A 125,361-nucleotide genomic window follows, 5' to 3' on the forward strand; every position below is an offset into this window, starting at 1 on the left:
TTTTGCAAAGGGGGAAAAGCAAATCTTCTTTTGCAAAGGGGGAAAAGCAAAGAGGGAAAGTCCCATTTTAATGGTGTTCAACTCACATTTCTACAGCTTCTTAAGGAAAGGGAGCCGTTTCTACAGTTTCCAGACAGATAATCTAATCAGCCAATCACATGTTGCTGGGGAAACAAACAACCTCCCTCTGCAGCACATTCAACAATGGAGGCCTGGGCAAAGGGGCAAGGGAGCCAGGGACTCTTATCTCTCTCCCGATCTCTTGCTGATCAGCTGCTGAGCGGGGTCCTTTCAATGCCCCCTTTTCTCTTCGTAAAATAAAAAGCACAATCCTCTTTTGGCCCCTGGGCAATTCGGCTCCAGGGACCACCATTCGCTCCATAAGACGCATAGATATTTCCACTTACTTTTTAGGAGGAAAAAAGTGTGTCTTATGGAGTGAAAAATACGGTACTTGGGATTCAAGTTCTTTAGGTCCAGGTGGAAAAGGATGGGGGAATCTGTCAATTTCAGTTCTCCGCATTTCTCATTTTTCCAAACTTTAACACACCTCTCCACATTTCTGCAGATTTAGTCTTTCTTTTGTGGAGGGCAGGGGGTTCTCTTGAAAATTCACCAACATTTTAGTGTGAATTTCTCCCAACAAATACATTTTTTTTAAAAATGCAGCTTTGTCTAATACACACGTTTTTGCAAATAATTTCCCCCATTACAATGTATTTTTCTTCACCAATATATACACTGTATGCACATTTTCCCCCATATATGATGATGATTATTATTTTTTTGGTACATATTGTTTGGCTGAAGGACTGTAGTGCACATTCAGAGAAATGTGGATTTTTCAGGGCAGCTGCGTTTCAGTTTGTATATTGGTTCAAAAAGTATGAATTAGATAGTTTCTGATTAAAATGTGAAGCAAATCCTGTTTCTCCTCCACCCTGATTGATTCGACACATTGCATTTTCTAAGCTAATAAAGGAGAAAACTACGTCCCTCATTATTTGATTACCTAATAATCATAATGAGTTGTGATACACCCAAAAACTTTATAAACGACTTTGATGAAGGCATTGAGGGGATGCTCATCAAATTTGCAGGTGACACCAAACTCGGAGGGGTAGCCAATGCCGCTGAAGACAGAATCAGAATTCAAGATTACCTTAACAGATGGAACAGACTTCCTTGGGAAGTTGTAGAATCTCCTTCCTTGGAAGCTTTTAAGTTTTATAACATTTACAACATAGGATACACAACTGCTTTATAATATGATCATGGGACATCCAGAAAGTATTAAACAATGCAGCTATATAAGAACATGTATTCTTTCCAAAATATAGTATTGATTCTCCTTGAATCGCCACCAAACTTGCCAGCCCTGTTGAGGAAAGCAGCCTTGTTTAGGGAAGTTTTTTTTTAATGTTTGATGTTTTCTTGTGTTTTTACTATTCTGCTGGGAGCCACCCAGACTGGCTGGGGAAACCCAGCCAAAAGGGCAGGGTATAAATAATAACATTATCATTATCATTGTCCTTTTCTGCACGTGCAAGAATAATAGAGCTTGAGAAAGGAGACAAGAGGAAATAAGTTGAGTAGAGATGGGAGAGGGAAGAATCATGTTTAAATTTTTATTTTTGTTAAGGCTCCTGTGCCCACCATGGAACAAGGCCCTTTAAAATGAGTTTAGCGCTAGCAACGCATGCCAGGATGCCTGGGAAGTTAAGCTGTTAATTATGTTTGCAGCTGGGAGCAACAATGCAAAGCCACCCCTCCGTCATTCTGCTGACAGTGCCTCCAATTTCTTTTCCAGGTGGATTAGCTGTAAGGATAAAGTTCCATTATGCTGCCCAATCCAGTCTTAGGCTCCACCTGTTCAGATTCTCTGCCCAGTCGAAACCACAGGGCTGGAGCCATTCGTTCCAACTGCTCTATTGATGCAGACTGCTCTCGTTTCTGAATAATGAAAGCGAGTATGCACAAATAATTTATTTGCCATCTGACAAAGCGCTGTAACAGAATCTCCTTACATAACAGTCTGTGGCTGGTTTTTTTTTAAAGGGAGTTGTTTTTTAATTTAAAAAAACACAATTGGTGGCACATCACAGAAAAGTGAATAGATGAAACTCATTGTAAGCGACTGCAAATTGGCATAATGTATTCCTTTGATGGCTATTCAGAAACATCAGCTCATAACAGGAACATATTATTTCAACAGCCTATTATGCCATACGCTCTCCACTATATTGCAAACTTGGTTTTAGATGTTTTGGGAGGTTCTTCATTGACCCAGTTCAGGTGGGTGGGTAAAGTCAGGATGGGACATGCATCTTGGTGGCATTTAAATGCAACTAGAAATTTATACTTCTTACAATTCCCTCTGAGAATGACAGAACATCATCAATTCCTGTTCCTGCCAGGAGGACTTGCTCTATTGTTAAGCCCTAGTGCGCAGGAGTAAGGACCCTCGTGCAAAAGCTGTTCCAGGCTCTGGCCAGACAGATGGCACATTTTGGAGCTTTTTAAAGAGGGAACGGGTTAAAAAAAGAGGCAGTGCTGCAGCCCTTGAACCACCTCATAAAGGGATCTTCAGGACTGTGGGTTCTGAAGTGGACTCAAGATCTGATCCAGATCATGACCCATGACTCTCCAATCAGGTGAGTTCACACAGTTATCCTCAGCAAGGAACAAGCCATGCATTTGAGAGGGTTCCAAAGAAAATGAGGCACAGTGAGGGCGTCCCTGTAATCTAATAACAACTCCAGCTCAGCAATGTGTTTTCAGTGGCTCGATGTTGGGGGCTTTTTTTGTGGGGGGGGGGGACGGGACTGTTCAGCAGATACATTTGGATACATTCCAACAACTTGACCTCACCTCACCCACAAAGGCGTACTCCTCCATTGTCTTCCGAGAATGAATGAATGAATGAATCTTTATTTGTGCATGCACACGAAAGCTCATACCAATAACAAACTTAGTTGGTCTCTAAGGTGCTACTGGAAGGATTTTGTTTCGAATAAAACAACAATACAATATACAAAGAATAGAAACAAAAAGTCAATTATATAAAATACATTTTAGGGTTTTGAATCAATAGTCAAATAGTGGAGCTTATTCTGATTGCCCCAGCTAAAAATCTTGCAACCTTTGCTGTCATCTGCTCATCTTGATCTGCCAAGAGAAAGGACACTATGGCAGTGGTTGGGTGACCCGGAATGGATAATAAAAGAGGGGTGAGAATCTCATTCCTCAAGTCTTTATAAAGAGTGCAACCCAGAAGGGCATGTGCCACCGATTCGGTACTGCCATCTCCACAGGGACATAAGCGTTTTTCGTGTGAATCTGTTGGAATTGTCCCTCAAGTACAGATGAGGGCAATACATTCAATCTTGTGAGAGTAAAAGCGTGTCTATAGTTTAGAATTGCTAGGTTATGCAGATAGGGTGCCAAAGAGTCGAAATGGGAAGGTGGAAAATAGTCATATCATGGGCAAAATTTTCTTATTGTGGCTAAGTTGTTCTGACGCTCGATATCATTTAGGTGCTTACAAATTAGACTGTTTGCTTTACTAAAACCCGAAGTGAGTAGCTGTTGTGGTGATTCAGAGACAGGTGGCTGTTGGTCACATTTGGACAAACACAGGTGTGCCCGTGTTTCTCGAATTTTTAAAATCCTCGATAGCTCAGCCAGCTTAACTATTGGAAATTGCTTCCGAGCTTGGAAACTTTTGCTCCTACAGCCAAGCTGAACTGGAATTTGTTTCAAAAATAAGTAGAGAGACTGAGTGCATCTCATCACCAATGCCCAGGAGCAAGCTGATCTTTCTCTCTCTCTTTTTATTTCTCTTTCTCTAGAGTTCATGATCACTCTTGGGCAATAAAACAGGAGCACCGTAGTAAAATTTTATTGTTGGGCTCACACAGTTGTAAAGAACTGTTTGTTTTTCAGACTACTTGTGCACTTCTGTAGAGTGAGGACCAGGCAAAACCTTAAAACTGGATCCCAAAGTACCCCATATTTATACATATTTGTCCCGAAAGCTAAAACAGACTCAAGACTTGCTATTTTTGCACCTTGCCCCCCAATATCCCCCTGGCTTCCAGCTCCATTCCTGAGTTTCACATGTTGTGAGCTTAGGAAGCTGCCTGATACTCTCCAGGGTTTCAAAAAGTGGTCACTCTTAGCCCTTCTTGGGATATGCAAGGAATTGAACCTGGGACCTTCTGCAGGCAAAGCAGATGCTCAACCCTCTGAGATATGGTCCTTCACAGGAAGCTCTGAAATGTGAGTGTTCAGCTGTATGGATTTAGAATCTCCTTGTGATCAGGAATCCTAGACCCTTCAAACAGAGGGCAGTCCTCTGTAAAGCACACATGTCCCCCTTACATGTGCGACATCAGGTGTGTGGCAGGTGGACATGGCTTGCTGAAAACGGCTTCATGAGTCCAATGGGGAGACCTGCAAAGCCATGTTTCATCCACAGGCCAGAGGTTCTCCATCCTTGATGTAACAGAGCAATCCTACCAGGTCAGGGAAGGCAGAATTGAAGGTGGTCTCCATTGACATATTATTTTGGAATGTGCAAATAACAATATAAATGAGCATCATTTTCTCACCAAGGACAATGGGACTAATACCCCAAAGGATATTGGGCATATTGTCTCAGAAAGTGCACGTTAGGAAGTTCTGAGTTAAAATGTGAACTGAACCGAATCTCCCCCCCCCCCATCTATACATCACAGAATCAGAGGTGGATCCGTAAGCTTCCCTGGGACTCCTTCTATTTGTCCCCTCCCACGTCAATTCTGACATCACAGAAGTACTGACTGCTGACATTTCTGCACTCACAGATAAGGAGGCTTACAGTGTCAGATCTCCATCTCAAAGAGCAGACCTCTCTCTCTCTCCTCACCCTTGGAGAGGAAGATCTGAAAAATCCCATGTCCCATGGAACACTCTCCCCCAGGGACCAGAGGACTGTGTTCTGAGTTGCATTGATTATGGTTTTATCTCTTCTGTTGTTATTTTTGGCTGTTTTCAGTTGCCATTTTTCAATTTTACGGCTTTGTTTTCAGTTGGTGCTCCTGCTGTTTTATTTTAATTTTAACTTTCCAGTGTGTTATATATGTATTTGTTGTTGCTATGATTTTATACTACAGTGCCTCGAGAGATTTAACTGAAGACCGGCATAGACCACATTCATTAGAAACATAACCATCAAATACAAGCATACTCTCTGGCAATTCACAAGTGCTCAGAAAACATGCTTGCTGGAAAACAGCTGCTTCTTGCAATCACTTCTGGGGACCTTTCTGTCTCAAAGGTCTTCTGCAGCTCTTGTCCTTTTCAATGCAGCCATTGCACAAACCAATGGAGATGCTGCTTCTCCATCTCTCATCGTAGTAGAATTTGGGGCCATCCAATGAAGATCAGTGTTGGAACACAGCACATTGATGAACCATGGAATATGCTATTGCAATAAGGGAAAATGCTCGTCAACTTGGATGGCTTCAAAAGAGGACTGGGCAAATTCGTTCATGAAGGAGAAGACTATCAAGAGCAACCAACCATGATGGCTATGTTCTGCCTCCACTATCAGAGGCAATATGTCTCTGAATGCTAGCTGTTGGGAATCACAAGATGTTATTGAGCTCAGGCCCTACTTTTGTGCTTCCCAAACTCATCTGATTGGCCACTGTGAGAGCAGGATGCTGGACTGTATGTGCTGTTGCATTTGTATCCCTCGGCTTACATTTTGCAGAGTTCCATGGGAAGAGACAGGGCTTTTTTTCTTTTTTCTTTTAGGGGGTACTCTCATTTTGACTCAATAAAATCACCATTTTATAGTTAAAATCGGGGAAAATAAATAAAATAGAGTAATGGACAAAAGTGCAAAGAACATGCGTTACCTCATATTACACAGCTGACAGCTCACAGTAACTTCCACATTGGAAGTGCTAGATTCCAACTCCTACTTCACACATTAAATGCTCACTTCTGTCTAAGACTGAGGAAACACCGTGACAGAAAATGTGGCCGCCATCAGGGGCAGCAGTGGAACTGACGATTCACCATGCTATTCAACAGAACTGACGATTCACCGTGCTAGAGAGAAACTAATTAAAATAATAATAATAATAATAATAATAATAATAAGAAGAAGAAGAAGAAGAAGAAGAAGAAGAAGAAGAAGAAGAAGAAGAAGAAGAAGAAGAAATAGTTTCTTCTCCCATTAGATTCACAAAATGTTTAGGGGTAGCCCTGCATGCCCCCAGAAAAAAAGCACCGGGAAGAGACTGACTGTTAAACCACGGTGAGACTTGCAGCTCTGAGGAGAATAGGGGTCTCAGCACCCTTAACCAACTACGGTCCCTGTGATTCTTTGCGGGAAGCCATGACTGTTTAAAGTAGTAGGATACTATTTTAAATGTTTAGTGTCGATGGGTCCTTAGTCATTGGCTCTGGCTCCATCTACTATTGGTTTCTCTGCCTTCCACCCTACCAGTCCCAAAGAGCACCAGTCACCACTGCAAAAAGGTCTCTGCTTCATTCTCTGACAACTCACATTCCAAAGGCACTGGAGAGCCACTGGCAGACAGAGTAAACAACATTGTGATTATTTCCCCCCTTCTTCCAAGGAGCTCAGGGTGGTATAGATAAGGATTGTCCCATCCAAATGGAAGGGCTATAGCTCAGTGGCAGAGCATCTGCTTTGCATGCAGAAGGTCCCAGGTTCAATCCCGGGCAACTCTAGATGGGATTAGATGCCAGGAAAAAAAGAACATGGAGAGCTTCTGCTGGTCAGTGAAGGCAATACTGAGCTAAATGTTGTGTTTTTATAAGGTTGTCATCTCCTTTGGGAACTTATGGCGAAGACATTAATTGTTAAGAAACGCAATAAAGAGATGCTAGTCCTAGAATATTTATATCACTACTGTGAAGGAATGGGTGAAAACAATGTTTTTGAAAGTTTTCCCGTCATTCCTCAGGTAGGCCAGAGAAGCGATTGGCAGCACTGAGTGTCTGCAGAAAATACACATATCTCCTGAAGGCAACTTTCTCGGAGCAGAGCCGAAGCATTTATTTAAAGTATATGTTTATTTCCTTGATAGCCGAAGACAGTCTGGGGGCCTCTTGCGATGGTATCGCAGGCAGGACTGCAAACTCAAATTCCAAATTCCCTTTGATAAGGCCGCCAGACTTGCTTTGCCTGTCGTGGCATGTTTATGCAAGGGAATAATTGAAAATGCAGAGTTTATTTCATGGTGCAGGTTGAATGTTTCCAGCCTTCTCCCCATCAATCTCCCCCACCCCCTGTTCATTTATAAGCTCATCTTTACTTGGCAGCAAAGACCATCCATGATTTTATGGGCTGTGGTTCATGAGGCAAACCAGCAAAAAGGAGAAAGAATAGCCACACCACCCTCCGTCTTACGCTGTTGAAAAGTAATTCCCATGCTGTAGAAATTCAGGCCAAAGAACAGCACGAAGGGGTCCAAAGAACACTGAGTTCCTTTTCCTGAAGCCCTGCTGAGTTCATTTTCCAGGGAGGAGCCTAGATTCTCTGCTAGCTCTCTGCAGCAGCCTTACTTCGCACTAATGAAGTTGGCTGGGCTCTGCAAACTCAATTACCCTCCCCCTCCCCACAGTGGAAAATAGTTTGATCGGATTTTGAATTCAGACACTGCCAGACTCCTAATGAAGATGCTAGTGGGAACAATGCAGGGTGTGAACGCCTCTTTCCACACCATGCCATACTCTGGGTGGACCCCCTGTGAGCTCCTCAACCCAGCCTCACCATCTCATTACCCAAAAAATATTTCCTGGTAACAAGGTAGGAGCTTGGGGGTATAGAGACAACTTGCTAAGATGCCTCTGTGCAAGTCTTCCTTCCTTCCTAATGCCTAGAATGCTGTCCTGGTAGTAGCAGGAACCCTGAGAAATGTAGCACTGACTCCATACTAAGGATTGAGGTGTCATGGGAATATTCAATTTCCCAGGCTCCCCACCTCCCCAAGTATGGGATGATGCCACTGCAGCACTGAAGGCACAAGGAGGAGCAGAGTTGGGACCACTGTGACTCTGGGCAAATAGAAGTGATAGAGCATGTGCTTCTGCAGTGTCTATAGAGACATCCGTATTAGCCTCATCTCCCCATAAGTACCCAGGGCACACAGGTCAATTCTATACCTCCCTGCTGCTTTCAGATATCAACCCTGTTACAACATACAATCTTGCCAGATTCTGCACAGCGGTGTGTGCCACAAACCAGATTCAATGTTCCTCACATCAGAGGGCTCTCTAAATTGATAGTTATACTCTTTTATACACTAATTCAAGGGTCAGCAAACTTTTTCAGCAGGGGGCCGGTCCACTGTCCCTCAGACTGTGGGGGGGGTGTTGGACTATATTTTGGAAAAGAAAGAAAGAACGAATTCCTATTCCCCACAAATAACCCAGAGATGCATGTTAAATAAAAGGACACATTCTACTCATGAAAAAACACCAGGCAGGCCCCACAAATAACCCAGAGATGCATTTTAAATAAAAGGACACATTCTACTCATGTAAAAACATGCTGATTCCCAGACCGTCCGCGGGCCAGATTTAGGAGGCGATTGCGCCAGATCTGGCCCCCGGGCCTTAGTTTGCCTACCCATGCACTAATCTTTTAGGCTCTTCCACATCCGTTAATGCTCTTAACCCTTATTTTAGATTCTTTTAGTTTCCTTTAGATTTTTATGTTTCTTTAGATATACCTTCTGTTTTAATACTTTTTAGCTTTCAAAAATGTTTTATAGATTCTAAATGACTGTACTCCACCCTACTTATGCTGATCTATGACCGTAATAAAGATGTGATTGATTGATTGATTGATTGAAGAGGTACAGAAGTGTCTCCAGCAGCAAAGGCAAGAGTGGCTGTTGCTATCAGGAAGTGGGAAGGGACATTTATCCCTTTTAATGCTAATTTCACTCTCCCCCCCTCCCAAAAAGCCAAAATGTTACCCCAACTTTGCAGGCCGCAAATGGGCTTGGCAAACTGGGAGGACATTTTGCTAGCTTTAGTTTTATTTTAATGATGATGTTGGCTGCATTGCTGTTTTGTATAAGATTTTTTAAAGAATTGTCTGACTTAAGAACGATCTACAGTTTTCCTACTCACCACAACCAGCAATTTGTAAAGGCCAGAATTGTCAAAACAGTGTGCGCTGCAGCAGGAAGGTGACATTCACACATTGGAAATAAATTGTATTTCCTGAACAAATGTGTGCTAAGGCTTATTTTCTTTAGTGATATCCTTTTGCTGCTTCGCCAATATTAAGAAAGCAGGAGGCACAGGTGAATGCAAAGCACAATTTGGAGAGGAAAACCCCAGTGCTCTCTTAGCTTTATTTGCACACACATCTGGCCACCTGAAAAATGAAAATAACAACATTGGCTTACCTTATAGGACTGGTGTACTGTTGATGAGATAATGTATGGTTCCATAAACCTGTCTCCAGTGCTCCCTATGCTATAAAAAGCATTATTCGGAGCAGCGTCGTCTTAAGGGGATCGGCCGCCCTGGCGCGACGATCCCTTGGCGCCCCCGGTGGGCCGCGTCTCCACTCACCTCCCTCCCGCGCTGGCCGCCCCTCGGGAGGGGGGTGGGCGAGCGGGGGATGAGGGGCGTGGTGCTGCAAGCCGGCCGCCCTCCGGAGTCCCAGCTGGAGCACTGGGAAGGGCGCGCAAAGCCCGCACCACTCCAGCGCCACGCCCCTCATCCCCCCCGAGGGGCGGCCAGCGCGGGAGGGAGGTGGGCGAGCGGGGGATGAGGGGCGTGGCGCTGGAGCGGCGCGGGGCTTTGCGCGCCCTTCCCAGCGCTCCAGCTGGGGCTCCGGAGGCCAGCCGGCTTGCAGCTTGCCCGCCGGCGCACGAGCACCCGCCTGCCCGTCCGTGGGGGCGGGTGCGGGTTGGGGAGGGGGCGCCCGGTATGCCGGTGGGCTCGCGGGGGCGCCCCTGGGGGGCCTGGCGCCCTGGCGCACCGCGCCACCCAGCCCCTATGACGAGATGGCTCTGATTCGGAGTAGTGGTTTGCATGACCCAGTAAAGAGATAATAACCCGGTAAAATTCAAAATCAGTAACAATCACACATTTATTCAAAATACAGTTAAAATTCAACAAAATTAATGAACTTGATCCAGTGCTACCAGCTTTTCAAAGTCTGGTAATCATTTACACATCCAGTATTCCTTGCTTCTTAGTCACCCCCCCACCCCAGGCAATCCCACCCCTCAAGGTTGTGGTACCACCAACTGTGTTGTTGTTGTTCAGTCGTTCAGTCGTGTCCGACTCTTCGTGACCCCATGGACCAGAGCACGCCAGGCACGCCTATCCTTCACTGCCTCCCGCAGTTTGGCCAAACTCATGTTAGTTGCTTCGAGAACACTGTCCAACCATCTCATCCTCTGTCGTCCCCTTCTCCTTGTGCCCTCCATCTATCCCAAATTCAGGGTCTTTTCCAGGGAGTCTTCTCTTCTCATGAGGTGGCCAAAAGTATCGGAGCTTCAGCTTCAGCATCTGTCCTTCCAGTGAGCACTCAGGGCTGATTTCCTTCAGAATGGATAGGTTTGATTTTCTTGCAGTCCATGGGACTCTCGAGAGTCTCCGACAGCACCATAATTCAAAAGCATAAATTCTTTGGCGATCAGCCTTCTTTATGGTCCAGCTCTCACTTCCATACATCACTACTGGGAAAATCGTAGCTTTAACTTTAACCACCAACTTTAGGAAGCACCAATGTAACATACAGTATACATTTCAAAATTTGTATCATATAAAGAAGGAGGTGCAAATTTGATGCAAACCTAGGGCCTCTTTGGGGTGATGCATAACTGGCCACCTTTTTTGACCCTTGGTGCTGCAGGATTTTCTTCCAATAGTCTCCCCTTGCTTTCTCTGCCTTTCAGCAATCTCAATCTGTGCTTGCGGACTGTTTTCTGTCAAAGCCACTATTCCAGAGTCTTTTCTTCTCCTGTTGAGAGGCCAGAAGGCTTGCTTATATTAGAAGCAGAGCTGATAAGTAAGCAGAGAGCAGTGATGGCACCCAAACAGGCCACCAACTAAATTGCCCACAGACAAAGCATCCCTTATCAAAAGAAGCTTGTGTGTGTCCCCTGCCTCACTCTGCCCTTAAAGGCTGCCAGGCGTCAGGACTAGCAGCAAGACACAAATAGCACTGATAGCAAGTGGACAGAGGCAAACCGGCAAACCAGGGCTCTTCCTGGGACCCTGCAAGCATTCAGGCTGAGAAGCAGGTTAGCTCACCTGTGGGGCACAGAAGGAGTCAAAGCTAAGGCACCATGCCTTAAAATATAAAATAAGAAATTCCAGCCAGACAACACGAGCAGCTTTTTCAATGAATATACTCTGGTTGGTATTATAATTGTTTAAATTATAGGAGCAAATGTCTGTGACAGTCTTTGTAAAGATTAAAACACCTTTGACTGTGCAGAAGGTAAGGTTCACTCATTAGCTTCTGAATGGCGAAACATACAGAACTGAATCTGCCTCCATCTCTTTTGAAATTCTGGAGAAGGTAGCAAAGATTGTCTTCTACTAGAAGACACTGCAAAAGGCAGGGATTTTCAGGGCAGACAGGTTTGCTCTGCTTGCCATTTGCTCCCAGAAGGGAGGAGATAGTGAAGAAAAAGCAGTCCTGTTGACAGCACAGCTGATCCTTCACCATCACTTCCCCTCTGGGGGCAAATGGCAAGGAGAGCAAACCTGGCAACTTGGCTGCTATTCTCCTCCTCCTCCTCCTCTTCCTTCAAGTTTTGTCTTCCTCAGTATCTCTATACATTTACAGGAAAGTAAGTCCCAATGAATTCAAGTCCACACCTTAAAAAAATAAATATGCAAATGACAGTCACTGGTGGGTGCAACTGATCATTAGAAAGAAATCAGCAGGCAGGGAGGTAAAGTTCAACTGTTTCCAACCCTGCTGAGAACCTCACAGAAAACTGCTGTTCCAAATCTGCTGTTTGTCTTGAGAGGAAAGCTCCCATAGGTGCCAATGGGAGATTCTGTCCCAATGCAAATAGCATCTACAGAGGAGATTTTTTCCCCAGGATTTCAGCAGGGAGGAAAGGGTTAAACCTCCACTCTGCCCACCCATTACTAAGCACTGAGATGCCAATAATCACCAGCACACACACACACAGTGGTTGCTTACCTACCTACCTACTTGTGTATTTAAAATGTGCATACTAAATGCAAATGCAAAGACACATTTGATATCAAATCTAGTTTGGACCTATGGCAGAATTGCTTCTGAATGAATGCATACATAGGATCTAGTTGCACATCTGCCAGCAGCTGCCTTTGGGACAGGGCTCTTTCTTCTCGCCCTCTCCATCTCTGCAAACAGACCATTCTGTGTGTTCCTTTATTAGTAAAATTATGTATGTCTATTGATATATGGAAGATGTTTAAGACTCTGTAGTCTCTGCAGACCACCTCATGAGAAGAGAAGACTCCCTAGAAAAGACCCTGATGTTGGGAAAGATGGAGGGCACAAGGAGAAGGGGACGACAGAGGATGAGATGGTTGGACAGTGTTCTCGAAGCGACTAGCATGAGTCTGGCCAAACTGTGGGAGACAGTGAAAGATAGGCGTGCCTGGTGTGCTCTGGTCCATGGGGTCACAAAGAGTTGGACACGACTGAACGACTGAACAACAACAAAGTCTCTGCAGAGACAGTCAATAAATTTGCTCTCCTACAGTTCAGAAATATATATTATGACAAGTGAGTTAAGCAAAGGCTGTTGGAGTTTGAGAGCCAGTGAGTGGTATAATGCTTAGAGTGTTCAAATCCCCGTTCAGTCACAAAGTTCACTGGGTGACCCTTGGCCAGTTGCTCACTCTCAGCCCAACCTACCTCACAGGGCTGTTGTGAAGATAAAATGTGGAGAAAGACAACTGTGTGTTCTACCTTGAGTTTCTTGGAGGAAAGGTGGGATGTAAATCCAACAAGTAAATAAATGGGAGTGCTGAGGGTTGTGGCTCCTGATCACATGAAAGAACCTACACGAGTACAGATGGATGGTTCCCTCCTTGGAAGGCCATAAGAGTGGAACTGGGCAATGCATGATAATTGTGTTTGGAAACAAAGGGCAGAGTCCTCTTTCTCTCTCTCAGTGCATTAGCCATGCACACAGGGTGCTAATGCCCGAAAAAGGCTCTGTACAGACAATCACATGTATGCACCAGGGTGGGGAGCAGAAATGAGCAGACATTCCCCTTCCACACATTCATTGCAACTTGACTTCTCAGAGTCCAAATATGAGAACAGATCCACATGTTTGGAAAAAGTCCTAGGGCGGAGCCTTTCTGAAAACACTGCAAGGGATTCTGGGAAAGCAATATGGTTACATTCAGTGCTATTTTTCTAGAAAAAAGAGGTGCTGGAACTCGCCATAAACACCTCTCTTGTTCTCTTACAATGGCAATGCTGCCCACCTGACAGGTGCCAGAACTGAGTTCTGATGAGTTCTGGCTGGAATAAAAAAGTCCTGGTAACATTATATCAAGAAATGAATTATAAATTATAAATGTAATTGTATAATGTATCAATGTATGTGATAGTCAATAAATAAATTAAAAAAAAGAAAAAAGAAAAAAAAGAAATGAATTTACTAGCATAACTAGTTTGGCCCCAAAAGCTGTGACCTGGAAACACTGCAAGGGATTTTGGGTCACACCCCTTAGGGCCAGAGTAGCCATGCTAAGTAAATCAATATTTTGATTTAATATAACCATTTCATTTTGGTTTTAAATGCAAATAGTTCTTCCTGGAGAAGAGACAGTAATTGCTGGGATTACAGCAGAGAGGTGGTTAACGCTTTTCTGTCCTGCTGCAACCAGGGTATAAAATCACTCATCCAAAGCTGCTATTTGCTTTGGGAGGGAAGCTGCCACTGGCACTAATGGAAGTTTTCCTCCCAATACAAAGAGCAATGGTTTTCATTAGGACCGCAGGATGGGAGGTCTCTCCCCTCCCCCAACACCTGCTGCAATCTCAGTGATTGTTCCCACCCCAGGTAGATGCTATTTGCATTTTTTTTTTAAGTGTCACTAAGTATCACATTTCATTTGACCCTTAGATCACACATTACAGCTCTTTGGGCCATCAAAATGACTTGGGTCAGCCAGGAAACCAAACATCTTATACATATAAATAGAAACTGCTTTCCTCCACCACTGCCCTTTCCCTGAAAAAAAAAAATGGTGGCCACAGAGATTGCATTGCAATGCAATGCAATGAGATCTTCCATATTATGGGGGACTCACCAGAGACATGTGTTGTTCTCAAACCAATTACCTTGCAAAGCTTTCTCTAGATTGTGTTAAATCATCTTTCCCCAGAAGTTGTGTACAGTACTGTATGCTCTCCGGTGTGTGTGTGTGTGTGTGTGTTTGTGTGTGTTGGGTGGTTCTCAGTGCTTATAACAGGATTGTGTCAATGAAGCTAAAGTTAGAGGATTTGTTTCTTATAGACTGAACAATGTGAGGCACAAATAACCTTTGGGACAAAGGCTTATTGATGTGGTGAAAGTCTCAGCTTGCTTGCCCTGTGTAATGTCAAAACGTCCCTGGGAGTTGCTTTTGTAAACAGAAACACACCTTGACAGCCACTTAAAAGATTTATCTGCGGTCTAAGCATGAGCCCAAGCCCAGTAGCATTGGGGCACTCACAGAGCATCAACAAACACTAAAAGCTGTTGAAATTATGCACTGGCATCGATTTGTTTTGGGTCGTCGCAGGAGCAAACTGCAATATATTTGATGGCATGAGTATCTGGAACAAGTCTCCTCCACCCGATGCTCCCCCCACCCAATGGACTACAACTCCCATCAGCCCCAGCCAGAAGAGACATAGTTCAATGGTGATGGGAGTTGCAATCCAGCAACATCGGCCAAGGCAGCAGGTTGAGGAAATTTGCCTTAGAATGATACTTGTAAGTACGGAATGTGAAGCAGGCTGGAAAAATAATGAAAACACCCATTTATAAATGCACATTTGAAAACTCAGGGCCACCACCAGAGCCTAAGCAAGGTATTGTTGCAAGGGAAGAGGACGTGGCTGGACGCTTCAAAGGAGGCAGCACTGGCACCAAGAGGTGGCACTTTCCATTTTGCTTCAGGCGGCAAAATCTTCTGGGCCGGCCCTGCTTATGTTTATGGAAAGTGAAGAAAGCCTTTTGTAACCAGGCTGTGGGTGCAGGAGGAAAACTCATGCTTGTGGTGTTTGCAACATTTTGGGGTGGCTACTAGCACTCTGTGAGAAAACTAAGAATGACACAGATGCAATATCCACCAGAACAACTTTCCACAATAGCTCTATATTCAGAGACAATGTGCCATTACTTACCAGGTCCTGGGGACTGGCAACATGAACTGAGTATTGCTGTCATATGGTTGAAGATGGCAATTGCTTGACCATGGAGCAAGATGAGGGAGAGAAGGGAAGCTGGGCCACAGAATCAGCTCTGCTGAGAGAACAGCAACTTTTGTCTCTTCCTCTCCTTGAACAGTCTTCCATAGCAGCTGTCTGTTCCAATAACTAGCATAAGTAAGAACTGGTGCCTGAATTTTCTTCTTTTTTTCTTCATCCCTCTCAATCCCTTTTCCTTTTGTGCCATGTGCCTCTTAGTTTGTAAACCCAAGCTAAAGGGCTGTCTTATCACTGATCTTCCTTAGCTGCTATGAGAGCCCTTTGTGGCTGAAAGGTAAGGTTAAAAAGGCTTCAAAGAAATATATACTGAGCTAGAAGGATTGTGGACATTTGTGCATTCTTATCTTAAGAACCTTTGAGGGTATTTTTGGGGTAACTATCAAGGACAAAGGTGTCCCCTCTACCATCAGAACACTCAATATCTGACAGGAGAGACAACCTCCTTTGAAAGCGTCATCCAGAAACACGCTCAAAGACTCCGGTGGCAGAGCAGGGGAAAAAGATCCACTGAACTTTTTTTCATGCAAGGTAGGTCTGCTTATGTGGAACTCTGTTGTTTTGTTCTGAAATGCCAGCCATCATCAATATTTCAATAGAAGGAAACTGACAGGTTTACGTAAGTCAATATAGCACAGAGAAGTTGTGGCAAGATTTACTTTCAACAAGAGGGAAGCCATGCCGTGTCACACAAGGGATAATTGCCCCCATCATGCCCTGCTTGTGAGCTCCCAGGTAGTAGCTAGCTGACCACTAACAGAGACAGTGAAGTGGGCTCGATGGACTTTTGGCCAAAAGCAGCAAAGCAATGTGTCTATGCCTTTTAAGTCCTGGAGATTGCTTTGCATAGAGAAGCCTTCCCCAACCAGGTGTTTTCCAGATGCTGCTATCTATATCTTCCATCGTTCTTGACCATTCGCCATGCTGCCTAGAGATGATGGGACTTGTAGTCCAAAACATCTGGAGGGCTGCAAGTCAGGGAAGACTGGCATAGGGATTTGGGTGCAGATATTGCTTAAGGACAAAGATGGACAACATCAGCACTGACCCACTGTCAACCCAGCCAGATGGGTGGGGTATAAACAGACTATTTTCAGGTGAGGAAGACCTTCTTAGCTCTTTTAGCATTCAGCTCGTGGTGGCAGAAAGTGAAGCCTGCCGTGGAAGCATATTTTCATACTTACCCCCTGTTCATTCATTCATTCAATCAATCAATCATGGGAGGGGAAACATTTTCAGGAAACACATTATGAAATCATTATGGACTAGAGCCTTAAGTTGTTTTATTAAAAGGTGTAAATTACAACCAAGTTAGTTATTTCAGGGCAGGTACAATCTGGGGACAGAGACCCACTCTTGCTGTTATAAAACGTAAAAAGTCTGTTTTACACATCATAAGACGGCCAGTCTGCGCAGCATACGGACAGACCATTCTGACATCATGGAACCTCGATAGAACACGTCCTGTGGGATTTCCATGTGGGTCATAAGTCCTGCCCTTAGCATGCAGAGTCAGGCCTAAGAAGATTGGACTCCAAAGGAGGAAGGGGGGTGGGGTGGGATGAATCTATACTTTCCAATATACAATAGTAAATCAGGTACTAAATGACATCACTGCCTTTTTTATTGAAGACTTCTACAAATGCGGTTAAGGTTATACACTTAAAACACTAAAGTAAAAAATAAAAAAGAAGAAGAATAAAGAGGGTGAATTGATACGTTTATTTCTTCCTATTGTACAATTAAGCTATAAATAACTTCTGGATAAAACGCCTAGGTGTCAATGAAACTTGTTAACCGATTACATTCGAGGAAGTCCCTTTCCTGCATAGCCCAGCACATCTTCACTATTCCAGTGTCTTCTCCTGTTTCTTGCCTTCTTTTTTCTTTTTCTTGGGCTCTGTTGACACAAGAAAAAATTAGTGTTACAAGAGCATCAGAAACAACTCCACAAGGTGCCATAGCTGGGCATTTGCTAGGGCCCCAGGACTAAGCAGAGGAATCGCTGCCCTAACAGTGGTAACCCATTGCTCACTTTTGGACAAAAGCATCCCAGAAGATCAGAGGTAGCCTAAGAGGATGCTCATTTTGCATGCCTTGTTTCCTCCAGGTTCGGGGGCCATCTGCAAGTGCCTCTAAAATCCTGGTGACAGAAATGATCAGAAACACAGCCAAAGTCAAAGAAAGAAGAAATGTTTCTTCCCAAACATTTACAGTGGGCCCTGATCCAACCTGAATTGAACTGGAAGCCTTGCAGAATCTTCAATTTGGGTCAGGAGGAGGCAGGAGAAAGAAAAGCACAAAGGCGGACTCATCTTGGACCTGTTCTGACCCTGGGAAAATCTAGGGCTGCCTTAACCAGCTCCAGCAAAATCCCAGTTGACTCAAATTAGCCTGAGGAGTTGCAGGATCCAAGAGTCATCCGGAACCAGTGCACAGCCCTGCTGGTTACTAAAGCACACCTTCTTTTTCTGGTGGCTAACACTTACCAGAAGTGCTGGTCCTACCATTTTATATTTCCCAGAATGTCTCGTTCCAAGGGATTCTAGGATGCAGAGGCAATGGTCACAAATGAAAAGGGGGGGGAATGAAAAATGGCAGCTGCCAGCCTGATGGGTTTTATCCTACCCCCAAATGACCAGGGAAAATTTGTCCCTATTATTATTATTATTATTATTATTATTATTATTATTATTATTATTATTTGTACCCCACCCATCTGGCTAGGTCCCCCAAGCTACTCTGGGCGGCATCCAACAAATATTAAAATACATTAAAATGTCGCAGATTAAAAACTTCCCTAAACAGGGCTGCCTTCAGGTATTTTCTGAATGTCAAATAGTTGCTTATCTCTTTGACCTCTGATGGGAGGACGTTCCACAGGGCGGGTGCCACTACCGAGAAGGCCCTCTGCCTGGTTCCCTGTAGCTTTGCTTCTCGCAGTGAGGGAACCGCCAGAAGGCCCTCGGCGTTGGATCTCAGTGTCCGGGCTGAACGATGGGGGTGGAGACGCTCCTTCAGGTATACAGGACTGAGGCCGTTTAGGGCTTTAAAGGTCAGCACCAACACTTTGAATTGGGCTCAGAAACGTACTGGGAACCAATGTAGGTCTTTCAAGAAGGTGGGTGGACTGTAGGACCCTGTCAGAGCCCTCACACCTCCTTCCTGGAGGACTTGCTTTTCACTTTCATTGCCAGGCACATGCTGGAAGGCAGCGGAGGACTCTACCCATTGAGCTTCCTGCCTGCATGGCTCCTCTCAGCCAGGGAAGGAAGGGCGGTTGCCCAGTTATGCCTCTGTGTCTCGCTGCCTCCTTCGATCCCTTCACCAGGCAAGGCAGGCAGCCTTTGTTGACTTCACTCTGTTCCTTCATGCCAGTAAATTCCATTGAACAAGGCAGAGCTTACTTCCAAGTAGACATGTTTAAGATTGAAAGCAAGAGTAAGTTATTAATAGGATAGGGTTGTGAAGGGCTAGGTTTCTTAGGGGAGGTGAAGTAGTTGCTCTCGCAGCGCTCAATGAAATTATGTAAATATGAGAAGTAAATATGCCAAGAGTCCTACTGCACACAAACACTGACCTGGGATCAAGTGGGACTTACTTCTGAGTAACCTTATACAGAGGGCGAAGCTCCAGGATGCAATCTTCCGCATACACGTCATGAAAGTAAGCGTTCCTAAACATAATGAGACCTGATGTCATGGATTGACTGGACACAGAGGAATGGCGGGAGGCACCAGCTAGGGAACCACCAAGGGAAGAAGTTTCAGAGCCTGGGGAGTGGTGGTGAGACAACGATAAGTGGTCAGAGGCAGATGTCTGGGAGAAGGAGCTGTCAGAAGCTGAAGAGGTAACAGGGTTTGTTGAGAAGGGAGAGTCTGGCAAAGAGAAGTCCAGAATCAAAAGTTGCAGCAGGAAAGGGCAGAGGCCAAGAGATGGAGATGAGTCAGGCTGGTGAAGAAGCCGGGTTGTCTCCCTTTCCTGCTGTGACCAGCTCCCCTCCCACCTGGTCTCCCAGGACAAGAAGAGATTTGAAGAGGGAGGAGCAGAGACAAGTGTGTCAGTGCAGTCTCAGATTGCTTGGGAAAGACCCAGAGAAGGAGATTCTGTAGACAGCTGTTGTAAGGTGGGGATCTTCAGCTTCCACAACGGTCTCATAGGGAGAGAAGATTTGCTGTGCTCCAGATCGTATGCAGAGTACTTTCTCTCTGCTAGAGGTAAAGAAAGGCCAGGACTCCATTCCCAAAGCCTTTTTCCTCTCAACTTCATCAGAATCTAGATGGTTCTCCAAAGCAGCCTCTGTGATTTTATCTCCTCCTCCTCCTCCTCCTCCTTCTCCTCCTCCAAATACTTGTACGGAGGTTGTTTCCATTTCCACATCACAATCTGCTTCCTTCAATTTAGTGATTCCGTGATCCAGTCCTCCCAACTTTTCATCAATTTGGTCTGAAGCTTCTGTGTATTCCTCATTCCCACCTCATATTCCTCTTCTTCATCCTCTGGCTCTTTTTGTTCATCTTGACCAAACACTGATCTGAACATTTTCGATTGTTCAGTCATCATCAACCGTTTAACAATACCAATGGTCACTTATTGATCCCAAAGTACCTTTGTCATACTGGATGCTTTTTAATGTTCTGGATATCATTAAGCACCCAGTCCACCTTAATGCCCCTCCTTAGAATCACAGCTACGATTGCATCATCTCAAAGCAAGCACATTCCTTTCTCATGGCTAATGATGGGCAAAAGGGGTGCCCGTCCCTTTAAAGCAGCGATACTGATGTAGGATAGAATGTCCCTATTTTCAGCTGAGGAATGTTGGCGAGATCTCATGAGATCTTGCTGAAATCTTGTGAGATCTGACTGGAACCTGCCACTGCCACACAACCTGGGTAAGGGAGGCTTCTGCAGGAGGTGGCAGCAGAGTAGGGTGGCACTTTCCTGTTTCACCTCAGGCGGCGTAACGGGATGTGCTGCCCCTGCAAGAACGCAATGATGTACTCCAGAGGTAGCCACGGTGATGGACCACCCATGTTGTGGACTATTACTCCCATCATCCTTTACCATTGGGCATGCTGACTGAGGCTGATGGGAAATGTAGTCCACAGCATACCTAGAGGACCACAGTGGTCTACTCCCACTGCATATATGTAATGCCACTTCAATACATAGGAGAATGCTTCTTAAGATAATTTTTTAAAATAATATACAGGGGCTCAGAAGCAAGGGAGGAGTGATGAGGAATAGTCTCTGGTTCAGGCAGAGGCGTTCTGATCACAAGTGCCAGCTCTACTTGGCATGCGAAGTATTGTCTCAGGGTCTAGCTTAGAACAAACTGAAAATAGCAGGCAGCTCCTGGAGAAACCAGGTCACGGCTCAGTGGAAAGCAAGAGAAAGGTTTTTACACATACATCTATAAACACAGAGACACCAAGACACCTCCCAGCTTTCCTTCCTTATTTACTGCGGAAACTGGGTTAACTTCCCTGAAAAACTTATTTGACCCTGCTTCCCACCCCCAGTCCGTTTTCTCTGCCCCACATGCTGGCTGTATTTCCCCCCTGTCTGCTAAGGGTAGAGATTTTTCTTTCTTTCTTTCAGAAGAGAGGCAAAGACAGAGAGATGGCAGATGATGGAGGCCAAGCTACCGAGAGATTTACTGAGGCAAGCAGATCCAAACATGTTATAAGGATCATAGAATTGTAGCATTGTAGAGTTGGGATTTCATTACTTATTTTTAGAAACATTCATGGTGGTTGTTTTTAAATAATCCATTGATATTATCTCATTTTGATTTTATAGCGTCTGCTGTTTTTAAGTACTACAGTATTTTTATTGCTAATTTTAATGCATTTATACCTACTTTTTGTAAACAACTTTGCTTAGCCGTTTTAATTTTTGTATGGATAAATCCTTGTTTTCTGACTGATGGTCGAATAAAATGTTGATGATGATGGTAAACAACTTAGTTATTAAGCAGTATATAAACCTTGTTAAATAAATTAATTACATAATTTGGAAAATCATATCATGGGAAGTGGCAGGCCTACACTGAGTGATCTGAAATTAGGACTAGTTCTAACACTGGGCAAACTAAGATGTTTGCAGCAGGAGGCAGTGGGGGCAGCAGCCACGACCTGGCTGTTCCTTCTAACTCTCCACCCACCTACTGCTCCCCAGGAAGTTCTTCTCTCCCAGGACCAAATTAGAAAACTTGTGGCCAAATTAGACAACTGCACGGTTCTTTTGTTCAATTTTACACTAGCTAGGGGTTCTAGTTAAACTTAAAAAGCATACCTTATGCAAGATGGAAGCCATCTACTGGTATCTCTGGTTTAGGACACAATCCACCATCCCATGATTTTCTCTTGATCAGCCACAGACCAATCTAATTAGCATCCATTTCAGTTTTGGAAGAATGCTGTTCCAGTCTGGGCTACACAGTTGTCATGGACTGGCGGGATGCAGAGAGTGGTGGGAGGCACCAACTGGGAAACCCCCCAAAGGAACCCCCATGGGAAGAAAGCTCAGTGCCAGGGGATTGGTGGTGGGACAGGCATAAGTGGTCAGAGGGAGAAGAGGGGGCAGACTGGGAGGAGGAGGAAGGTGTCTGGAGCGGAAGAGGCAACAGGGTTTAGTGAGCAGGAAGAGACTGGGGCAGAGAGCAGTCCAGACTCAGAGGCAGAGGCAGAGGGAGACCAAGAGGCAGAGATGAATCAGGCTGGTGAAGAAGCCAGGGAGTCTCTCCCTCCTGCTGTAACCAGCTCCCCTTCCTCCTGGTCTCCCAGAACACACAGGGAAATGAAGAGGGAAGAGAAAACAAAGACAAGATGAAGGAATGTTAGGTTTCTGGGGCAGGAACCAGTGGGAAGGCAGGACCATCAGTCCTCCTCATACCTCCCTCATTGGGGCAAGACCTACTGGGAAGAGTTGCTGCGATCATTAGGCCTGCACTGTTTTGGTTTCTTTGAATAAAGAGTTAACTTCACTGGCACCAGGTGTTTTATCACTAACCTACTCCTGACTCCGGCTCCTGACAACAGTTGATGTCTAAATTCAGGATGATTGCATGCAGTTTGTATCACAGTATAAGCAGCTATTCTGAATGCGGAGCCATTCATATTGACTCCTTAATGGAAGATAACAAAATCAGAACAGTCCAATGAATCAAGTTTGCAGGGCTTATTGTGCGGGAATTTAAATTCCTCTACAAGTGCGTTGATTTCTCAAAACGTATGTTTGCTTCGGCAGGTTGGAGCCGTGATCCAGCATCATTTGTATGGCTTCCATGGCTTTTTAGGATGCTACAACAACTCACAGTTGTTAAAATTGAGCCAGCCCCTCCTCTTACTGAGAAAAATAAATTGCGAGAAATAAAGGTTGTGCTTCGACTCTTGTTTCCCATTTGTGGCTTTAAATTGTGGGTTGCTTCTAGTCCTTGGGCACTATCTCTTCAACATAATTGCCTTCCCCCTGCTGCTTTTGTAGTAAAGGTTTATATACATAAAGCAAAGGTGATGGCTTAGAAAGGGCCGCCTGCAGCTATTCAGCACTGCTGAGCATTGCTATCAAATTACTAATCCATCACACCTAGACCCAACAAAATCCACGGGGCTTATTCCTATGTAAAGGTTTCGTCAGGATTGGGGAATTCATTCCCAAGATTTCTTGCTTAACAGGTTTGTGAACTGAGCCTAGTGTTGGCATGTTGAATGTTTGCATGTTGGCATGTTGAATTGTTTGACCCCTGGATCTTGGCATATGACTATGACAGGTCTCTTTGTATCACCGACATTTATAAACTCTAAGTGCTTCAGTTGGCGCTATAAACATGAAGCAGTCACTTAACTCTTGTGGCTTTGCTCAAGGGATCTCAGGCTCTCTGGTTTCACAAGAATGATGAAAAATCTCGAAATATTCCTTCACAATGAGATCTGCTGGGCAAGGAACCCCCCCCCCCCAATTTCACGGTGATGGGCAGGTTGCCAACTTTTCTCTGATATGGCTGCTATGCCTTTAGCAGATGTATGGCAGGCAGAAACTTTGCATGTGCAGCATGCTGACAAATGAAATGGGGAAAAGCCTCCCCTGTTGGATGTCCACTTGACCCACATCTCTTCAATTCACAGCCTACAAGAATAATGCTGAAAATCTTAAATTCTGGGCCATGAGCATAATACAAGCAGGATACACCAAACAGGTATCCTTTACAGAAAGATCAAGATCTACACTAGATCCAAACTACACCTCTTCACAGTCCCCACAAAACCTCAAGTTGCTCTTTATACATCTCTTTTCTGTGTTGCACACTGCTCTGCATTTTCCTACACCTTTGTGTGTTTATCCGTTCCATAGGTTTTGCAAGTAGTGAGGCCTGTGAGGCAATGAAAAGTACCATCTTTTTGCTGTTGTTGAAGCACAGTTAAACCTCCTCTTTCTCCTCCTAAATTATTTTATTAAATTTACAACCCACTCTTCCTCTCAAAGGAGCTTAAGGCAGCAATAGCTTGGAGGCAGAGCTCGTTCCTTGTTACTTTGTGGTCTGATGTGCTTCACACTATGGGTGGTAGAAAATAAAATACTCATCAAAACGATACCAAGACATGGGGTAAGTTGTCAGCTGCCTCATAGACGGGAAGAAAGAAAACAGCACCTGGCTGCCATTTTCAGCAGCGACCCGGCATTTCTTGTCACATAAAGTTCTGTCCTAGAATTCAAGCTCCTTCTCATTTCATTTCTATATAAATATAACAACAAATCATAACTGCCACAACTGAATATAGACAGTTCTTCCAGATGAAGACAACCCGTTAGATATTCTCTGCAGATTGAACATGTCCCCTTTCCCAAAGTTTCCTAACAATTTCAAGCTTCTTTCACCTTCTCGTTCTTTCTGAATATCCTTCTGCAGCTTGAAAATCTGATTGCATTGCCAATGGGGTCACCATCAGAGCTTCAACATTAGTCTAAACTCCATACCCTCCAACATTTCTCCAGAGCCTAGGGCTTGCTGATCAGAAGGTTGGCGTTTCGAATCCCCGCGATGGGGTGAGCTCCCGTTGCTCGGTCCCAGCTCCTGCCCACCTAGCAGTTCGAAAGCATGTCAAAGTGCAAGTAGATAAATAGGTCCCGCTCCGGCGGGATGGTAAATGGTGATTCTGTGTGCTGCTCTGGTTCACCAGAAGCGGCTTAGTCATGCTGGCCACATGACCCAGAAGCTGTACGCCAGCTCCCTCGGCCAATAAAGCGAGATGAGCACCACAACCCCAGAGTCGGACATGACTGGACCTAATGGTCAGGGGTCCCTTTACCTTTAAGAAAAAGCAGGACATTCCAGGATCAAATCAGAAACAAGGACAGCTTCTCCAAATCAGGGATGTCCCTGGAAAATAGGGACACTTGGGGGGTCTGGTATATAGAACTTATAAGTAAATAAATACATGTTGACATAACAGAAAGATGGGTGAGCACCACAACAGTTTGGAAGCATAGTAACTGCTTTCCAAAGGTTAAAAAAAGGCTGGAAAGAAATTGAAAAGAAATTGATAGTGATTTGCTAAAGTCTCGAAGAAGGCTTGCTTGCTTCCTTTTATAAAAGGGCAGTATGACTGTGTTGCTGTTTTTTGTCATGCCAGCTGCATTAACCTACTGATAGGATCTGTGTTTTAAACTGGTGGTGCAGCTTTGCTTTTATTATTCCACAGGTGTGAGAATTGCCTCTTGAAAATTCCTGTGAGGTGCTTACAGAGGACAAAGGATGGAGTGAAGGAGACAAGAAGGAAGGGTGGAATTAACTACAAGGAAGGAAGGAAGGAAGGAAGGAAGGAAGGAAGGAAGGAGAAGGGGGTGTCAAAGCCAGACAGGAAGGAAGGCAATGATTTACCCATTTAGAATAGTAACGAGAATAAACATTTGCTTAAGCTGGATCTTTTTATCACAATAAGCATAATAGCTCCAGGCACTCTTGCTGGTGATGGGCACTGCTGAATGCCAAAATATGCCACTGAAGGAAGATGTAAAGAAATATATATATGCATTGCTAGTTCACGCAAGCAGCACAAAAAGCGTCCTAAACTCTTCCTGAACCAAACTAATAAAATTCCTTCCAGTAGTACCTTAGAGGCCAACTAAGTTTGTTCTTGGTATGAGCTTTCGTGTGCATGCCAAGAACAAACTTAGTTGGTCTCTAAGGTGCTACTGGAAGAAATGTTTTTATTTTGTTTCGACTATGGCAGACCAACACGGCTACCTACCTGTAACTCTTCCTGAACCGTATCACTTCAGGGTGTCACATGTATGTGTGTGCTTGATACTGTTGAAGCCCCCCCCCCCCCAAGAAAGGCTCCCTGCATATATTCAATTAGCTTAGACAATGCTCTTCAACTGTGGGTCCCCATATGTTGTTAGACCACAATTGCTGTCATCCCTTTCTGGGGATATTTGGAGGTGTGGTCCACCAGGACTTGGGGACCCAAGGTTGAAGAGCACTTGTCAAGCAGATGACGCTTCTCTCTGAAGGAATCCTTTACAACATGCAATGAAATTTTTAGATGGGGAGAGCATTCAGAATATGGCCCCAGTCCTCCTACTGTCAGAAGTGGTAAACTCCAGAATCCTACCTCCACCATCCACCTCATTTGACATATTGTTCCTTGATAATTGTTCCTTGATAATTTGTCACCCCCTCCATTATGGAACACGGGGCGGCCCGCCCCCCACCCCCTTGCTACATCCCTGACCTGAGGTGAACCGCAAAATGGTGCCTCTTCCCATCCAGGAAAGATGGGGGAAAGTGAAGATTGACATCAGGAACAAAGGGGGAATAAAGAGCTGCATCAGGATTCACTGCCCCTGTGAATTCTGCTGCCTGAGGCGTTTGCCTCACTTTGTCTCATGGGTGGGCCAACCCTGTCTCACAAGTGCTTCATTCGTCATGGCAATGGGCAATGGAGCTGAGCAGGAAGTCCTTGGCCGCTCCTTTGGTTTCCCCCATTCTCCAAAAAAACTTCCAATCAGAATTAAAGAAGTTGTCTACGTGAAATCATCACTGAAATAATTGGCTGAGAGAATGTGGTTGTTTTTAATGTTTTTTTTAGAATGTTTTAAACTGATTGTAATGACACTGAATTTGCCACCCTGGGCTCCTTTGGGAGAAGACACAAATTGAATAAATAATAATAATACTTTTTTTAAAAAAAAGAAAACCTTTTGCAGCTGAGAAAATCCCTCACTTTTCTGTCTAATTACTGTGAGCAGCGGCTTATTCTTTTGATTTCTGTAATGCTAATATATACCACACTCCTGTGAGCCAACCTAATGAGCAACATTAAAGACGGAGGGACATAATAATCAATCATGAAGATGCATCTAGAAACACAATAATATCACATGAAGGGAAATGCTGGGCCTCGTTTCTTATTATGGTTGTGTTTTTCTAATAGGACTGATGAATGAGTATTAAACTGATTGCCTGGGTGAGTTTCCCCCCTGCAATTAAGCGTGAGACCTGAATTCTTCTTTCAGTTACCTAAATCATAATTTGGGTGCTTTTACAGGGATATTGAAGGGATGGAACTCTTTAACCTCAAGGATCAGATAAACCAACTAAAAGAAAAGAAAAGAAAAGAAAAGAAAAGAAAAGAAAAGAAAAGAAAAGAGCAGCCAAACTCTTCATTGTTAAGCTGAGGCTGGCTTTTATATTTTCAGCTTGGGATGTCTGAAGTATAGAATATTGAACTGTATCCAGGGAAGCTCTAAGACATTTTGCTGTCCGAACAGAAACAGTAAATGGTGCTCCCTCCTCAAATCAAGCTATAAAGAACCCAAGGACAGTCAAGTTGTTTTGGTATGTGAGGCAGATAACCTTACAAGTACCTCTTCTTTGGAATAAAAAAAATATTGCAGTTGCAATGGCAACTAGTATTATTACTATACACCAACACTCACAGCTTAAATACCAGTTTGCTGCTCTTTCATCTTTAAAAGCAGCTGCCCTCCATTCCGGTTTCCTGAGGCCTTCTTCTGATGCCCCCCCCCCCCATTGCAAGAAGGTCTTAAGAAACGGGAGGAAAACCTCATTTCCCAAAGTCTTAGAACTTCTTTCAGTGACAGTTCCCTGAGGCAAAAAAAAAAAAAAAAAAAAAAAACAGTCCCTACTAGAGGTAATAAGAGATGTGGGGACCAAATGTGTCTTCGACACCTAAAAATGCCTGAAATAGCTAGCAAGGACTGTGTGGACGAGAAGCAAGCAGAAAACTGGATTTAAGAAGGACAAATCTGAGGGGGTTTGAGGAGCCACTTTAAAATGTTGGCAGGGGGATATGGCCTGTGGCACATGGGTTAGCCATCCCCAGGGCTTTTTTTTCAGCTGGAACTCACTGGAACTCAGTTCTGGCACCCATCAGGTGGGCGCCATTGCCATTCTAAGAGAACAAGGAAGACGTTCATGGTGAGTTCCGGCACCTCTTTTTCTAGAAAAAGATCACTGGCCATCTCTGATGTAATGTGCATAGCTCTCCTAAAATACAAACTGGAAACAGTGCTTCTTACAGTGCAGTCCTATACAGCAAAATGGCCCTGTGCCTTACTTTACAAAGGTCAATCCTCCATTTGATGGTCTGTCAGTCCTCTATTTTGAATGTGCCCCCCCCTTTAGAAAAAGTGCTGTCCAGTGTTCAGTGTAAATACAGGGTGAGTCTTTTAAAAGAGGCCCCGTGGAATATGTGTACTCTGTATCCACGGGGCCTCTTTTAAAGGACTCATCCTGTATTAGGAAGGAAAAACAGCAGGGAACTTGAAGCTGCCCATTAGCAGTTAGCTTCTGAACAGCAGATTTAGCAAGTTTCCCCGAGAACCTGGTCACAGTCCTTGCCTACTATGGTTCAATGCATTGAACCATAGCAATGATTAATGAATGTGCATCAATACATACGTTAGCACATTTTATGCATGTAAGTTGTACATGTTTTATGCAAATCTGGATAATCTTGGGCTGAGTTTGAGCTGAGCAAACTTAACGCAGAGCAACTTGGCTCCTCTCATTTTACAGGGCTGAACTGAATGGCTGTGGGTGGTTGAGAAGTCCCATTCTGCTAAGATTCCCTGGGAGAGTTCAAAGAAAGAAAGAAAGAAAGATATTCCTCCTTTTAAGACCACTAGATAAGCTCTCTCATAGATTTGGCAATTCAGCCAAGATACCCATAGGGTCACCCTTCACAAGAGGAAGTTTCAGGTGCTCTCAGCCTCCAAACTCCTATTAACAAGTCTCTGCAAATGATCAAGACGAGTGGTTCTCTCCCTGTGACTGTTTACCTGTCTTTGGGAGCTGACGCTTGTGGGTTCTATTTTTTAAAAAACCAAGCATCTTTGTTTAAATGTGGACTGCTTCATACTGTATTTGGGTTTTTGGAACCCTGGTGGAAAGACACTTGTCAGGAAACAGCAGCACCTGCTGGCAGAAGGCGGCACTGCAGGCCACAGCATTAGCAACACCCGGTTGACACAAGCTGCAACAAAAGAGGGACACCTAGGGGTGGAATTGGGACCAGAGACATGGCAACGTGTGATGAGTTGCCCATTCAGCTGCTCCACTTCCACGGAGAAGCCTTTCAAGTCACATCAGTCCAGATGGACTCTTATCAGGCGCCAAGGAGCAACCACAGAAGGGGATCTCTGGGAAGCAGCAGTCACCAGAAAAGAACTCCCACAAGGCCCACAATAAAGGAAACATGCCACAGCATTGTTGGTCAAGGTCTGGTCACTGCCGAGATGGGAGACCACCAGGGGACTCTGCCTTGAATTCCAAGGAAGAAAGACGAGCCATAAATGCAATTAATGAATTAAGAATTGATGCTTTAGCTGAGATTCCTGCATTGCAGGTTCCCCAGAAGGATGTCTTATAACCGTCAGGTGGTTGTTTATTTCCTTGACATCTGACGGGGGGGCGTTCACAGGACAGGCGCCACTACCGTAAAGGCCCTCTGCCCGGTTCCCTGTAACCTCACTTCTCGCAGGGAGGGAACCACCAGAAGACCCTTGGAGCTGGACCTCAGTGTCCAGGCTGAACGATGGGGGTGGAGACTCTGGATTCACCTTCCACTCTCTGTACACGACTGTATACGTGCTTGCATGGACACCCATGTGTAATACAGAAAGGCTGCAGCCCATCACTGTCCCCACCCTGTGTTTATGGCTTGTGTCAGTGGAATATCTGGAAGGTCTCTCCTATACCGGTGGTTATAAAACACCTCATGAGCAGAGTCCCATTAACACACTGTATCCAAGGTAAAAAAATTGTATTTTAGGTGGTACTTATTAATTTAACAATAGTGATACCTTTCTTGCTTTGCTGCATCACAACTGTTTTCCAATGTTTGTGAGACACTAATAGATCTGAAACTACCACTTGCTGACTTTCTGGAACACATTCTCTTACAGCAAACAGACCAGATGATTACATTCTCTTAATTGCTATATTTCAACTTTTTAAAAACAACAACAACAACAACAACACTTTACTGCCACCACATCTGTATAAAAACACCTTGTGTTGCATAATATACTGGTAATTGCCATTCTACTGTTTGCAGTATTGGCAATAATATCAAATTCTGCACCACTGTGCTGCCATAAATCTATTGTCATGCAGACTTCAAAATCGAGCTACCAATAATAATTGCAAGGAACTGATGTTTTATTTATTTAATTTTTAATTTTATTTATTAGATTGGTATAATACCCTTCTTCCGAAGATCACAGGGCAGTTCACAACACAAAAAAATAAAAAGAACGAGGACACAAAATATATAATAAAAGGAAGAACAAAAACGAACCAATGACCCCTCTCCCACAAACACTTTAAAAGGACACAGAATGTTAATCAGTCAAAGCCAAAGGTCTGGTTAAAGAGAAACAACTTTTGCCTGGCAGCTAAAAACAAATAATGAAGGCTCCAGGTTAGCCTCCCTGGGGAGAGCATTCCACAGATAGGGAGCCACTGAAGGAAAGGCTCATTATTGTGTTTACACCCTCTAGACCACTCATGGAGGAGGTACATGGAGAAGGGCCTTAGATGATGATTGCAGGGTCCAGGTGGGTTCTTATGGAAAGAGGTTGTCCTTAAGGCATTGTGTTCCTGAGCCATTTAAGTCTTTATAGGTCAAAACTAGCACTTTGAATTGGGCCTGGAAACTAACTGGCAGCCAGTGCAGTCGAGCGAAGATCCGTGTAAAATGCTCAAACCATCTTCCCCCGGTGAGCGAATTTCCCAAACCATCTTGAGACATCTTCTTATCCTCTCTATCTAGAGCAAATGTCTTGCATGCAGAAGATGCCAGATTCCCTCTCCAGCATCACCAGGTACGGCTGGGGTTGTCACTGGTCAGAAACCCCCAGAGAGTTAGTCGGTGTAATCAGTGCAAATGATACTGAGTTAGTTAGATGGATCAATAGTCCAACTCAGTAGAAGACAGCTACCTATGTTCCTTTTTTCCGTTTTTGTGGCTCACATGTCAACAGTGAACAGGAATCAATGATCTTCACATAGCACATAGTCCAACTATGGCTTTCGCTCCCGCGGGATGGAATGACGGACACCGACTTGGATGGCTTTAAAGGAGGGTTAGGCAAATTAATTGAGGATATAGCTATCAATGGCTACTAGCCACAATATCTATGCCATATCTTTTCTATCGGAGATAGCATGCCTCTTAAAGCCAGCTGCTGGAAATTGCAATATTGTACTCATGTCCCGCTTATGGGCTTCCTACAGGCATCTGGTTGACCACTTCAAGAACAGGATGCTGGACTAGTTGGACCATTGGCCCAATCCAGCAGGATATATATAGAATCATAGAATTGTAGAGTTGGAACGGACCACCAGGGTCGTCTAGTCCAAACCGCTGCTATGCAGGAATCTTTCGCCCAAGGTGGGTCTTGAACCCACAACTCGGAGATTAAGAATCTCATGCTCTACCAACTGAACTATGTTGTCTCAATGTACAGGTAAAGAACAGTGGTGGGTATTTTCTAGTTTCTACTCTCACTTCGCATGGAGTCATGATGATTCCTTCCCCCACTCTTACTCAAATCTTCTGCAGTACAAAGACAAAACGTCAGCATGAAGTCTTCCCTGAAGGTAAAAGGTTTGAGACACACAGCTTTAAAGGACTCCTGCCTCCTTTGTTTTCTATCCTGCATTCGTCTCATTATCCAGAGCAAGTAAACCAAAAGAAAACTGTGATATTTGATTAGGCTCTCCTGTTTTTCAGGTGGCAGCAGGAACTCTGAACCAGTAAACAAGCATCCATGCAGTGCACCTTTTGTGATGGGCACACAATTCCTTGTCTTAGACACAGTGGAACATTTCACAGCTTCAGTTCCTGCTATCATTTCCCCTGTGCACACAGCACTTGTTACAGCTGCAGAGTTCATTAAAAGACCCAATTAATTAGAACTTTTTAAAAAAACCACAACCTTATTTATCTGGGATTGACACAGGTATGCCTGTGGTTGAGAATGCAGATCTCTGTGTTCTGGGGCTTACATGGTAAATTATTCCAATATCCTGATCATCATCATCATCATCATCATCAGCAGCAGCAGTATCATAAACACCATTACAGTAATAAGTGTCTAACATTACCTGGCATTGTATATTACATTTAAAGTGCAAACAGAAACGTGTTCCTGGCTGCAGAGTCAAAGTCGAAAATCAACCACTAGGAAGGGTAAGGAAGTAGACATGGTTTAGGAAGAAGGAATCAAATGAAAGGAAGAGGTGGAGGGGAGGATTCCAAACCATAAACTAGAACTGCTTCAGTGTTTATAGAAGATCCAGGGCAGAATAAATAGGTTTTTTTAATTTAAAAGACAAGAAGGGGAAGGACAGATAATGCCCTTCTTATTATAAGAGCAGCATAAATATAGCTCAAGTGTAAACCAAGCACACAGATTTATCTTATCTGAACATTGGTCATTTTTGGGGGACCTACAAAACAAAAAGAATCTTTCTACAACTTTTTTTCACCGGCTTGCCTTTCTTCTTAGACCTTGACAAAATGGCTTAGTTTTTTCTTTAAGGCAACACTCCCTATCCTCCACAGCCAAAGGAGGTGTTCCCTTTCTTAATTTATTTATGTATTATATACCGCTTGATTGTAACAAAACCTCTAAGTGTTTTATGGTGGCAAACCTTACTTTCAGTCAATTGTCTATAAATCCTATAAATCTACTTTATCAGTAGTTTCTTTCAGACAATATGAGATGCATTGTCAAGATCTATTCTAAAGGAATGTCATAGCCGGTCATTTCATTGGTAGTATTTTGTTCAACCTGGCTAGAGGGCGATGCCACAATGGGAGCTGCAGCAAGGGATGATGAAGGATTCTATCGAAAACAGAAATGGCAGAGGAAGATGCCAATGTAAAGAGATGGCTTGATTCCATCTTTTGGTTCCATCTTTCCTCTTTCAGACCGATGCTTACCAATACATCTGATGGAGGTTTAATGCTTTGTGGGTGGTAGCTAATGAAACCATGCAAGGGTACCATGAAGTTATCAGCCAATTTTTGCAAGTGTGAGGTGTAGGAGGGGGGAGAGGGGAAACTAAGCAAGTAATAACATCTGACACAAATAGCTCCAGTTCTGCCAGTTGAATATGAGGCATTGACAATCGCCCCTGGAGAACACAGTGCAGGGCTGTCCGTCTGTTCCATTGGGGAAACGTTGGCCTGGACTGATCAGAAAAGTCTTCTCTTGAAGACTACTTTTTCCTGAAGGTGTGTTTTAGCTTACAGGGAGCCATCTTTGAATGGCAATTATATTCCCTCTTGTGGCTGAAGGCTGGTGGGTGTTTGTTTTGAATGGTTGCATGATGGATTTGTGGGCATGTTCATTGCTTTGCACTCAGTAAAACTGGGTGGTCCATTTCCCTTTTGTGGTCTGGGCTTTTGTTCCTGCTTACACAGTCTGTGAAATTCTAGTCAGCTCTCAAACAGGCCTGTGCCACTGCTTACCTGTCCTTTTAACTAGAGATGCTGAGGACTGGATCTAGGGCTATCTGTACTGCTAGCCACTGAGCTAGGGCCCTTCCCTGCCAAGGCAAGTGTTGAAAGAGACCGAGAGCAATGATGGAATGATGGGAAAGGCTCTACATCAATGATTTTCGAATGTGTGTTACCTTGAGGTTTGGGTTTGGTAAGCTTCCCACAGGGCTTTGAGATGGTGACCGTCTTCTGGCAGTCTGCATTGTGTAGGGCTCGCTTGAGGTTCCCAGTTCGAGTCTTCAAGGCAGTGTTTAGGTCACACTCTCCCCATGCCTGGAACTGGTATTTACACTCCGCTGCAAAAAAAAAAACAAGTGAGCACATAATATTTTATTATCAGCAGTTGAAAGGTAAGAACAAAATATGGCTACTTGAACATCCTTGTATGTAGGGTAGCTTCATTCCCAAACAGGGCAAAAATGGTATTGCTTTTTTGTTCCAATTACATTTGCTAATATTTATGTTAGGTCATCTAGGACCAACCTCTTTTATATCAGGGATGGAGAGCCTGTAGCCCTCCAGATGTTGCTGGACTCTAGGGCCACACTCTAGAGGCCATATTCACACCATGCATTTAAACTCCTATGATACCACAGTCATGGCTTCCCCCCTAAAGAATTCTGGGAGCTATAGTTCATTAAGGGTTCTGAGAGTTGTTAGGAAAACTATATTCCCCTCACGGGAGCTACAGTTCCCAAAGGAGCTTAGCAATCAATCCCTCTTCCCAGGGGACTTTGGTTTTTTGAAGCCCAAATCTGCATTACAGAATTTGGAGAAGTGCAAAACGCAAAGGGTAACTGTGTTTCACTCTGCACATTAGTCTGGGGAGCTGCAGAACTTCTTGAGTCACACACGCATACAAATGCAAAAAGTGAATTCCTCATGCACTCCGAGCAGGGATTTCGGACAACAATTTTTCAACATGATCATGAAACCAAATGAATTATCTCTCTGCCCACCTGTCTGCCTTTACTTATGTTTTACTACAGAAAATTGTCTTGTGGAATATTGCATTTTCACTAGGTTTTCCTTTTACCCTGCATCAGAAAAACAAACACTCCACAAATCTTAATCCTAATGGAAGAGAAATGCCTAATTTTGTAGGGTGATATGCTCAAATCTCCAGAAAATGAAGGGAACAGAATGTTGCTCCTAATTACTTTTCACCATTGCTTTATCATTTAACTGTCTCATCAAACTGACTTCCTGTTGCTCAAAATTTCCTGTTCTCCCAGAGACTTTGATCAGCTAATTAACCTACTCAGTCTGGCATGGCCATCTTAAAAAAATTAAATCACTCTGATTCTTTTTTGAACTTTTGGAGAGATGAAAGGAGCTTGAAAACTCACTTTTGTCCTATGATGCCTCCACAACTTCCTTTTTCTGATATGTCATCCCATGGTAGCCCACAGCACTTCCTCAAAATTCCAAAGGTGCCCTCTGGCTCAGAAACGTTGGCAACGCCTAATCTAACAAATGGTTCAAAGTATGTACTCATATTTAGCATAATGGTTAATCTCAATCCTGTAAACATTACCTCCAAATTGCTTCTTCCAGTTGCAGGGGATCTTACACCTTTGCGTCTTCATTGTTTGTTTACAATCAACTCCAGTCCGGGTGCCCTCACGGGTCCCTAGTCCACAGTCTCCACTAGTAGGGACACAAACGCTCCATTGCCATTCTCCACAGTCAGATTTTTTCACCTTCTTCTCTGGAAAGAACCACAAGGAACACAACTCAAAAGAAAATAAAGAGCAGGATGCATGTAAAGTAACTCGTGTGGACTGACTGCTTGGGACGGGAGGTGACTGCAGTGGTGTAGCGTGGGTTACCAGGAACCATGGCTGCACCAGGTGGAGGGGGGGAAATGGATGGAGTACACATAGGCATTCAACTGCCTAACGGCATTTGCGTCACCCAGCGATCATAGCAGCAGAGATAAGAAAAGAGGGATCACTTCCTGGTTTGCATGGAGAAGTTGTTTTCAACAGACCCTAGCGACGGAAGCATGCAGCTGTATTGAGGCAACACTGAGTGTCAAAATTTTGCACCCCTCACAATTTTGTGCCTGGGGCAGCCACCCCTGTGGCCCCCACGCTGTGCCACTGGGTAACTGCATCCTTGCTATACTCTACTTAATACAAACCTTGAGGCAAGTCTGAGATCCCCCTGCTTAACCACTTATATATGATCAAACTGTGTAAGATCAGAGCTAGTTCTTTGCTAAAATTAACTGATCTTGGGGTTCAGCAACCCATTCTTTCTCAAAAGTTTTCCCCTCCCTCACATAGTCATGCAGCCATTCCAAGACCTGCCTGAGTCAGACAGTTTTGAAGATATGATGCTATATTTCTTCCTTGCTGTAAGCCAACGACTCCAGGGATGTCAGATTCTGCTGCATTCAATTCCTCCATTGCCATTTACAATGAAACACAGCATCAGCAACTTGTCACTTCAGCAAGTCCCCAGTCACTTTGTCAAAAAAAAGTTAATGGTTTCTTTGTATTTCATAACAGAGCACAAAGTACTTGACATTCTCGCATCAGTTGAATCTGCCCCCGGGGGGAAGAAAGAGTAGATGAGCCTGCCCAGTAAAACCCTAATATTCGCAGTATGGTTTCAAATGAGGCACAAGGAAATTTTTGAATGAGGCACAGAACCTGAAAAGCCTGAGTTGCTTTCCTTCCAAAGAAATCTGCCCCAGAGTGTGAGCCGAGAAGACAATTGGTAGTACCCCAGACATACAGAAAGACTGTTTTACATCTGGCACACGAAGCTGCCTTTTCAGGACACTTGGGGTTTAGGAGTACATTAGAAAAGGTTGTAGAGAATTTTATTGTCCTGATGTGTTTAGAGATGTTAAGTTATATGTCAGGTCTTGTGATGTATGCCAACGAGTGGGATATGATGGAGATCATAAACATTTCCTGTTGCAGCCCAGTGAGATTATTGGGGAACCATTCACTAAAATTGGAATAGATATTATTGGCCCAATGCTACAAAGCACAAAATCTGGCAAGAAGTATATTTTAACTGTTATTGATTATTACACTCACTTTTGTGAAATGATTCCATTCTCACAAATCAATGCCCCTTTTGTGGCAAGAGCTTTATTATCAGTAAGTGTTTTTTTGTCACTGGGGTTTACCACAAACTATTGCCAGTGACTTAGGTGGAGCCTTCATATCCTGGTTAATGCAGCATATTTTTGAAATTACTAAAATCCTGAGAACCAAACAAGACATTTTCATCCCATAGCATAGGTCATGGGCAGGCAAACTAAGGCCCAGGGGCCGGATCATGCCCAATCACCTTCTAAATCCGGCCCACAGACAGTCTGGAAATCAGTGAGTTTTTACATGAGTAGAATGTGTGCTTTTATTTAAAATGCATCTCTGGGTTATTTGTGGGGAATAGGAATTCGTTCATATATTTTTTTTCAAAATATAGTCCGGCCCCCCACAAGGTCTGAGGGACAGTGGACCAGCCCCCTGCTGGAAAGGTTTGCTGACCCCTGGCATAGGTAATATGACCAAATGATAGGAGATTCACCAATGTAAAGAAGAGCAAAAATGTTAAAAACGCCAAGGCAATGAAATATAAAAAAATGAATTTCAAAAAGCTATTTAAACTTCTTGAGAGTCCCTCAAACAGAGGGAACTTGGCGATACCTCCAGTCAAGGAGCCACCCAAGCTATCTAAGCAAAAGAATACCCTAATCCCTTGCTCAGATCGTGCATTGGAATCTCTGGACTCCCAAGTGTACCTATACACACCAAATGTCAAGCAAGATCCCCTGATTCAAGATCCTTGGGCCTACGTCTTATCTGCAGATGAACCCAAACCCCATAAGAAGAAAATTCCGCCAAACAATAACTGGAAATTGGTATTGTCTCAAGACAAACTTGTTCTGTCAAGATACCCTAAGCCCCCAGGATTTCAACGACAAGAGGAGCGTAAAGCCCACTTATGGGACTTTTTAAAGGCCTATATGCCAGGTATTCTTATCAATCCTACTGACCTAGCTTATGTCGAATATCTACACTTTGACGGCATTCGTGCTAGGGCAGTGGTCTCATTTCGAGACTGGAGATTGGCAAAAACAGTGTACAAATGCAGAGATCGTCTGAAGATAAGCGGCGTAAGAATATCAAGACATTTTAAAAATGAGGTGCCTCCAACACCTCTTTTTCCTCATTTTGTAACTTTTTCAAAAATCCCTCAACATAAGACTGATCAACTTGCCCTAATTGATTTAATCTCCTCAGATGGAAACTTTAATCACCCGACCAACCTGACTACCAAAGACCACCAAAAGACGGACTCCCATGGGCTTACGCATGCGACAAATCAAGGAAATGACCTTGATAGTTTTGAAAACAACTTATTATACTCCTACCAAGTTCTCCCTCAAGAAGCCCAGAGTGAAATACTCCACAAACTTGACACCCTGCGCTCTTGTTTGATAACCCTGACAAAGGAAAAGATGGAGCCACTCAAGCAAAACCTGCTTGATTGTGCTTCAAACTCTGCCCCCCGTCTATACCATCATGAGCTAGAGTTGTGGGTTGGAAAACCATCTGCCCCTCTCTGCCGGCAGGTAGCTGCAGAGATGAACCCACTTGTCAACAAGCCGGAGGTGAAAAGTTTCCCTTCAGTCCCATCTCCCATACAACTTCCCTCCGAGGCAAATATAGCTACTTCGTCAGCCTGGGATAAAATGAGAGAACTTAACGAGTCCGAATTGGGTACCCCATATAAAGTGCTTAGCACGGACATGCGGGTATCCAATCGTATTAAGCCATTTTCTTCTAATGTGAGTAAGCTGAACATGTCCCAAGATATTATTGTTGAAGATCCGATAGGACCAAATGATAGCCACTACTATGATATGTGACTTGATTTGCAGTGGGCTCAGCCAAAGTGAGTTAATTTGAGCTCATTTCAATCCAGGCATGAATTAAGGTGGTCTCCATTCTGAGCTAAGGAGAAATGGCATTCCTGGTGATGTCATCAGAGGGCGACCACTCCTCAAGGTCTCACCACTCCTATTTCCTATGAGCCCCACACTTAAAAACGAAGCAAAACCCTGGTGCTAGCAAGGCCTCACAATGGGGATGCCTCACTATCAGAACTTTGATTATACATTCAGCAGAATTTCAAGCAAAAGGTTTCATGGCAGCTGCAGTTCCAGTGGACCTTGATATCCAAGTAAGATCTTCAGGATGCATGGGAAACTGCATGTCCTATGGATCCTAGATCCTGGTGCCTGGGTTGCTGCGATGGCGGTCCCGAAAATGCCATGCAAACCCTATGGAAAGGCTTCCCCCAGTGTAGCTGAAGTTTGATCACAGGCTTATTTGAGGAAATTTGGGCCAAAATGCCAACAAACATTCATAAAGATTTTGTTGTTGTTCAGTCGTTCAGTCGTGTCCGACTCTTCGTGACCCCATGGACCAGAGTACGCCAGGCACGCCTATCCTTCACTGCCTCTCGCAGTTTGGCCAAACTCATGTTAGTAGCTTCAAGAACACTGTTTTATATATATAGATTTTATCTATATATAAAAGAAAACCGCAAATGGTTGCAGAAATAGTTCTCAGTAGCGGTGCCCTCCCTGTGGAACACCCTTCCTTCTGATGTCAAGTAGATAAAGAACTATAGAACTTTTAGAAGACATCTGAAGGCAGCCCTGTATCAGGAGGTTTTTAATGCTTGATGTTTTGATGATGTTTTTAGGTATGTTGTAAGCTGCCCAGAGTGGCTGGGGAAACCCAGCCAGATCGGAGAGTATTATTATTATTATTATTATCTTAATTTAAGATTGGGAAAATGAGAAACTTGGAGAAATGAAATGGACAGATTTGTCCATATTTTCTTCATACATAGGAGCGGGGTGGCAGTCCAGCACTCGAGCCCTAGACCACAATTGCTGTCCATTTATCATCTCCATGCCTGTGATGTAGTGATTTACCTACAAAGTGTTTTAGTTGACTGATAAAAAAAGTGGTGGTGTTAATTACAATGGGCAGGATTCACCTGAGTGAAATCAGAGGAAGCTTGCACACAGACTTCTGCAGTAGGACATTCTTCTTCCCCTTGTGCCCCCTAAAACTGGCTGGGGGGGGGAAACAGGAGAACCCCAGAACAGGATGTGGGGGGAAAGCATAACATTCCATCTGGCAAGCTGAAATGCTTGTGATGATGGGACGACCAACATAGCAAGATGTTGAATTCTTCCTCCCAACATTTTCCCGACTAGTCAAGCTAGAGAAAAATGGAGGGTGGAGAAAACACTTTGTATACCAACACATGTATATAAAAAAAAGACAAGGAAAGTGAAAACTTCCCCACCTTTCAAAATTACTAGTAATAAGCAATAGCATCCTTACCTGGCTTTTCTTTTTTCCCTGCCTCGGTAGTGCTCACAGCTGCTAGCAGGAAAATAAACGCGAAGAGGACAGCTGTAAATACACGACTCTGTTCTTGCCGTTTCTGCATTCTGGGAATTAAGAGGCAGGGTAACATATCAGAAGGCAATATATGGTATATGTAGGCAATATATAGGTAAGATGCTCCAGAGCGACTATATAAACCCCTGTTTGTACTCATAGTGTACTGCTAATGGAATAAAGCACATTACGTGCAAGGAGATCAAGGATGTTATTAGGAAGCTAGAAGATGAGCTCCAAGAAATGTCCCCCAGATTTGATATAAAGTCGAAGGTTCTTCTAGTGACCTGGGAGGCCTTGCAGTGGCGGCAGCAGCCTGACACGCCTTGCGGTGGCAGCAGCAGCGGCCTAGCAGGCCTTGCACCAGTGGCACCAGTGGCAGGAGAAGCACAACATTGTGGGCAGGAGGTTGAGCATGGAGCCCAATGCTGTGCAGATTCAATGGCCACAGCTCCTCCTCTCTCATGCGCCGGAGAAGTTTGTCACTGACGCTGTGCCGCTCTCAGCTCCACCCTCAGCCCCCTCGATATTGGGGGTGCTGAGCCCCCCGATAAAATTTATTGAGAGGGCTGAAGACACACCTCAGCCCCTAGGAGCTGGCACCTGTGGCTTTCTTAATTCTGGGGCTGTCCCTGGAAAATAGGGACACTTGGAGGGTATGTGGTTTTTCTCCCCATTATGGATTGACATAAATGGCTACAATTTGATTTGGGTCCACTCAAGACTCTCCATAGTAACCTGTCACTGCCTCAGCCCAATCCAGATTCAGCACAAATTTTTTTTTAAAAAAAAAGCCCCAGTGCAGTTCAGTTTGGGATTCAGACAAATTGGTTGTACAGCCCCACTGAAGAATGTTGAAACACTGTGAGGTGGTTGTTGTGTGTGTATTAAGGAGAGGAAAAGAATGATAAGTTTCGCTGCATCAAATATGCTGGTTTTGCCAAGAATATAAGAATTGTCAAAGAATTGACCCTGCCTAACTTCTGGCATACTTCCCCCCCCCACTTTATAGCAGCTTCAAAACAATATGAAGAGGTTCGCAACAACCGCCCCCCCCCCCAAATCACTAGAAGTGGGTGCCATTTTTTCCAGCATTTATGGACACTGTTATGAACAAGCTAAGTAATTTAAACTGAGTCCTAAGCAAAACAGTTTTTAAAAAGCTTTTAAAATACAATGATAATATATCAGTAATAAACAGCAGTTTATAATACCAGCAAAAAACCCCAAAGCAATAATCTAAGAGTAAAGTATAAGGTGATTCTAGATCATGGTCCTGTGTATGTAGCAAGAAAAGTGCATTTGCAAATAGGGAAGAAAAAAGCCCTGAATTTCTTAAAAAGAAGGTGCATTTGATTTAAAAATGTGTCTCTTTTGCATTCTGTTCTGCCTAAACAGCATTAACCTATGAGAAGCTCGAAGGCATTTTTAGCTGTTTGTGTTGAAACAGCCGCGTGCTATTCCGTTATAAGCTTTTCTGCTAACCATGGCATCTGGATTCCACAGCATTTCTGTTGCTGCAGTTCCCCCTTCTCCGACTTTTGCTGTGGCAGACCACATTGTCAGGTTGCAATGCAAAACCCACATTTCTGGTAATAAGTCACACTGAACTCAATAGGACTTTCCTCTGAGTAGACGTGTGCTGCCTGGGCATGATGGGACTTGTAGTCTTAAACATCTAGAGGGCACCAGCTTGGTCAGCTAGTGTAGAGTTAAGGGGGCAGGTTGAGATATAAACTTCTCCATCCTTTTCTCTAATGCTGTTTTGCCACTGATAGTCCCCACTTCTCCAATATGCCTTTAATTCCACTGGTCAAAAGATAAGTTTAGCCTTTCCCAATTTGCTGCTGCCTTCGTGCTATTAACTGCCCAGTTCCTACATACCCAGCAACCAAAGGAAGCAATAGTCAGGGATAAGTCCAACAAGACCCAGAGGGCACCAGGTTGAGGAAGCCTTGAGAGTGCTTAGCACTCCCCAACAGATTTCTATAGAAAAGAAAATGGTGGCAGGAAAAGAGAAATGATCAGCCTAACAAGAGTTATTAGAGTTGCATCAAGGAGATGATGAAAATAAATAAATAAATGGAACAATTACCACGTTTCCCCGAAAATAAGACATACTCATAAAATAAGCCATAGCAGGATTTCTATGCATTTGCGCAATATAAGCCATACCCCGAAAATAAGACATAGTGATGCGGTGCCTCCCTTAAGACAGCCTATGCAGCGTACCAATGCAGAGCGGTTAAAATAAGACATCCCCCGAAAATAAGCCATAGTGTGTTTTCTTGAGGGGGGGGGAAATATATATATAAGACAGTGTCTTATTTGGGGGGAAACACGGTAATGGGAGGTCATGAGTTTCAGTGGTTTTCTTATTTACAACTAGTAGAGAGATTTAAGTTGGATTAAAAGATGGGGAATGGAACAAAGTAAGATGGATTTTGAGATTTCGAACATGTTATATCAAAAAATGTATAAACACTGGCTGAAATTTGAAATGGAAGAGGAACAAGTTAAAGAATGCATGATAAAACGGGCAGTCTTTTGCATACGTTTATGAACGCTGCAGCTGATTTCTGAGAATCAGAAATCTTTTTTTCTTTTCAAAGAAAAAATAAGAAAAAAATTGTAAGTGTTTGAGTAAACAATTAATATAGAGATACCATATGAAGATATTTGAAAGCAAGCAGGGGGAATCAATGGGGGGGGCAGAAGAGAAAGTTAAGGGTAGTCAGGAGGGAGGGGGGAAATTGTGGGAGTGTATGTTGTTGATTTTGATGATCTGATATGTTGCAATATGATAAAAATGTAAAAACTAATAAATTATTTAAAAAAAGAAATCTTTTTCTTTTCATTTCTTCTTTTTTCTTTATTTTCTCTTTTTTCAGTTTTTATGTTAACTTTTGTACATTGTTATTTTTCTTTTCTTTTAAAGCTTTAATAATAAGAATAAAACCTTTCATTTAAAAGAGAGAGCACTCCCTTAATTCTCTGCCGTGTAGGGTGGCCCCTGAAGCACCGACAGAAAAGAGGGAATCCATCATCGAAAGAAAGAACAGAAGACAGCAGAGATTTGAATGCAATTTACATATACTAATATAAAGGTAAAACTCGAAAAATTAGAATATTGTGGAAAAGTCCATTTATGTAAGCAATCATTTTCATTAGCTACTGGAGTGTAATATATGAGACTCATGACATGCAAAGCGAGATATGTCAAGCCTTTATTTGTTATAATTGTGATGATTATGGCGTACAGCCGATGAAAACCCCAAAGTTGAAATTGTTAATTTGGGGTTCTCATCAGCTGTACGCCATAATCATCACAATTATAACAAATAAAGGCTTGACATATCTCGCTTTGCATGTCATGAGTCCATCTCATATATTGGTTTCACCTATTAAGTTGAATTACTGAAAGAAATGAACCTTCCCGCGATATTCTAATTTTTCAAATTTCACCTGTATATATATAGATTCGAATTTAGAAATCGCACAAAGAAACAGTCCTCTGCCCCAGGAATGCATAGCCTGCAGTTCTCCAGATGTTGCTGTACTACAACTCCCATCATCCCTTTCCATTGGCCTTGCCTGCTGGGACTGATGGGCGGAGTACTCTGACAACATCTGGAGAGCCACAGCTGCCCCATCTCTTCTCTACCTACCCTCCAACTGCCCACCCTATGGAGATGGGAGCAACTGGAGGACAGTGCGCTCCCAAATAAATTTTATGCAGACTGATATGGGGGGAACTGACTTTCATCACTCTGATTTAAGCACAAGGCAAAAGCAGTACATAAACCAGCCTCCAGTCTTCAAAAGCAAAGGCTTTAAGTTCATATTGAAAAGAAAGGAAAAGGACTCTGTCTCTAATCCGACAAGGGAAGAAGCAATTCTCACCATGAAATGTGTTTGAAAATGTCATTTGGCACTTTTAAGTGTCTCCTGTTGGTTGCCTTCTCGCTGAAAAGTCACATAATTGCTATTGATGTGCACTACTGTGAAGGGAAGCCCAGTATCGGGGAGAATAAAATGCTAACTTCTTTGGCGATAGAGGACATATTTTAACACATACAAATGAAGATGTTGATTGCAATAAAGTTAATTGTTTGGCCATGACATGATGAGGTAACAGCACCCCTGGAAAGCTCCATTATGACAATATAGTAATCTGTGGAGAAGAATCCATTATGTACATTCCATTTCCCAAACATCATTTGACAAATCTTGCATGAGGGGTCACCAATGTGGCACCGGTGGGCACCAATGTACCCCATGGTACGTTGGGTCCACTGGGTCAGAAAGACTGTTTCCCCCTATATGCCATGCTTTCTAGATTTTGTGGTCCCACCTGGGAAATGGTGAATCACTCTACTTCCAGCCCATAGCATTTTCCCATTTCTGCACCTTTTAGTCCATTCCATACCTTTCGACTCATTTATTTGTGGCATTAAAAGAAAAAGTGTGTGTGTGTGTTTGCAGGAAATCACATTTAAATGCTCAATAAAAATATTTTAAAATGCATTCTTTCTCAGAACAGGCATTGATATTTTTCTCTTTCAAAATACTTGTTTTCAAGTGTACTTTTTCTACCTTTATTTTCAAAAAATATGACCTTTGCATTGGAATGTTTGGGAAGTTCAAAGCTAGAAGCCAACTAAGTTCTGATTCACACATTAGTCCAGGGGCTTATGGAGCAAGTCACTTCAGACTAGAATGGACAAAGATCAAAGTATTTTAGCCCACCCACACATCAACAATATCCAGATTTTGTCCACAACAGGGAGAGGCAATTACAGAGTCCAATGATTGCTTCTATTCACTCCGTATATATGCAAGACCTGGGGATGAATGGTGTCAATGGCTGGAGTCTTGAGGAAAGTTCAGCCACCTTCCAATATATCCACTTTAGACTGTGAAGCCTGGCGTGCCTCTTATGATAAATCTCATTTCAAGGTGAGACGATCCCATATTGGACCCTAAGGCTTATGTTCCGCTCTTCAATTGTTTGGCAGCGAAAAGGTAGCCTCGCATAGCCCTGCATTTGGGAGCAGTCCTCTGCTGAATTTCCCACAAAGGTGGATATTCCCTGCAAATAACACCATGGAGAGAGGCAACATATTCACACAAACCTCCACTGTATCCAGTCTCATGATCGTCTTGACACACCTGTTCATGGTCATTATTCTTGCAATCTGCTGCTGAAGAATAAATTTGGCCCTATTGGATAAGGCAAGTGGGTTGCATGTTCCCTGGCACTGAAATGCTCAGTCATGTGCATCCCACTGAAAATCATGAGATGCAGGGGAATGGCACCTGCAGCTAGATGCGCATTTAAATGCACCACATGACTTCCAGTGGGATAGGCTTTTGAGTAAATACCTTAATGCCAGGAAGAATTAGCTTGGTTACCACAGTGTTTCTTCTTACCCTTTGATGCCCTCCCGCTTGTGAGCTCCTTGAATCATTTACCTAAGTGTTGTAACATATTGCGCAAAGGAGAGAGATTATTTCACAGAACTCCTGCACTAGCCCAAGATGACTTCACAGCAACAAACCATCCTTTTTTTTTTTGCTGCGGAGAAGAGAAGGGGATGGTGTGCTGTGCCAAAAAGACATCCTGGGTTTTTTGTTTTTGTTTTTGGTCAACTAGTCTCCTTGGGAAAAGAAACTGCGTGTGTGTGTGTGTGTGTGTATGGATCAGGTTGCAAGTGCTTATAAATATCTCTGTCTGAGAACATGAAGAGATGCTGGTAGTCAGAGTCCAATAATGGATTAGGTCAGGGATGAGGAGCCTACAAACAACCCCCCCCCCCCTAAAAAAAAAAGGACTACAACTTTGATTATCCTTAGAGCCATGCTATCTGGTGCTGATGGGAGTTGGAATCCAAAACATTTGAAGAGCCAAATGTTTTCCCCTTCCTGGGCTATATAGACACATGTAGCTTGATCTCCCTAAGGAGGATTCACCTAACATGGATTATTATTATTATTATTATTATTATTATTATTATTATTATTATTAATACCCCGTCCAACAGATAATAATGATAATAATAATAAAAAGCTATAAAACGCCAAACATAAAAACTTCCCTAAACAGGGTTGCCTTCAGATGTCTTCTAAAAGTCAGAGAGTTGTTTATTTCCTTGACATCTGATGGGAGGGCATTTCCCAGGGCGGGTGCCACTACCGAGAAGGCCCTGTGCCTGGTTCCCTGTAACCTCACTACTTGCAGGGTCTGGGCTGAAGGATGGAGGTGGAGATGCTCCTTCAGGTATACTGTGCCGAGGCCATTTAGGTAGTTGCAGAAACCTCCAATCCTGATTTGTAACATTTTGTTGCCAATGCATTATGGGAGCACTGCAGGCAGTGGAGCTGCTCAGCCCTGATCTCACTCTTCTCTGAACCATTTCAGAGAGTCCTCCCAAGAATTGTTGCTTTCACTTTGGGAAGGGCAAAGCAGGCAACAGTTCATATGCCTCTTGATGGTTCTGTAGGAAGGGGAGACATCTGCTTGTACGGCTTCGCTCATGCCCGCATGACAAACTTCATCTGCTTAGATAATTCCCTCTTGTGCCTGATTGCTAGAAGTACAGTGGGTAATTAGCAGGTATGAAACAAAAACACAACTAAGCAACACATGAACTGCAAACTGCCAGTCGTGTTTATCATTTACACAGTGCTAATGATGTAAAAGGAAACTGTTACGGCAATTCTTTAAAAAGCGGGAGGACTCTTGGCCCACACTTGGCAAAACCTGTTTCTGGGGAATGAGGCTCTTAGGGTCATTTTCATGATTCGGGAACAGCAGCTTTAGCTATTCATTGACATTTGTTGGGATGTATTTAAATTTAATTTAAAAGAATAATGCATGGGTTGGTGGGAAAAGCTGCCAGAACCATGATTTGATAGCTCAGGGATAGATGATCAAGTACAAATGCTTTTAATGGAAGGTCTGTGGTGTTCACATGCTGCCAGAGGTTTTAATGTCCAGTCACTACTAATTCCACTTTTTCTCACAACAGGTCATTATGAAGTTATCATTCAGGACAATTAAGTCATTCTGTGCTAGAGTAGTTACAGGTGGGTAGCCGTGTTGGTCTGCCAGTCGAAACAAAATAGAAAATTCTTTCCAGTAGCACCTTAGAGACCAACTGAGTTTGTTCTTGGTATGAGCTTTCGTGTGCATGCACACTTCTTCAGATATCTGAAGAAGTGTGTATCTGAAGAAGTGTGCATGCATGCACATGAAAGCTCATACCAAGAACAAACTCAGTTGGTCTCTAAGGTGCTACTGGAAAGAATTTTCTATTTTGTTTTGTGCTCGAGTAGTACAGGAAAACAGGTTGTGCTTGTACTTTAGACCTATAGGGCTGTCTCTGGTGGATACAGCAGTTTCAGGGAATGCATCCCTAAACCAGTAGGAGGAGCTAGAGTTTTCTGGAAAGGGGGGTAATTTTGACCCTCAGAGCCCACTATCGCAGTGTGGCTGTGATTTGTCAAAAGGAGGGCCTGAGTCTATTCTGAGTGCTGCTTCCCATCTCTTCCTCAGCAAGTTGTAAGAACGAAACTTTTCTTGTTGTTAGTATGAGGCCCAGCATAGCTTATCTAGCAGTGGCTAACTTTGCTCTCACAAAACTTCCAACATTTTACAATGAAAACAGGGACAGTCCTATGCAAGAGAAAGGCTGAGGGCAAGATCTGGAAGCTCAATCACAAGGGTCCAAATGACAAAAGACAAGCAAGGCAGGCTTGGGGGATGGGGATGGTGACTATTTTTCTGCCCAAGTGCCACATTCCTTCATAGGCAACTTTCTGAGGACCACGTGCTACAAGTGGGTGGGGCCAGAGGCCAAAAAAAGCAGAGCCATTGATGGGAATTTCACCTTCCTACAGTAGGCAACTTTCTGCATGCACACAGTCCTCTCTATCCTCCACCCAGATGAGCAAGAGTTTTCAGTGTTCAAGGACACTTTCCAGCCAGGCCAGAACACTCGGATATTTTCTGGAGAGCATGGTTAAAATAAAAACACAGCATTGAATTCCTGCGCCTACATACTTTGAGAGCTCAAGTAAGAGTGGTAGGAGAAGAGAGGAGACATGGGGGTGCTGAAAGGCAGGGAATTCAATCCACATTGAAAGGAGAATCTACCCAATTCCCACTTTTTGGAAGAATGTAAGAACGAAAACATAGCCATCTTCAAAACTCACACTTCTCTGAATTTTGCGATGAAGTTATCCAGCCAAGTAATGTGTACATAAATGCATATAGTAGGGTCGGGTGTGTGCAAAAATGCATACTTTGGAGAAAATAACATATGAAAATGCATTTTAAAAATGAAAATTTATCAGCATTTTAGTGCAAATGTTTCCTAATAGTCATGTTTGTATGCAATTTTGCAAAAATGTGCATGTTGCATACAAACATGACTATTAGGAAACATTTGCACTAAAATGCTGATAAATTTTCATTTTAAAAACAAAAACAAAAAGTGATGTAGAAGTGTGAAGAACTGAATTTAAGATTAGAAAAATGAGAAACTGAGAGAAGCCAAATTGGTCACATTCACCCATCACCACATGTTGTGGTTGTGGGTTGTCTGTACCCAGATATGTACACTAGATTAATGTGGTGGGGACTTCAAGTAAGTAATAGTCTGTCAAATCAAGCCATGGGGTGGGGGACACACATCACAATCTCTTAGAACAGGTGGTCCCATTGGGTTTTGGGGTTTTAGTTGATTCATTGGTTAGATTAATTATTATATTGATTCATTTTTTTTAAGAACTACAGGTGGCAGGAAACACATTGAGAGAGGCACCCCCCCACTCCATTCCACACATGAAGGAATGTATTTCTAAGATGGGTCTGAAATTTTAGCATCCTCTGAAAGCTAAATGCACCCATGGGCCTGTGGCAGAAAATCATGAGAAATCTGAAGGTGCTAATTGGAACACTAGAAACGAGCCCCAACCAGAAATTAGCAGTGGGACCACATAACACCAATCCTGAAAGACCCACATTGGCTTCTAGTACGTTTCCAAGCACAATTCAAAATGTTGGTGCTGACCTTTAAAGCTCTAAAAAGCCTTGGCCCTGTATACCTGAAGGAGTGCCTCCACTCCCATCGTTCAGCCCACACACTGAGGTCCAGCTCGGAGGGCCTTCTGGTGGTTCCCTCCCTGCGAGAAGCGAGGTTACAGGGAACCAGGCAGAGGGCCTTCTCAGTAGTGGCACCCACCCTGTGGAATGCCCTCCAGTCAGATGTCAAGGAGATAAGTAGCCATACAGCCTTTAGAAAACATCTGAAGGCAGCCCTGTATAAGGAAGTTTTTAAAGTTTTATTATTATTAATGTATATGCTGGAAGCTGCCTGTAGTGGCTGGGGCAACCCAGTCAGATGGGAGGGCTACAAATAATAAAATTATTGTTGTTATTAGTGGGCCCTAGCAGGACCCTGAAAACTGTCTGTGGGTTCTGATGTTGTCCTGAATCCTAGGATTTTTGAAAGAGATCTATTGCTAACTAGCTGTTAAGAAAATATGCATTTTTGTCTATTTTCTGTCTGGTTCAACTGAATATATTTAGAGAAGCCTATGCTGGAAGGGACCCTGAGCCCTGGAGGTTTGGGCAACTGGCACTCTCCCTCTCTGCCCATCCTTTCCCCCACCCCATCAAGTAATACAGTTCCTATCTCCAGAAAAGGACGGCTAGTTCAGTTACAGAAAGGTTTGATCTGTGTGAAATAAAGAATCCCACAATGGCACATTATGTTCTTTCATCCCTGCTTGGCCTAATTGGTTCATGCAGCTAATCAAATATTTCATTATCCCGGATAAATATTCTTCTTTTGTTCTGCTCCTGTTTCTGAAATAGATGGATTCACAATGCCAATGCAGGGCTGAACGATTCCGTGTAAGGGCTGAAGCCAATGCTTTTAAAATGCGTTTTGGATGCATTTCCATTTAAATGTAAAATCAATGTGAAAGAACGACTCCTCGACTAAGCACCAAGTTAAGGTAGAGGGATAGAAAAGGGTTGATTGCCCCAAAGCAAGGAAATGTCTTGTCAGACACATAACACTGGCCCAAGTGTATGGGCTTCAGGAGAGAGCAACCAATTCAGAACCTAAAACAAGTCCTTGTTGTGAATATAGGAACTGTAAGACAGGACCTTTCTCATAATAGCTTTATGACAATTCAAACGTAGAACTGTTTATTAATTGATGAAAGTGTTGTAAATCATGCATAATACACACACACACCGAGAGAGAAGTCTCCCTCCATTCTCTCACCATTCTGGTGTTTGCATTCCCCCCCCCCCTCCCCATTGCTTCATCCTCACATTATGACACTATGGCAGGGCCAGAGGCATTACTTTTGCTTTAAGCAAACATTTGCCTATAGCACCTTCTTTACACTTGGACCACTGAGATGCCAGGAAGTACTTGGAAGCGATCCCTGCTCTGATTTGTACCTCCTTGCACAGAAATTGTTTGAATTCAATCAGAGACTGAGAGAGAGATGGTCACAGATATAGGGTTGTTGCTGGTGCTAGTCCTGCTCAGAAAAGACCTATTAAAATGAATGGACTTGAGTCATGCGTACTAATTTCAATGGATCTACTATGAGTGGGACTAATACTATGAGTTCAACTAATAATCCTGAACCTTCTCTCTCCTTGCTCCTAACCTGTTGTTCTACTTGCTGAAGGAGGAAAGTCCATGATTTGGGGGGGGGGGGTGACTCTGTTTCTTCAAAGAGTCCTTTTGTTGTTGTTGTTCAGTCGTTCAGTCGTGTCCGACTCTTCGTGACCCCATGGACCAGAGCACGCCAGGCACGCCTATCCTTCACTGCCTCTCACAGTTTGGCCAAACTCATGTTAGTAGCTTCGAGAACACTGTCCAACCATGTCATCCTCTGTCGTCCCCTTCTCCTTGTGCCCTCCATCTTTCCCAACATCAGGGTCTTTTCTAGGGAGTCTTCTCTTCTCATGAGATGGCCAAAGTACTGGAGCCTCAACTTCAGGATCTGTCCATTATTATCCCTCAAAGTCTCATTGAGGCCAATAGAGAAGGGTTTAGATGAGGAAGTGGAGCTCGGCTTCCTCACTGGGCCTTCTCTCCTGCTGCCTTCTTCCTCAAGCTGAGGCTTTTCAGCTAGATGCGCAGCTTGTAGTTCCTCCGCAAAATCCACAGACACTCTCCTCTTCCCACTTCACACCAAGTGTCCTCTTCTCTCTACAGGACCTCTTGATTCCATTCTACCTCCCAGTTTTTCTCATCTACCTCTGAGACCTGGCTTCTAGATGAAGTCACTCCTGTCCAGGGGTGTGCATGTGACATCAGATTTTGGTAGCTGTGACTGGACCACATGCAGTCCTTCTTGAAGCAGCAATGAAAGGGTGGGGGGGGGGGTTGGCTAAACCAAAGAGTGCAAGCTGAGGGTTAATTTGTTCTAAAAGTTTTAATGCAGTCAGTAGATACGGTGACAGGAGTCACACAGGGTACAGAACTAATAAACAGATCTGGATGCTTCCAGAGAGCACTGGATGAAAACATGGGTCTATAGGAGCCAACTGGTAGGGGGCAAGGTCCCTTCAGGCCCCCCTAAAATATTTAAGGAGGATGCCCCCCAAAACAAACTTGATGGGCATTGCCATTCAAATGGTGTGCATGTGTCACATCATGTGATCAATTATTTGGGGTGGGTATTACCTCCCCCCCAATTTTATTCAAGTTGTCATCCCTGCATGGGTCATAATGAGGACAGGACATGTTGCATGGTTAGCAGTTGCATGGAGCAAAATGAATTTCCTCCAGCCTTGGTTTGTTCTGCATAAAAGGGATAGCAGATTCATTCTGTTAGAAGCCTATCCTGGTATGTTCTGCTGCCATGTATAAGGACTTCGCCTGTAAACTATTAGGTACAGCATTTTTACTGATACAGTTTTGTTCAGCCTATTAGTTTAAAAGTTTGACAGGTCCTGTGTTTTCTGGATTCAGTCTGTTTTCTTCAGCTGCTTCTGGTAACATGCCTAACCTGTGGCCACAAGGGATGGCAGGAGAATCATCAGTGAGTTAGGGTTGCCATGGTGGAAAATCCCAGGCTCAACAAGGACCATATGGCCTGACTCTGTTCAAGGCAGTTTTACATATTTAGAGCAGTAACGGGGAACCTGTTGGCCCTCCAAATGTTTTTTGGCTCCAACGTCCACCTGCCAAACAACATCTGAAGGGCCACACACCCTCCCATCCTTGGTTTGGAGTTCATGGAGCAAGTGTCAGCTTCTGAAAATGGGCAAAAAATAAATAAGACCACCACTCTGTATTGATAATCCACAAGAGAACCAGATAAAAGGAAGAGGGCTTCAGAGCTGTTTAAAGGGGTGAGTGGAGCTCACAAGACAGTTAAAGAGGAAGTGAGAAATAAAATGAGAGAACCAGCAGTTAATAAGAGCTCAGTAGCCGGAGCCACGAAAGCGTGAGATGGATAATGAGAAGGAAGAGGCAGCCTCAGACAACTGTGCTGTCAAGTTGCTTCTCCAGAGGAGCATGAGGGACAAGCATTACTGAGAAGTAATGGTTCATTTCACCATCGATCCCTGGTGGAGGAAAAGGAAATAAAATGCAAGGGAAATAGGCATGAGGTAATCAGCAGAAGTCATTTGAGTTAGCGGAGTTTATGAGAAACCCTGAAATGAGAACCTAGGATTTTTTCTAACAGAACAGGGCTTCTCTCTCCCTCCCTCTCTCCCTCCCTCCCCCCTTTTAGAATATGCCTATTCTAAAAACAACAACAACATTTATTTGAAAACAAAAATACCCTGCTTTATTGTGCATAGAAAGCCCAAGGACCACATTCTCTTGTGCATAAGAACATAACGCAGGCCTGCTGGATCAGGCCAATGTCCCATCTTGTTCAGCATCCTGTGCTCAGAGTAAGTACCCAGGTGCCCACAAGAGCACTCACCACTTTCTAAAAACTGGCATTCAGAAGCATTACTGCCTCTGACCACGATGGGGGAGCATAGCCATCATGGCTTGTAGCCATCCTTGTCCCCATACTTTCTTTTCTCTCTCCTGAATTTTCATTGTGAGCAGCCTTCCAGCAGTCAAGACAAAGGTTGGGCAGAGCATGTAGCTCTTACCTTTTGTACCTACATTTCAGCTATGCAAGGACCAGAGAGGTTTGTGTACACATACATCAATCAATCTGAGGAAGAGGCATTATTGCAGTTGAAAGACATTGTCTAGCCAGGCAAAACTGTTGAAGAGGGTGCACAGCATCAGTGAGGGGTTGTTTGTGGAGAGGTATATGGCCTGGGCAGAGTCCTGGGGGCCAGATGGGGAGACCTGGGGAGCTGCATTCAGCTCCTGGGCCTTAGGTTCCCCACTCCTGGTTCAAATAACAACAACAACAAAAACAACAACAACAACAAAGAAAAAGAACATTTCTATCTGTAACTTCTTTTTCCGTCTCCAGTCTTAGCTAGATGCATTTGTTCCAAGTCAGAACTCCTAGTAGACCAGACAGTTAATAAAACAGAACATCACCCCCCCTTGTGCCACACACTTGTCCATTCAGAGATGCTGTCTCACCCTATCTCTTTACATTTATGTTAGCCTCTGATGTCTCCTGAAAGAGAGCTCTGCCCCGGCATTCACCTTTTCTCAAATGTAGAACATGCCATCCCATAAAACACCACCTTAATCGTAACAGCTGCATTTCCAAACATGGAACTAAGCATTTAATGTCTAATTGAAAGGTTCATGGGTGTTCCAATGAACCTACAAAATTATCAAGATGCAAAGGACTCACAGCTTGGTGAAAGAGTTCCTGCTTCGCAATTCAGGTTCAACCTCTGTCATCTGTAGATATCAAGTAGAAGGTGGTGGGGGGGGGGGGACTCCAAACTGTGACTCCAGAAAGCTACTGCCTGCCAGAGCAGTCAATACTGGACTAGATGGGCAAATAATCTGACCTGCTATAAGGCAGCTCTCTATACTACAAGGAAAACTTAATCATTTCAGCATCAATCACTGCATGGTTATCTGCAATGGGGAGGCATGAACGGAGCTGTCCCTGGTACTGAAGTGAAGTATGCATGGAGGAATCTGCAGGATGTGAACTGTGGAAAACCCTAGCTTTTGCACTCTGTGCTTCCTGAATTCCCTATCTCCCATGCCTCTGTTAAGCAAAGAATGCTGTAATGGTTTTCTTCATTGAACCATTCATTTTGGGGGGCTTGGGGTGGTGTCTATTTGTTGTTTTATTGTTTTATTTTGTGAACTACTTTGAAATCTCATGAATAGTGTTGTAATTAAAACATACAAACAAATAATAAAGCACATTAAATGGAGCCGAATAAATTCAACACCATTTATTTATTCAAAACATCTAGATGCTGCTTTTCATTAAAACAAAATGAAGAAGAAGAAGAAGAAGAAGAAGAAGAAGAAGAGTTTGGATTTGATATCCCGCTTTATCACTACCTGAAGGAGTCTCAAAGCAGCTAACATTCTCATTTCCCTTCCTCCGCCACAACAAACACTCTGTGAGGTGAGTGGGGCTGAGAGACTTCAAAGAAGTGTGACTAGCACAAGGTCACCCAGCAGCTGCATGTGGAGGAGCGGAGACACGCTCCCGGTTCACCAGATTACGAGTCTACCGCTCTTAACCACTACACCACACTGGCTCTGAAGTACCACCTTAGAGACAGCCATAAAGGGACTCCATCAAAATCTCCTTACTCATGCCGGAGTTACACATATAATGGTGCTAACAACGTTTGCCAGACATGTAGGAGAAGAACTCTGAATATGCTTTTCCTTCATTATATGACCATAGGCACTAGTGAAGCATGCTGGAATGGAACATAGATGCCAACTATAAGCTCTGATGATGCTCCAAAGTGCATGGCTTTTCTGCATGACTCCCATGCATGACTGCTGCTGCTTGTGGGCTTCCCATAGGTATTTGGTTAGCCAGAGAACAGGATGAGATTACATAGGCCACTGGTCTGATCCAGCAGGAATTTCTTATGTGCTAATGAAGCAAGCCCCTGTTGAGTTCAATGGGACTTACTTCTGAGTAAGTGCTTATAAGATGGGCAGCTCATGCTTTCTTCCACCAGTCTGTCACTTTCATCATTCATCACTTACTTTCCTCTTCCATATCCAAATGAATGGCAACACATGTGGCATAATAACTGTGTAAAGATGTGTAAAAGTGTGAAATAATTTGGAGATATTCTCATTGGTGTACATTTTAAAGAAAAAAATGCATGAAAGACTCAGTTAGTGTCTGTTGCTTTTAGAATCCATATGCTGGAGGTGCAAAGTCCTGTTATCTTAACTGATTTATTTTTGACAGCTTTCAGGCATTCACGTGTCCAGTCTTCTTACAAATGCTTTACTCTCCACTGCAGGGTTAGGGTCCCCTGCTGATGGCTCTCAGGCAGTGGCTGATATGATCCCTCAACTTGTCACCCCAAATTATCCTCTTTCTTTCTTTCTTTCTTTCTTTATTTCTTTCTACCTCCCCCATACAGAGCTCTGCCAAAGCACGGGTTGATCTTTCCCCTTTTAGTCCTAACTGTGCCTCAGGATTCTTTGTTTAATTTTTATCTGTGAGTCACTTATTCCTACACTATTTTTGCTAACTTTCCCATCCCCGAAGCCCTTCTGAGAATAGCTACTGTAAACAAGCAGATAATAAATATATATTCTTTTCTATTAAAATTTCCCATGCTACCACTTAAAAGAAATTAAATGCAAATAAAGCTGCAGGAAAGCACAAAATTGCCACTATTATTATTATCACCATTATTATTATTATTATTATTATTATTATTATTATTATTTTCAATAAAAAAGAAGACTCTTATGATAATTGCTAGTAATTTAAATATCACTTCTAACGGTAGCAAAGTGCTTAATAAGAAGCAGGGCTCAACAAAGCATATCACTAGTGGCAGGAAGCAACTACTAATGGGTTCTTGGTGAAAAGATAGCAATTTGTTTGTACCTCACGGACTCATTGGAGAATATAGTTCTTTCTCCCTCCCCCCTCCTTTCTTTTTGTTTAAAAATGGCAGGATAGGAGATTATAATTCAATCTTAAGAAGCTCTTTCAGACAGTAAGAGTGGTTTGAAAGTGGAACAGACACCCTCGGGAGGTTGTGGACTCTCCTTGGATTTTAAGCAGAAGTTGGATGGCCACATGTCATGGGTGCTTTAGTTGAGATTCCTGCATTGCAAGGGGTTGGACTAGATGTGGTCCCTTCCAATTATTCCTCATCACAATTTTCAACCAAACAAATCAAATTTGGAAGATAACTGGTACAGACCTACAGGGATCTGCACTCCAGTCTCTGCGGGCCAAATCCACCACCCTTTTTGTGTATTCAAAACTGAACCTGCACTGGGATTTTCAAAGGCACAACTCTTCAGTGCTCCATTGTTTTCTTTATTATTACTTAAATTCATGTCTGCATAATCTGTCATTTGAGCCATCACAATTATATATAGCCAATGAATATTCAGTTCACAGCTTCAAAGTGATGAAGCCACAATTCAGATGATAATGAAAAACAAAACCCCTCCCACTTCCTTGAATAGAGCTCATAACGTTCAGAGTCCATTCCAGTCACTGGGAGTTCTGCATTGACTTCCCTGATGAATTATACTCAGGTCAGTGGATACGAAACGAACAATACAAAGTCAATGAGAAACTCCCTTTGATTGGTATGAAGTCTTTAATATACAGCTGTGCATTGATTTTGTACGGTTTTGTATTTTGCTTTGTCTGCAGCTAATGGGATGGAGAAATGTAATTGCAATTTTTTGGTTGTTGTTTCTAGAAAATGGAAAATGACTCCTGGTTCGGTGCTGTGCTGCATGCAGAAGGTTTTGGTGCACCATCTAAAATGAAATTGACTCCAGGTAAGTGGGGGAAATTACTGCTCCCTCACTGCCCTTAAAAAAAAATCTAAAACACAAATAGCAAATGTGATGCCATCCAGATATTGTTGGACCACAATCAGTCTCATCCAGCATGGTTAATGGCCAGGGATGATGGGGTTGTAGTCCAACAACGTATCTGGTGGGCACCATGTTGGCTACCCCTGGACTACAACATGCCTAGGTTGAGATTTGCTTCCCTGCTCTGCATTGGAAAAAATGGAGTGAAGGAATCATAAGGGAGGTGCAGGATCATATAGGATGAGTGTCCGTGTGCCTCTTTTATATTGTAAACTATGTGCAGGGAACTCAAGCCTGTAGCCTCTGAGCTACTTGATGGGCTCATCCACACTTTGGCTTGTGCTGTGCCTAGAAAGCATGGGTCCAAGCAGTTTTCCCCTTGCCCCACTCTTTGCCAAGCAAAAGCCCACTCTTCAGCAATAGATCATAAGCCCTCATAGATACAAGGCAAAGAGGCAAAGATTGCAAAGTGTTCCAAATCAACACGTATGCATATTTTAAAAATAAGTGTAAACAAGACTTCAATTCTGTTGCTTTCTGTTGCATAAATTGTGGAATTTATCTGGTATACCCAGAGAAATGGAGCCCTACCCTTGATTTGATTTGTTCATTAAGTCTCCTACATTCATGGTCTATTCCCTTGACTGTCTTGAAAAACACAATATTATTAGAAATCTGTTTAAGATGGACACATATGACCTTTCACCTCTGCCCTCTATTAATCTTTCCACAGGTATGCAAGCTGCTCCAATCCATCCTGGAAATTATTTCCCCTTTTAGAAATATATATATATATATAGAAGAAACACTCAAGATACGAGCTGGGGGGGAAAGGGGAACAAATATAAAGAAATGAGAAAGAAAATTAATTCATCGAAAACAAATGTACTGTTGCAAATGACTTCTGTTTTTCAGCCCACCATGTGATTGTAATTACAGAGGCACAGAGCTGGCTTTTCAGTCACTTTCTGGGTAAGTAATTTGTTTTCAAAGAACTGGACATCTGCAGAAGAGGCTCACTTGCACATTGCAAAAGGAGGAAGCAATTGCAATAGTTCCCCCATATGTTGCTTAGTCATGTTATAATCGCTCCAAGGCTCTTTCTCAGCCCTGTACATGGGGTATCAAACTAAGCTGGGTTGCCCGTGGCATAGGGAGGTGACGTGTGTGACAAATCCTGGAGGATTGTTCTGGCCTAGGCTGACACTACCACCCACCTTGCCATTGCTGAGCTTCTGCCTATTCCCTAGCCCAGGCATAGGCAAACTCAGCCCTCCAGGTGTTTTGGGACTACAACTCCCATCATCCCTAGCTAACAGGACCAGTGGTCAAGGATGATGGGAGTTGTAGTCCCAAAACATCCAGAGGGCCGAGTTTGCCTATGCCTGCCCTAGCCCATTACACAGATCCCACACTAAGACACAGCGTCAGCTACATATGCACTGCAGTGCACATTTGAATGGTTCTATGAATTTTACCCACCCCCCAAGCCACCATTGTTCTAGCAGAGGCATAGCTAGCTGCTCCAGCACCCGGAGTCTGGCAGACACAAGCTCCACGCTGCCGTTTCAAGCAGCACGGGGCCCAAGCCACCGCGTCACTCCCAGGAAAGACGCCGTCCCCTGCGGTGTGCCATTTTGTCACCTCCATCAAGGATGACACCCGGGGTGGTCCGCACCCCCTCCACCCCCTTCCTACGCCCCTGTGTGCTAGATCATGTTACAGACAAAACTCACTTTGCGGAGGGAGGGAGATTGTGATCCTAAATAGATGAGATGAGGAGAAGCTGTAAGCAGATCTGCTGTTATTTAAATTTTTAGAACAGACCAAAGACTGGGGTTGTGGGAAAGGAAGCATTTTGGATTGGGACCCAAGCATTGATAGAAGAGCTGTGGATATAAATCAAGAAATAGTGTGCATGTGGGTGGGTGAATGGATGTGGAGACTGAGATTATGCAAGCAGAAGCCTAGGGTAGATTACAATATATTATTACGCAGGTAGAAACCTAGAACCTAGGGTGCCTAGGCATGGAGGAAGGACTGGCAATCTAAAACTACAGAAATCACACAGCTCTGACATGCTTTATTTTTTCAGCCCTTTGACGTGAACTTCCTCCCCTTGTAATTATCCTTCCGCATGACACCTGGTTTAGTCCCTGCTGATTTCTCTGCCCTCTTCCCCCACCTGGCTGTTAGTATAAATAGACATTATTTTTGATGGGATTTGTTAATGAGTCAATCAGCAGTTTATGCGTCCTTCAGGTGAGGGAATTCTATCCTGATATGAGTGTGTTTGAGAAATCGAGGGTGGGGGAGTTGGAAACAAACACAGTGGGAGCTTTGGGAAAAAAGCACATGTAAGAAAATATTATAGCCCAAGGAAACTAGGCCTTTTTGCACAAGATATAGGCTTATGTTATCTATTCTCTGGTGGGGGAACAAATAAGCTTGCTTCTTTTTTCTTGCTTGTTAAGATGTTGTTTCTTACTATTTGCAATAAACAGTCAGCAGTTTAGCTAGACAGGAAGGCAGATTCTGCTCTGGAATAAAAGAATCACAGAATTATAGCATTGGAAGGGAATCAAGGGGCCATGCATATTCCAGCCCGAGAACAATATTAATAGGAGTGAAAAAATTCATGGGGTGATCTGAAGCCAGAGTATGCATCCATATATCCCTCCGTACACCCTTAGATCTGCTCTGTATCCCCTCCTTTACTAGTGCAGTGTGCTGACAGGGTTTTCCTTCGGCACTTTCTCTTAAAGAATAGTCTACCAAAATCAATAGCCTTTGGTTACCTCCCTACATAGGCTTTGCCAATGGGTAAATATTTCTCTGTTTAGGAGAGCGTTCTGCTGATAGGCAATTCTGACTGACTCTTGGGTATGCAATTCTTCACAGGGTAGAGCCTATTTAACACACACACACACAGAGAGAGAGAGAGAGAGAGAGAGAGAGAGAGACAGACAGACAGACAGACAGACAGACAGACAGACAGACAGACAGACAGACAGACACCTGGGATATGTGTGTATGGATTGTTTTTGAATTGCTTCGAATTGTTTTTGGTGCTTTTAAATAAGTTTGAGGAGTATAAAATATAGATATTATATGGGCCACAGACAGCAGGAAACTCTTCAAACATATTCATAGCCAGTCTTCTTTCCACTGGTCGCTCCAGTATGAGATATATTATGTGGGAGTCTTTTAAAATTGAAAGGGATTTCTGAGTCAGTATGATTCAGTGGTTAAATAAAGAGGGGAAAGCTCTCCTTCTTCACTCAACCAGCAGTATAATGAAAGCTGCCACTTCTCTTGTGCCTAGGTTGCCGGACCATAATTAAGTGCCAAAATTCCATACAGTATTTTCAGGATGAAGAAACTGGCAAAGAGAGAAAGTGTTCTCTTGGCAGCGGCTCCCTGTGGGGTCATGTCAACAAACAACCATTTGCTCGCTTCCACAGGCCTCCCATTCTTCCAGCCAGACCATTCAGGCCAACTCCAGATCAAGATCTGTCACAAAGCTCACCTTCAAAAGACCCCCTTATTATCAAGAGCCCAGGCGCCAGCAGTTGGGAGTCCCCTGCCCAGCTGAGAACCTGCATGCACATATTCAACTCAAAATATTGTAAGGGAGCACATATTAATAATTTTAGTCCAGACATAACAACAGGGCACTGTTTGGGCTACAGCACTTGCAAGCATCATCTGCTGATCCTTAAACTGTGGGGCAATGCAGGGAGCAATGCATGACATCCAGATGTTGGGAGGAGCCAGGGTGGAGACAAACATGGTAACTATGCTGCTTTGAGCCTTCTTCCCCTCTGCGGCAGGAGGAGGAGGTGAAGGAGCTAGCCACTGGAGCAGTGACACAGCAGTGACATGGGGGTGGGGGGCGGCACCTACCCAAAAAATATAAGGGGGGGGCAAAAGGGCTCAGTTCCCTGGAGCTGGTGCCCCCTGATTAAGCTACTGGTCTTGAGGGCATCTTCAAATCTGCCATGTAGGAATATGTCGTAATCTGTAAAAGACCGGTGGACAAGAATAGTTTCCCACCATAACTGGAGAGGCTTTGCAATGAAAGTACCACACACACACACACACACACAGCAACAGGACATTTGTGGTATTAAAAATATAGCATGATTACAACAGGAAGCTTCAAGACATGCACTGACTAGAAATGAAGCAGCAGAGCCACTCGTGAACTTTCGAAAGCACAAACTGTATTGAAAAGGTGAATCATGTACAACCAACATGAGCACAGATCATCATTACAAATGCACAATAAAATGAAAGCCTACAGGGGTCCTCTGCCTTTGGTAACAGCCACAGTTCTCAAGCATATACTGGTGAAACTCGAAAAATTAGAATATCGTGGAAAAGTCCATTTATGTAAGCAATTGTTTTCATTAGCTAGTAAAGGTAAAGGTAAAGGGACCCCTGACCATCAGGTCCAGTTGTGTCCAACTCTGGGGTTGCGGCGCTCATCTCACTCTATAGGCCAAGGGAGCTGGCGTTTGTCCGCAGACAGCTTCCGGGTCATGTGGCCAGCATGACAAAGCCACTTCTGGCGAACCAGAGCAGCGCACGGAAACGCCATTCACCTTCCCACCAGAGCGATACCTATTTATCTACTTGCACTTTGATGTGCTTTCGAATTGCTAGGTGGGCAGGAGCTGGGACCGAGCAACGGGAGCTCACCCCATGGCAGGGATTCGAACTGCCGACCTTCTGATCAACAAGCCCTAGACTCCGTGGTTTAGACCACAGCGCCACCTGGGTCCTTCCTTTCATTAGCTACTGGAGTTTAATATATGAGATACATTAAAGTTGAAATTGTTAATTTGGGGTTCTCATCAGCTGTACGCCATAATCATCACAATTATAACAAATAAAGGCTTTGACATATCTTGCTTTGCATGTCATGAGTCTATCTCATATATTAGTTTCACCTTTTAAGTTGAATTACTGAAAGAAATGAACCTTTCCATGACATTCTAATTTTTCGAGTTTCACCTGTAGCTCTCTATATATAGCTCTGTACCGAGTGTTTATATACAAGCTGCAACAAGATTAATTACATGCTAGCTTTCTCATTCCACGTGGAGAGGACCCTTGCTATCACTCTCTGCTAGGCAAGCATTCCGACTTGCGGTTTCCCCAGTTGCACAGGTACTTTACTGCAGTGAATGCACAAACTCAATTGGGCAAGGAAAGGGATCCCACTTGAGGGTGAATGGGTGGGTATTGCAAGGATCAGAAGGCCTCCTTCTCTGTGTATGGTTTCAGCACAGAATAACAACACTGAGAAACAACAGAGGAGGAAAATCCAGCTAGGTGGACCCCCTGTTCCCTGCCTATCATTCCCTATGGTATCTGCAGAATTTACAGGTCCCCAAATGGCATGATGTCTTGCCACGGTATTAAGTTTGAGGTTTGTGACAACTGCCTGTGTCCTCCTATGCCCAGAGTTCATGAACAGCGTTTATTGCCAATTTGTGTGTTTCGGTTTATTGCAAAACCCTGCCGGGAAGGGGAACAGCTTGCCTCTTTGACAAAATTAGGTTAAAAAGTCACGGTGAGTTTGCTGTGTTTTGCGCAGTGAAGGATGTTGACTGCAAAACTCCAGCTCCCAGGGTCTTCTCTCTTGCTTTCTCTCTCCTATTAACTGCACGCATTTCATTGTATATGGAATATGCTGTTGTGTTCAAGCAGTCGCCGTTCCTTATCAGGAGTCCTTGTGATTAATTCAGTGAACTTCTTTCTCTCTGCCAGCACAATGCATCACAGCCCTCTACTGGAACATGCTAGAGCTACTCAATGCAAGAGAGTTTTCTGGTTCTGGTCGGGAGTACAAAACCACTTTCCGCCTGCCTTTTGCGGTATGAGACATCCTGTGACAGAAGATGGCTTTGTGTAAGATTCAAATGCCTATCTAGTATAGCAGGAATGACTGAGGTACCAGTGCAAGCTGTCTTATTTGGGGTGCACACGGCATATCTATCCCTTGATTCTAGCCGGTGTGGAAGAATACTTTGAGGAACTGAGTGATTCCAGATCAGTCCATTGCATGCTTTCTGCAGAAATGAAATGAACAAAGCCTCTCTGTGAAGAGATGCTAGGACTGATTGGGTCCTATGCACATGCGAAATCTAAGGCTGCAATTCTAACTGTGCTTGCCTGGGAGCAACACTCACTGGGTTCAGTAGGGCTTAAAGCTGCCCAACACTACAGATAGCAGGTTTAAGGTGAATCTTGTGACTGGTGCACACACCATCATTCACTCTCATATATTATCCCCCCCCCTCCCCATTAGACTTTTAATTTTCTAGCTGGCATTTGAGTTGCCAAGCTGACACCTGCTTTAGTGACTGTCAGGAAAATCTGCTCTCCCCTCGTCTTTTTTGTCTGTTTTTTTTAATAATGATAATGATGATGACTTGTTACATTTATGTTAAGCTGCTTTGAGCATTTGTCTGAAAGGGAAAGGTAGGGTATAACTAATTGAGCAAATAAAAAGAAACTTTTAAAACTATATCCGTTGTGCTGACACACAGCAAGGCTGCTTATCACTTTTAAAAACTTATTTAGTCATTAAATTTGTATCCCACCCTTCCTGCCAAAGGAGCCCAGGGTGGCAAAGGCTTTTGCATGGGGGGAAAAATTACAGTGAAAGGTTGTAGGAGTGGGGAGGCCAGTGTTCAAATTCCTACTTGGCCATGAAACACGCTGGGTCTGTCACAAGCTCTAAGCCTAACCTACCTCACAGGATGGTTTAGGGGGGGGGGATCAAATGGATAGGACAGAGAGCCATATTTGCCACCTTGAACTCTTTGGAGGGAAAGCAGAATATAAAGGGAATGATAAGTGAATAAATGCACTCTGCACTGTAACATTTTGTTGCAGGTCCTATTTGTGGCCAGTGGAGTTGTATCCCGGCTCTTGAGCCCTAGCTCTTTATTCCTTGGTCAAGACTCAGGGCACCTACAGATTTGACCCTTTGCCCACAGGGAGAAATCTCCAACTGGCAGCATCTTCCTTCCGTGTGTGTAAGTTGAAATTTAGCCATGTTAAGTGAAAGGAATCCTGAGAGCCACACAGATATATATTATTATTCTAGCAATCCTAGCAAAGGAGCTTTCCTGGAAAACAAACCGCAGTACAAATATGAGTCTAAATCTCAACCATCTGTAGAAGCAGCTTGGGATGAGACCTGAAAAGTCACACAGAGGTACCAAAGAAAGCCATTGGTATTGGGCTGTGTGTGTGTGTGTGTGTGTGTGTGTGTGTTGCAAAGCTTGAATGCTGAAAAGCAATTCTTTCCGCAGTCCTCCAACTTGGAGTTAGCGGCACATTAATCACAGTTGCAGTTTGCAGAGAAGTATAAATCGCACACAGCTGAGGCTTCGCTGATAACTGAACGTTGTTGTTTTAACTCAATCTGGGGGGAAAACCCCACAGAACCTCTGGTAGTGTCCATTCATCCTCTTGCTCAGCAAACACCTCCTGTTTGCAGCTTGGAGGATACTCAGTTCTGCTGCAGGACAAAATTGAGAGCAGTGGGAGAGCATGAGCAGATCTGCAGAAGAACATTGGTATGCCCCCAAGAGTTTAAAACGGCAGGTAGCATCAGGCAAATCTGTTGCTATACACACAGAGAGACACAAACAGAGAGACAGACAGACAGACAGACAGACAGACAGACAGACACACACACACACACACACACACACACACACACACAGCAGCAGCAGCAGCACTATATAGAATAAGAATCAATTTATTTGGATAAGGATAGCTGCAATCCTGCATATATAGTTCCCTGGAAGTAAGCTCTATTGAACTCAGTGGCTCTTACTTCTGACTCCATAAGTTCAACTTGCCAAACAGCTTGAGCCCCTCAGCCTGCTGAAATGGAGGCTTTGCCTTTAAGGAATGCAAACCATCTTGCAAGGACGGGCTGCTATTGAAAAGGCTAGTCAGAAGAAGGGAGCCCATCAAAGAAAAGGAAAGATGTGTCCAGTGCTACTTTTCTAGAAAAAGAGGTGCCAGAACTCACCACGAACGCCTTCCTTGTTCTCTCATAATGGCAATGGCGCCCACCTGAGAGGTGCCAGAACTGAGTTCCAGTAAGTTCTGGCTGAAAAAAAAGACCTGGATGTGTCTCATCTCTACATTAGTGGTTCCCAAACTTCCCCCCTCACTTACTATTTGAAAATGGCTGGTGGTCTTGGCAGACCATTTACTGATTTTTTTCTGCCTGTTGTAGCAATTGTCATATGCTGTGCCAGATGCTATAGGATTTTTTATTGTATTTTTGTTCATTCTTTTATTTTAATTGCATTACAATTTTCATTCTGTGGAAGAAAAATTAAAATACAATTCCAAATCAATGTGAATATTTAACATGGACAATCCCATGTACCACCTGAAAGAAGCTTACAGACAACTGGTGGAACCTCCACTCTGCATTCTTATTTTCCTTATTCCCTCTTACTTCCTCCATGCTAATCTCAGGTACTCTGGCAGATGAAGCCATTGCTCCTGTTTGGGGGGAGAATCCTGAAGATGTGCACCTTTGGATTCCCCCTCCACAACACCAAGGTAAGTAAATGGACCACTGGAGCAGAGGGAGAAGGAGGAAGCCTTGATAGCAGGCAATCACAGGATCCAAGCATATGGGGTCCAGTTCATCTCATTCCTGTTTGCAATACCTTTATTAGGTCAACCAAAAATATCACGTCATTGTGGATGTCCTTATTCGAACACACATAATACCTGTCTGGGTGCAAGCATACAATCACGTCAAGATTCCTTTTGATGCAGCAACTTAATGCATGTACAAGTGAGCATAGATCATGGATGTGTCTACTGTTGGAAGTGCAACACCAGTTTGAAACTCAAGGGTTAATTCTGTTAGTGTTAAAGGCAACTAAGCAAGAATGGGAGGTGTTATCAGGGTTTCTTTTCTCTCTGGGCTCTGTCTGCATTATTTAAGGGAGTTTGCCAACACATGTGTATCGATTAAATCAGAGCACAAAGGAGGACTCCTGATGCAATTGTCTGCACATCAGGATGCCTCTTTGGGATGTCGTTCTCAGCATGGGTATCCCTCTGTGCTGGTGTTTATTAGTAAACTGTAGGGAGAAGTATGGCAATTGGTGAATAAAGTGTCCACTCTGACATTAATTGCAGAAATTCCCCAAGTTAAAATGGATAACATACAGAGTTCTGTGGCAGAGGGAACCTATGGAGCAAGGGGAAATCTACCAATCCACAGGGTTTCTGTGTGAGTAGCACACAGGGTTCTGGCTACACACAATGCTTCTCTCTACATCTTTATCCTCCCTGCTACAGTGAAACCAAATGTTAAACTTTATGCCTTTCTGGTTACTTCCTGCAACCAAGCCACTATCAGGGGACACAGGCTGAGTTTTGTGCTAATTCCGCTATTGCTGATCTCGCAAAAAGAGAGAGAGACAATAGGGCATTTCAAACAGCGTGGCTTGATATTGTGCGGAATGGGATGGCAGCCAAGGAATCAGGACATCTGGTAATGCAGCCATCATGCAGAAGTCCTTGGGGACCGGGAGAGAGTCTTAATTAAAACAAGGAGCTCTTCTATTTTTGCATTAACCTATTGTTATCTTCACTGAAAGACCAGACTCGTTCAATCCCTCTCCTTCCTCTCTGACATTGTTTCATTACCCTCTCTCAGCAGCAAAGCGTAAATTGATATCAAGTCCATTTCATCTGGTGTGCAGATCGAGTGAATGGGTGAGAGCACTGGTTTATTAAGAGAGAGGGGGTTTCCAGCTGAGTAGATACCAAATGGACCATTTATGATGGGACTAGTATGATACTCCCTTCTCTTCTGTACTGTATGAGAGTGGTATGAAAGGATATGCTTACCATTGAGTTCTGGTGTACCAAAAAGTATTAGAATTATAATCACCCAATGGTGAGCACTGAGTATCTTCACAACAGCTTTCTCAGGTAAAAGGTTATTTCCCCAAGGATAGCCTTCATGAATGAATTTGGACCCAGCTTCAAATTTTAAATAATCTTCTTCTTCTTCTTCTTCTTCTTCTTCTTCTTCTTCTTCTTCTTCTTCTTCTTCTTCTTCTTCTTCTGCTTCTTCTTCTTCTTCTTCTTCTTCTTCTTCTTCTTCTTCTTCTTCTTCCTCCTCCTCCTCCTCCTCCTCCTCCTCCTCCTCTTCTTCTTCTTCTTCTTCTTCTTCTTCTTCTTCTTCTTCTTCTTCTGTAAGTTTCTGCTTTATTGCTGCATTCTTCATTTTCAGTGTTCAAACCTTCTCTCTCTCTCTCTCTCTCTCTCTCTCTCTCTCTCTCTCTCTCTCCCCAACAGTGTTCTTGAGTACCAGATGTTGTCAGACTACAACTCCCATCATCCCCAACCAGAAAGCTTGCTGGGGGATGATGGATGTTGCAGTCCAATAACATCTGATGGGACTCCAAGGTTGAAGAGCCCTGCTCCACAACTTCCAATTACAAAATGCAGCTTTAATTAGTATAGTTTAGGTTAGGATTCTAGTTCAGAATGTGCTTTGCTGAGTGCTCTGCTCCACTCACCCACCCACCCACATGTGTCACTGTGAAAATAGTTATGTTCCAGCCCATGCCTTATTATTTATTCCCTTGCTAAAGCTTATTTCACCTATATGGAAAGTTGTGTGCCGAACACTACATTATCTAGCCTGCCTCTCCTCTCACATCAAGGTGTTCTATGACTCTCAGTGGGTGATTGCCTCTGTCTAAAAATAAATGGTGTTATGATTAGTTTTCACTTGTATGTTGATTTAATTAAATTCTGCCATCATAACATGCACTGTGGTGCAACGGTGTCATCCTCATGTTATTAAAAAGGGGCCATCTTTGTTCTTTTTCTGAACTCCTTTTCTTTTCTCCTTTCTCAGTGGTTTCATTTTTGATTGAAACTGTTTTCAAGTCAGGTTCAGCTGCAATAAAATAAATGCACAGAACCCAAAAACAGGGGAGGGGGAAAGAGAGGAACAGCTGGAAGTAAAAAATGTGGCCAAAATTGTCAAATGGCTTATTTTTCAGCAGACAAATACCGGTAGATTTCAACAGAATTATTGCTGTTTCACATTTTCAGAGTGCAACTAGCTTGCACCACTACTTTATTTATTACATTGATATTCCACTATTTTCTCAAAGCAGCTTAAGGTGGAGTACAAGGTTCTCCCCTTCCTCATTTAATCCCTACTGCAACCCTGTGAGGTAGGTTAGGCCAAGGGGCTATGAAACGTCCAAGATCACCCAGTGGGATTCATGACTGCATGGAGATTTGAACCCTGGTCTCCCAGGTCCTAGTCTGACACTCTAATCCCTACACCACTCTTATCTATATCTATATCTATATCTATATCTATATCTATATCTATATCTATATCTAGATCTAGATCTAGATCTAGATCTAGATCTAGATCTATATCTACATCTATATCTACATCTACGTCTATCATCTATCTATCTATCTATCTATCTATCTATGTATCTATCATCTATCTCTATCATCTATCTATCTATCTATCTATCTATCTATCTATCTATCTATCTATCATCTATTCGTCTATCTGCACCTAAAGAAATATGGAGCAGTTTGCAGCTTTTTTTTTTTTACTAGCCACACATTTTTATCATTGTTTTGTATTGTGTTTTTTTTAAAAATGATGTTCTATATTTTAGCATTCTATACTACCTTGAAACTGTAGGAAAAACACAAAGGTATATAAGTGTGTATGTGTGTGTGTGTGTGTGTGTGTAACAAGAAATATACCCTTACCTGGAAGATGACCCGCTGAATTCAATGGAACTTACTTCTAAGCTGACAAGGATATGCAATCCTATGCATATTCTACTTGGGAGAAATTCCCAGTGGACACAATGAGGCTGACTTTTGTGTAAACGTGAATAGGGTTGTGCTAATTACTTAATGATCTTAGAGAACAACCCCAAAATGATCGTGCTTGGTGTGGTGAGGCAAGACCTCATGGGAAGTTCAGATGCACAGAAGAAGAAGAAGAAGAAGAAGAAGAAGAAGAAGAAGAAGAAGAAGAAGAGTTTGGATTTGATATCCCGCTTTTCACTACCCAAAGGAGTCTCAAAGCGGCTAACATTCTCCTTTCCCTTCCTCCCCCACAACAAACACTCTGTGAGGTGAGTGGGGCTGAGAGACTTCAAAGAAGTGTGACTAGCCCAAGGTCACCCAGCAGCTGCATGTGGAGGAGTGCAGACACGAACCCGGTTCCCCAGATTACGAGTCTACCGCTCTTAACCACTACACCACACTGGCACAGAAGTCGCATGACCCTGTTCTCTTGTGGTCACAGCATCCTCAAGGCAACAGTGACAAGAGGATAGGAAGTCCCAAATCAAAGATATGGACTATATGAAAGCAAACAAACAGGACATCCCCACCCTAAGCTGCATAAAGTCACCAGTTTTACTGTATCAAATGTACAATCTGTGTACAAAATATGCAGAGGGGCATAGGGAAGCATGATCATAAATTGATAAAAATATCATTTGTCAGATTTATACCCATATATGCGATCAACTTGTTGTCACATGAAAATACAATTCACAAAGGTACATATGATGATCGTGCTAAATCATGAAGGTCGGTCAGCCCACTCTTTTCATAAAGGAACTTATTAATGAGTATATATACTCAAATACTGTAAGGCATGGTTGCTCGTGTAGTCATTACCTGAGCGAATTTACCAAGGAAGTTATTTACTAGTTTCTATGAACAGGAATCTTCCAGACCAGCCTCCCTCAACCAAGTTCCCTTCAGGTGTGTTGGCCTACAACTCCCATCAATCTCAACCGGCATGACCAATATTCAAGGATGAAAGGAATGGTGGTCCAAAATATCTGCAGGGGAACCAGCTGAGGAAGGAGTGAATTAGAAAGTTCTTCAATCTACTAGATACAAACTTCTAGTCTGTATCTCCTATTTTGAGTTCTTACAATTGTATCTGTAAAAAGTGACTCAATACTTGTGAAAAAGAAAGGGGTGGAGAGGGAAAATGTAGTTAATTATTACCTCTGTTTTAACTTGGACACAACATCATGTCATGAGGGATCCCCGCAAAAGCAAGAAACAGGCACTTGTTTCTTATCTCACATGTAAAAAGGGGGAAAGGGGGCAACGAGTTTGGCATGATGTATGAAATATTAGATAAGATGAATCATAGAATCCTATAACCTTAGAGTTGGAAGGGACCCCAAGGGACCCCAAGGTTCATCTAGTCCAACCCCCTGCAATGCAGGAAGCTCAGCTAAAGCATCCGTGACAGATGGCCATCCAACCTCTGCTGAAAAACCTCCAAGGAAGGAGAGTCCACAACCTCCAGAGGGAGACCATTCCCCTGTCAAACAGCTCTTACTGTCAGAAGGTTCTACCTGATGTTTAGTCGGAATCTCCTTTCTTGTAACTTGAAGCCATTGGTTCGGGTCCTACCCTCCAGAGCAGGAGAAAACAAGCATGTTCCCTCTTGCATGTGACAGCCCTTAAGATATTTGAAGATGACTATTTAAAAAAAATCCAAAAGCACATTGAATGTACATTTAAAACTTTATGGAACTCGCAGAACTGACCGCGAAACTCCGAGACCAGAGGGAGGAAAAGGTGCAAGAAGAGTGGAAGAAATTTAAAGAATATTTGAAACAACGTGAAAAATTGGATATTTGAAAAATCAGTGTATAATAATAGGTGTTAGCTATATAATGTTAGGTTAAAATAGGGTATAAGAAGTTAAGATTGTGTTTCTTTTTATGTAAAATATTATGATTTGCAATAGGTTGATAGAGATAAGATCAGATGTTAATGGAGCTAGATTAAGTATAATAGTGAATGTATATTAAAATAGTTACAAAGTTACTAAAGTAAATTCGAACTGAACGCAGAAGAGAGAACGGAGGAAGTCCCCTAATTAAGATTCGAAACAAGGTTTAAATAGTAATTATTTGGTGTGTTCCTGTGTTTTCGTGGTGTTAGGTATGTATTAGTTTTAATTGATTGTTTTTGTATTTTGTAGTGTATTTGTATTTTATGTAGTATGTATGATTTTTATTTTGTTGTTATGTGTGGAAATACCAATAAATTCTTATTAAAAGGGGGGGGGAGAATGTACATTTTAAAAAAAAGTATGCCAAAAGGAAAACTGGGCAGAAATAATCGAGAGCAGCAGGTATCAAAGGAAGGCCTGCCAAATACATGTCTTACTCTTGTGTTGAGTAAATCTACCGCAGAGCTTTTCCCGCTGCATGTGCGTGGTGTGGAAGAGGCACGCTGCATTAGGAGGCAGCCACAGAAAATAGAGAGAAAAGCCAGAGTGGAAGATAAGAGGTGTTTTGGCGACATCTTGCCTTATCTGTCCTCTCCCTGAGAAAGCTGTTACAGAAGGGACATGAACAAACGAGGTTTGTTCTGGGGCTGCGTGCTCTTAAAAGTTGCCTCCTTATTTGTGGGGAGAGAAAGGAGGGGCGGAGAATGGGGGTTCGTCCCTTAGAGCAAATGGGGCACTGCTGCCCCACCAAACTCAGTCTTGATCCCCAAGCCCACCAGCCTTCTAACTCACATCCAGATCAGTGGGTGCCCCTGACTCTCTGCTTCCTCTTCCTTAGTCTTCCTGAGTGTTGTCCTTGTAGAACTTGGCAGGGAACAGGATGGGGACAAAACTAGAATTAGTCCACATTCCCACGATACATTTAAAGTGCAAGGATGCCACTTTAAATAGTCGGAGCTTTCCCAAAAGAATCCCAGAAACTGTTCTGGGTGTTGAGATTTGTTAGAGGACTCCTATTCACTTCTGAGAGTTACAATTCCCTGTGAAGAGGGATTAATACTGAAAACAGCTCTGGAAATTGCATCTCGGGGGGGGGGCAATGGGGGTTCATTATTGTCTACTCTAACTGGCAGGAGCTCTCCAGGATTTCCAAACCCTACCTGGGGGTTGAACCTGAGATCTTCTGCATGCAAAGCAGATGCTCCTCCACTGAGCAATGGCCCTTCCCACAGGTGGAAGTTGCTGCAGGAAATAAAATTCTCTATGCATTTTGGTGGGGGAGTTGGGGAAGAACCTCTTAACAAATCACTGTTTGGATCCAAATGACAAAATCATCTTTGAAGTATGGAATTCAGGCCTGGCAAATTGAAAGCACCCTTCAAATGTTCATTTCTGCAATCAAAGAAGCAATCAAAGAATCCAAAGCGGTGTGTAAGCAGGGGAACTCTTTATGTGAACTCAGCCATCATCCAGCCCTGTCATTTAAATATGTTTCTCCTTCACAAGAGGCACAAAGCTGCTTCTCTGGAGTGTGTGCGGGAGCGTTTCTGCAGGTAATTAGCCCTGGCTGCTAATCACATCAGCCAAAGATGATGAGCAAATTAAAACTTCAGCCAAGCAGTTAGTCTGAAGGTTTCCTCCTGAGTCACAGAGCAGCAGAGCTGGTTACCGTGAATCTCTGATCTGTAAATCCAAGCAATGGAGAGAGATCAGGGCTACATTCCCACGGGAATTGAAAGGCTGGCTGTGGATCCAGGCTGACAACATCTAATCCAGGGGTCCCCAAACTAAGGCCTGGGGGCTGGATGCAGCCAAATCGCCTTCTAAATCCGTCCCGCGGATGGTCCGGGAATCATCGCGTTTTTACATGAGTAGAATGTGTGCTTTTATTTAAAATGCATCTCTGGGTTATTTGTGGGGCAAAGGAATTCGTTCATTATTATTTTTTTCAAAATATAGTCCGGCCCACCACAATGTCTGAGGGACAGTGGACAGGCCCCCTGCTGAAAAAGTTTGCTGACCCCTGATCTAATTTCTGAAAGGAACCGGTGGACCTCTGCTTCATCTGCTTCCAAAGGCCCCAGGATGTGAACAGCCAAGGCAGAGATCTGAACTTCAGACCAGTTGTTGAAACCCAGCCCAATGAAATGAGAGCCGAAGGGCCAACTTAAGTGTGATGTCAAACTGGTGTGACTGCAGTGAATGTGTCTCCCTTTTTTTCTTCTGAGACCCCATCTTCACTACGCATTGAAGACAGTAGCATACCACTTTAAACAGTCATGGTTTCTCCCAAAGAACCCTGGGGAGTGTAGTTTGCTAAGGCTGCTGTGACTGCGTGTTATTAGGAAATCCCTATTCCTCTCACAGAGCTAAAATTCCCAGAGTTCCCTGGGAAGAGGGATTGAAAGTTTAAACCACTCTGGGAGGGGAATAGTGCAGATGGGGACCTAGTAACAGCCATGGAGGGGGGCTGATCTAGATTTGGACTACAGTGTGGGAGGAAGGAGGTTTAACTCTACACACAACAACAACACACACAACAGCCCTGATAAAAATTATATTTCTATTAACTGTGTAGTGCTGATGGAAGCTTCACTCCTGGGGCAGGTAACAGCAGCTTTGGGGAAAGAGCTACTTTCATCAGGACCACAGTGACACTCGAGATACAGGGATGGAGGAGAAATGTGCTTCAGTTTGCATTTAAAGACAAGCCTAATTCATGCTTTCCCAAACAAGACACAAACCAACATTCACACGGCTCTGAATGTTGCAATGCAATTCTTCAGTCAAGTAATGTGTACCCAAAATGCACAAGAAGTGTGCATTTAAGTGCATATATTCGTGAAAATGCATTATACTAGGGGAAATTGCTTTGCAAAAATGTGTTTGCACCGGGGGGGGGGGATTACACACAAATTCTAATTAATTTTCATGAGGGCTTTAAAAAAATGAAAGAAAACTGATGTGAAAATGTGCAGGGCCGGCACGCCCATTAAGGCGAACTAGGCAATTGTCTAGGGCGCAAAAATGGAGGGGGCGCTGGCCAAGATTGGGTGGGATGGGCGGGACAGGCTTCTCCGCTGTAGCAGAGAGGTGCTGCTTGCCCCCTACACCCCCCACCTCCCGCTAAAGCAGGCGGGGCAGGCGGTGGGACGGGCGAGCAGCAGCTTCTCTGCTACAGCGGAGAAACTGCTGCTTGCCTCTCCACCACCCCCACCTCCCGCTAAAGCAGGCTTTGGCGGGGGTGGGGGAGCACCAGAAGGTGGTCTCGCCTAGGGCGCAAGAAGCCCTAGCACCGGTCCTGAAAATGTGAACCTAAGGTTGGAAAAATGAGAGACTACGAGAGGCCAAAACTGAGATTTGCGTATCATAGCACTCCTACTGTTATTAACTGTAAATTGTTTTAACTGTTTTTTAAACTAGCAATGTTTTGAAGTTGTAACCCACCCTGGGAAGAGCAGGTAAGAAATCAAATAAATGGTCCTAATAAGGATGATTAATAATAATGCTTTATTCAGCTCTCCTTTGAGAATCAGGCATTTCCTTAATGAAGTTTCGAGGAGGAGGAGAACAAGTCTTTGGCAATGGAAAGAGGAAGGGACTGAGTAAAGGGCAAGAGTTTAATTTAGCTTCATCTTGCAGATAAACATTTACGTTGGTCTAAAGGCCACTGGAGAAGTTAACTGTGCCCATTCTGCGTCAAAGATGTGGGATTTCTGCCACCTGCTTCCAGCTCTGTTACGCAGGCTGTCCTATCCCTTTTTGCTCCCCCAACTATTTATGGATTCCTCTCCACAAGCTGGGCTTGTAAGCAGCTTTCTGCCAAAACAAGCTCTGATGATTAAGCTAACTACTTCACAAGGCTCAAGGCTTATACCTCCCCTATTTACTGTTCCAGAAATAACTCAGGAAAAATAAAAGCAGATCTAAAAACCTCAAATATGCAGAGGAATATTGGTAAGGGGAGGTGTTGGAAGAGCCAGGTACCCTCTCCTGAACATGTTGAGGAAATGTGATGTCAGAGGAGCAGAGGGTGGTCTGTTAGGGCAGAAGAGGCAGTGCTCCACCAAGCTCAGTATGGTCTCAACCAGCTCTCAATGACCCAGTGACATAGTGTGGGTTGCCAGTGCCCGGGGCTGTGCAGAGGGCAGGGTGGGAGGCAGGAAAATGAACAGGGTTGTTTCGCTGTTTGGAGAGGTCACTTCCTGGTTCGCATGGAGAAGACGTTTTCAACAGAGTCCGGCGATGGAGGCGCACAGCTGTATAGGGGCAGCACCAGGCATTGAAACCTATCAATTTTGCACTCCGGGCAACTGCCCCTGTAATCACCATGTTACACCACTGCACCGACCTCTCTTCTTACTTACAACCAGTCTAAAGTGTGGCAATGCCTATCAGTGGGGCTGCACACCAGATTCAGCTGAGGCCCAAGCTAAATCGGGCCTATTCAGAGGGATTCGGAACTTGGTCAAGTTGGGCTGAGACAGCCATGGATCACTCCCAAGAGAAGGTAGGAGCCTGATATTGTCTCTCTTTCCTGTCTGATGCCCTGTTCTTGAAGCAGCACCCTGCAGGATCCATGCCTCCATACAACAGCTGTATTACAGAAGTATCAATCCTGCAGGAGGTGGTGTTATCCTTCACAAGCCAGTTCCCTGCAGAGCTTCCAAAGGAGCACCCCATATAGAATTGACCCCCTGCCCATACACTCTTGGCTGGTGGGGGTGAAGAAGACACAATTTCTCCTTCTTCCACCTGCCCCTGGATGTGTAATAATAATCATCATAATATTTGTACCCCTCCCATTCAACTGGGTTGCCCAGGCCACTCTGGGCAGCTTCCAGCATATATGAAAACATAATAAAACATTATGTTTAGTTAACGAGAGAGAGAGAGAGAGAGAGAAGTCATTAAACATTAACCGCACCCAAAAGTAATTCAGGACTAGATCCAGGATGTGGTGGTTGGATCCTGGGTCGCTCTTGCAGGAATGGACAGCCCTCCTGACAAGGGGGAGATTTTTACCAGCCTCAGCCCCACATGCCATCCCATTCTAGATGTTCCCCTACCATCAGGAACAGATTTGAGCAGTGCTGGATTTAGGGTGGTGTGGGCAGTTCCCCTGCATAGGGCACTGACCCAAGGGTGCACAAAATTCAGAAGATCCAAAATTGATGAGTTCCATTGGGAAGTCCACCCCTAGATTTGTGGTGAGTGGGGCTTAAGGGGGCCATAAGAACCTGTCTTATGCTGAGTCAGACCCTTGGTCCATCTTGCCCAGTGCCTTCTACACTGACTGGCAGCAGCTGTCCAGGAGTTCAGGCATGACTCCCTCCCAAACTAGAGAGGCCATGAACACAGGACCTGCTGTATGCACAAGCAAATACTCTGCTACTGAGCTGCAGCCCTAGAAGAACAAATGCCCTGTTCCCTAAGTGGAAGAAAAGTTTGCTTCCAAGACTTCTCTATCCAGCATCCTCAGACCCTCCAAGTGTCCCTATTTTCCAGGGATGTCCCTGATTTAGAGAAGCTGTCCCAGTTTCTGATTTGATCCTGGAATGTCTAAGATGTCTAAGAAACATTTCACGAGAGAAATGTTGGGTTGGTATGGAGTTATCTGACTTCCAAGCTGTCTGAAGGCAATCCTGTATAGGGATGTTTTTTTTCCTAATGTTTAATATGTGGTGTGTGTGTGTGTGTGTGGGCGGTTCGAATCCCTGTGATGGGGTGAGCTCCTGTTGTTCAGTCCCAGCTCCTGCCCACCTAGCAGTTCAAAAGCACATCAAGTGCAAGTAGATAAATAGGTACTGCTCTGGTGGGAAGGTAAACGGCATTTCCTTGTGCTGCTCTGGTTTGCCAGAAGTGCCAGAAGTGGCTTAGTCATGCTGACCACATAACCCAGAAGCTGTCTGCGGACAAATGCTGGCTCCCTCGGCCTATAGAGCGAGATGAGCACCGCAACCCCAGAGTCGTCCGCGACTTGACTTAATGGTCAGGGGTACCTTTACCTCTCTCTCTCTCTCTCTCTCTCTCTCTCTCTCTCTCTCTCTGTGTGTGTGTGTGTGTGTGTTGGAATCTGCCCAGAGTGGCTGGAGCAACCCAGTAAGATTTGTGGAGTGGTATTAATAGTAAAATAGTAAAAAATAAATAAAAATGGGTTGCCCCTATTTTCATCAGCGAAATGTTGGAGGGCATGTATCCTTCCCTGTAAACAGAGATAAGACTTTTCCTGTAAGAAGAGCCTCAGGAGCTGTGGCCTCACCCAGTTGGACCCTGTTAGGGCAGCATATAAGAGCATTCTGCACTGCACACTGAGCTCAACACACATTCTGTTGCCATTAGCTTCCATCTATTCTACATTTCCTTACAGATGCATGGAGGCATCTGCCTAGAAGAACGGAAAGGGCATGAACCTTTCCCTTGGTGTGGCAGCAAGGCCTCCTGGGAGCTTCCCAGCCACCAAACACATTCAACAAACAACTGTCCCCCTGCAGTAATAGCCCCACGCTTGAATGGTGCCACAATAAATCAGCGTTCTGCGCACATTACAATACATGGTCTCCCTGCAGTGTGCTGCACCCTGCTCTCTGCAGCTCACTTTCGATTCCATCAGAAGGCACCGTCTCCCTACCAGGAGATGACCAGTCTTCTAGCCACCAAGCAAAAAAGAGAAAAGGGTCAACATTACCATCCACTGCAGAGTAAGTACATAACTTGCGTATATACATATTTTTTGCAAAACAGTCATAACTCGGACTGTCAGCTCCCTGAAGAAAGCATAAGCCCCCAAAGCCTGTTGCGGATGTTGAATCCCTGTCCCTGACCTCCACATGTTGATCAGCTCTGAGTTCACAAAGCTGGCAGGCATAAAAGCTGGGGACAAGCAGGCTCTGTGTACACAGAGCTAATCAAGGCTTGGAGGTCAGGGGGAGGTGACGGGACACCCCGGTCCACCTTTGCACACTCTGTCAACACATTCCAAACATGTGTAAATGGCTTTAGCTGATGACTCATGTGCATTTTAATTGATTACTCAACTAATCCGTCCAATTTGCATATGAACCACGCAACCATTCTGAAGGAAATAAAGCAAATCTGAAACGACAAGTAAGAGGAAACGCAGCATTCAGTTCTTATACTGCAGCCAGGATTTCAAACAAATTAACTGGTTCACATTTGCAGAGCCTTCGTTTTGAGCAGGAGATACTTTCCTTTTCCTTCCACTTCAAAGATTCCCCCTTTAAGACCCTGGAAGGTAAGGTAAAGGTAAAGGACCCCTGGACGGTTAAGTCCATTCAAAGGCAACTATGGGGTGCAGTGCTCATCTTGCTTCAGGCTGAGGGAGCTGGTGTTTTTCCACAGACAGCTTTCCAGGTCATGTGGCCAGCATGACTAAACTGCTTCTGGAGCAACGGAACACCATGACAGAAACAAGAGTGCATGGAAACACTGTTTACCTTCCCACCACTGTGGTACCTATTTATCTACTTGCACTGGTGTGCTTTCGAACTGCTAGGTTGGCAGGAGCTGGGACAGAGCAACGGGAACTCACCCCATCATGGGGATTCAAACCACGGACCTTCCAATTGGCAAGCCCAAGAGGCTCAGTGGTTTAGACCACAGTGCCACCTCCAGTTGGTGTAGACCATTAGTCTGAGTCCTTATAAAGGAAATAACTATATTTAGACCTTTCTCCCCCACCACGGTAGGTCTGAATGGTGGCAACATGAGAACAGGTTTTTTCAGCGGTGGCTCCTCACCACCCTGGGAAGGCACACCTGGTGCCATCTTTACATATCTTTCAGCACCAGGCGGAAATATTCATTTGGCTTTTAACCATATAGTGGCTTTTGGCAAGGGCGATTTTGTTACAGTAAATGCTGGGTTTAATGTATGTATGTGTTTGTTTCTTTCCTTAAAATATTGTAAGTCACATTGCGTTGGCATGGCAAAAAATTGTCTAGTAAATTTAGTTAATTAATAAATAATGATGATGATGATGATGATGATAAATGTGCTCTTTCCTGACTAGCATCATTCATCGCACACTTTTCTTTCTTGTGACAGAAGAATGCCAAGGTATGTATTTGTACTGTGTGTCCTCAATGAGGGAAATGCTCGTGTTCCTTTAACCAGCACACCAGCCAGGGGGAGGGAGAGCTACGCTTAAACCTGTACCCATTGTAGTAATTGTCCCTCTTGACTATCATAACCTTTCTTGAGCACAAGTTGAATCATCTAAGTGCTTATCTTTCCGTTTCCAACTTTAGAAACTTTCCTTCCTGCTTGGATCCTACACTTAGCAGAGGAAGCACTTTTCATAAGCACTCAGAGTGCTTAGGTTACCCCAATAATCTTTGCCACAAGCCAGTAAAGTAGGCCAGAGTGCTTATCCTGCATATTACAGTTCAGGGAGGAGTTGAGGCTGAGAGGCAGTGGGTGATTTCCCTAACCAGCAAGTTTATAGCTAAGCGAGGACTGGTGATTTTTAGCATAGGCAAGTGGTGTCCCCCAAATGTTTCTGAACTATGGCTCACATCACTGGCCATGTTGGCTGGAGCTGATTGAAGATGGGGATCAAGCAGCGTCTAGAGGGTGCTACCTTGGCTAACCTGGTACAGCTTGTCACACCATTTCCTACGTTTCTCAAACAACACGGCAGGTATCCCCTAGGAGAGAGGCAGGGAACCTTTGTCTGAGAGTGGCATTCCGATATGGAGTAGTTTTTATGGGTTTCTTGGCAGTAGTGGGTGAGGCTAAGGATAAAGGTGGGTGAGGCAAGGGCACATTGTAGCCACGTCAAAGCTTTCTACATCATCATCTTCTTCTTCTTTGGCCAAGTAAGATTGTTTTCCATAAACACGGTTTTAAAAGTGAGTCTGTAAGTGACTGTGGAGGCCAATTCTGGATCCACACATCCTTCCACAGTGAGGACATACCATATTTTTCGCTCCACAAGACGCACTTTTTCCCTCCTAGAAATTAAGGGGAAATATCTGTGCATCTTATGGAGCAAATGGTGGTCCCTGGAGCCGAATTGCCCAGGGGCCAAAAGCAGATAGTGCTTTTTATTTTACAAAGAGAAAAAGGGGTGTTGAAAGGACCCCTCTCAGCAGCTGATCAGCAAGAGATCGGGAGAGAGATAAGAGTCCCGGCTCCCTTTCAGCCCAACCCTCCATTGTTGAATGTGCTGCAGAGGGAGGTTGTTTGTTTCCCAGTGACATGTGACTGGCTGATTAGATTATCTGTCTGGAAACTGTAGAAATGGCACCCTTTCCTTCAGAAGCTGAAGAAATGTGAGTTGAACCCCATAAAAATGGGGCTTTTCCTCTTTGCTTTTCCCCCTTTGCAAAAGGAGATTTGCTTTTCTCCCTTTACAAAAAAGCTGCAAAACTTTTAGCTGATCCTCAAAAAACAGGGCTTTTCCCTTTGCAAAAAAGCTGCAAAACTTTTAGCTGATCCTCAAAAAAAAAAAACCCAGAACTTTTAGAGGAAAACCAGAAAAATACTTTTTTTTCTTTTTTCCCCTCCTCTAAAAACGAGGTGCGCCCTATGGTCCGGTGCGCCCTATACAGCAAAAAAATATGGTAGGTTTCTGGGTGGGAGTTGATCATGGTGAAGGTTTGCTTAGAGTAGTTGCTTTGGAAGATGGTAATCAGACATCCGCACAACATGACTAGTCTAACGAAGTTGATGTTGAAGCATGGTTATCTTTGCTTCTTCCAGTACACTGGGACGCGGGTGGCACTATGGTCTCTCACTGTGGTCTCACAATGTTCACTGTTGCATTTGTGTGTTTTATATTATATTATATTATATTATATTATATTATATTATATTATATTATATTAGGGATGTGGGTGGCACTGTGGTCTAAACCACAGAGCCTAGGGCTTGCCGATCAGAAGGTTGGCGGTTCGAATCCCTGTGACAGGGTGAGCTTCTGTCGCTCAGTCCCTGCTCCTGCCCACCTAGCAGTTCGAAAGCACGTCAAAGTGCAAGTAGATAAATAGGTACTGCTCCAGTGGGAAGGTAAACAGCATTTCTGTGTGCTGCTCTGGTTCGCCAGAAGCGGCTTAGTCATTCTGGTCACATGACCCGGAGGCTGTACGTCGGCTCCCTCGGCCAATAAAGCGAGATGAGTGCCACAACCCCAGAGTCGGACACGACTGGACCTGACGGTCAGGGGTCCCTTTACCTTTACAACAGCTTTGTAAACAAACATTTTGGTTTCCCTGTGAATGTCCTGCATTGCAGCCATGTCAAACCTTTCTACATCACAACCACACACCACACACCACACACCTCCCCATTCAAACAAGCAAAATGCATTGTTTCAGTTCAAGGACACATTCTGGTTGGGAAAAAGGAGAAGTAAGGTTAGTGAGGGGAATGACCTGGAGAGAGGGTGTGATTTATGGAGAGTCTTAAAGGATAGATATAGATGCATTGGGGGGGGGGGGGTGCGCACATTTGGCCTGTAGCTCTGGGAGGGGAATAGGGATATCCGGCAACTCTCAGCACCCTTAACAAAGTAAACACCCCAGAATTCTATGGGGAAAGCCACGAGTGTTTAAAGTGGTTTCATACTGCTTTAAATGGATGTTGCAAGTGTGGCTACTTTGAACGGGATGCAAGCCAAATCACACACACACACACACACACACACACACACACCATCCCTAATCTCCAATTGTAGAAATGAGATCTGTTAGCGTCTTCGAGGAAAGACTCTCCATCACTCAGGAGCAGACTTGAAGAGTTGGGCTGCCGAAACATGGCACATGGCTACACAAATGAATCACGGCTCTATTAAGTCGCCAAATGTAATCCTGACAGAGACAGCAAGGGCTTAACGTTCTCTCTCCCTGATCTCTTCCCACTTGGTCTCATCCCTCCATCTCACCCCCCTCTTTTTTATTTTTGCTTTGACTCTTTTGACAGCCAATTTCTTGGAGAGTTACTCTAGGTTACATTGTGCCACCTCTAATGGAATTCAAAGCTTTAATTCAGAAAGTGGCCACTCTTGACCTCCGACCCCATTGCCACCCACTCTGCCACCTCCTTCTTTCTCCGTCTCCATGGCAATGAATAGCGAGAGGGGAAAAATGGGAGCAAGTGAAGTCTAAAGCTTTTCACACCAAAAAAAAAAAAAAAACCAGAGAAAGATGAATGAAACTCATTCATCACCGAGTGAGAGACCCAGAGAGAAGTACGACTGGAAAAGCAAAGCGTAAGAGAGGGGAAGGGGGAGAAAGAGATGGAGGGAGGGGAAAGGGGGGGAAGAGAACATGGGAGAGAGAAAGATGACTTCATGCAGGAAGTTATGTGATCTGAGAAAGAAAATAAAAGGACATACCAGTAAGAACGCAGTCCTCTTTATAAATTAAGGGCTTCATTCAACAACAAATGAAGAAGATAAGGCAACTTCCAGAAAAGTTTGCAGGGAGGTAGGGAGGGGTTGTTTGCATGAATATGTCATAAACCCAATTAAGCATTTGAGATGCTCAAATTCATGTCATGCCAAAATCTCCTTTTTCCCCCCAGACGTTTTCCACCCCTGCAAAACAGTTCATTATTTCCCATGGCGCTTTAGAATTTCCTCCAAATTTCTGTGGAAGCCAGAGTCCTCAGCTTATCAATGCAAGGTAGCAGATATTTTCTTCCTGATAAATACTTGCCCCACACTTTTCAGCCTTGCCAGCTGCCCATGCTTTCTGATCTGAAAAATCCCCACGGCAGTTCTCTCATGACGCCTTCCCCTGGGCTTTCATTGCAGCACAGGCACCCGGGAAGGCTGCATCGCATGAACTGCTGATGAGGTGATTTGTAGAATGAAAGAAAGGACTCTCACAAGCACCCTTTTGCTACCTTGGGCATAGCTGTCAACTTTCCCCTTTTCTTGCGAGGAATCCTATTTGGAATAAAAAGGGAAAAGTTGACAGCTAGGACTTGGGCAAGTCAGGTAAGCATAGGGAAGGGGGAGGAAATTATTCCTCATTTTGATGGAGAGAAAATTCCAAGTGAAAATTTACTCCACCATTCCAATGAATGGGGAATAATGTGGACACAGAAGTCCCTACTATAACTCTTCCTGTCACTGGGATTGTGTAAACACAAATTTTGTTGTTTTTTTATAGATAAATAAATAACTAGAAATCAATCTTTAAAAGTACAATAAATTGGACATTACTGGAAATAATTATTTCTTCAAACTTTTAAATTTAGATGCCTAGTTTACTGGTGCTGCCCATTCTTCTTCTTTGGCGATCACTTGTAGCCAAGTAAGATTGTCTTCCATGAACACGGACTTAACAGTAAGTGACTGTGGAGGCCAATTCTGGATCCACACGTCCTTCCACAGTGGGGACATAGGTTTCCAGGTGGGAGTTGATCGTGGTGAGGGTTTGCCAAACGTGCCTTCCTCTTAGCACCTTTCTCCTTTTCGCCCTGAGGTTGGCTTCTTCAAAGTCCATGACACCTTTGGTAAATCGGGTTCTACCATGAGTAAGAGCACGTGTTGCGATCGGGACCTGGCAAGACACATTCCCTTCCTGTGGGGGTGGGGCCGGTAGCCGGCCTTAGTAGCTAATGGTCAGTTAGGAGTTGCTGGGCAAAAGTTAATGTTGCAATTTGTGATGGACAGCTTAGCGTCCTATTTAAGCCTCAGCACGTAGGGTGTTCCTTCTCTTGGCTTCGGCTGCTGATCACATCGGATCACTGCGTTGAGAGCGTTTTGTGACTACTACCTCACGGTTGTATTGTTCTACCATTGTTTACCTTTCGGTTAAATCTTTGCGGTTAAATCCTCCTCCCCTCCTAGCATTTTGTTTTAATTGCCGTAGTTAAACTAAACCCTTCCCCCCTCGTCCTTCCCCCCCCTGCAGTTACCCCCACCCCTTTCCCTCTCCCAAATTTTCCCCAGAGGATCCCCCCCCCTTCCTGGGCATCCTGGGCTAGCTCACCGGGGAGGTCGGATTTTGCCAACGGCCGGTTCCCCTGCGGCCTCCTCGCTGGGAGTCCGCAGCACGCAGCCCGTTGGCGAGCCCAGTGCTACCGGCAGCGCACCTTAGCAGCGGTCAATAATGCAAGGAGACGAATCAATGGCGTTGCGGTGAATACAGTGCGAGCCTTGGGGGGTACTGATATTCCGCACCCCGGCATCACCTTCCTTGCCACCTCCCTGTTTCGAAGGGATGGAGTTCACTTGTCCCCTGAGGGGAATGACTTATGGCTGGGGGCGATAGCTCGTGGTATTAGGGTTTGGCTTGAAGGGTGAGTGGTTTTGGCGGGAGCCAGTTGGCTCTGGTGGCGGTTAGGCATTGGTTCCTGTGTGGATTGCTGGATTGGGCGCTGCCCATCCAGAATCAGGTTGATGCTGGGAATTCCGTTAAAGGAATCCGGCGACTCTTATGCTTTGTCCGATGCCCCCGGTAGGGGTTAGGGCCATAAGCCGAGTCCCCGGGACCATTGAGGAAGAGGGACCGTTGCTTCCCCCCGGTCCTTAACTCTCCTCAGTCGCATTCTCCCAATCGCTGGTTTTAGGCCAGCCTCTGTCCCGGTGTGACAGTAGTCTGAACCAATGCCTACGCAACCACTCACCGAATTTGTATTTAAATAAAGTTGTGGCCCTAAATTATTTGCCAAAAACCCAAACCAAAAATCTGTCTCCTGTGTCAAGTCAATGGGGGGTGGATTGAGGTCCTCGATACGCAAATCGGGTTCTACCATGAGTAAGAGCACGTGTTGCGATCGGGACCTGGCAAGACACATTCCCTTCCTGTGGGGGTGGGGCCGGTAGCCGGCCTTAGTAGCTAATGGTCAGTTAGGAGTTGCTGGGCAAAAGTTAATGTTGCAATTTGTGATGGACAGCTTAGCGTCCTATTTAAGCCTCAGCACGTAGGGTGTTCCTTCTCTTGGCTTCGGCTGCTGATCACCCGTCCCGCCCCCCCTTTTTTCTTAGGCCTCTGCATTGACTTTGCTCTGCCTGTCATGGGGTCGTCTGCTTTGTAGCAGGGGCCCAGTAGGAATTTGTCCATCTGGCCGATTGGCTGTGCCTTTTGGTTTTGCCTACTGCAGTAGCAACTTGTCACAACTTGTAAGGTTGGCGGTTAGGCATTGGTTCCTGTGTGGATTGCTGGATTGGGCGCTGCCCATCCAGAATCAGGTTGATGCTGGGAATTCCGTTAAAGGAATCCGGCAACTCTTATGCTTTGTCCGATGCCCCCGGTAGGGGTTAGGGCCATAAGCCGAGTCCCCGGGACCATTGAGGAAGAGGGACCGTTGCTTCCCCCCGGTCCTTAACTCTCCTCAGTCGCATTCTCCCAATCGCTGGTTTTAGGCCAGCCTCTGTCCCGGTGTGACAGTAGTCTGAACCAATGCCTACGCAACCACTCACCGAATTTGTATTTAAATAAAGTTGTGGCCCTAAATTATTTGCCAAAAACCCAAACCAAAAATCTGTCTCCTGTGTCAAGTCAATGGGGGGTGGATTGAGGTCCTCGATACGCAAAGGCTGTTCTCCAGTTGAACCACTCGTAGGCCAATGTTTCCCAGTTATCTGTGCTTATACTACATTTTTAAAGATTTGCCTTGAGAACGTCTTTAAGCCTCTTTTGTTGTCCACTGGTATTTCGCAGGTTGTGCTGTTAGAATTCTAGCCTGTAATAGTTACACGTAACTCAGAATATACCTAAGGCATGGATGAAATCTCGCCCATCCTCTTTGCTGCTTCATTCATAAGGAATGGGGAAACAAACTACAGTGGTAGCTCGGGTTAAGAACTTAATTCATTCCAGAGGTCCATTCTTAACCGGAAACTGTTCTTAACCTGAAGCACCACTTTAGCTAATGGGGCCTCCCGCTGCCACTGCACCGCCAGAGCACAAGTTCTGTTCTTATCCTGAAGCAAAGTTCTTAACCTGAAGCATTATTTCTGGGTTAGCGGAGTATGTAACCTGAAGCATATGTAACCTGAGGTGCCACTATATCTGACTTTTAGAAGACATCTGAAGGCAGCCTTGTTTAAGGAAGTTTTTAATGTTTGATGTTTATCGTGTTTTTACTATTCTGCTTGTAGCCACTCAGAGTGGCTGGGAAAACCCAGCCAGATGGGCAGGGTTTAAATAACATGGGCTCCCAATATGTTTCCGAGCACAATTCAAAGTGTTGGTACTGATCTTTAAAGCCGTAAATAGCCTCAGCTCAGTATACCTGAAGGAGCATTTCCACCCCCATTGTTCAACCCAGACACTGAAGTCCAGCACCGAGGGCCTTCTGGCGGTTCCCTCACTGCGAGAAGCGAAGTTACAGGGAACCAGGCAGAGGGCCTTCTCGGTAGTGGCGCCCACCCTGTGGACCGCCCTCCCATCAGATGTCAAGGAAATAAACAACTATATGACATTTAGAAGACATCTGAAGGTAGCCCTGTTTAAGGAAGTTTTTAATGTATTTTTAATTTTTTGTTGGAAGCTGCCCAGAGTGGTTGTGGAAACCCAGCCAGATGGGTGGGGTAGAAATTGTTGTTGTTGTTGTTGTTGTTGTTAGATAGTGTTAGGGGAGTCCTTTTTTCAATTTGGATGAGCAAGCACTAGATTCCAGATGGCGGGTTCACCATGTGTGAACAGAGTTCTCCTCCTGACACCTCCTATATTTTCCCATACAACCTCCATAAAACACCACTATGGGATGATGTGGCATCTCTGTAACAGGGACTTCTGGGTTTAAAAAAAGGCACTTCTCAGTGCCAGCTACAGGGCTATCTCCCCTACCACCAAAGCACTCACCAGAGCAATATTAGTGCCATGATTCTACAGGGATTGTGGGCAAAATAGCCACCGCTAAGAGGAGCAACCACATCTGGTGAGCTTCTGGGGTTTTTACAGGGCTTTGCACATCTGCACTTCATGATGTTTCCTAAAATACCATTGCACTCACTCTCAATCAAATGTTCCCTTTCGTTGTAAACACAGATATGTGCACTGGTGCAAGGGAGCCCCCCTGTCCATCCCCTTTACACACATAAGCATGCTGATTAGCAGAACACGGGGAGGGGGCAACAAAAATCATGACTCACAGCAGATCTAGTTCTCCTGAGAGTTGTTACAATTGCAAATGGGGGTGGATGAATCTGACCATTACGGGTTCTTTCATTTTTCCAACCTTGAGTTCAGTCCAGTTTGTGATTATTATTATTTTTAAAAAAAGATTTTCCTGAACATTCATCATTTCATTGCATTTTTTTCCTAATATGCACATTTTTTTGTATGCAATTTTCCCTGATATGATGCATTTTTGTACATATTACTTGGCTGGAGAACTATTACAAAATTTAGAGAAGTGCTCGTTTCAAACGATGGCTGTGTTTTATTTCAAATATTCAGTCACCCACCCACCCAGCAGCACTTAAGAAAGTGCAGGTACAAAAGACAGGACTCAAAACTATTAAAGATCCAAGTGGAAATTTATATCTTTGAAAATCTACAGCCGAAACTGTTCACGGTCCAGTTTCTTCTCCACAAGTTCTTCCTTAAGTATTCTCTTTTTGTGCTTCTTTATAAGCAAGATAATTGGATTTGAATGGACTTAGCAGACAGATTTTTCCCCCCTGTACTCAACAGACTAACTTAAGCAGCTTTTAGGTAGAATGCTGTGAATGGACACTGGATTAGTGCTATCCGTCATCGTAATGTGATTTTTATTTTTACAAAAAAACACTTAAAGTTTTTCTTATAACTGCCAAACCTCCATTGGGATAACCTAGCATTGCAACTCCTAGACTGGAGCGATGATTGGGGCTTGGAGTCAGGTCTCTATTGAGGGCCACATCAGGAATTTAGCATGAAGTTGAAAAATGCACACAGAGTACAATTCATCAAGTAATGCAGCTGGTAAGAGAGGACAATCCTTGATAAACACATAGGCCTGGCATCCTTGCCCTTGGCCATGCAGTGCCAGAGAATTCATCAGTAATGTAACACCTACAATGTCATGGCTTGTGATGTATTGGTAAAACAGAGGGAATGACGTGTTTAGGAAAAGTACTTGCTCAAGAGGTCTTAGACTGGGATGGAAGGGTACAAGAATTGCCTGAACCCTTATATTCCAGCTCCATCACTGAAATCACCTGCCGGAGTGTCGTTGGTCATTTCCTGAGTTGGTGAGGCTCATTTGACAACAACAAGGAACTGAGCCTTTCGTGTCATCAAACCATTCCTTTGAAGTATTCTGCCAACAGATATTCACCAGGCATGTTCTGTTGCAACTGTTTAAACAACTGCTGAAAACTTTTCTATTCCATCAGGCTCACACTGGCAATTAAGAATACATCTCTCCACAATAGTTATCTGTTTATGGTCTTAACCTTTTTTTATATGTGGCTTCTATTGTACCTGTTTTATGTGAAGTCGTTGTGAAATGCTTTGTGAATTTACGGTACATACGTATTTTTAGAAATAAATATAAAATAAATGAGATACACTAGCTTGATTTAATTATAACATCACCTGAGCACTTGGCGCTCTCTCTCTCTCTCTCTCTCTCTCTCTCTCTCTCTCTCTCTCTCTCTGAAACGCTTCACAAATTTGCATGTCATCCTTGCGCAGGGGCCATGCTAATCTTCTCAATATCGTTCCAATTTTAGTATATGTGCTGCTGAAGCGAGCAGAGCATTTAGCTCTCTTGAATGCTTCTTCAGTAACTGCCCATCTTAAAAAGCTTAATGTTTTCTCAGTTTTGCCTTCTAAGGCTATGCAGTGAAGACACACTTGTTTGAGAAATTAGCTTTTGTCATACTGCACTTGGGGGTCCTTTTATTATGAACTTCCCATCAGCCTCAGCCAATGTGGACAATAGTGAGGGATGAGGGGAACTGTAGCCCAATAACATCTGGAGGACCAAAGATTCTCCACCACTTTTCTAGATTCAGGGAGAAAGAATCTTAAATTTTAAGATAACTGGATGTGATAGATCAATAATGAAGTTAGGACAGTTTTCCCAATCTGGTGTGGAAAAGGACAAATCTGTCAATTTTGGTATCTCATTTTTCCATTCTTAAATTTCATTTCCACATTTCCATGTCAGGTAGTGTTTTTTTAAACAAAAATTCATCAGCATTCCAGGGTGAATTTCTCATAATATACACAATTCTGTATGCCCTCTTCACCAATATATAGATTTTTATGCACATTTTACCCTGGTTAATGCATTTTTTGCACACATTACTTTGATGCAGAAATGCATTGCAAAATTCAGGGAAGTGTGAATTTTGAAAGAGCACCTGCTTTTTTTCAAGAAGTACCAACTAAGTAAGTTCACCTTTAAATGATCCAAATTTCTTCCTCCATCCCTGGCTTGGTGCTTTCCAGATGCGTTTGGACTCCAACTCGCAGCAACCCCAGTCAACATGGCCAAATGCCGGGCATGCTGGGAATTGGTCCAGTATCATCTGGAAGGCCACAGGTTCCTGTTCTAAGACTCCACAGTGCTGCATGTTGGGCTCCATGATTTTATAATAATTACTTAACACATTAGTGAACAATGGAAGGGCGGGGGAGATGATGCAACAAAGGTTCAGAAATGTGCCATGAAGGATATCCTAATTCAGCTATGAGACCAGCACTTGCCTCCTAGCAAGCGGAGATGGTATTGAAAATTAGAACTTATATAGTCAAAGAAAGAAAGTAAAGAAAGAAAAGGTCCCCTTCTAAAAAGAAATTGGATATCCAGCCCAAGTGATGCTAATGGAAAGGAGCAACGTTGGCAGGCAAAATGTAAATGGGAGATTTAAGAGAAGCCTAGGAGCAAATTTGAAGAACGAGGAGGCAAATGCAGGCCGACAAGTCATAAGGATTCCTTTAAGCACACCAGAAATAAGATGCCTTGTGGGAGAGATGGTGGGCCGACAACACTTGGAGGCTATGGAGGGGCAATCAAAGGGGATAAAGAGATTGTCCAGAAACTAAATCATTGCTTTGCTGCAGCTTTTTCTGCAGAGGACAAGGAAGAAATGCAGAACCTTCAGGGTTAGGCAGGTATGCAAGCCATGAAGCAGCTGGTATAACATGCAGCAGCAGTCAAGATTTCATAGGATTTGACAAGATGACTTGCGTCATTGCGAATTGGCTTTACTGAATCACCTAGTCCAGTGACGGCCAAACCTGGCCCTCCAGCTGTTTTGGGACTACAGTTCCCATCATCCCTGACCACTGGTCCTGTTAGCTAGGGATGATGGGAGTTGTAGTCCCAAAACAGTTGGAAGCCCAAGTTTGGCCTCACTCACCTAGTCAATAAAAATGGGCAAATTTCCCTCTCTTTTTTTTGCACCGCCATGAGAAACACTCCTTCATTTTTCAAGGTATCTGAAGAAGTGTGCATGCACACGAAAGCTCATACCAGGAACAAACTCAGTTGGTCTCTAAGGTGCTACTAGAAAGAATTTTCGATTTCATTTTTCAAGTGTGCTAACTTGGCAAACCTGGATTTTGAATTCCTCTTCAGGAATTCGGAACCCAGGAATATCGAAGGGGCTTCTGAGACACTGATGGTGGAGAGCTATGGATTTATTCGGATTATCCCCAACCCACCAGCAGGACTTCAACACATTGAATGTTTGAAGGATCAAGGTTGAGATTCCCTTGGAGGGAGTCCTGTCAGTTTATTATTATTATTATTATTATTATTATTATTATTATTATTATTATTATTATTATTATTTGTTGTTGTTGTTGTTGTTGTTATTGTGTTTCATTTATGAATCACCTTTCATGTACTGTTAAGTCTTGAGGCACTTTACAGGCATGTAAGAAAAACCACGAAACTTAAGTTTAGAAACAATATAAAACACAACTAAAGATTGATAGCAGAAACTGCATTCCAAATGCCTTGCCCAACATATTTTGACTCTCAAGAGTCTTTGTCAGTGGAATATTTGGACAGCTTCTCCTTCTGCACAAGGACTGTTATAACACACTGCAAATGCAGAGAAACCATACAAGATTATCCAGTTATTATTGCATATCCTATTGGCCACCAGCCAGATACTGTATTCTTGCATATATGTGTTGAATAAATATATTAAGTTTCTTTAGGCCTAGTTGTTTATTGTGTCAAGGATTGTGTCCTCCAGCACCAGCTTGATGAAGCTAAGCTGGTCTGGGTCTGGCCAGTGTGTGGATGGAAGAACACCTGAGATTCCTTGATGGAGGGAAAGGTGGAATACAAATGTAATAAATAAATCAGAAAATGTAATATGTAATAAATGTAATAAATAAATCAGAAAATGTAATAAATAAATCAGAAACCTGTTCTTAGCACAGAAAGGTTGCTAAGAATGGGGGGGGGGAGAGAATGGTAGGTAAGAATGCACAATGCTGGCCATTCAGTAGCAGTCAATGCACATTACAACTGTTAAGAACCGCTGCCTGGATTTGTTGGTTTTCCTTCTTGTGTTGATTCTTCCCCCCCCCCTCCATTGTACAGCATCTACTACATTTCAAGCCTGCAGCCGGAGCCAGTGTTGTTTGCCGATTTTCGCACAGCACCTAGAGAATTTTCAAAGCTCTGTAAATAATGCATAACTACAACTTGCTGGACAGCCAAGTGATTTGTCTGTTGTCGGGCCAGCTTGTGTAGGGAAGGAAAAAAAATGATTAACTCCGCCACTGATCACAATAAGCTAATCTGGCCAGAGAAGGCAGTAATTGATCATTTGGCCAGACATCCAGATGTACTGTGTGTTGAACTTGTCGCATAGCCAGGGCCTAATTTCAACCACATGAACATCTCGCCACAGCAATGTGCAGGCAATGCAAAGCTATGCAGGTGATTGAAATGATTAAAGATGGTGCACATGGGGACCAACCACCTTGATGGGCTGGGGTCAAGTGTCAGCGTGAACAGGCCCTTGCCTAGGATCGGTACCCCAACAAGGGGTCAACTGACAAGAGTTCCCTGGACCTTCTCTTGCTCTTCACCATTGCAACCTGCATGTTCATATGCACCTCCCTCTGGCCCAGAGGGAATGAACTCACAAAGGATAGCAGTGGCGAGGAAGAGGAAGAGTAGCTGCCATTGTGTGCTTCCTCACTGGCTCCGCTGGGCAAGCAAGCAGGTGGTAGGAATGAGGAAGCAGAGTAGCAGCAGCAGCAGCTGGCAGCAACAGCAAGATGCTGGTAGAGTTTACCAGACCAAAGGCGGCATCCTCACATGGCCATGGTGAGTGTGGCCAGAGGCAAAAGTGGGTAGGCTTACATATAAATGTGGGTGGGGCAATGGATATGACTCTTATCTTTGTACACTAAGCAAATACCAGGCATGCAAAATCCAGAGGGTTTGGTTCACATGCCCACACACATCCAGGCAAGCAGGAGGCAGGGTCGTGACTCAAGGCCACATTCCAGCCAGGAAAAGGCAGTCAAGGAGGTTGCAGAGCAGGACTGGTGAGGGAGATGGCTGAGAGGCAGATAGGGAGGCCTGCCTCTAGGCCTGAGCTTACTTACCCCTGGGGTAGAACCACTGGGGGGGGCAACTGCAGATGTCCTGTGGAAGCCCCTCCCCTTAAAAAAAGAAACTTGGTGCTTGCACTCACCCCCTGAAGTGGCAGGCCAAATCAACTGAAAGTCAACTGAAGTCAACCAAGTCAACTGAAATGGCCTGAAATATAGTCACATATTTCGGGATCCTAAATTACCAATACTGCCCTTGAGGCTGACAAGTATTGCCTAATGCTGCTTGTAATGTTCATTCTGTAAATACCCACAGCAGGGTTATTTTCTGCTTCCATGAACGGAAAGAGCTACCCTGAGTTACAGTAATTAACCAACTCAATGGAAGCATCATGGGACCAGCCCAACTCTCAAAAGTCGGTGGAGTTTCCGGCAAACAGCAGCCTCAAACCTCTTCAGACGAATAACCACAAAAGTTTTCAGGAAATCCAAACTCTGTCAAAGAAATGTTGGCTTTCCTCAAAGTGATCCTCCAGTAAAATAGTTGCAAATCAAGGCCAAGAGGATTTGGAATAAATGGAGAAAGTCATCCTAATGAACTGGCAACTTTCTTTAAAATGCATCACTGTTGCTCAATTGCAACTGCTCTACAGTGACTTCTGGCTACCACCAAGACAACCATAATTCTAATATGCCACATATTAGAATATCTGGATCTCTTTGACATACACATTCCAGAGGCAAGGCAGAAAAGGGTTGAATGAGCTTTGAAATATGACTGAGCTATTATCTTAAATTGTCCTTTCTGCTAAGTGTGGTAGACAGTGTATCCCTGTAATTTAATTACCGGTATAATGATAGGGCATGCTCCAGCCAAAGTTAAGCACTGTTAAGGCTCATCTATTTCAATGGGAGAATTAAGTATGTGCTTAAATCTCCTCCACTAAAATTAATGGGATTTAGGCCATGTCCCAGCATTACATTTAGCCACAACAATATAGCTTGTTCCTGTGCAAAGTCATCTGGATGCTCACCTGGAACATCTATACTCATGTAGCTCTATGGTGCGGCTCTGCCTGAGAAATGGAGAGGGTTGGCGGAGGATGTAACTGCAGCTTGGACTTCCTCTAGTCTGGTTCTAAGAGATCTCCATTGGCTCCCAGTATGTTTCTGAGTATTTAAAGTCCCAAACGGCTTTGGCCCTGTCTATCTGAAGGAGCATCTCTGTCCTTATCATTCAGCCCAAAGATCCAGGTCCGAGGACCTTCTGGTGGCGTAGCCTGGAATTAGCCAATCACATGGGGCCCATTGTGTAAATAATGTATATATAGCAGATGTTGTGGGGAAAACATTCATTCATCGCTACTATGAGCTGAATAAAGAGCATGAAATTCACACATGACTCTGATTATATTTCAGATCCCATTGCGAAGACCCTTAAGGTTCTTCTTGAGATGAGCATGGCATGGCTTCAGTGGCCAGCTCCTCCTCCTCCTCCTGCCATGGAAGGAGGCTGAGTGTGAGAGCGGAGGAGTCACCGGCCATTGTAGCCAAGCCACATTCAGCTCCGCACTCAGCCTCTTCCCAGGCCCCCGCAATATCCATCGCAAGCTGACGCCTCTGGTGTGTGTAAAGCAGTTTTTCAACAACCTTGCATTTCGTCTGGAAAGAAATCGTGCTACATATAACGGAAATGCTGATGCAGTTGGAGGGAAATTTCATGAAGAAAACCCATGGCCGTTGACTGAAATGTACTCTGGTTTGGTCTGGGATGGAAACCACTGGTCGGATTTTCTTTCCTTTTTCCACCCTTGCCTTGGTTCTCACTGTAGGCTCAGCTGCACCCAGGCGATCTGTTAGTGGAAGTGCCGGAGACTCTCACAGAAAACAAAAACACCATTGTGACCTCCGGGAACAGAGCAATCCAAACAAACAAGTGAGTCAGGTGACCCAGGCCACTGGGAGACAATCAAGGCATCTCAGAGGCCTTCCTTCAGTAACAGCAAGGATTCCTAGCAGGAGGATGGAGAAGCAGGTTGGCTGAAAAATAAATAAATCACTCTCTCCTGACAGCAGAAAGCTAACAGCATCAGGTTGTGGTGTCCATGGTACCAACTTCAAATCTCACAGGTGCAAACTGTGAAAGGACACTTTGGAGTGAGTGACTTGGGCACATCAACAGCTTGAGATCCAAGCCCAGACGTAGGCACATTTGTTCCTCATCGGGAAGCCCATATAAGCACATTGATACCCTGATCAATCCTTATGTTATGACATCAGGGGTATGGTTATTTAACACAACATTGAACAAGGCACTGTGACAACTAAAAAATAATTAAAAGGCAGTTGAAATTTACAGAAGCCTGAAAAGCACTTTGAACATGACCCTATGTTGGCATTTTTTGTTTTTTTTTAAGCTGACAAACCCTATAGATGAAGGTGACTCCAAGCCAAGAAAATTGTAGGCAGTTGATGGATTCCTTACAGATTGCTGGCTTTTACCTACTAGGTAATCATCAAAATAAAGATATTGAGAGATCAGTGATGGGCATATTCTGTTGTTACTGATGATAGGCCTTATCTGAGCTTAATAGAAGACCAAAATGTTCCCTGAATCAATTTGAAAAGGCTATTGACCTGCTTTCTGCCAGAATCCCTCTTTACTGTAAACATATGACTGACCCCAAGAGAAAGAGTTTTCACAAGCTGCCTGACACTCAATACAGTGGTACCTCGGGTTATGAATTTAATTTGTTCTGGAGGTCCGTTCTTATCCTAAAACCATTCGTAACCTGAGGCGTGTTTTCACTAATGAGGCCTCCCGCTGCTGCCATGCCGCCAGCGCATGATTTCCGTTCTCATCCTGGGGCAAAGTTCTCAACCTGAGGTACTACTTCCGGGTTAGCGGAGTTTGTAACTCGAAGTGTTTGTAACCTGAAGCGTTTGTAACATGAGGTACCACTGTAGTCACAATGGTACAGATACACACACACACACACTACAGTTATGATCACTATTAGATGCAAGGTTTGCATTTGTCAACATTTCCTAGATGCCTGTCTACAAAAAGAAATTAGTCATCAAGTTTGTAAACATTTGCATCAAATCTCAGACTGCATGAGGACTACTGTGTACAACTGCTGCACTAAGGGACTGCTTTGCAACCTGCTTTGAGGTCATTGTTTTTTGCAATCAAGTGGTGCATGAAATTTTGTGAAATGAATAAACAGACAAAAAACACCCACGAAGCAGCTCGAGATTTATGTATTGATTCATTTCATAGTAGTATTGTACCTAGACATTTCAGTTGCCACAAAAAGCTTTGGTCAAACCAAATGACAACAATCACATGGGGGTACATAATGATATATAATTTCAGGGAGTCCCTTCCTTCCTTATTTCCTTCTGTACATCCATCCATCCATCCTTCATTCCTTTCTTTCCTTGGAAAGAATAACCCAACGCTGTCACAGCTACAATCACATTATGGTCACAGCTGCAATTACGCCAGCCTGCAGCACACTTAGAAATGTCAACGATGCATTCTACGTGCAGCTGAAACCAGGGCACAGTACAAAATGCATGTGTTGGATAAAACCGCATATATCGAATGTGCATCCACCATACAATGGCCTGAGTATATAGTACTAAATATAGAAGAAGAAAAATCCTCAATAAGTAGCAACAAATCTGAATCCCATACCGAGGGGAGTGGGAGGAACTTGACTGACAAGACGAGATTTGGGAGGTACACTCAGAGATGCTGAGAGTCTAGCCCTTTCCCTATGCTCTGGCTCAAAGAGCATGGAAGAAGCCAGACTACCTGAGATATTTGTATCCACCTTGTCCTTTAGGCCCAACGCTCAGGGGTGTCACAACGCCAGCTGAGAGATACACCACTTTCAAAAGCCAATATTGATAACACATCCTCCAGAACCATTTTTGAATCAGTTCCCACCTACCCACCCAAGAAATCCACTGGAGATATTCATCTGTTGTATATATTTGGAACCACTTTGCGCTGCTCCAAAATTCATACAAAATGAAGCCAACATGCAAAAAAAAGAGCTATTTTGCTTACTACAAAAGTTACATGTACCAAAGGCGTGATTGCACTGCACCAAATGCATGGCATTTCTTTGTACCATTAACTATGTCTGGCCTTCCAGATATTGTTGGACAACTTCCATCCTCCTTCATCACTGGCCGTCCTTGCTGGGGCAGATGGGCTGCACAACCCTATCATAAACTGTTTTTCTGATGCGATCAGCTGAAGTGTAGTGATATATCCACTAGTAATATCTAGGGATGTTTTTTTATTTTAAATATCAGATCATTATTATTTGATGTTGCTATTTTATTTTATTTTTAATCTGTTATAGGTTTTTGACTTTATTGTTTCTTGGAGAACTGCCCCAGAATTTTTTTTTAATTTTAAAAATAAATCTTTATTGAGAATTATAACATTCATACATTAAAAACAATACACAACAAAACAAACATCACACACATACATAACCATAATACATCAAAAAGAAAATTGAACAAAACAAATCATACATATTCATTCATTCATGCTATTAATAAAATATCAATATTCACTACTTGAATAAATAAATCATAACCAATCCAAGTTAATCATAAATCATAATACCTAGTTGTAAACTTGACTTAGGCTTCCGCCTGCCCTCCTCCCGGGTTGCTTAATTTACTCGTTACTGCGTTTTCCAATCATTTAACCAAATTTCATGTGAATTTATCAACTTTTTATCTTTTTTCCCCTTTTTTACCAATACAGAATGTTAGAAATGGATCCAAGTTTTTATATTCGGGCACTGTTTTTTCATATATATTCCAAATTTCTGCCCCAGAAATTGTTACTGAAAGGTGGCATATACATTTGTGAAATAGGTAAAATGCCAATGCAGAGGGACACCATGCCATCAAAAATTGAGGTCAACAATGTAAGTTAAGAGCACAGTGGAAGATCAGATAAAACCAAGGTGGCTGGGTGATGGAAAGAGAAAGAGGTGCCAGTGCTTAACCTAGAGAGTGGTCGAGAGAAAACCAGGAAGATGAATGATCATGAGGGCTGCTTGTTCTCTGTGGACAAGGAAGATAAAATCCCAGGCAATTACACAAAAGATATGGGTCAAGCACTAGCAAGGCACCTGAATCCCATGAGGAATTATGTGCATGAGCATGTTAGTTTAGTTACAGTGTCCTGGTTTCATACCAGATCACATATTGATTTCTGTATGCTTTATTTGGAGATAAAAAAAAACCCACAAAATGAATCCCATGCATGCAACATATTTTTCTACTAACAACATATTGCCAATCCTTTAATTGAAGCTATATTCTCCAGCAGAAAATACTTGCCTACCTTTAGGGGAAATAATCATAAACTTACCAGAAAGATACGCTTCTTTCTCTCCTTTGGTTTAAGCAGAGAAGCAGATTCACATTTTGGAAAATACGCTTTTGAAGGGCAAGGATATTTGACCATTGGAACCAAGGCATATTAGACTATGCAGATGAATTATGCTTGGGTGATACCTTTTAGAACGAAGGGCAGCACCACAGTTTGAATGCTTCCTCACATAAAAACGTATCTTTCCACAGAAGTCCGGAACATTGAGAACAGTAGAATAGTACTCTTCTCCCTGATATTCCTATTGAAGGAGAATTTGGATATTGTGGATCATTCATTCATATCATACCAATCTTATTTTCTGGAACTGGACAGTCCTATGAAGTATGCCATGTTCTTTACATTTAAGTGTAGATACAGTTTTATTGAAAACCAATAAGGAAAGAAATCCAGTTTCTCCAGAAAAATGACAGACCTCCTTCTTCAGGGTTTTGTAGGAGGGGGAAGTGAACAGCCATCTCTTATTAACACACTGAGATATGGAATAACTTGTTAGCCATTTCCATTCTACTTCTGTAACGTTCATTCCTCTGAACATGGGAGGGACAGCGGGATCATAATGGCAGATCCACTGTGTGCCTGGGCAGATCTTTCCTGTGACAGGGAGTCCTGCAGGATAGGTCGGGGTCCAGGCTGGTCGCTGCAACACACCCCACCCCAGCTGTGTGTTCATGATACACACAGTGGATGTCTGCAAAGACCTATGATCCTAAACAATGGTCGTTTTACACACAAAACACATAAACAGCTGGAGTTTGCAGTTTCATTACACAAACTTATCTCTAATAAGCTCGACAATCTTCATAAGCTCAGAGCAGCTTTGGACAATACAATCAAGTCACTTGTGATACCACTTCCCCATTTGGCTGACGGCACTTGTCTGCCAGGCTGGACAAATCATCTGTGTTGCAAATGAATTTGTTCGCCCGCAAGTCCACTCTATCCTGTTACAAATGCACGTTTCTAGCTGCATTTTCTTTTAAAATGTTCTTTTTAAAATATATCTTATACTTAAAAAAGAAATGCTGATTACTGTATTGGAACATTCTAGAAGTGCAAAATATGGCGAACAACTAAAGTCTGATCTGCACAAGCCCCAGAGGTGTAGGTTGGGTTAGTTAGCATCAGAATTAAGGATGGGCAAACCTGACAATTTTGTTTTCCCTCAGTTCTCCTCACCCCCACCCCATCTTAGGTTCAGTTATTCACATTTGCACATCAGTTTGCAATTAAAAAAAAAACACTCACAAAATTATTCAGCATTTTAGGACACATTTCTCCCAATCTACATAATTTAATATAATATTTTACTTAATATGTATATTTTTTGCAAGCAGTTGTATGCAGTTATGCCCAATATATGCATTTTTGAAAGCAATTCCCCCTAATATAATGCATTTTCAATTGTTATTTTCAGTAATGTAGGAGTTCTGGTACATACTCTGCTCCAGTCGATTACTTGGCTGGGGAACTGCAAGGCAAAATTCAGAGAAGCGCAAATTTTGCAGGAAGGTTCTGTTTCAGTTCTTGTACTTTGGAAAGTATGGATTAGGTAAATTCATCGTTACATGCAAACTGAATTAAATTCCCTCCATCCTTAATCAGAATCCACATAGGCTAAATCCCTTAAGCAATCCTCTTTGCTTGTAATGTCTGGAAAGTCTCATAATGTCTGAGAAGGATCTTACGTGCAACATTATACATCTTTTCTGTTCTATTGGCTAGTATGTTAATGGGTCTGGAAAGGGAAGGTTCTTTATCTTGGTGCAGCAATAAAACTTCCAGCACATCTGCAAAGCTAAGCAGGGTCTAGTATAGTTTCAGACTGGATGGGGGACCATATGCTTTGCAGAGAGTTGGACTAGATGACCCTCCCAACTCTACAATTCTATGATATTGCACATTACTTAATGCCGAGTATGATATACCTTAGTGTCCTTGGAATAATATTTGTTGAGGAGTATGAAGGTCAACATTGGTTCACACAGAGCTAATAATTTTAGAAGATCATGTTTTCTGCAGAAAAAAAGAATTCTTCCTCACTCTTAGCTGCCCTCACAAAACTGACGTTAAAACGTACCTGTAGATACTCAACAAAATAAATGCAAAACAAATAATCACCTGTTAGTGATTTAATCAATGTAATTCTCATTTGGGTGGCATGTTTTCCAAGGAAAGGAAATCTCAGGATTAATCTTCCTATTAAAGGGCAGTGTTTGACCCTAATCAGTTGCCATTGCATTGAGGACAGTCCCTGACTCCATTGTTGCTTCTTGTCTTCCTTGAGTGCATCCTCTGTCCGTAGAAAAGTCCAGACAGAAACTCAATACTTTCCTCTACATTCCCCCCCCCCCCGCTTCCTCAAAGCTTTTTAATATTTATCCATATTGATCCACCATAATTTCAGAGTGATGTTATTACCAAATAGCTAAATGGAGCTCTCTGCTGTTTCATCAAATCCACACTTAGCTGAGATCATGGAACTTGTTCCATTATCCTATTAGCCTTCAGGGGTGATTCCTCAGGGAATCCACTGAATCTTCTTTGCTTCTCATGTGTCTGGCAGAGAAAGAAAACAGCTTGTAGGGTCAGCCACAGATGAAAGGAGGGAGAGAGGGCATTTCCTTCCACCACCTTCAGACACCTCAAGTGGAGAAATCAGCTCCTCTGAGTTTTATGGAAGCAAAGGTGGGAAGGAAACCTTCCTGTATGCTAAATTCAGAGGTAGCCAATATGGCACTCTTCAAATGTTGGACTCCAAACTCCCATCAGACGCTGCCAGCATGCTCAGGAATGGTAACAGTTGTGACCTAGCAACACCTATAGGGTACTGCATTGGCTAACCCTGTGCTAACTCTCCTTATTTTTACACATATTGAAGACACAAGCCTTCTAGTTTAGAGATTTATTTATTTTTAAAGTTTGCTGTGTGCTTCATTGTCCAGGGGTCTTCTTTCCACACCAGCACTTCTTTCAACATTCCCTAAATTGAATCTATCAAGTGTCTAGAGGAATTTTGAAACATACTCAGAGAGAATCTTTAGTTTCATGGAGTTTATTTCAGTTTGTAATAAAAACAGTCAGCCATGGGATGTGTCTGTCAGTGCTTGTGTGTGTGTGGCCCCTCCTAGACCCTAGGCTATATGTATCCTTTGTTCACACCCCAGGTCACACCTGATAGGTTGATTCAAACTTCCCTTCTTGGCCGGATTGGATGGCTCCAACGGCCAATCAGATTATTACAATCTAAAATCCTGCCTGCCTATTATTCTGGGATTGAAGCTCCAGACATAACAGATTTCTCATATGGCAGGAGTGGGTTAACGGTGGAATTAGGGCACCACTGAATTTTCACGCAGTTCAGATTTTCACTGTGAGTGGAAAATCTGTTTCTACCTCCCCAACCCTGTGTGTGTGTGTGTGTGTGTGTGTGTGTGTGTGCATGCTTCCCCAGACCTCTTCACAGCCACTGATTCTGAAAAGGTTCAGAAAATGGCAACCAAAACCATCAAGGGTTGCAGCACTTGGGGCTGGTAAGTTTAGAGAAAAAGTATCTAATAGGCAATATGATAGAAGTGCATACAGTTATGCAAACCGTGGAGAAAATGAACAGAAGGAAGTTTTTGTCCTCCTCTAGCACTACAGTAGAACCTGCAGACATCTGTGAAGCTGAACATTGGACAATTCAGGACAGAGAAAACAAAGAACATCTTCGCCTAGCACATAGTTAAACTACGGCCTTTGCTCCCACAGTGATGGCCACCCACTTGGATGGTTTTAAAAGAGGTTTACAAACATTCATGGAAGAGTAGGCTATCAATAGCTCCTAGCCAAAATGGCTACATTCTCATTCCAGGGTTGGAGGTAGTATGCTTCTGAATACTGGTTGCTGAATACTATAGGAGGGGAGAGAGTTTTTGCACTCAGGTCCTGCTTGTGGGCTTCCAATAGACAGCTGGCTTGTCACTGTGAGAACAGGATTCTGGGCTAAGTGTGCCACTGACTTGATTCAATGGGCTCTTCTTGTGTTCTTAAAATAAAATAAAACGAAGCATGCAAGCAAACAAGAATACGTGTGTTCAGGCTTTTATCTTTACTTCAGCAACATATCAATGCTACATTTTTCAAAAATCACTATTTCCATTACACCTTTGGCCTAATTCTTCAGCCCTCATTCTCAGCTGAACCAAAGCCTATCAGTGCAATCCTATGCATGCCTCCTCAGAGATCGGGTTGCCAGAGAACTTTGATGAAAATGGAAACAGGAGCGGAAATTGCCATTGTTTGCTTATTATCCCATGTCTAGAACTGAACTCCATCCAGTGAATACAATCGGTATTGGATGTTGTTGTTGCTTTCAGTGCACAAATGATGTGCAATGGATTATGTTTTTCTGCATTTGCATGGTGTTTCTTTTGAGTTGAAATGGATATGGGGTGGAACTACATAATGACAACATAATTTTTTGCCACAGTGGACAGCAAGACAAATAACGTAGTTTGGGGCAAAAGACAAACTGCAGTAGAACGGAAGTAGACCTGCATGTGATGAAAACAGTGTGGAACGAAAAACAATGAATTCTTGCAACCCTGCACAGAGGTGAACAACACTGAGCAGAATGGGACTTAACTTCAACTACAGTGGTAACTCGGGTTACAGACGCTTCAGGTTACATACACTTCAGGTTACAGACTCCACTAACCCAGAAATAGTACCTTGGGTTAAGAATTTTGGTTCAAGATGAGAATAGAAATTACAGAATAGACTACAACTCCCATCATTCCTGACCCACTACCTATGCTGGCTGGGGCTGATGGGAATTCTAGTCCAACAACATCTGGAGTCAGCTCATCGGCTCCCCCTGTTGGCCAACAACGATCCAAGTGTCTTGCCCCTGGGTCCCAGTAACATTTAACTAAAGCAGAAGTGTAACAAGATCAGTTCAGAATTTGACACTCCATGTCACTGATTATCACTTGTGTCAATGATGCCATGTCATACCTTGTGTTAACTGTGGCCATAGTAGGGTTCACTCGAACAGCCTCTGTACACTTTCACATGCATTGGCCAAAGTCAAAATGGGCTGCAGTTAGTGTCACTGTGAAAGATCTGTCCATGCGCATAGCAAGCTGCCCTTGAAATGTTTTAAACTGCAACTCCCAACCATGTTGTCTCGGGTTGGTAGGAGTTATAGACCAAATCTGGGGGCAGCATCAGATGGACAAAGGCTGATGTATGGTGAGAGATGAAAAGAAGTAGAGAAAGGGCAGGTGCCTTACCTTTAGACTGTAGTTAAATCCAAATTCTCAGATCCCATTGAATACAATTTTAAAACACCAGGCCAGATTTTAATACAAGCGAAGACTAGTGGATCAGTATTTTTTAAAGGGAAACTGGATTTAGATATTTAATTTTAATAAAAGCTACTGCAGCCCAGAATCCAAGAGTGGTGGCAGGAATGTTGCCCAGGTGGTCTTTAAAAATTGATTTTAAGTTTAGGGTTTGGCAAGGGCGGATTGGGGTATCTAGGGCAGCCGGATCTACTTCCAACCCATCTTGGTCTATTGTTGCACCATCATTTATTATTCACAGTTTAGTTAGCTGATCTCCCAGAGGAACAGTTCTCTTTAATTATCATCAGCACCACAGAGTGAATGGTCATTTGACTGATTTTGCTTGGCAATGAAACTTTAGAACACCTACCATTATTCTAAAATGCATTTAAGGGAACATTTAAAAATAACCACTCAACTAGTTTTGCCATAGCGTGACATCTACTTGAGCTGACTTTATCATGACTTGATCATGATTGTATGATCATATGTCATCACAAAATCATGATATTATTATTATTATTATTATTATTATTATTATTATTATTATTATTATTATTTAAAGGATTATATATTATAAAATCCTTTCACTTCACCATTCATTATGAACCCCATTGCACCCCTTGTCAGAACAGATGATATCCTGTTGCACTCAGGTTTTACTTGTGGGCGGGCTTCCCATAAGCATCTGGTAAGTCACTGTGATAACAGAATGCTGGGCCAGGTGGGTGTTGGGCCTGATCCAGCAGGCCTTTTCTCAAGTTGTTTAGATCTCTATGTACCACACACAACAAGAATGGGAAGCCAGTGCCAGCCCAACACCATGAGATGTTGTTGGACTCCAACTCTGATCATCCCCAACCATTGGTCATTCTGACTGAGGCTGATAGGAGTTGAAGTCAAACAAGTTCTGAAGAGCCAAGGGCTCCCCATCCATGGCACAGAGGGTTCAGCTGAGTCCTGGGTTCATATCCTGACTGTGTGGCCTTAGTTAAGCCATCATCTTTCAGCCTAGTTCTCTTCACAAGCTAGTGGGGAGAATAAAATGGGACAGCACCACATATGGAAGACTGGAAACCCCAAAAGCCCAATGTTAATGAGGCCATGGAAGACTGTGTGATTGCTGCCCCTCCATTCCTTGGACCTTCTTCTCATCCTACTTTCTATGGAACAATATTAGATTTCCACTTCCTATAGCAGGTGAAAAGGAAGTATGTCAGATGCTCAGTCTCTTGTTGCTTTGCTAACACTACAGGTGAAATTGGGTTCCCTGTGTTGCAATTGAACAATCAAACTGCCAGTGAATAGTTTGAAAGTGCAATTTAGTAAGATGGCAACCATGTTGCACCCCAGCAAGCCTGGGTCTGGTCAGTGCCACTGGGACACTGTCTAGACTTCCTTGGGTGCCACCTTAGCTTCTATAGAAAAAAGTTAAGATATAAAATTTAAACACACAAAAAAGCAATCGCACAAATATACACACTGCCCTGAGTTCTTTCAAGCTTGGGAAGCGGATGTGGCATGGGGGGGGGGGGGAGCAGCTTTTTAAAACATCCCATTCATGACAGTTGCATTGTATAAACATCCTTGTAAAACTCCAGCTAAATTAGATTCTTGAAAATAGAGTTGCAGAAGCAGCTTTTTGCTGCTTTTTAATGCTAGAAAACTTCACTTGGCATCCAACCATCTGCAGTCTTGCCCCTGTCAGCCTCTAAATGTCATTTCATCCAGTGGAGCTGAAGGAAAAGTGACCAACACTAGCTGGTACCGATGAGAGTATATGGAAAGCTCCACCCCTCTGCTTATGGCTGGGTACGAGAGCGCGCACTCTCCAAGGGAAGAGATGTGGAAGAACAGGTTCTTCTGCACGTCACTCAGCTCTCCTTCATCCCATCTCAATGCACCAGCAGGGCTCAAACAACAGGAGGAATCCAAGGGGAACAATTGGGCCCTAGTTCCACTTCCAACACTTCTCTTACAGCCTGTTAATGCAGAAGATACCAGAAAGAAAAGAACAGGAAAAGTCCCCACACACTTTGCCCCTTGTAATTCACTCAGAGTTGACGCAAACTGGTTCCCCTGGTCAGTGCATCATCATGCCACCCATCTAGGACCCACCAAATTCATGAATGGTGCTCATATTATTTGGCACTCAGTGTGAACTTCTACTGGGGAATACCAAACACTGCTATTGTTACACAGAAGGAACAGCTCCCTCGCTCTGTTGGAAAACACAAAACACATCCAGAAGCCACTCCGAGGTCTTCCATCAACTTTCTGCAATCCTTGGAAACATTGGAAGTTAAGGATGTCTGTTGCTGAGCATCCATCCCCATTTACACTGAAAGGAGGGGGGAAGAGAGATCAGACAGAAGCCTTTTCAAACCAAATCCACTTGTACTTACTTTGAGTTGCAAAATCTCCCGTCTCTGTTAAACAATCTTCAATCCCCCGTGAGGAGTTCTGAGCTTTCGCTACACCTTCGCTCGGCAAATGCAGCACTTTTCCGCTTCTCTCCCTCTTTCTCCCCTTCTCAAAATTATTGACTCCTTTTCTTCCTTTGCCCCCTTTCCAATGTCCCTCTGCTGCTCCCGCCTCTTCTTCTCAGTTTACCCTCTTCCTCTTTCAATGTCCCCCCCAGAATTTCTCTACTCAAGGCAGGGAACCTGATCCTTGCTTTGACTATAGAGAGAGCAGACTGTGAGTGACTGAGTGAGCGAGAGAAAAGAAAGGGAAGGAGGGGGGGAGAGAGAGCAGAGCACAGTTCCCTCATGTGATCTGACTGGGAAGCTTATTAAAAGCAGGTCACTCAAGGGGCAGTCTCTCCCACCAAGACCGATGGAAAGGCAGGAAGCGGGGAAGGGGGAATCGGAGAGGAACTCTCCATCAGGAATGACATCTTTTTCAAGGGGCTTCAGTCAGTGCAGAGGGAAAGTAAGAGGATACTATTCAGTTCCTCAAAAACTTCAGTTGCAGGAAGCACCCAATCAGTTTGTAAGCTTTTGCTCAACCAGGGAGTATCAACCCTTTTTGTTCAGTCCATAGCAAAAAGTCAGCACTCTTTCACAACAGCTGGCCGAGATGCATTTTGCCAAGGCTCATCTGAGCTGGAAACAGCTTGAGCAAGCAGTCTATGCAGGTGAACACTGCAATTTTAGTCACATACACGAACAAAGGATCACAACAGCTACATCTGTAAACAAGGTGCCAGTGCCAACAATTAAGGATAGGTGATTCTGCCAATTTCAGATTTCCTCAGCTTCTCATTTTTTTCAGATATTAAGTTCTGCTCTCCACATTTCCACATCACTTTGTGTTTTTTTTAAAGTCCTCATGAAAAATCTCCAGCATTTTCCAGTGACTTTCTCCTCATATACAATTTTCACCTGGCGCCTTAAATATATATAATGAAGGCACCAGGTGAACCTCCCTGTGGAGAGCATTCCACTAATGGGGAGCCACTACAGAAAAGGTCTGTTTTCATGTTGCCACCACCTGGACCTTGTGTGGAGGAGACACACAAAGAAGGGCCTCAGATGATGAACGTAGCAGAGTCTGGGGTGGTTTATATGGGAAGAGGCGGTCCTTGAGGTATTGCAGTCCTGAGCCATTGAAGGCTTTAAAGGTCAAAATCAGCACTTTTAATTGGGTCTGGAAGCTAATTGGCAGCCGCTGCACTAGGGCCAGGATTGGTGTAATATGCTCAAACCATCTTGACACAGGGAGCAACCTGGCTAAGTGAAGCTTCCACACCAGCTTCAGAGGCAGCCCTATGTATAATGTGTTGCAGTGATCCAACCTCGAGGTTACCACAGCATAGACAACAGAAGTTAAGCCATCCCTGTCTAGACAGGGGTGCAGCTGGGCCACCAGCCCAAGCTGGTGGAAGGCACTCTGTGCCACCCAGACCACCGGAGCCTCAAGCAACCGCAGATGATCCAGGAGTACCCCCAAGCTACATACCTGCTCCTTCAGAGGGAATTATGATATGCCTTATAATATGGCACATGAAGACAACTGAAGACATGCATCTGAGGTGCAAGGTTCAGGCATGTACTAAGCCTCATTCTTATCCCTGAAAGGCCTTGCTCACAAGACTTCAGTCCCATTTTGCCCTGCAAACGTCCCACCCACCCTTGGGTTAGAGTATCACTGTCACTGAGCTTTTTGAGTCACTGGTTGACAGGGGCAAAAAGGATATTTCTTCTTTCCAACCTCAACTGGCCTCTGGTTGGTGCATTTTTCACCTTTCTCTCAGTGGAATACGGCTTAGTTGTATTAGGCGTTGACTGGTTTGGTAAGAACCATGGGTGGAAAGGGCATAGGGCAGGAAATACTAAATAGTAAGCTTGGGTTACGGCCTCTGCTTGGCAGGAATCTCTCACCCTGGTCACCCAGTGAGATCCTGGAGGCTTGGCTTGCACCACGACAGAACTCAATACTTGGAGACTCCCAGGGAAGGGGCTATGCACTCCCCAGCCCCGACAGAACAACTGTTCCTTACCCAACTGCCATGCCAACCTCAGTAAAGATTTGGCCTGATTATCACTCAACACCTGATGTTCTGTCTCGGTTTATTTCACCACTCCCAAGAGACCACATAATACACCTGCTTGGGCAAGCAGATGGACCAGTGAAGCCAAACCTCCATGAGAAAAAGTGTTTGTTCGCCAGTGATTGTAAAAAGCAAAACATTCCTCTGCTTAGGTTTTGATCCTTGCCCTCAGGGCTTCCTTCAAGCTCTTCAGTTTCAGATGGGATTATGTATAAAGGTGATGTTTTTAAGGAGAGGGTGGGGGAGGAGAGGTGAGCGATAAAAGTTGCCGAAGTCAAATCCCTACTTTCAAATAGACTGAGAAAACAGCCTGCAAGGAAAAGGGGGTCGGAATCAGTCGAGAATAAGGCATGCTGGGAAATGTCCATAGAATATGAAGCCTGAGCCTTCCTGAGGCAGTTCATTGAGTAAAAGGGAAGATATGATGGAGTTCTTTTGAAGATGGATAGAAAAAGGTAGCATAAGTGTTCATCTGAAATCTGCTACTTTCTTTCAAACATCTCCAGTAGGCTAGTCCTCCAAGGGGTACCAAAAAAATATCTGTGGGAGGGAACATAAGAGGAGCCTTGCTGGATTAGGCCAAAGGCCCTGCACTCTGGTCCAACCAGATGCCCAGATAAAGGTCACAAGCAGAACCTGACTGCAATACCACTCCCCTCTCCTAGGGTTGCCATATTTCAAAAAGTAAAAAACCGGAACACCCCAAGCTCTCTTTTTTTTAAGACAAAGTGATTTTTGGTTTACTTGCCAAAGATCCAGGACAAACCTCCACCTTATGGAAATTCCCCCTTGACGTCACTTCTACCTTTGAAATCCCAGTAATATCCGGGGAAATCTTGACGTATGGGCAGCCTTACTCTCCACATACAATGCCCAGCAAGTGGGATTCAGATACATGCTGCTTCTGACAGTGGAGATGGAACACAGCTATCATGGCTGTTGGGAAATTGATTGCCTTACCCTCCAGGAATGTGACTTAATCCTCTTTTAAAGCTGTCCAATATGACATCTGGTGGGGTGCATGTTTCCCCTTAGAACTGAAGGTGTTGGCACACTTGCAATTATCCTCATAAAAACGTAAGTGTTCTCCTTCAATAAATGCCCAAGTGTGGGATTAAGGAATATGATTCCTAAGAACTTCACCCGTTTCAAGACAGGTATGAATATGTCTATTATGAGGCATATAATGTACCACCTTAACCTCAGATGTCTCAGATGTAGCCTAGTTTGGGAGGGGGTCACTAAGAGTGGGGAGTGTCGCTCATATATAATTTTGAATGCCTTTAACCAGGAACCACCATCTATGGTGAGGTACTTGTGGTAAGTAGCATCATCAATTGCCCTCTGTTCTGTGGCTACAGAAGTAAGGGGGAGCTTGCAGTCTCTAGCCCCATTCCATTAAGACTCATAGAACCGTAGTGTTGGAAGGGACCTTAAAGGTCAACTAGCCCAGCCCTCTGGAATCACAGCTAACACGCAGCATAAATAAGATCTGAGGCCTGTTAGGATTTCTGCACACCCCACCTTGTTCCATCAATAACACAAATCATAAGTATGTTTCCTAGATCATTGCACTACTGAAAGCATGCATTGAAATGACATTCCTTATGTCATAAGGGAGGAGGTACATAAATCACCTTGACGATGCTTCTTTGGGGATGATTTACTTACTGCATTTATAGTCCACCTTTTTCTCCAAGCTGCTCAAGGAGGTGTACATTTCTCTCCCCCCCCCCCCCCATTTAACCCCAAGGACCCTTCAAGGGAGGCTACTCTGAGAGACATGATCACACCCCGAGGACACTTTCCAGCTAGGCAAAACTCTCAAGGATGACGTGAAGCAGTGCCAGGAGGCTGCATGGCTAGGGAGGATGTTGGGTGAGTCCCATGGGCCAGGTTAAGAAACTTGGAGGGCCACATTCAGCTTTGGGCCTTAGGTTACTCATACCGGCAAAGGCAAATGTTTAATTTTATATAAGATCTTAATTTCGAAATGCTGTTTTTTCGTGTGTTTGTCTTGTGTGTGCTACGTTGATCAGCTGAAGAGGATGATTTGGTCTGTGACCGTTTAATAAAATTTGATTTGATTTGATTTGACTCATACCTGCTCCACACTGACTGGCAGCCAAATTTCTAGTCCTAGAGGAGATGCTACAGAAGAAACCCAGGGCATTCTGCATGTTCTTCTGCCACTGATCTATGGATGGTCATTCTGGTATTTATAACCAAGCATATCTCTCTCTCTCTCTCTCTCTCTCTCTCTCTCTCTCTCTCACACACACACACACACACACACACCTCTTATTTGATCTGTCTGAAAGGCTGACTAAGTGGAATTGGGCCACACCACACCAACAAAAGTTTTCTCTCTTTCTCAAAGTAAAGAAAATTGCACACATGGCTCCGTCAGCAGGTCAACTCATCTTGATCTTATTCCTTTGTTCCAGATGGCCTAGAAATATCAATTTCTTTCTTTCATCCACGCCAGCCTTTAGCCTTTGCAAGCATGAAGCTGGAGTGGGGGGGGGGAGCAACCCCATTCCAGGAAAACGAGAGAGAGAGAGAGAGAGAGAGAGAGAGAGAGAGAGAGAGAGAGAGAGCACGCACATGACCACTTTAAAGATTTCCCCCCACCTTCTCCTCCACTGTTGTTTTCAGAGTTATTGAGCTGCCAAGCGTCAGCTGTGAGTGCCCACAGCTGCCACCTCATCTACCATGATCAGATTTCCATTAGCGATACTGAATTATTTAGCTGAAATATCGAGCATGGGGCTTGAGCTGCTTTCGGTCTACCTTTCATAACATGCCTGGGCCATGACAGGAATCGCTTCTTAGAAATTAGTCACCCTCCGGGGCTTGAGGGGCAGGCGGGTAAGCCAATGGAGAAACCTATGGAGGTTTAAACAGAACCAAGCGCACAGTTACCCACAATACCATTTCAGATCCTGCAAGGCAGAGATTGGCACAGGCCGTGGTCTAAAGGCAGATGAGGTGACCAGCTTCCTAAGCTAAGCAGGTCTGGGTCTGGTCAGTGCCCGGATGGGAGACCGTGTGGCAATCACATGTACCCAGCTTTGGGTTCCATGATGGAAGAAAGGTGGAAGCAGGAAAGCAAGTCCAGAAAGACTACCTGGGAAAAGCAAAAGTCTTTCTATGGGCACATCCACTTTCAGATATGCTTGGAATCCGCAGTCAAGAAATGGGATGTTCTCTTTTGAAGATGCATTTCTCTGACATTTTTCAAACAAAAGGCCAAAACGCAGTTAAGTGATCCGATAATGCAGTTAAGTGATTCTAGCCTGGAGAAGAGAAGGTTAAGGGGTGATATGATAGCCATGTTCAAATATATCAAAGGATGTCATATAGAGGAGGGTGAAAGGTTGTTTTCTGCTGCTCCAGAGAGGCAGACACGGAGCAATGGATTCAAACTACAAGAAAGAAGATTCCACCTAGACATTAGGAAGAACTTCCTGACAGTAAGAGCTGTTCAACAGTGGAATTTGCTGCCAAGGAGTGTGGTGGAGTCTCCTTCTTTGGAGGTCTTTAAGCAGAGGCTTGATGGCCCTTGTGGTCTCTTCCAACTCTATGATTCTATGATAAGCATTCTTCCCTGGTTGATAAGATTTTCATTTTGAGTGAACCACTAACATCAAATAACTTCTGCACATGTGACTAGAAAATAGCTGGCTTTGTAATTTTGAACCTAGAGTCAGCACCAGCTGGTACCAGAGAAAGAAAAAGTGACCTCTAAGGTAGCAGCTTTTCTGTGTCATTTCTCAACAATAAGTTTCAAGTGTTTCAGTCTTTACAACCCCAATGGGGTGACATTGCTTAGCTGCTTCAGGGTAACCTTGTATAGTCTTCCTTTTTGTTTGTAGAGATTCTTTTTCTGTTCTACTTGCAATCCTTTACATGGAACAAATTTCCTGCTCTCTGGGCTTTGAACTCAGAGACTTACAAGGAAGCAGATACAAGCTGCAGTTGGGTTGCCCCGAGTTCCTGATTCACCAGCAACTGGGCCAAGAAGCAGCTGCCTGGGTCACCTCGCTCTCAGCGCCCAGGCTTGCTCCAAGTGACCTTTGTCCCTACAGTGACATCAGTTCTACTTAACCATTTTCAAAGTAAGTCTTGCTTGCCAGGAGCATTGAAAACTGCCTTATCCCAAGCCACACCATTGGTCCATGTAGCTGAGTAAGGTCTACATTGAGTGACAGCAGCTCTCCAGGATTTCAGATATTCCCATCCACCTTGGGACCTTCTGCAGGCAAAGCAGATGCTCGACCTCTGAGCTGCAGTCCTCCCTCAGGTATCCTGGACCCAAGCCACCTTTCAAAGGCAGCCATCCAAACTGTTATGTTTATCCCTGACCTAAGTTGTGAGAAGAAGCAGGGTTCTGTGGATATCAAATTCCCATGTGCCTCTTTCCTCTTCACTGTTTACAGCGATCCTCGAAGAAGTCTTGGATGTTACGCTGCAGACTTCCGCTCTCCTGATCAGCAATTCTCAGGCTATTTCTCACGAGTGGGACAGGAACAATACAACTTCTTGAGATGACGGCTCCATTAAGGTGGCATAAATTAAGCATAAATTGCACTATTATCAAACCATTGTTGGCAGCAACAATGACACAATATTTGTGTTTCAGGATTAATACTGGATATACCTTCAGAGGCTGTAATGCCAATAAAGGTATTTGTATTGTATTGTACCTTCAGAGGCAGTGTAATATTTAATAACAAACTCCTGCTATTAATTTCACCCTGTTTAGTCATTGCTGGCTCTCTTGCACTTAAATGTAATGCTCTGGGAGTAAAGGAGCCTGAGTTCCTGCTTTCCCAGATGAAATGCAGTCATACTTTTATGCAAAGGCTGCAGCTGCAAATGGCACATAGTGTGTTTTGTGTTTTAATTGTAGAGTTGGAAGGGACCACGAGGGTCATCTAGTCCAACCCCCTGCAATGCAGGATTTTTTTGCCCAATGTGGGGCTCGAACCCATGACCTTGAGATTAAGAGTCTCATGCTCCACCAACTGCTATACCAAAATTTATATACACCAGTTGTCCATAATAAAACTTCTAAGCAGTTTACAAGTAATATTAAAATTATCAATAACAACAAGTATGCATAAAAGTGTATATGCTAATGGAAATAACATAAAAATGCATTATAGTGGGAGAAATTGCTTGCACAAATGTGTATATTGGGAGAAATTTTGTGGTGAAGGCTTCTTTAATAACAATAAGAAGAATTTTCAAGCAGATGTGGAAATGTGGAGGACTGAATTGAGAGCTGGAAGAATGAGAAACTAAGAGAAACTGAGGAGGCCCCATATGTTGCTGATCTTTGAGCAGATGGAAAGGCCCTTCAGTCCCACTGCTCTCCTGATGGAATGGCTCCTGCAGATGAAAGGTGAGGGCAGAGCCTGATGGGGCTGGTCTTTAGTGGAAAGGTCCTGCTTATACTGGAAATGAGATATCTTTTCTGGCCTCACTGGGAGGTTTTTCATCAAACTCCATTCAGAGAACTTCATCACGTCACCATGACCTTGAAGATACCAGAACAGCAATGAATTCCTTGAATATGTGTGTTTTGCAATATAACACTTTCCAGCTGATGAATGTAGGACCGATCCCCAGAGTGGCTAGCATTACACCTTTTGAACATTTCCTCTTAAGAGGATGCACAGGAAGAGTGAGAGAAACAAGAGCTAAACACTTTGAGCAACTGATCTGCTCTTCCAGAGAGAGAGAGAGAGAGAGAGAGAGAGAGGGATCAGACTTTCAGCTTCTGTTGGAATTTAGAAGTGCTCCAAGCTGCATCCCCTTTCTCTTGATTTTCATGTAATGACTCAGTCAGTTACAGATAAGATTCCCAGGAGGAAAGCATTTATTCTGTACCATAAGCTTAAAAACAACACACAGCACAAGAAGCATCACAATGTAACTTGGTTCAAGAATGCGCGCGTGCACACACACACACGAGAGAGAGAGAGAGAGAGAGAGAGAGAGAGAGAGAGAGAGAGAGAGAGAGGGAGAGGGAGAGAGATGAGAAAAATGGGGTCCTGGAAAGCAAGGTGATTACAACCTGCTCAAGAGAGGCAGCTTCAGCAGGGAGCTGTCAAGAGCATAAGATGACCCTGCTGGATTGGGGCCATGGCCCTTCTAGTCCAGCATCCTGTTTTCACAGCAGCCAACCTATAGGAAGTGCAACAGTACTCTGCCCACCTGCAATGCCCAGCAAGTGGTACTCTGAGATTCTTAGCCACTGGTATATACCACCTCTGACAGTGGAGGTAGAACATAGCCAATGCCTTTTGTAACCCATAATTGAATATTTGTATTATTTAACTTGGGGAAAGACTCACAAGCTGTGCAGTAAGCAAACAAGGAGTGTGTTACAGCTCCATCTGAATGAGCTGCTGGTCAGAGAAAACAATACTGGGCTGATTGGGCAAACGGTTTGAGCTGGTAAGGACATAAAAGCACCAGAAGAGCTGGATCAGGCCAATGGCCCATCTAGTTCAGCATCCTGTTCTCACACTTGCCAACCAGATGCCTGTGGGAAGCCAATGGTATTCAGAAGCATTGCTGGCTGATCCTGGAAGCGGAGCATAGCATTGATGGCTAGTAGCCACTGATAGCTTTATTCTCCATGAATCTGTTGTCTCCTCTTTGGGTGCCATCCAAGTTGGTGGTAATTACTGTTGTGTCTTTCTTGCTGATCACCCAGAAGTACAGATGGAGGAATCTGCCCATTGCTGTTTCTCTCAGGACCCAAAATGGGGCTGAAAGAATAGGTACATTAAATGCAGCTTCATCTGCCCTCTCTCACATCAGACGGATAGGCTATATGAGTCAATGACATCATCTTGTTCACTATGTGATTTCCTGATTGACTGGGATCACCTTATAGAAAAAATAACCCCTTCACAGAAAGTGGTGCTGAAATAACAGCACAGTACAGAACATTGACTATTTAAAAATGGATGGGAAATACAAGAGATTGGAAGGGACAACATAGGATAGCAGCAGAGGAAAGGGTGATAACTTTTTGCAGCCAAGGGGCTGGATCCTTAGGTTACCCAACCCCCACAAACCATTTTGACAGGTGATGTGTTTTTCTTTACCTGTGCAGCTGGAAATCGAACCACGTGTGCAAAGGCACAGGTCTGGTGATCAGTTGATTGCGAACCCCACTTTGGGTAGAAAGCCAAATCATTACCTGCCCCACTTTAGAGTGTTCAAAACATTTCAGCTGCATTGTCACAGATATCCCTGTAACAACCCTGCAAGGTAAGTATTATTATCCCCATGTTGACGATATAAAGGGCTGAAGCTGAGAGAAAGTATCTTGCCTAAAGCCATCTGTTGAGTTCATACCAGAGGCAATATTTGGACTGGGAACATTCTGATCCATTGCTCAGCCTTTCAGCCAACTGCTTTACACTGACTCTTATTTACACTGGGCTCCTTAGAGAGTTTCTTCTACTAGCACCATCCTCTGCACAAATCTCTCATTGTTCATCAGAAACAGCAGAGCAATCTCACGACAGGAGAAGAAAAGCAGTTGTTTCCTAAAATATAGCACTCACCTGTTTCAGGAGGTAGAGTGGAGACTAGATTTTGCTTTGAGCCAAGAATGACAGCGGGAAGAGAGCACATCCTGCTTTATGCCAGTGGCTCTCAAACTTTATTATACTGAAAACCAACATTCATTTCTCTGTAGACCACCACATTTCCGTACCTTACAATAATCACATGTGGGAGCAATTGAAAGGTCCCTTACCTGAACCTGCTGTTTGATGCTGCCTGTTTGCATCAATTTGTCCTGATAAGCCAGGGATGGGGAATTGGATTGGGTTGGTGGGCCAGAATCTAACCTCCCCCAAAGCCTGTTGGCTGTTTTGACAGATAGGTGGCTTGCCCATCTGTTAATCACCATGGCTCACACTGATTGGTGGGGGTTGGAAACCCTACTTTTGGCAGGGAGCCACATCTTTACCTTTATAGCAGGTAAAGGTGTAGTGATCATGGCTTGTGGGGAAATGACCCCATAGACCAAATTATGCCTACAGGCCAGAGTTTTCCCACCACTGTGATAAGAGTTTCTTCCTCTTCAACATCCTGGTGGAAGGTGCTGCCCTTCCTACTGCAGACTTTCCACAGGAAACTTCCTGGTACCTGGTCCAAATGTTTCCTGCCTTGAAACTGGCTTTTTCTCCATCTGGTTCCATGGATCATGCTAGTCTTCTTTGTCATTTTGCAAAGGAGTGTCCTGCCTCATGAGAAGTGCAAGGGAACTGGCTGGTATAATTTATAAAATAAATGCAAGCCCCGTCAAAGAAGTGGAAAGGAGAAGTAGTACAAAAGAAAAGATGAACACCTGAAGAAGCAAGAGAATTATAACACTAATACAGGATCTGCCAAACTGGTACCATTCAGATATTTTGGACTACAAGTCCCATCAGCCACAGCTTTCTGCTGGAACAATTGTTTATAGAGTCACATCCAGTAAACTGTGGCCTGTTGTCAGACATGACAGTTTCAGGTATAGGTAAAAAGGTAAAGGACCCCTGGACGGTTAAGTCCAGTCAAAGGCAACTATAGGATTGTGGCGCTCATCTCACTTTCAGGCCGAGGGAGCCAGCGTTTGTCCACAGACAGCTTTCTGGGCCATGTGGCCCACATGACCAAACTGCTTCTGGCGCAACGGAACACCGTGATGGAAACCAGAGCACACAGAAGCACCGTTTACCTTCCTGTCGCTGTGGTACCTATTTATCTATGTGCACTGGCATGCTTTAGAACTGCTAGGTTGGCAGCAGCTGGGACAAAGCAATGAGAGCTCACTCCTTTGTGGGGATTCAAACTGCAGACCTTCTGATCGGCAAGCCCAAGAGGCTCAGTGGTTTAGACCATGGCTTGGTGACAGTGTATTTGGTCATGTTTTTAACTGTTTGCATGGCTACCTTTGCAAAGTTCAACTAATGTTCCAGGACTAATTGATGGTTTTGTTAAGATGGATCATCCATCATTATTACACGAAACTACTTGTTTTCCTGGAGCAAGGTGAGCATTGACCTGTTTATGTAAACAAGTCAATCACCATCTTTCTTCAAGAAAACAGCCAGCCTCATATAACAATTAGGGACTGTTTCAGTTGACTTGGTCTGTGTGCTCAGCAAATTCTTTTTTGAGTTCCAAATCATTTGTACCTGCCTGAAGCACTCATCTTTTCCTGTTGAGAGGGGAAAGCAATCACTTGACAACATTCTACTTCGTGATTTATATATTATACAATTCTGCAAGAGTCTCCAAGATAGAAAGTGTATCTTTTAAAAAATTAGCATTTCTATTTTTGTTCTTTCCACTCCAGTTGAGAACCTCTGTTTGTGAACTCAGCGATCAAGTTGGCTTTGTATGCATTGGGAATTGAAGACAAAAATAGGAAAGAAAATACTTTTCCACTTACGGGGGGGGGGCGGCCTCTGCAGGCTTTTCTCTCAACTCATCCATTCCATCTGAACTCCAGTTCTGGATTAAAGCACAGCATTGCCACTCTCCCCCTGCCCTCCACAGCTTTTCTCTGCCAGCTGGCAGCCCCTCGATACACATCTCAGGGATACTCTGCAGTGTGGTCAGATGGCATGAATGAGCCCTTTGTGATATTATTGCAGCACTTGGAACAGATGTGAGGTTGAATGATATGATATCAACAAGTTCTGGGGCTCTGGATGCTTATAAAATGTTATATTTTGTTGTTCTCCTTTTCAGCTTGCATCTTTCATTGCGGGACTGAAAAATGTTCTAAAAAGAAAATGGGGAAGGTTCAAAACTTACTTTCCAGCAGTACCACTAGTGTAATTCAGGAGCCATTTATAAAACATGCCATATCCTCTCTTCCCCTGGTGTGTGATGACATAAGAGCCCCGATGAATCAGACCAAAGGACCATCTAGTCCAGCATCCTGTTCTCACAGTGGCCATCCCAGATGCTTATGGGAAGCCTACAAACCATAGCTGTCAACTTTTCCCTTTTTAAAGGGAAATTCCCTTATTCCAAATAGGATTCCTTGCGAGAAAAAGGAAAAGTTGACAGCTATGCTACAAACCAGCTCTTTCTTCACCCATTATTCCTAGCAGCTGGAATAGCTCGGTCAATAGAGCAGGAAACTCTTAATCTCAGGGTCATGGGTTCAAGCCCCATGTTGGGCAAAAGATTCCTGTATTGCAGGGGGTTGGACTTAGATGACCCTTGTGGTCCCTTCCAGCTCTACTGTTCTATGATCTTATGATGAACTGTTATCCAAAGGCATACTGCCTCCAACAGTGGAGGAAAAACATGGCCCTCATAACTAGTAGCCATTGACAGGCTTAGTCCCTATGAGTTTATTCAATCCTCTTTTAATGCCATCCCAATTGGTGACCAGCACTACATGTTATGGGGACAAATTCCATGGTTTAACTATGCACTCTGCGAATAAGTCCTTTTAATATTCTCAAAGTACTCAGTGCTCCCCAGCAGCTCACAATGATTACTGGACTGAAGTTGCCTACTCCAGGACCATCAGGAATTATGAGGAATTCTCAATTCCTGGTGTTCTTACAATGAATTCATACCATCATACCAGAAAGCACTCCAGCAGCCCTCTGTCCTGGCAGTTCTTCCATGTGACAGCCATTTAGATATTTGAATATGGCCATCATATCTCCACTCTGTCTCCTCTTTTCCAGGCAAGACATAACCTGACTCCCTCAACTTTTCCTCATAAATCTTGGTTTCCAGACCCTTGATAATCTTGGTCACCCTCCTCTGCAAACGTTCCAGCTTGCCAGTATCCTTCTTAAACTCTGGCGCCCCAAACTTGACACAATACTCCAGGTGGGGTGTAACCAGGGCAGAATAGAGTGGTACTATGACTTCCCTTGATCCTGACACTATACTTCTGTTGATGCAGCCTAGAATAACATTCACTTTTTTGCTGCTGCATCACACTGTAGACTCAGGGTGTATCTGAAGAAGTGTGCATGCACACGAAAGCTCATACCAAGAACAAACACAGTTGGTCTCTAAGGTGCTACTGAAAAGAATTTTCTATTTTGTTTCACCTGTAACTGTAGACTCATGTTAAGCTTGTGGTTTTACTAAGCCCCCTAGACCGTGCTATTTCTTTCAAGAAAAAAAGAGGTGCCAGAACTCACAAGGAACACCTTCTCTCATTCTCTTATAATGACAATGGCACCCACCTGAGAGGTGCTGGGAAATGAGTTCTGGCTGGGGGGGGGGAAGCCCTGCCCCCAGATCCTCTTCACAGGTGTCACCAGTCTTATATTTGATGCATTCTGAATGCATCCTGTACAATGAAATTCTTGACAATCTGGATTTGAAAACAGCTCAGAGCCAGAACATTATAATTAATAGGATGGATGAACAATGCCTTGCTGAACTTCATCCCCCGCAGTCGGTAATAAAACAGACGGTCAAAGACATAAATCTGGCTTCTATTATTGATCAGAGCACATTGCCACTCAGTTAGTTGTAATGACAGTCTCATAAAACACTGCTCATTCCCATATAAAATTGTCCCTTCTGTAACGCAGAATGATGATATTGATAAGTTCTGCATACCGGGCATTAGATATTGCACCCATAACATAATAGTTTTAATAGCATTCAAGGCAATAAATTTGATGTGGCGACAGAGCAATGCAGAAACCAAGTGCCTGCGAGGAACAGTGAAGCCAAGAAAACAAACCATGGCTGTCCTTTGTTGTTAAAGATGTCAGGTGAGTCCTCCTGGATCAGCATCCTGTTCTCACAGCGGCCCACTGGATGAGTTGCTCCACAAATTAATTTTGAAGGAAATTGCATTTCAATACCCCAACTAAAACAGGCCTTTTTTCTGTTTTACAGTCATGTTTCTGAAACACTGGGCCAGGGCTAGGGACAAGGGAGAAATCTGACTCTGTTTGCATTTACAGGATGACCTACCTAATTTCCAAAGCAATAGGCGAACAGAAATACAGACACTTTTTGAAATCCACATTTCTCTGAATTTTGTATTGTGGATCTCCAGCCAAGGAAAATATACCGGTATATATTTTTTATTTTATTCATTAAATTTATATGGCACCCTTCAACATAAGATCTCACAGTGGTACACAGAACGCATATACTGAGGTAAAGAGTGCATAAGCGTGCATATATTGGTGAAAATAGCATGAAATGCATTAAATTAGGAGGAATTGCTTTGCAAAAAGATGTTATTAGGTTAAATTGTATTAGAAAGATGCATATATTAGGAGGATTTCACAGATGAGTTTTCATATTGCATATTGCAAAATGGCATCCACGTTCTCACAGAGGCCTTGGTTCAATGTCTCTCTTTCCTTGATATGGCGTTTTGAAACACAAATCCTTTCTGTGGGTCCACTGAATTACTAATGTGGATGTCAAACGAAGAGCACTTTGTGTTTTAAGATAGGCTTCCCTTTTGGTCTAGAAAAGCATCCTTTTCCAGGCCAGGTTAGTGACTTGGAAAGATCAGGACAATGCTGGCAGTCCTGCTTAGCCCAACACAAGTTGTGATTGGGCTTAGGAAGGGATGGTAATTCAGCTTTCAAAGAGCATCCAGCCATATGTCATTCTTTGGGGCATGAGACCCTCTTACTATTTTATCATCTAGATCAATCTCCACTGACCTGGTGCCCTCCAGATGTTTTGGGTCCCCATTCCCATCAGCCCCAGTCAGCACATGACCAGAAGCCATGCAGTTCAGTGCTGTGGGCCCACTGCTCCAGAACTCCCTCCTGAGTGAGGTTAGACAGATCCCTTCCCTGGTGAACTTCAGACGCTTTGCAAAGTTTCTAGGATTGTTGTTGTTCAGTCGTTCAGTCATGTCCGATTCTTCGTGACCCCATGGACCAGAGCACACCAGGCACGCCTATCCTTCACTGCCTCTCGCAGTTTGGCCAAACTCATGTTAGTAGCTTCGAGAACACTGTCCAACCATCTCATCCTCTGTCGTCCCCTTCTCCTTGTGCCCTCCATCTTTCCCAACATCAGGGTCTTTTCTAGGGAGTCTTCTCTTCTCATGAGGTGGCCAAAGTACTGGAGCCTCAACTTCAGGATCTGTCCTTCTAGTGAGCACTCAGGGCTGATTTCTTTGAGAATGGATAGGTTTGATCTTCTTGCAGTCCATGGGACTCTCAAGAGTCTCCTCCAGCACCATAATTCAAAAGCATCAATTCTTCGGCGATCAGCCTTCTTGATGGTCCAGCTCTCACTTCCGTACATTACTACTGGGAAGACCATAGCTTTAACTATACGGACCTTTGTCGGCAAGGTGAAGTTTCTAGGATACATTTTGGTTATTCTTATCCTTTGTAAGCTTTTTTTAAAAAAAATGTACAATGACAGGAGTAACTATGAAGTTAGTATTGTCAACACACCCACATTAATTGACAAAACATGAAAAAACCACCGTAACAATTTTTTTTCCAAAAGAGAATCACATTTATTGTGATCTGTTGATAACATGAAATATTGTTGCCCCCGCCGTACTGTAGAATGGGACAGCCATTTTAAGAGTTACAATGGAACCAAAATGCAACAAAGACAATCTAGGATTAGCCACATTTCACATCGTCGATTCCTGACCAGGCCAGTTTTGTAGATGGCTATACTTTACAATCAGCCTTCCCCAACCTGGTGCCCTCTGGAACTTTTAGCCCAGTGGCTTGCATCTGTCCCAATCAACTTAGCTATGCTGGCTGGGGCTGATGGGAGTTGTGAGCCAAAACAGCACCAGATTTTGGAAGGCCAAGATAATCCTACTAGTCCAAGAAGTATATTCCTCTTATAAGTGCATTGTCATCCAAATACACCAGCTTTGTAAAAACAAATTAAACTTAATTCATATTGTTTCCATTAAAGTGGGTTTCCAGCCCCACACATGAATAAGGAGTCTTTCCCCAACCTTTCAAAGACTTCAGCAATTGCTAAGGGCCAAGTTTCATCTGATGGTTTGAACTTGGGTGTCCATATGTGAGTATTAAATACATGTCCAGTGAGAAGGGTGCATATGTGTGATTTAAAAATGTGCCAGTGGTCTTTTGGCTGATCTCTGGCCATTTGTGTGCATTTTAAAGAAAAATGCTATCAAAAATGGGAGGGGAGAGAAAGAGTTAGGCATGCAACCTTCTTTCTTTCTTTTTTATGAGGCACACATACTTGGGCTTCCAGACTCGAGTATGAAATTTAAATGAGACTCAGCTCTGAGAAACAGGATTCAAAGGGAAGGGAGGGGCATGCTTAAACAAATGGATATATCTCTTAGGGTATCTCTTTCTGGGTAAGACTGCATTCTGCGTGTGCAGAGCAGGTCATGTGAAGAGCTTACTATGGGCAAGTGATGCAATCGTACAGTTCTCTTATGGGAAGATTGGATAGTTCGCTAGGAAATGACCAAAGTCATCTGAGCTATGTCATGAAACCTGTTTGCCGTAGACAAACCTCCTTCACTCACTCACTTACACACACAATCCTACCACCTGCCCAGTGTTCTAGTGAACCAACCATGAGACATCTAGAAAGGTTTAATATCCAATGGATGAGAACATCCAGAACACTTCAGCTACAAAACAGATGTTACAGCAGGGATGGAGACCTCCATGTTATTGGATTCCAGCCAGCATAGGCAATAGTTAGGGATGAATGGAGGTGTGGTCCAATAGCATCTAGAAAATCACAGATTCCCCATCACTATACAGCAGTAGGCTACTGCTTTGACCACCATTATCAGAGGAGAGAGATTCATCTATGCAACTGGCTGCTGACTGTTCTCTGGACCAGAAGATGCACCTTTCTGTTCCTGCTGACATCTGAGACTGGCCCTATTTTCTTCTGCAGTGCTTCTCAAAGGAGTTTAACCCACTGTATATTAAGCTTCAGAGTTTAAAGTAAAATCCTGTGGAAGGAGAGTACACCTTTAAGAAGATGTAGGTGTGAGGAAAATCTCCGACTGACTCAGTGTGTCATATTTTCCTTGGACTGCATGCATATACTGCTATATACCTTGCTTCTTTTGCAACACAGACATGGGCATGACTAGTGGGCATGCATCCATGACTTGAAGCAGTATCACACACTGCCGGTTCAGTGCTTTAGCACTATGACAGATGTTCAGGTGGCTGCACTGGAATAAAAATCAGCTTTTTAAAGCTTTCTGCCCAACATTTCTCCATATGGCTTGTGTCACATGCTCTGCTGGATTCAGAGTAGAGATCGGATGTGCTCAGTCAGTAAATCCAAGCACTATCAAAAACTTGCATGGACATACAAGCGCAGTGAAGTATAGACTGTGGAAAAAACGGACAGCCAAGTGAGAAAGCCAGTGTGATGAAGTGAACAGAGCACAGCACACTCCTTAATTCGAACCAAGCAGACTGGTTTCCAAACCCTGCTTAGCCCCAAACAGAGATGGATTTAGGGGACTGGGTGAGGAGCCTCAGGGGTGCCACTGGAGATGGTGCAACTATTATTTTGAATGGAGTGCGGGAGGTACCAAATTTTGGCATCACACAGAGCTACTGAAAAACGAGACCTTAAGATCCTCTACTGCCCCAAAACTAACTGGACGGCTTTAGATCCTGTGCAAGGGTTGTTGAGAGTCTAAATAGGGATAAATCATATGTTGCTCTGATCTCATTGTTCAATAGTTTGATATTCAGCAGAAATATCTGAATCAGTGTTTTAATGAGTTGTCGGTCTTTCTTTTTTACTGTTGCTTGCGTTATGATGCTGATATGTTTGATATACATCACTCAGAGTTAACTTTGGAGGAAGAGGGATCAACAAATATCCTAAACAATAAATATTTAGTCCTGAAGGTGCCACACAGCTCATTTTCATAAGATCCATGCTCCCCACCACATTTCCATTCATTGGGAAGGGGTTGGTAAAATTCTCTCACCACAAAGGCAGTCGCCATGGTCCTCTAGCTCCCAGTGTGGTTGTACAGGCATGTTGCTTCTTAACCATAAACTGAGTTTGCCTAATGCTGCCTTCCATAATGACATCATGCTTCTGTGGAACAAGACCTGGCTACAATACTGCTGGATAGTGGGGTTCCTTACAGGCCGTGGCTCTGCTGAAATAAACACAACAGAATCTCAGCCCTAACCTCTTTGCTCCTTGGGTGGGAAAAGACAGATGCAAACACCCTTGGCTGCTTTTAAGCTATTTCAGGAACATAATAGCAGTTCTATCTAGCTCACAGTTGATATGCCGGCTGCCAGTTGCTGACACGTTGCTTTTGCAAAGCGCCTCCGGACACCTTGAATATTAAAAGGCACGATTAAATGCCAGTTTCTGATCCAGCTCCCATGCTGGATGTTGTTGTTTCCGCTACACAGTGACTGCCCCTGACTGAGCTCCCAGTGGGTGGGTCTGGGTCTCCCAGAGGAGGAAGGTGGCCTTTGCAAAGGAAGCACAATGCTACCGTTCTGACACTAACATCCTTTTCTATCTGTAGTGGAAGGGTAGGGTGGGGGGTGGCAAATGATAATCATGTTCTGAATTGGATGCACAGACTGAACTGAGAGAGGCTGAGATCAAGCTGGAGTCTGGCTATGGGAAATCAAAACCACAATGGAATTGAAAACCAACCACTATGGGCTAAAGCAGCCCTAAGATATTTTTTTGTTAACTCCACCTTGATCCTACAGAAGCACATATAGCTTTAATGGCTCATGGGGAGCACCTCGTACCAATGGAGCATCCTGCTACCATCTTACACTTGCTAAATTAAGCAAACCCCTTGCTGTCTTGCTTCATTTGTTGTAACTGCATCAGAGAGTTTACTGTCAAATACTGAGTATATACAGCATTGCGCCAATACAGTGGTACCTCTGGATGCGAACGGGTTCCGTTCCGGAGCCCCATTTGCATCATGAGCAGTCTGCAACTTGAAGCGCCGCATGTGCGCAATACGATTTGGTGCTTCTGTGCATGTGCGAACCGCCGAACCTGGAAGTAACCCGTTCTGGTACTTCCAGGTTCGGTGCATTGGTACCCCGTGATGAACGCAACACACAGCGTTCCCAACACAAGATACGACTCTACAATTGGTGCTATGGCAAGCAAACCACATTTAGAATACTATGGTGTTCTGCCCAGTCTTCATTCTTCCATTTGGGACAGAAGCTAGAATGGCCACATAAGTACATGGGGACAGTTCTTTGTAAGAGAAAAGATCAGAAAGATCCAAGGAGCGCAACTCAGCTGGTGTCTGCCCCAAGGTTTTGTGGACAATAGGTTCATCTGCACTGGGATTATGTCAACCCAAACCTTGGGGAATGACCCTGAAATGGGAGCAGGTCCAGTGCTGGAGTAAAATACTCTGGTGGGTATTGTTGTTGTTGTTGTTGTTGTTGTTTCTATGTCGCCCCTCCATCCGCAGATCTCAAGGTGGTTCATAACATAATTTTGTTCAGTGCAATTGTGAGAGGATTTATGGGCAGTCACATTGCAAGAGATACAACTATTATTTCCAGCAGCAAAATCATTCTGAACTTATCCTATGGTTGGGCTTTGCTTTTTTTTCTGATCAGAATTGGCCAGGGGGAAAAATCAGGCTGAAATGTTCTGCTTCTGTGGCAATTAACACCATATGCTTCATGTAAAAACGGGGCAAGGCAGCTGTTGGATTTATTATTATGGTAATATCCTAGAGACAGGAAATATAGCATGTGGGCATCATTTCAGGCCTCATCACA

At 43.8% G+C, this 125,361-nt stretch overlaps 1 protein-coding gene and 2 non-coding genes across 3 annotated transcripts; 1 reads left to right on the forward strand and 2 right to left on the reverse strand.

Annotated features, from left to right (window-relative positions):
- Positions 1-6,678: 6,678 nt before the first annotated feature.
- On the forward strand, positions 6,679-6,750 carry TRNAA-UGC. Its single transcript has one exon. It is a non-coding gene; the product is annotated as a tRNA-Ala (tRNA).
- Positions 6,751-16,751: 10,001 nt separating this feature from the next.
- On the reverse strand, positions 16,752-105,767 carry PTN (pleiotrophin). The gene is made up of 5 exons (XM_033162274.1): positions 105,435-105,767; positions 39,932-40,041; positions 35,077-35,250; positions 33,674-33,835; positions 16,752-17,393 (listed from the first exon to the last, which is right to left on the reverse strand). Exons 2-5 carry the CDS (start codon positions 40,038-40,040, stop codon positions 17,341-17,343), a joined length of 498 nt encoding a protein of 165 aa, XP_033018165.1. The 5' UTR covers position 40,041; positions 105,435-105,767; the 3' UTR covers positions 16,752-17,340.
- On the reverse strand, positions 88,378-88,484 carry LOC117054615. The gene has a single exon (XR_004427525.1). It is a non-coding gene; the product is annotated as a U6 spliceosomal RNA (small nuclear RNA).
- Positions 105,768-125,361: the final 19,594 nt, after the last annotated feature.

This window comes from Lacerta agilis, chromosome 10 (assembly GCF_009819535.1).
Source record: "Lacerta agilis isolate rLacAgi1 chromosome 10, rLacAgi1.pri, whole genome shotgun sequence".
NCBI classification, from domain to species: domain Eukaryota; kingdom Metazoa; phylum Chordata; class Lepidosauria; order Squamata; family Lacertidae; genus Lacerta; species Lacerta agilis.

Coding starts and splice junctions, on each gene's coding strand:
- PTN (XM_033162274.1), bottom strand. CDS start 40,040: ATGCAGAAACGGCAAGAACAGAGTCGTGTATTTACAGCTGTCCTCTTC. Junction 35,251..39,931: donor AGGGAAAAAAGAAAAGCCAG/GTAAGGATGCTA, acceptor GGTTCTTTCCAG/AGAAGAAGGTGAAAAAATCT. Junction 17,394..33,673: donor TACCAAACCCAAACCTCAAG/GTAACACACATT, acceptor TTGTGTCAACAG/AGCCCAAGAAAAAGAAAAAA.